The sequence below is a fragment of the Oncorhynchus kisutch genome, linkage group LG7, assembly GCF_002021735.2.
Source record: "Oncorhynchus kisutch isolate 150728-3 linkage group LG7, Okis_V2, whole genome shotgun sequence".
NCBI classification, from domain to species: Eukaryota; Metazoa; Chordata; class Actinopteri; order Salmoniformes; family Salmonidae; genus Oncorhynchus; species Oncorhynchus kisutch.
The window spans coordinates 39,363,081-39,507,259 of record NC_034180.2 but is presented as its reverse complement, the minus strand read 5'-3'; the positions used below and the strand labels follow the sequence as shown (position 1 = coordinate 39,507,259).

Here is a 144,179-nt window from a genome sequence, read left to right as displayed (position 1 = left end):
GCAGAATAGACTAAACAATGGGAACTCCAAACCACCCATTTTATAAAATCCAATTATAATCTAACTCATAAATCATAAGTCCTCAGGCTGTATACTCCAATAATAAATATGAGTTAACAGGCAGATTTACTAGATAGGAGGTTCAACAAACAACAGTAACTTATGCTCTAGGTTATTTACTTACTTATTTGCTACTGCAACGTCATTGTTGGTTTGGTCATTACACATTTTCCCAGTGAAGTCTTAGCACTGGCATGGATCAATTACATGTAATTCACTTTATTGAAATTATCTCAGCGTTTGAAAACCACTAAAACACCTAGAGCTCGTCAGCTGCCATCCCAAATATTCTATTTATTTACCTCATCTGAGCATCATTTCATTTCATTTCATTGTAATTTTTACGAGAGAGGTATTCAGAGTTTAACCTCTTAACTGTAATGTCAAAAATGTAGATTTCCGCCTAAATAGACACACCCAAAAGGAACTGCTTTTAAAGTGTTTGGCATTTGTGCACAGTAGATGGAGGAGTCCTAAGTGCAGTCAAGCTAAATGTAAATTAAACTGACATGCTGCTTTACAAATGTTGGGAAGGCACACGTTGGTTAATACAAAAGTGGCAAATTCATAAAAAATGCTAAATGTGATGCAAAATCCAATGAGCAGTACAGTACATTGATTAGTGAAAATGTATTTGTCTAGAAATGAATGCAACACATGCAGGCACGCACATATTATAGACCTACAGTACAGGAGCGTTAGAAAATATGTTTGAAACTGCGGGGGATCTCATAGTATGGCAAATTGCTTTCACATGTTTGAAAATAAGAGTGGATAACACGAATATGGAGTTGAACGCTTACCCAAATCACTGCTCTAATAATGTCACTGCACAAGAGGAGGGAGCTAGATGAAAGGCAAGAGAAAAATGTTAGAGAAATGTACATTGAGTACAGAGTGAGTTTATTTTCATAGGAGTATGAAAATAACAGCTGCTGTCTGTCATAATAAGGGGCAGAGGTGTATAGCCCATTATAGTCAGTCACACAGGAGGTGTTCTTCCTAGCACAACATGAACATCATTTTCCATTCAGTGGTCCATGCTGCAGCATATCAAACAACTCATATAGAGAAGGCAGACTGGCTCAGTCATCGTTGGAGCCCTTGTTCAGACAGATTATCTCTGGAGGTCCAGGGTTTAAATGGGGGTTACCAGAAGGTGAAGTGTGTGGTAGTGGAAAAACTAACGGCCTCTCTCTGGGGCGCCAGGCGGAATGTTTTGCAGTGTGGATTCTCTCACCAGACAGACAGAAAGACACACAGACAGACGGGGGTCTGGGAAGTAGTGGCGAAAGAGAGAAGCCTTGAAATAAAATCAGGGGTGATTCCGTGTGAAAGCTGCACTTAGCATCCCTGTATCTCACTGGCTGAGGGGACTGGTGAGACAGCAGAGGAACAGGGACACCTAGTGCCGAGACAGAGGCACCTGAGCAGCTCTTCACTGGGCTTTATGGGCCCTGATATCACTAGCACACTAACATTGATCGAGAAATCGAAACCCATACTGTCCAAGCTGCTCTTGCCAAGATTAAGCTTAACTGCACTTTTAAGACCAATATTTGATGATGATATTTTACTTGTGCGCCAACAATGATCAGGGAGGGATTCTCTCACTAACTAATATTTGGGTTCTCTCCCACTGTTTCTAACCAGACCTGACTTCCTCTATGGCCTGTCTGTTGGGTCCCTGTCTGTGTGTGTTCAGTTGATAATGGTTACTGTGTTACTTTGTTTTCTTTAGCGACTTGCTACTTCTCACCCCAGGTATCCTCTGTGACCCTTGAACTCTTAGGAGGGTAAAGTAACAAAAATAACAAATAGAAGCCCAGTTTAATAGTACATAAGTCACTGTCGCACCATCCTCTCGTCTCTTGTATTTCGTGTATCTTAATAAAAGGTAACGATGTCAGAGACCACTCAACTGGCCAGCTTAGTGTCCTGTCCACACACCTCATTCTGTGGCTCAGTGTTTTCCACTTCAGTCATTTAACTGTGGTGCTGCGCCACAGCAAAATCATTGCCGCCACTCCCCAAAAATATGAAACATGAAATATTTCTGTGGAGGTGCACTTTGAACAGAACAGTCCACATTTACTTTTCCTCTGCAAACAAAATGAGTAAAGAACAGAAAAATCTGACAACCCCATTATAGGATAGTTAATCACCTGTATTTACATAGTCAGCTTGTTGTTATGTGTTCTATGTGAGAGAAATATTCCTCTCAAAGCACATTTAGGAGTAGGTTAGGAGCTAGGGTTACCATAGGGAGGGAAACCTGCATTCTGACAAGCAGTCAATGCACAACAATTCTTGCAATCATGTGAAAACAGCTGTTTCTATGGCCTTTGTTAAAAAGAGGGGATCCCAGCTTTCCATTCCTACTTTATTTATTTATCAAATCCTAAATATGAGCGAACTGCACCATTTTAAACCCAGTTTTTAGCAGCTTCATAGCTAAGCACTTTACAGCTCTGCAATTAGTCATGAGTGCATAAAGAAGAGTGGGGCTAAATGTAAAACAGTTCAATTGTAGGGTAACATGGGGTAAAATGCCACCATACCTCAAAATCTTTTTTTTTTGTGACTTTAAAAATTGCAATGAAAAATATTAACTTTTTAGTTGAGCAAGAGTATTGGCAACCTGGGAAAGAGTAGGGGGGAAATTATTTGACATGAAGTGGTTTCTGTGAGAAGTACAGGCAGGGGGAGTGTTACTCTGGGTAGTGGTTTACCCCAAGTTACCATAGCAGATAGGCCTACATTATATTCACTGTGTTTATGCATGTTTTTTGGGGACATAAAATTCACCATAGGTGCTAACTAGTTAAAATATTATATTTGGGACCTAGCTAATGATTAGCCCAATAGGGTAAATGCAGACAGGCAAACCCCATGCTTCAGCCTATTTATTTATAGCCACTATGCTGCAGGTGATCATGCTTATTGCTAATGGCATACCTGATAATATGGACCATGCATAGGCTATATGTATGGTCAAATTTGTTAAAATAATTGGAAATAATTTTACTATAATGTTATTCGGCTCATTTCCTTGGTGTCCACATCAAAATCCTTCAACAACAAACTAGAATGGTCCAAACACACCAAGACAGTCGTGAAGAGGGCACGACAAAGCCTATTCCCCCTCGGGAAACTAAAAAGATTTGGTATGGGTGCTGAGATCCTCAAAAGGTTCTACAGCTGCAACATCGAGAGCATCCGGTTGCATCACTGCCTGGTACGGCAATTGCTCGGCCTCCGACAGCAAGGCACTTCAGAGGGTAGTGCGTACGGCCCAGTATATCACTGGGGCAAAGCTGCCTGCCATCCAGGACCTCTACACCAGGCGGTGTCAGAGGAAGGCCCTGAAAATTGTCAAAGACCCCAGCCACCCCAGTCATAGACTGTTCTCTCTACTACCGCATGGCAAGCGGTACCGGAGTGCCAAGTCTAGGGCAAAAAGGCTTCTCAACAGTTTTTACCCCCAAGCCATAAGACCCCCAAACCCCTCTTTTACACTGCTGCTACTCTCTGTTTATCTAATCTTATCACTTTAACTATACATTCATGTACATACTACCTCAATTGGCCCGACCATCCAGTGCTCCCGCACATTGGCTAACCGGGCTATCTGCATTGTGTCCCACCACCCGCCAACCCCTCTTTTTACGCTACTACTACTCTCTGTTCATCATATATGCATAGTCACTTTAACCATACCCACATGTACATACTACCTCAATAAGCGGTGTCTGTATATAGCCTTGCTACTCTTATTTTCAAATGTCTTTTTACTGTTGTTTTATTTCTTTACTTACCTACACACACATAATTATTTTCTCCGTACTATTGGTTAGAGCCTGTATTCAGCGCACGTGACAAATAAACTTTGATTTGATTTGTGGAGGTGGAAATATACTTTAGATGGTGTCAGCATAATTTTATATTCATTCATGTTGGAGTAGAATTTCCTTTTTAAAAAGGCACTAGAATTGAGCTTCTCACTCTTTATACATAACATGTTTGCAAAGGAAACACTGCTGTGGCTAGAATAACACAATTGGTTATTACGACCAATCCGGAATTTTAGCAAATACAAGCCAGCAGCAGATCAATCTCCACTTCGACTTTCTCCCTCCTCTTTGTTGGATAAACTCAACATCTGTGAGCCGTACTCCCAAGTTCCTCCATAAAATGCTTCAAGCAGTTCCTCTGTCTGGCTTGACCAAAAGCCTGTGTAGGTTTATTGACTTCCTGTCTTGAGAGGGAAGAAATGCACAGGATCCAGAACTACCGGCTGCTGCTTACTACTAATCCGTATAGACATTAGTTGACAACCAAATGTAAATCAAAACTAGACATTGAACTGATGTCTGTGCCCAGCAGGTAGTTATTCTGGTCCTCGCCCTTATGTGTTTTTAGACTGTTTCTAGCTGTTCTCCACATGACACTGATTGTAATAGAATACTCTACTGATGCCAAGGAAATACATTAAGTGTGTGTGGTATGTACACATTCAAATGTGTGTGTATGTGTGAGCACACATTTATGCATGTGTGTGGTCCCGTACTTTGTCAAATCAGTGCATTCATGAACTTATCTGAGAGTTTAAATAATCGGAAAACAGGGCCTCCCAAGTGGCGCAGTGGTCCAAGGCACTGCATCGCAGTGCTAGAGCGTCACTACAGACCCGGATTTGATCCCGGGCTGTATCACAACCGGCCGTGATCGGGAGACCCATAGGGTGGCGCACAATTGGCCTAGCATTGTCCTGGTTAGGGGAGGGTTTGGCCGGGGGGGCTTTACTTGGCTCATCGTGCTCTAGCAACTCCTTGTGACGGGCGCCTGCAGGCTGACCTCGGTCGTCAGTTGAACGGTGTTTCCTCCGACACATTGGTGCGACTGGCTTAAAGAAGCGTGGTTTGGAGGACAACCTTCACGATTTTGGAGGACGACCTTCACCTCCCGAGCCCGTTGGGGAGTTGCAACAATGAGACAAGATTGAAATTGGGGAGAAAAAGGAAACAACCCAAAAATATATATATACATTATATAAGAAAGTTCGTGTTTGTAGTTTCCAAACACTTCTTGGACTATAGAACATTTCTCCAACAACCTGAGCCAACTGTAAAAGTATCACATTTCATGACATACAGCAGCTATTGACAGTGTTTTATGTAATCAGCATGAAACTAAATCTACATTCACCTCTGCTTCCCTCCCTGGTATTGTCCAGCAATTTCACAATCAGAAACCAGAAACAACTGAGATAACATTTGATTAATTGGATGAAGCTTGATGAGCATGACACAGTCAAAACAGACTGCATACAGTATAGCTGCAACACCTATTTTCCCGTCTTAGACATGTCTCATTGGCAGCTCTTTAGAGATGCTAACATCTCCTCCCTCCGGTTTCATGCTGTTCAAGGTACACTGATGACATCACAATCAGGAAGTCTGACCTCTGCAAGACAGGAGCTGTGTTCGAATACTCATACTACCCACACTAACCGTAGTATTTGGGACGTGAATTGAGTATGTAGTGTGCTTATTGGTCATAGTATGGATATAGTTAGTATGGTTATTGGTCATAGTATGGATATAGTTAGTATGGTTATTGGTCATAGTATGGATATAGATAGTATGGTTATTGGTCATAGTATGGATATAGTTAGTATGCCAAAAGTTCTCGGATGTCATACTACAGTGCCTTGCGAAAGTATTCGGCCCCCTTGAACTTTGCGACCTTTTGCCACATTTCAGGCTTCAAACATAAAGATATAAAACTGTATTTTTTTGTGAAGAATCAACAAGTGGGACACAATCATGAAGTGGAACGACATTTATTGGATATTTCAAACTTTTTTAACAAATCAAAAACTGAAAAATTGGGGTGCAAAATTATTCAGCCCCTTTACTTTCAGTGCAGCAAACTCTCTCCAGAAGTTCAGTGAGGATCTCTGAATGATCCAATGTTGACCAAAATGACTAATGATGATAAATACAATCCACCTGTGTGTAATCAAGTCTCCGTATAAATGCACCTGCACTGTGATAGTCTCAGAGGTCCGTTAAAAGCGCAGAGAGCATCATGAAGAACAAGGAACACACCAGGCAGGTCCGAGATACTGTTGTGAAGAAGTTTAAAGCCGGATTTGGATACAAAAAGATTTACCAAGCTTTAAACATCCCTAGGAGCACTGTGCAAGCGATAATATTGAAATGGAAGGAGTATCAGACCACTGCAAATCTACCAAGACCTGGCCGTCCCTCTAAACTTTCAGCTCATACAAGGAGAAGACTGATCAGAGATGCAGCCAAGAGGCCCATGATCACTCTGGATGAACTGCAGAGATCTACAGCTGAGGTGGGAGACTCTGTCCATAGGACAACAATCAGTCGTATATTGCACAAATCTGGCCTTTATGGAAGAGTGGCAAGAAGAAAGCCATTTCTTAAAGATATCCATAAAAAGTGTCGTTTAAAGTTTGCCACAAGCCACCTGGGAGACACAACAAACATGTGGAAGAAGGTGCTCTGGTCAGATGAAACCAAAATTGAACTTTTTGGCAACAATGCAAAACGTTATGTTTGGCGTAAAAGCAACACAGCTCATCACCCTGACCACACCATCCCCACTGTCAAACATGGGGGTGGCAGCATCATGGTTTGGGCCTGCTTTTCTTCAGCAGGGACAGGGAAGATGGTTAAAATTGATGGGAAGATGGATGGAGCCAAATACAGGACCATTCTGGAAGAAAACCTGATGGAGTCTGCAAAAGACCTGAGACTGGGACGGAGATTTGTCTTCCAACAAGACAATGATCCAAAACATAAAGCAAAATCTACAATGGAATGGTTCAAAAATAAACATATCCAGGTGTTAGAATGGCCAAGTCGAAGTCCAGACCTGAATCCAATCGAGAATCTGTGGAAAGAACTGAAAACTGCTGTTCACAAATGCTCTCCATCCAACCTCACTGAGCTCGAGCTGTTTTGCAAGGAGGAATGGGAAAAAATGTCAGTCTCTCGATGTGCAAAACTGATAGACATACCCCAAGCGACAGCTGTAATCGCAGCAAAAGGTGGCGCTACAAAGTATTAACTTAAGGGGGCTGAATAATTTTGCACGCCCAATTTTTCAGTTTTTGATTTGTTAAAAAAGTTTGAAATATCCAATAAATGTCGTTCCACTTCATGATTGTGTCCCACTTGTTGTTGATTCTTCACAAAAAAATACAGTTTTATATCTTTATGTTTGAAGCCTGAAATGTGGCAAAAGGTCGCAAAGTTCAAGGGGGCCGAATACTTTCGCACGGCACTGTAAATTCGCCAAAATATGAAGTTTACACGCAGAGGACACTATTTCCGTACTTTAGGTTCCTTAATGCAATTCTTCAGGAAATGGGTGTTTCTTCACATAGTTTTCAGATTTGAAGAAAATTGAGGAAAATATGCAGCCGAAGTCAACGATAGCAGATAGAAATGTATTGCTTTGACTAATTATCAGAAAAGTTAACAAAATGTTGAGCAATTAATTATTTTCCATTAAGTTACCTTACATGTTATGTTGGCTGACAATTTGTTAGCTACGCTGTCCTTACAAACCACATCATTACAGCAGTATGTACCGGTATGTTAGCTAGCTACCTAATGTTAGTCGGCTACTTATACATCAAACTTGCCAGTCTACTAACTATAGGCTATCTAACCTACTAGCCAATGTTTATTGACTTGATTATTCCCGTCATTCTTAGCTTAGCTAAATGGTATAACTTTTGTGCGTTCTCAGTGGACATTCGGGTTCTTTCGTAAATTTGCTCTGGCTATCTACTCTGATTTCGGAGCACCCTCGTCTGAGTGTACCAGAGCACAGAATAATGAATTTACGACCGCTCAACACCGGTTGAATATGGCCAGTGTCAGTTAACGTCTGCAAAAAAAGCGTAATTAACACAATTAGTCACCAACGCTCTGGATAACATGAAAACCGCCTAACCAGCTCTTCTAGGGCGAGAAAAATGGTCAGAGTGGTCACTCATGTCTGGAAGTAGCTAGCCAATGTTAGCTTGGGTGCTTGACTGCCGTTGTAAGGTCAGAACGCTCAAATCAACCCTACTCCTCGGCCTGAACGTTCTTTGTGCTCTCCGAGAGTGAAACGCTCCGAATTTCTGATAACGCTTTGAATTTACGAGCTCACTCTGGCATTCCAGATTGAATTTAAGAACACATCCGAAGTTGTAAAATGTCTAACTAGTAATTTGTTATGCTAACTAGCTAGCAAGAGGTTGCATAGCAACAGCATCAACTTCCAGTAGACCAGCGAAGAGCTAGTACGCTCAACTGAAAGGATACTGTTCCGTTTACAGTATACTAAAATTAACTAATATTATATACTGATTAAGTATATAGTATACAGTATGTTAGTATGGGAATTCAAACACAGCTAGTGTGAGTGCTATCAAGGTGTCATGAGCTCTGCACTCAGGGAAGCTCAGCAAACGTATTTGCAATTCTAGAGGTACCTTGTCAGGCCTGGGCAGTCCTTGGGGGCCTGATTGGTGTCACACTTTTCCCCCATCCCAAGCAAACACAGATGATTTAAACTAACTAATTTTTGGAGTCAGGTGTGTTAGCTTTGGCAAAAGTGTGACACCAAAAGTATTAGAGCAAAACTTCTGCAATTCTACATTTTACCATTGGGCTTAAAGATTATTTTGTGGTTTTAAAGCAAGAAATTTGCAAATACACACATTTTGCATTGGTGTGCAGAGAAGATTTAGCGATTTTATAACTAATGTCATGCAATTCTACTCATTTTGCCATAAGGTGGGGAGAAATGTTTGCAGTTTTTAATGTAAAATCAATGGTCGGTCATTTGACCATGATTACCACAAGTTTAGATAGCTGTCCGCTGAACTAATTTACCAATCTAAAACATGGGCTAATTGGGACATGGGCTAATTGAAAAGAGAGAAACTGATGATGCACAACCAAATATCGAAATTACACCGTGTTTATTCTACAATTCTAATAGAGATCCTGACTGAGTTCCCCCCACAATTATCCGCCAGTTGCCCATCCCTGGTTTGGTCTGGCCAACACCATTTTCAGCAGGTGATTATTTGTACATGTGCTTTCATCAGTAACCGCTCAAGCCAGATTATTAATCTTACACAGCTGTCCTGCTCCAAACCTGACACTTGACAACATGCTGCTACTTTTCCCTGTTTTCCTGTGTTCAATGCATTTATTCTGGAGCCCTCAAATCTGCCAACAGCTAAATCTACATTCAACTCTCACACCAACATTCAACACACCATAAAACCATTACTAAACAGCAATCAAAACCTGCAAAACGTGATGCTGGAAATGACATCTGGCATTGAAATACAGACTCCTACTGATATTCGCCAATGACCCCCATGAAACGCATCTCCTCCTAGGCCAGGAATATGCTCCCTCATGGACGACCACGGTGTATGACCTGGTGCAGTGTGACTCAACGCCTCAGCAATACGCTCTGAAGATTCTCTCCTAACAGTCAATAAAATGCCGCAGCCGGATGAACAAGCAGGTTACTGGCCAGATGAGGGGGGGAGTACCGAGAAATGTGATGTCAGGGGGATTTTCTGTGAGGAAGTTTGGGGCACTTTTTAACGAGCGGAAAATCAGGAATGGGAGCCACGGTATATTTGCATTGTTGGTTCGGAAAATATTCTGGAAGGCCATTGGTGGATGGAAAAGCCCAGGGCCTCTGTGGTGGAGAGGGAACAAGAGGCTTGGTGACCACAGAATGTAGGGTTCCTGGTTCTACAGCACTGTGTTCTCAATCCCTGGGTTTCCAGCACGTGCTCACAGAAGGAAACACAAACAACCCCATCCTGGTGTGTGTGTATGAGATTTGTTGAGCGCACTCTGCAGGGTTCCAGCCCGGGGAAACATTACGATTTCAGAGGGTTGAAAGCTAATACACAGCAAATTATGTTGTATACCGTTTAGACCTACAGTATTTCCTTAATGAAATGACTATCAACAGCAAAAAATGTTGAGCATTACGAGGTGGGTTGACATAACGGTTAAAGATTTTTATCAACTCTTAGCAACACACAAGATGTAACATCGACCCTGAAGCCCATTTCACACTGTGAAGTATGACAACATAACTACAAGAAATTAACACACAGTCATGATACATTCCACAACAAGATTGCTTCGATCACATGGACTGTGATATGTTCCGGGTAGACTCAGATAATAACATTGACGTATACGCTGACTCAGTGAGTGAGTTTATAAGGAAGTGTTGAGGAGGTGTTGTACCCACTGTGACTATTAAAACCTTCCCTAACCAGAAACCGTGGATTGATGGCAGCATTCGCGCAAAGCTGAGAGGCGGCTGGAAATATGACCGAATACAAACAGTGTAGTTATTCACTCCATCAGGCAATCAAACAACCAAAGTGTCAGTATAGAGACAAAGTGGAGTCGCAATTCAACGGCTCAAACACGAGATGTATGTGGCAGGGTCTACAGCCAATCAAGGATTACAAAAAGAAAACGGACATCGACGTCTTGCTTCCAGACAAATTTGAGGACAATATAGTGCCACCGACACGCCCGCTACCAAAGACTGTGGGCTCTCCTTCTTGGTGGCTGACTTAACTTCCTATGGCCCGGGATGAATAAGGTGCCCAGAGTAAATGGCCTGCTCCTCAGTCTCAGTTGCTAATATATGCATATTATTATTAGTATTGGATAGAAAACACTCTGAATGATATCTGTGAGTATAACAGAACTCTTGGCAGGCAAAAACCCGAGAAGAAATCAAAACAGGAAGTGAGAAATCTGAGGTTGGTAGATTTTCAACACAGTTCCAATTGAAATCCCATTGAGATATGAAGTTGCACTTCCTAGGGCTTCCACTAGATGTCAACCGTCTATAGAAATTTGAATGAGGCTTCTACTGTGTTGTGGGACTGAATAAGAGCAGAATGAGCCATGTGTCTGGCAGTCAGACATTTCCTGGTCACGCGCATTCCACATGAAATCCACTTGCGTTCCATTGCTCCTCAAGACAAAGGAATTCTCCGGGTTGAAGTTTATTGAAGATTTATGATAAGAACATCCTAATGATTGACTCTGTACTTAGTTTGAAATGTTACTTCGACCTGTAATATAACTTTTTGAAGTTTTTGTCCAAAGTAACGCTCGACCAGAACGAGCGTTTGGATATGTATACCAAACGCGCTTACAAAAGGAGTTATTTGGACATAAATAACGGACATTATCGAACAAAACAAACATTTAATGTGGACCTGGGATTCCTGGGAGTGCATTCTGATGAAGATCATCAAAGGTAAGGGAATATTTATGATGTAATTTCTGGTTTCTGTTGACTCCAACATGGCGGCTAATTTGACTATTGTTCTGAGCGCCGTCTCAGATTATTGCATGGTTTGCTTTTTCCGTAAAGTTTTTTTAAAATCTGACACAGCGGTTGCATTAAGGAGATGTATATCTATAATTCCATGTGTATAACTTGTATTATCATCTACATTTATGATGAGTATTTCTGTTGAATCGATGTGGCTATGCAAAATTACTTGATGTTTTTGGAACTAGTGAACGTAATGCGCCAATGTAAACTCAGATTTTGATATAAATATGAACTTTATCAAACAAAACATACATGTATTGTGTAACATGAAGTCCTATAAGTGTCATCTGATGAAGATCATCAAAGGTTAGTGATTAACTTTATCTCTATTTGTGCTTTTTGTGACTCTGGCTGGAAATTATTTGGCAGGAAAAATGGCTGTGTTTTGGTGGTGACCTAACATAATCGTCTGTGCTGCTTTTGCTGTAAAGCATATTTGAAATTGGACACTGTGGTGGGTTTAACAACAATATTACCTTTAAAATGGTATGAGATACATGTATGTTTGAGGAATTTTAATTATGAGATTTCTGTTGTTTTGAATTTGGCGCCCTGCACTTTCACTGGCTGTTGTCATATCATCCCATTAACGGGATTTCAGCCCTAAGAAGTTTTTAAAGGTGTTAACCCTCGCAAGGCTGCTGGCCCAGACAGAATCACTAGATGCGTCCTCAGAGCATATGCATATGCATTCAATCAATCCCTATCCCAGTCTGCTGTCCCCACATGCTTCAAGATGGACACCATTGTTCCTGTTTTCAAGAAAGCTAAGGTAACTGAACTAAATGACTATCGCCCTGTAGCACTCACTTCTGTCATCATGAAGGGCTTTGAGTGACTAGTCAAGGATCATATCACCTCCACCCTACCTGTCACCAGACCCACTTCAATTTGCTTACCGCCCCAATAGGTCCACAGACGATGCAATCGCCATCACACTGCCCTATCCTATCTGGATAAGAGGAATACCTATGTAAGAATGCTGTTCATTGACTACAGGTCAGGATTCAACACCATAGTACCCTCCAACTCATCACTAAACTTGAGAACCTGGGTCTCGACCCTGCCCTGTGCAACTGCATCCTGGACTTTGACGGGCTGCTACCAGGTGGTGAAGGTAGGAAACAACATCTCCACTCCGCTGATCCTCAACACAGGGGCCCCACAAGGGTGCGTTCTCAGCCTCCTCCTGTACTCCCTGTGTTCACCCATGAATGTGTTGCCATGCACACCTTCAACTCAATCAAGTTTGCAGACGACACAACAGTGGTAGGCTTGATTACCAACAATGACGAGACAGCCAAAGGGAGGTGGTGAGGGCCCTCAGGTGTGTGGTGTCAGGAAAATAACCTCTCACTCAATATCAGCAAAACAAAAGAGATGATCGTAGACTTCATGAAACAGCAAAGGGAACACCCCCTATCCACATCGATGGGACAGCAGTGGATAAGGTGGAAAGTTTTTTAAGTTCCTCTGTGTTCATATCGCCGACAAACTGAAATGGTCTACGCATTGTGAAAAAGGCGCAACAGCGAGGCAGAATTTTTTTTGACTTGTCACCGAAAAGCCTCACTAACTTTTACAGGTGCACAATTGAGAGCATCCTGTCGGGCTGTATCACCGCCTGGTACGGAAACTGCACCGCCCACAACCGCAAGGCTCTCCAGAGGGTGGTGCGGTCTGCACAAAGCATCACCGGGGGCAAACTACCTGCCCTCCAGGACACCTACAACACCCTATGTCACAAGGCAAAAAATATAATCAAGGACAATAACCACCCAAACCACTGCCTGATCACCCTGCTTCCATCTAGAAGGCGAGGTCTGTACAGGTGCAATCAAGCTGGGACAGAGAGATTGAAAAACATATTCTATCTCAAGGCCATCAGATTGCTAAACAGCCACCACTAGCACAGAGAAGCAGCTGCCTACCTAGCTATTGTCTGTCTGCCAATGGTCTGTGTTGCTTGAATGGGCCATGCCATTGGTCTATCACAACAAATCAGAGTTTTTTTTTTATTCCTCATACCTGCCATGATTATTTTTGTATGCTTGCTAAAAATGACCTAAATACTTTGACAACCTTCTGACATTGGAACAGAAGAAATGTGGAATTGCAGCGTTATGTTGTAATACATATTTTCAATTTTACCATGTGTGACAAACATATAAAAGTTTAAATGTGTGGTTTTGTGTACCACTTATTTTTCACAAAGTCCCAGCCAAAAATACGAATGGCTTTCTAAGTAAATGGCATTCAAATTAAGTCCTACTTCTTTGGCAGTTCACTCTCCTGCGTTTTCTAAAGGCTTGTGTTGCAGTCTGTTGTTTAGATCATAACAGCAGGAATGATACAATATCGACATGTGTCCTAATTCGGATCTTCACAAACTGACGGGTATTGCAGCGATATGCTTTACGACCAGCTGTGTGACAGGTTTATGACAAGTGAGAATGAGTGAATATGTGTCTGGCTATGCCATCAGACAGCCAAGGACTTCTAATCCTCTCTGGAGAGGAGAGCTACTGGGACTGCTGGCTTTAAATTCGAACACGCAACTTTTGGGTTGCTAGACGTTCACCTTATACACCTACTCATCCATACCGACCAACCACACTATTTTGGTTTTTGTCTTCAGGAACCTTCTGTCTTATGTAACCATACCAAACATAACATATCATACTATTTTGAGTGTCCCTGATTTACATTTACTATGTTACGTCTAGTCTATGAGACCAGGCTGTATACCACCAAAACTACAGCCATAGTTCTCTAAGCATTGAAAATAGCCCCATGTGTCTAACTGGTCCTCCTGAAAAGCAGCCATCCCATGGCAATATAGTTTCATAAGTATATAAAGTTTATGGTTTCCCTTTTCTATTCTGCTACTCCATTGTTGTGAATGTGGGGGTGAACCCGCCTGGTCCTCCAGGTTCTGTTTGGTTTCACAGTGCTTCAATGCTTAACTGGCATAATGACTTGGCCAGAGACATGCTATTCTCTCTCACCTAGGTGTTCTGCAGGCAAAGCACGTGCTGATGTGAACATTACTGTAAGAGAAGCCCCTGAGAGCAGTGAATAGCCAACTGCCATTCTTTTGTATATATAGTGTATGTGTTAAAGTATGTGGACACCCCTTGAAATTTGTGGATCCGGCTATTTCCGGCACACCGGTTGCTGACAGGTGTATAAAATCGGTAGCTTCATGAAATGGGTTTCCATGGCCGAGCACCCGCACACAAGCCTAAGATCACCATGGGCAATGCCAAGCGTCGGCTGGAGTGGTGTAAAGCTCTAGAACAGTGAAAAAGCATTCCCTGGAGTGACTTCACCATCTGGCAGTCCAATGTACAAATCTGGGTTTTGCGGATGCTAGGAGAATGCTGCCTGCCCCAATGCATAGTGCCAAACTACATAGTGCCAACGTTTGGTGGAGGAGGAATAATGGACTGTTTTTCATGGTTCGGGCTAGGTCCCTTAGTTCCAGTGAAGGGAAATCTTAATGCTACAATGACATTCTAGACGATTCTGTGCTTCCAACATTATGGCAGCAGTTTGGGGAAGGTACTTTCCTGTTTCAGCATGACGATTCCCCAGTGCACAAAGCGAGGTCCATACAGAAATGGTTTATCGAGATCGGTGTGGAAGAACTTGACTGGCCTGCACAGAGCCCTGACCTCAACTCCATCAAACACCTTGAATTGGAACTCAAGGTGTTTGCGAGCCAGGCCTAATCGCCCAAAATCAGTACCCAACCTTAATAATGCGCTTGTGGCTGAATGGAAGCAAGTCCCCGTAGCATTGTTCCAACATCTAGTGGAAAGCGTTCCCAATCAAGTGGAGGCTGTTATAGCAGTAAAGGGGAGCAATATCCATATTAATGCCCGTGATTTTGGAATGGGATGTTCGACAAGCAGGTGTCCACATACTTTTGGTCAAGTTGTGTAGTTTTGTGACATAAAAATAAAAATTCCCCACTATGAAAGTGGGTAAACTTGCTACAGTACAATGCCAATACATATGTCTTACTTGGGCTTGTTTCAACGCTCTTACTGTAAATTGAATAAATGGGAAAATATCTAATATGAACTGTATATGTAAACATACTGTAAAACTCTGAAGGGTACAGAAATTGGTAGTGCTGCTAAAACCCCAAAGGAGCTGGCTTACCTTTTAACAAACACTGATATATATTTGTCACTTTTTCAGTGGTTATTCAGTAATGGCTAACCATGCAGACATAGGTAGCCTAGCGGTTAAGAGAATTGGGCCAATAAACTAAAGGTCGCTGGTTCGAATCCCTGAGCCGGCAAAGGTGGGAAAACTGCTCCCCGGGCGCTGATTATGTCGATTAAAGCAGCCCCCCGCACCTCTCTGATTCAAAGAGGTAGGGTTTAATGCAGAAGACACATTTGGATGAATGCATTCAGTTGTGCAACTGGCTAGGTATTCCCCTTCTCTTAACCTCTCTGGGATATGTGGGACGGTAGCGTCCCACCTCACCAATAGCCAGTGAAAGTGCAGGGCGCCAAATTCAAAACATCAAAAATCTCATAATTAAAATTCCTCAAGCACACAAGTATTTTAAAGATACAATTCTCGTTAATCCAGCCACAGTGTCTGATTTTAAAAAGGCTTTGCAGCGAAAGCACCACAAACAATTATGTTAGGTCACCACCAACTCATAGAAAAACAGCCATTTTTCCAGCCAAAGAGAGTCACAAAAAACACAAATAATGATAAAATGAATCACTAACCTTTGATGATCTTCATCAGATGACACTCATAGGACTTCATGTTACACAATACATGTATGTTTTGTTCGATAAAGTGCATATTTATATCAAAATGCTAATTTTACATTGGCGCGTTACGTTCAGTAGTTCTAAAACATGCGGTGATTTTGCAGAGAGCCACAACAAAGCAGCCAAAAAGATATCCGCCATATTGTGTAGTCAATATTAGTCAGAAATAGCATTATAAATATTCACTTACCTTTGATGATCTTCATCAGAATTCACTCCCAGGAATCCCAGTTGCACAATAAATGTTTGATTTTGTTCGATAAAGTTAATCATTTATGTCCAAATAGCGCGTGCAGGTCCAGCCGAACGTCTGACGAAAAGTTCAAAAAGTTCCGTTACAGCCCGTAGAAACTTCTCAAACTAAGTATAGAATCAATCTTTAGGATGTTTTTATCATAAATCTTCAATAATGGTTCAACCGGAGAATTCCTATGTCTGTAGAAAAGCAATGGAACGAGAGGCTCTCGTGAGTCTGTGGCACCCTGCCAGACACCTGGCTCAATCCCCTCTCATTCGCCCCCACTTCACAGTAAAATACTTTTGACATCTAGTGGAAGCCTTAGGAAGTGCAATATGACCCAATTTACACTGTGTAATGGAATGGCAAAGAGTTGAAAAACTACAAACCTCAGATTTCCCACTTCCTGGTTGGATTTTTCTCAGGTTTTCACCTGCCATGAGTTCTGTTATACTCACAGACATCATTCAAACAGTTTTAGAAACTTCAGTGTTTTCTATCCAATACTACTAATAATATGCATATATTAGGATCTGGGATAGAGTAGCAGCCACCTTATTTACTCTGGGCACCATATTCATCCAAGCTACTCAATACTGCCCCCCTGTCACCAAGAAGTTTTAATAAACATGTCAAGTTACCATCTATTTTTCCATTCTCTGTTGCTGAGGAGTGTTCTTGATCGTGTTCACCACAAACCATGTTTAACTTTTACTACTTGATGTCTTGAGAAGGATGGTGTCCAGTCTGTCTCACCCACTGGAAATACACAAAATACCTCCCCTCAGGACAAATCCTCCATGACTGACAGCAGTGCACATCAACCCTGTGGTTAGGGACAGGAGAGGGCCTGAGTCAGGCAGCCTAAAATCACAGGCCCATTCACTACATCCCCAAACAGAGCATTCTGGTTTGAACGTTGTGCCCGTGAAGAGAAAGGAGGAGAGTGAGGCTGACCATTTAAACAATTACAAGCTGTGCCTTCCATAATTTCCATGACTTAAGTGTAGCTCTTGGCGCTCCTGGCCACAGCTCCATGGCGTCCACTGGAGAGATGCTTGGGCCAGGGGGGTGAGGGATGGGGTTTAATGCAGATGGATATAAGGAGGAACACCCCCCCCCCCCCAGGCTCTGAAGTCCGGTCCCGCTGTCATATATTAAAAACTGTCTAGTCAAGATAATGGCCCCCACTCTGCTGCAGAATGACAGGGTCCATGTTAGCTGCTCTATCCATCTTCTTTCTCTCTCTCTCTCTCTCTCTCTCTCTCTCCCTCCTTCACCCTCTTTCCCTCTCTGTCCCAGGAAGTCTTCAAAGACGACCCGCAGAGCAATGGTATGATCCTGCAGGAGACATCAAAGGGAGGGAGCTGGTCGGCTTCCTGAGATCCACAGAGAGAAGAATGCAGAAAGGTTGAACCAGGAGGAAGCGGTGTCTGCTGGGAGGAGGTTACCTGGGGGGAAAGGTTGAGCTGTGGCCTGGCTAAGTGGAGAGCTGGCCCTGTGAATGATGTCATACCTGGCACTGTGTCCTCACCAGAAGCAGTGTCATTCTGATTGCAGGTCATGGCCCACACTGCATTGTACTAAAGTATTTGTCATGTCAGACCCAGTAAAGAGACAGAGTCTTGCAAGCTCCACTTGATGTCTTGTCCATATGTCTGGGGCATGGAAGACTCTGGCAGTAAAATCTATTTACGTCAGTACTATCACATTTCCACATTTGGCCTCTATTTCCAAATTCATTTTGGCCTTGTCTGGCTTTCTTCAGTTATGATTGCTGTCAAAACCTGCCACTACATCCAATTAATATAAGACTTGATTAAGCATGATTAATAACTATATCAATGAAACTACAGAAATGGAAATTAACATGACTTTCATGTCTAGTCGAGTATCGTTTGTCTTTTCAAGAAATTCATAATTCTCAATTTAATACTTTTATTGCAAAACTTACAGGAATCCATCCATTATTCTCATCATGCATTATAGCCACAGAGTATCCCCCCCAAAAAATGAATAATGAAAACCATAATAAATCTATGTTCCGTGGCATGTATGGCTCAGATGAGGCCATAATGTCTCACAACCATTGTCAGGTGTCATGAGATGGGCTAACATCGAAATGAATCTAAGGTGTCCTTTTAGCATGGCATACAGAAATTCCAAATGTGAAATGTTTGTAGCATATAATATAGATATATTGTACAGTATTCCTAAGTACTACACCGTCATGGCATTCATTTACATTATCTTAAACGTAGATGTGTGGAGATGGATGAGACGTGGGATCCCAGTGTTGAGGATCCAGCAGATGATTTGTCTCATGTGGAACTCAGATGTTTGAAGTGAGCCATCAAAATGGAAATTCCATAGAACACATACTTTAGTAGAAGCCTCCAGCTTCATGGTATGTAGTATTCCCTTGAAGGGGATCAGAGGGAGAAGATCGCTTTTTGAGAAAGAAAAAACATGTCCAACGCTCTGTCAGTGAAGAGTTCAACATGCAGACCAGCCCAGGCCACGTCAGAGAAGGGGATGGAGTGAGCAGTGAGCACAGCGGGGCTCTAATCCTGTCAGAGACCCTCTGGAGATACAAATCACTATCAGGTGTTGGAGAGAACGGGGGATGGCTGGAGCATGGTTGGCCTTCACCCCTCAGACCCTGGAGTAAATCACTATCAGGATGTTATAGGAGATAAAGGGTGGTCATGGTCCTCATATAACATGGACATGTGAATTGGATTGATAGCAGCTGGCATTGCGGTTAGAGCGTTAAGCCAGTAACTAAAAGGTTGCTGGTTTGAATACCTGAGCCCTTGAGCAAGGCACACAACCCTAATTTGCTCCAAATCAACCCACCTCCACTGCTGAATCTGTAAAACATGTCACTACACCTGTGTGTGTGACAAGAAAACATCAAATAATATGATATTATGGCTGGGCAATGGTTTATGTTTAAGTCATTTTTTATAGCATCTAGAAATAGTCCTGGGTGAAGTGTCTCAATATGCAAGCAGTAGCAGCAACCATTTAACATAGTAGAGGCTCGCGTTCAGCAATTTTAGGTAGCATGGTTTAGAGTTCCAGCAGTCCATACAGTGTTCCAGGACAGGTGGAGGGATATGAAATGAAAATAAGTGACAAACCACACATCTCCCATATCTTTATCAGCACCTCTGATTGTTCAGGTGACATGGGATTCTTGACCACGACCTGACCTGGGTTGGACTGGGATCATTTCATGGACACTTCTGACAGGGGTGACTTCCTGGTTCCAGCTCAGGAAACACTGGCCGTGTCCTAATACCCATACTAGCGTTCTTTATAGTACGTGTAATTTTGAAATAGTACTCAATCCGTCATCTAATGTGCGATTGCATTGATTCCTGCCAGTCGTTCATTTTCGGTACAACGCGTCAATTTATCTGATTATTAGCGGTTGTCATAAAAGGAAAGACAAGTGAATTCTACTAGATCAAACACCAAAATTAGTAAACAGTTTAAGTATGTAGTATGCTAGTATGGGTATTCGGACACAACCACTGTCTCAACAGAGCAGCTCACAGATTACTGCACCTGTACATAGCCCACCTATAATTTAGCCCAAACAACTACCTCTTTCCCTACTGTATTTATTTATTTTGCTCCTTTGCACGCCATTATTTGTATTTCTACTTTGCACATTCTTCCACTGCAAATCTACCATTCCAGTGTTTTACTTGCTATATTGTATTTACTTTGCCACCATAGCCTTTTTTTGCCTTTACCTCCCTTATCTCACCTCATTTTCTCACATCATATATAAACTTGTTTATACTGTATTATTGACTGTATGTTTGTTTTACTCCATGTGTAACTCTGTGTCGTTGTATGTGTCAAACTGCTTTGCCTTATCTTGGCCAGGTCGCAATTGTAAATGAGAACTTGTTCTCAACTTGCCTACCTGGTTAAATAAAGGTGAAATAAAAAAATAAAAATACCAACGCTCATCTAGGTTTTAATTCGGCCTTTCACCAAGAGATTAACTGTGCATGGATTTAGACCACATTGAACGTGTGCATTACGTTCCTCTGACAGCTGTGTGTTAGAAGGCTCTAGAGGGGAATGGACAGACTCTACTAGGCCGTAATCCATCCACAGACGCCCCATGCAGCTGCTGCCTGTCTGGGGTTGGAGGGCAGTGCAGAGTAGTGGAACAATGTTGCGATCACATGTTTACACACCAATGATTTATCTCATGCCACATACTGAGACATTGACCAATCATAACATACAGAAGTACCAATGTTTGTTCATGTCATATTGACGAAAGTGACCAACTATCTCAATAGCAGATATTGATGGCTAATTTGTCATGTTTCTGTGATAAGTCTTGTTTTTTTCATGTTTATGTGTGCAACTGCGCGTGCCCGAGTTCCATTCAAGAACAAGCTCTCATTTTACCATCAGCGAAATGAGAAACACATTATCATTCTATATTACATTAACATTTGAGTCATTTAGCAGATGCTCTTATCCAGAAAAATGTACAGTTAGTGCATTCATCTTAAGATAGCTAGGTGGGAAAGACACAAAGTGCATTCAGAAAGTATTCAGACCCCTGACTTAATCCACATTATACGTTACAGCCTTATTCTAAAATATATTTTAAATTCTCCCTCATCAATCTACACACAATCCCCCATAATAACGAAGCAAAAACAGTTTTACCCTTCACTCAGTACTTTGTTGAAGCAACTTTGGCAGTGATTACAGCCTCAAGTCTTCTTGGGTATGACGCTACAATCTTGGCACACCTGTTTTTGGGGAGTTTCCCCCATTCCTCTCTGCAGATCATCTCAAGCTCTCTCAGGTTGGATGGGGAGTGTCGCTGCACATTTTCAGGTCTTTCCGGGGATGTTCAAATCGGGTTCAAGTCCAAGCTCTGGCTGGGCCACTCAAAGACATTCAGAGAGTTGTCCCAAAGCCACTCCTGTATTGTCTTGGCTGTGTGCATCGGGTCATTATCTTGTTGGAAGGTTAACCTTTGCCGAGCTCAATTTTGAGTCTCATAGCAAAGGGTCTGAATATTTACATAAATAAGTATCTGTTTTTAATTTTTAATAACATTTCTAAAAAACTTTTCACTTTGTCATTATGGGCATTGCTGGTTCCACCATTGGGGTGCCAGGACAGAGAAGAGCTTGGACTGGGCTGAGCGGAAGCTGCTCTCCCGTAGTGGTGGGAGTGCCAAGAAACCAGAGGTGGCAGAATGGTGTGCTTGGGTTGGGGTGTAGGGTTTGAACATAGCCTGAAGGTAGGGAGGGGCAGTTCCCCTTGCTGTTCTGTAGGTATGCACCATGGTCTTGTAGTGAATGTGAGCGTTGACTGGAAGCCAGCGGAGTGTGGGGAGGAGCGGGGTGACATGGGCGAACTTAGGAAGGTTGAACACCAGGTGGGCTGTATGAATGAGATCGCAACACAGCCTCACATATTGGTCTCCCTATAACAATCTTACATATCCTTCTGTTTAGCTCAGGACTAATGTCTTAGTCATTAATTCATAAATAGTAATAAAATAGAACAGCTAGGATAGATAGCCAAATGGCATAAATATGAAAGTGGAAATGGGACGTCTCGAGGGGAAGTCCTCAAAAAACAACATATCTGAGATGATAGATGGATACTTAGATCCAGGGGTTGGAAACAAAATCATTTTCCAATTGTTTTGTTTTGAACAGAAGCACAATTTCTTCCTGTTCCACTGTTCCAACCAGCATACATTTCTAAACCGATTCGAACCAGAAAAAAGTAAAAGGTTTATATCGTTCCTTTTTTAACCTGTGAAATAAATATATAACGTGCATTATGTGTTTAGGATATTAGTAGTAGGCCTGTCATTACTTCACTGAATTACTACTGATGAGCGGCTAATATGGAGGAACTTTGAATGTCCGAGAGTTGGCTTAACGCTGAGACTAGCGCAACGCCCAGGACCAGAGCAAGCTAACAAGCATGTTGCTTTGGTATAGCCCTCAGGTAGCCAGCTTCTGGTCTAAGGAATGGCTGAAAAGCATAATTAATTTAAAATGTACCCCTGCATTGTTGGGAGATCTGGAGAGACCTGGTCAGTCAATCACTAATATATTAATACTCTTAACAAAAGTAATTATATTCAACTCGCAATCGATGGATTCTATTCTATTAGATATGTTTAACATACAATTTTAATCTAACAGTATAGGGAAAAGATATATTGCACGTAGAAATCTGAAGGGGTGGCCAGCAGAGATGGGAGGGATGGCATGAGGGAAACCAAGGTGTTGGAATGTGGTACTGGAATTGAGTGTAGCTGCTGAGTGAGGGGTAAAATGACAGTAAAAAAATTAAATAAAAAAATGACACGAAAAAGTCTTGAATGCTTGAGGGGCGGTTTTTGGGGGGTCTTGGATGGCCATTGTCGTGTCGTCGGCAAACTTAATGGTGGTGTTGGAATCATGTGCGGCCATGCAGTCATGGTTGAACAGGGAGGGGACTGAGCATGCACCCCTGAGGGGCCTCCGTGTTGAGGGTGAGCCATGACCAGCCTTTCAAAGCATTTCATGACTACAGATGTGAGTGCTATGGGGCGGTAGTCATTTAGACAGGTTACCTTGGCATTCTTGGGCACAGGGCCTATGGTGGTTTTCTTGAAACATGTACAGTGGGTCTGAATGACAGAGAGTGCTTTACATAGCCATAAGCGCTTTGAATGGTGTTTTGTGGGACTGAAGGTAAAATGACATTTTTACCAGTTCCCATGCTTTTAAAATAATGGTTCTCTTCCGGAAATCTAGTTATCACTTTCGTTCCCGGTTCTGTTACCATTCCTCAAATGTTTGTTATTTTCCGGTTTTGGTTCTGTTCCCTGAACCGGTTCCAACCCCTGCTTAGAACTGGATACTATTTGCTCTTTTAGGCCAAATAAAGTGATGTTAAAAGTTGATACATTCAAAGATTCAAAGGCATCTTCTGTATCAAAAATACATTATATTTCCCCCTTGATGAAAGAAGTCAAGTTACACTATACACTATGACCCACACTCTTGGCTTGGCAACCAGCTCCCTAACACACTTATGGGGAGGTTAGTTAGTATATCCAGAGTGTGAATATCCTCTATAAAACTCTGTCACTCAGACTGGGCTTGGTACTCTTGGATCAGAAGTGGCCCGCATCCTACAGAAGTCTTGAATCTGTGACAGGAAATATTTAGACAACACATTAGCCCGGTCAGTCTCCATGCCAATGGACCCAGAGGAATATGCGTAGAATGGGGACACGGCATGAAGGAGGAAGGGCTCCCTCCCTGCTACTGTTCACATATAGATGTGTGTTTAACCCTGGGAAGTCAGACCCATGTTTCTTCCCCTTCCACCACAGAACTATCAAAGCAGCTGATCACACCAGCCCTAACCCAGACAGGTCAAACACCAATATTTGGAAGGACCCCATCAAGCCTATAGGAGCCTCCACATTTTTCATGGTTTAGGCTTCCTCCCTACTCTATTATACCATGCCAATCACTCAGAGACAACACCTCATCAGGTCTAACAGTCATCTCACGCTGAACATTTCACGCAAATCAAAAGGACTCCTTCAATATAAAGTTATTTTTGATGAAAATGAAAACGTGTCAGTTTGTCACTTTCGCAGCGGTTGGAGTAATAACATGTTCCACTACTTAAGATATTGGTTCAAATCTAGGCTGTGCATTTAGATCGAGAAAATTAACTACTAAAGGATACATTTTTCACTTCTTCCATTGACTCCTTAAACCCCAAACCCCGGCCTGGTCTGCTTGGTCTGTTTAGCAAGCTTTTCCGGAAGTCTCACAATGTTGCACCTCTGGGTTTGAAACTCTGTTTCGAGATACTGTACCGAGTCTAGTGACACTATAGTGTTGCTTTTCCTGGGCAGAAGCAGCAGCCTACTATAGTAAAGTTGAGGCTATGATCCCCCGCTGTGAGTCACTAATTCAAACACATCCAATCAAGTTTAACACAGCCTCGGTTCACCAGGTTTCACAGAGCCACGCCAAAGCATCAGGCCAGATTAATCACGCAGAGGCAGCTGATGAGGGGGTGATTCAAAAGGCCCTGCCATGTGTCAGGCAGAATAAATCAATGACAGAGACTTCAGTTCACGATGTCTCAGCCTCTCATGCTTTCCCATTTCACCACACTGAGAACATCTGCATTTTGTTGGTTTAAAAGCCAATGGGACCTATTCAAAATAGTTGACTCGTTCTCTTTCTGCGTGGCCAGGCCTCTGAGTGGAAGGGTCATGACGACTTTCTGACTGGGAGAATAATACTGAATTGTGAAAGAGGACTCTTTGTTTGAGTTTCATGGTCTTTGAATGGCAACCTTGTGATCCAGACATGCACAGACACACACACACACACCCTCATCATTCCCAGTGCTTCCTGACAACACCCTGTGCTAACAACTTTTTCCAGACTCTTCACGTACGTCTCACCTCTACCTGGAAGCATTATGGTATTGTGGTGAGATTAGGGCGGTTTCATGTGTCTGGAATGACTAAAGCAGATAGCTGATGTTTCTTAGTCCATACAGGCTCTCTCTAATCCCCTGTGGGTCTCTTTGTGTCTGGGTTGGCTCAGCCCCCACCAACAGAGCAGAGCTGTCTGTATGGTGCTGTGGAAGGTCCCTGAGGAGATAGCACAAAGCAGCTCACAGCGTTGTGTAAATACAATCTGGTTAGGATGAAAGCTCAAATGAGTTCCCATGACTCTCCAGGATGACTGGAGTGTGGCCTCCCAAACTCACACATCATTATGGCGGACATCACAGCCATTACAGAGGCCAGTTAAAGCCCATCACTAGGGTTTTTCCTCTGTTCCCCATCCCTCTTCTTGTTGTTGCTGACACCCTCGGAGTGTGGTGTCAGGAAAATAACCTCACACTCAACGTCAACAAAACTAAGGAGATGATTGTGGACTTCAGGAAACAGCAGAGGGAACACCCCCCTATCCACATCGATGGAACAGTAGTGGAGAGGGTAGCAAGTTTTAAGTTCCTCGGCATACACATCACAGACAAACTGAATTGGTTCACTCACACAGACAGCATCGTGAAGAAGGCGCAGCAGTGCCTCTTCAACCTCAGGAGGCTGAAGAAATTTGGCTCGTCACCAAAAGCACTCACAAACTTCTACAGATGCACAATCGAGAGCATCCTGGCGGGCTGCATCACCGCCAGGTACGGCAACTGCTCCGCCCACAACCGTAAGGCTCTCCAGAGGGTAGTGAGGTCTGCACAACGCATCACCGGGGGCAAACTACCTGCCCTCCAGGACACCTACACCACCCGATGTTACAGGAAGGCCATAAAGATCATCAAGGACAACAACCACCCGAGCCACTGCCTGTTCACCCCGCTATCATCCAGAAAGCGAGGTCAGTACAGGTGCATCAAAGCTGGGACCGAGAGACTGAAAAACAGCTTCTATCTCAAGGCCATCAGACTGTTAAAAAGCCACCACTAACATTGAGTGGCTGCTGCCAACACACTGACACTGACTCAACTCCAGCCACTTTAATAATGGGAATTGATGGGAATGATGTAAAATATATCACTAGCCACTTTAAACAATGCTACCTAATATGTTACATACCCTACATTATTCATCTCATATGCATACGTATATACTGTACTCTATATCATCTACTGCATCCTTATGTAATACATGTATCACTAGCCACTTTAACTATGCCACTTTGTTTACATACTCATCTCATATGTATATACTGTACTCGATACCATCTACTGTATCTTGCCTATGCTGCTCTGTACCATAACTCATTCATATATCTTTATGTACATATTCTTTATCCCCTTACACTGTGTATAAGACAGTAGTTTTGGAATTGTTAGTTAGATTACTTGTTGGTTATTACTGCATTGTCGGAACTAGAAGCACAAGCATTTCGCTACACTCGCATTAACATCTGCTAACCATGTGTATGTGACAAATAAAATTTGATTTGATTTGATTTTGAGAAGACCCCGGTTGTCTTTCATGTAGTTTACTGTCCTAGCTTACCAACCATGTGATTTTTGTTTGATTTCCCTTTTGTTATTGCCTTCCATTTCATCTCTGATGCCAGAACAAAACATGATGCCTGTTTGTATGAAATACCAGGTATAGAACTCCAGTTTGAACAGCAGAAGTGTAATAGGCCTACAACTTCACATGCAAAATCATATGCAGAATGAATTCAAAAATCTAACTCATCCCCATGCAGTCACTGAGGTTTATTTGTAATAAAGTTAAAAATCTGTTTGTCTTTCCTTGCGTCAGATCTCTCTTCAACAGCAGCAGTACATGTTGCTCACCAGGCTTCCTGTTAGGGAGTGGGGATCATAAGTTAGTGTATTTCCTTAGTTCATTTCATGTTCTTCCCCATGGCGAAGTATTTTAGCAAACCATAATCTCCAAGCACTTGGACATTATTGAATATGAATAAATGTCACCAGTCTCAATGGTCGTGATTTGAACATCATGGTCATGATGTTGTCTAGAAACTTAGAAACCAACATTATGACAGTTAGGGACAGATGTCTGCACCATCAGCCAAATTCAGAGATTCCTTCTGTCAAACATTGCAAGTTTCAACAGCTGATTATTGAAAATAATTGCATTTTCTCTAACCATAAGTCTACAAATCATTCAGTTTCATCCCGAGAATAAATGCAATAACAGTGTTGTATCTGCATTAGCCAATAAAGTCCTCACAAAACAAAAGCACATAACAGGGACTTACTACCATCCTGCTCCATGTGAAAATTGGCATCCTACTGCAAGACAATGATGCACCCCCGATACCCAGCTTTTCTTTGGTGCATAAAGGTGTTATAATTTCTCAGTTGTTTTAAAAGACACATGACCACTCAGTATGTGGTTTGTCGTCTGTCCAGACTCCTTGCCTTCTTCCAGACAGTTGGATAACTTGTGGGGAGAGGATCTGCGGAGAACTACTCCCCCAGGCTACATTCTGGTCAAAATAACAAAGCTACATTACCTTAAGACACTCTGACCCTGCCAGCAAAGATTCATGGTACCGTTCATCTCTAGCCATAAGTCCTCCATAATACCATGGTAACACCTCATAGAGACCAATACTTTATCACCTGTGTGACATAACAGATACCATAGACCTGACATCAGGATCAAGGTATGACCATGGCTGGCTAGTTGGTTGTCTTTAGCTAACCAAAGTGTTGGTATGTGTCAATGGTCAGTCATGACTAGATCGTCAAAACACTAAGATGGTTACTTGTAAACATGTCTTTAGACAGCATACCTTAGATTTGCATCTACATTTTCCAACCAACTGCAATGAAAATCCCCAAAGGAAACTAACTCCCTCTAAGGCTAAGTTTACAATGACACTCCACAACTATGTTTATGATGAGTACTCACACCTACATATGTGAGCACACAGTTATCATAATAATCACAGATATGTATATATGGCAAAACTATGTCCTAGTGTGTGAGGTTGTGTCTGTTTCCTGTTTCTTGGGATTACAGCACAACCTTTGCAACAGAGCAGGACAATAACAAGCCTGCCATATACTGGCAAACAAAAGGTACTTCAGCCTGTCACACAGAAAGTATTCATACCTCTCGACTAATTCCACATTTTGTTGTGTTACAGCTTGAATTAAAATTGGATTAAATAGCATTTTTTTATGACCCATCTACCCATAACACACCATAAAGACAAAGTGAAAACATATTTTTTGAAATGTTTGCTAATTTATTGAAATTTCAATTAAGAAATATCGAATTTCCGTAAATATTCACACCCGAGTCAATACATGTTAGAATCACCTTTGGCAGCAATTAAAGCTGTGAGTCCTTCTTGATAAACAAGGAGGTATTGTTTCAGAACATATTTTCTTATAGATGCAATGTGTATGTTTGACAGACCTTGATATGGTTGCTAGGCTATAACGATAATGATACACTATATATACAGAAAAGTAGGTGGAATTAGTGAATTTGGCTATTTCAGCCACACACGTTCCTGACAGGTGTATACAATCGAGCATACAGCCATGCAATCTCTATAGACAAATGTTGGCAGTAGAATGGTCTTACTAAAGAGCTCAGTGACTTTCAAAGTGGCACCGTCATAGGATGCCACCTTTCCAACCAGCAGTTTGTCAAATATCTTCCCTATAGAGCTGCCCTGGTCAAGTGTAAGTGCTGTTATTGAGAAGTGGAAACATCTAGGAGCAACAACAACTTAGAAGTGAAGTGGTAGGCCACATAAGCTCACAGAGTGCTAAAGCATATAAAATCGTCTGTCCTTGGTTGCAACACTCACTACCGAGTTCCAAACTGCCTCTGGAAGAAAAGTCAGCACAAGAACAGTTCACCGGGAAGTTAATGAAATGGTTTTCCATGGCCGTCCAGCCACACACAAGCGTAAGATCAACATGCGCAATGCCAAGCATTGGCTGGAGTGGTGTAATGCTCCCCACCATTGGACTCTGGAGCAGTGGAAACACGTTCTCTGGAGTGATGAATCACACTTCACCATCTCGCAGTCCAACGGACGAATTTGGGTTTGGCGGATGCCAGGAGAAAAATACCCCAATGTATAGTGCAAACTGTAAAGTTTGGTGGCGGAGGAATAATGGTCTGGGGCTGTTTTTCATGGTTCAGGCTAGGTCCCTTAGTTCCAGTGAAGGGAAATCTTAACACTACAGTATGCAATGATATTCTTCATGATTCTGTGCTTCTGTGCTTCCAACTTTGTGGCAACAGTTTGGGGAAGGCCCTCCTTTTAGAAAGTGAGGTCCAAACAGAAATGGTTTGACGAGATCGGCGTGGAACATTCTTGACGCACCCATCCCGTTAGCGGGATAATTTTCGCCAACATCCGCTGAATTGCAGAGCTCCAAATTCAAATTAAATTACTAAAAATATTAAATTTTCATGAAATCACAAGTGCAATATAGCAAAACACAGCTTAGCTTGTTGTTAGTCCACCTGGCGTGTCAGATTTCGGCGAAAGCATACCAAGCGTTTATGTAACGTCATCTCTCTCAGCAGACAAAACATTACAAACCGCTAGCAGCAAAGTAGTTTGGTCACGAAAGTCAGAAATGCAATCAAATGAATCGCTTACCTTTGATGATCTTTGGATGTTTGCACTCACGAGACTCCCAGTTACACAATAAATGTTCCTTTTGTTCCATAAAGATTATTTTTATATCCAAAATACCTCCATTTGGTTGGCGCGTTTTGTTCAGAAATCCACAGGCTCGAGCGGTCACGACGGGGCAGACGAAAATTGCAAATAGTATCCGTAAAGTTCGTAGAAACATGTCAAACGTTTATTATAATCAATCCTCAGGTTGTTTTTACAATATATAATCGATAATATTTCAAATGGACTGTAGGTTTTCAATAGGAGAGAGAGAGATAATGTCTGCTCCACTCTGTTTGCGCATGCAAAATGCTGCTGGCACCCAGCCATCCAATGACGCGATTTTTCAAAATGAAAGCCTGAAACTATGTCTAAAGACTGTTCCCACCATGTGGAAGCCATAGGAAAAGGAATCTGGTTGATATCCCTTTAAATGGAGGGAATGCATGCAATGGAACAGAGAGCTTTCAGGAAAAACAGCACTTCCTGGTTGGATTTTCCTCAGGTTTTTGCCTGCAATATCAGTTATGTTATACTCACAGACAATATTTTGACAGTTTTGGAAACTTTAGAGTGTTTTCTATTCTAATCTGACAATTATATGCATATTCTAGATTCTGGGCCTGAGAAATAGGCAGTTTCATTTGGGTACGTTTTTCATCCAAACATCAAAATACTGCCCCCTACACTCAAGGTTTTAACTGGCCTGCACAGAGCCCTGACCTCAACTCCATCGAACAGCTTTGGGAAGAATTGGAATGCCGACTGCGATCCAGGCCTAATCACCGAACATCAGTGTCCGATCTCACTAATACTTGTGGCTGAATGGAAGCAAGTCCTCACAGCAATGTTGCAACATCTAGTGGTTTATTAGATGTGGTAGCAGCAAAGGGGGACCAACTCCATATTAATGCCCGTGATTTTGGAATGAAATGTTCGACGAGCAAGTGTCCACATAATTTTGGTAATGTAGTGTAATTTGGTGTTGCATAAAATAACTACCATTCTTGTGTACACAGCGACCTGGCATGTTAATATTGAGGAATGAGGAATTAGTGTGTGTGTGTATATTTCCTTTAAATGTGCTTAGAATGTGTGTGTGTGTGTGTGTGTGTTCCCATCCCCTCCTCTGCCTTGTTTATATTCCCAGGGGCACAGCGTGCCGTCACAGCTGACTGAGCAACATGTGTATTTAAGAGGGTGTCTTTGATTATTATGTGTTCGCATCTCGCCACAACACAGGAGGAGCAAGGCGTGTCTGTGAATCCGTCTTTCCTGTGTACACTAACAACCTCATCCTCTGGTGAGCACACCTGTTTTTAATAGACGCTGTATGATAGGGAGACGTTCTGTGTCACTGCTCTGGGAGTTATAGGTGGTCACACAGCCAACAGGCTACAGAGACTGATGAGTTGCATGACCTGTAGATTTAAATCGTTGTGTATGTTTACAAATGGACAGAAATTGTATGGACAAAGGTATTGTCAGTTAGTCACTCTCAGAGGAAGTCACTGGGAATGATAATAGCTGAGAATTGTCATTCTAACAGGAAGGTATTAGTGCGAAGACGTAGAACAGGCCCTGGAACAGTCCTGCTGCAGCAGCTGCCCACGCTACGCCCTGTTATGTCTAGTCTGCGGTCTGTCCGTCCGTCTGTCTGTCTGTGAATAGAAACAGCTGAGGAAGCCTAGTTGGCCAGTACACTAATTATCCCCATTCAGCTGGCTGTAGATAAAGCAGGGAAGGTTTATAATGATTGTGTAACAGTCATTCTGACAGAGTGGTGCCGTCCAGTATGCTAGAAACAAGGTATTACAGGGCGAAAGCCAGAGAGCAGGAACTTGTAGCTCAAAGCTTGGGTGTGACATCACAATGAAGATGTGACGAGAGATATCCCAATGACAAATACTAGAGACATTACACATGTGAGATTAGACATCACCTGAAACAGTTTCACTTCTAAGTCCTTTCATCATCCTCGTGTTAGACTTTACGGTTGACTGACCCAAGCCATAGAAACCGTGGTTTCTCTCTTAACCTCGTTGCCAGGCTCAAATTGCTGGAGCATAGAGAGAGAGCCGGCTGGTGGACGAGATTACATCTGTCCTAAAGTGGCAAGAGTTAGAAACTCACAGAAGAGTCCAGTGCACGCAACGGCCAGATGCTGCCAAAAGTGCCATACATCACTGTAAGCTAAAACACATTGATCCCACAAGATGCATGGAGTCAAGTTGAGTGCTGCCAGAATAAATCTTAATTCACTATTTTACTGCTTCATCTTAACATGTCTGTCTTAATCTTCCAAAGGGTCAGAGACATGTGGAAGTAAGAACCTAATCGTCTTTATGTCTTCTGTTGCCAATCATCCAGAATCTAGGTTACATCATGAGCCATTTAGTCTGCCACGTAACTCATAATAGTGTCCTGCAAACTGTATATTCACCTCAATTTATTTTCCTTTGTTTACATTTGTGTACAAATGAATGAGGTTTCTAAAAAACCCAGATTTATGATAAATATTAAAAGTACATTCCACATTAAATCCAGCGCATCAAATAGCTAATAAAACAGTCTGATTTGACCAATTTACTGATTAAGGCTAAAGTAAATAAAATATATTCATAGAATAATAATTCGATATTTCTACAGGTAGTTTTTGCCTTCGGACAACGGCTTTTAAAATATGCAGTTTATATTATTATAATCTCAGTTAACATGGAACTAAAGTCTTGTGTAATTGGGCAGCTGTTGGATTAAGTTCTGGGTCCAAAAGTGATCAAGAAATGCTAGAATCAGTTACGGGCCGAATGTCCGCTCCCATTCACAATTCTGAAGAGGCTAAATCGTGATTTGTCCAAATAACTAGCGACGAAAAAACCTCATCAGAACTACTGCTGCTCGTTATCTCACACATCCCATAGATTCTATGGTGCCAATTATGTCTACGTAGATCTGTCCAGGAGACATTGATATTGTTATAACAGTAAAGCTGTAATTGCAATCAGTACACATCCCAACCAGTAGATGGCAGTGTTCTTTGTGTGGGCGGTGGAGGAGCTCGAGATTATTATTTCTTGTCTGCAGAGACCGCAGTCTCTCCCACAGAAGGCACAGGAGCCCATGTCCTGCATCACATCGGAGTTGTAGGACCTCACTGCTTTACGCCCTTTAAGATATGGCAGAGGGAAATATTGTATTGATAAATATTGCATTGATAACAAGAGAGACAGTCTACGCATGAGTGAATGTCTGCTGTGATAGTAAAAGGTACTTACTTGGTTCATAGTAGTCGTACACCTGAACCACAGCATCATGCACACGTGACACTTTGAAGTTTCTTATCATTGGGATTCTGATGCACACCTGTGTTGTGGTCAACTGCAAATAAAAGTCATGAATTAGCTACACAATCAATAGATGATTGGCTACATACAATCTACACAATCAATAGATGATTGGCTACACACAATCTACACAATCAATAGATGACACAAATGAAACTTCCAACGTACAGCCAATACAATGTGTATTTTCCTAATTCCACCTCTGAAACAGCAATGCTATTGTATCTAAACATGGGACGTACAATATGTAAAGTTAACTTACTGAATCTAAATAGAGGCTAACTTTCCCAGGAGAAGCATCAACTTTTCTGACCAGGTCACCCGTGGCAACAGCCTGTGGCGCAAGGGTGAAGCCACTCAGCACACCTACATCTACCAGCACCATACCTGTCTGAGCTATCTTCTGGCTCTCCAGCAGCCTAACACAGAACAAATAGATGATTAAATGACCAAATACATGATTATAAATGAGCATATTTCTGTCTGCTCACAGACATTTATCAAGACATAAAACTGTCTAGATAAATGTATAATAGTGGCTCAAAACACGAACATGTCTTGATGCCTGCAACAGACAAAGAATGGTTGAAAACATCTCCATAGAGATGGACACTTACCTGGTGCATATGGATAACATGATATGGTCCAGGTCATCCTCATCATCTAACACTTCAACTTCCAGAGAGAAACCTTCATGGTCTGTGTCATCATGGCTCCTCTCAGACAGCACTCTGTCCTCTATGTTGTAGAACACATTCATCTGAATGACAGGAGAGGTGATAAAAGTCAGTGGGTATCTGAGTTACATTGTAATTACTACAGTTATATCTTCTAAGGATAGTACTGTATAACTTCTTGTGAGCAACTACAATACTACAATAAACAAGAGCTTTGGGGGGCGGGGGTCTTCAACAAGATGTTTGGGGGGGGTCTGTAACAAGATGTTTTGGGGGGGTCTGTAACAAGATGTTGAGGGGGGGTCTGTAACAAGATGTTTTTGAGGGGGGGGGGCTGTAACAAGATGTTGAGGGGGGGGGGCTGTAACAAGATGTTGAGGGGGGGGTCTGTAACAAGATGTTGAGGGGGGGTATGTAACAAGATGTTGAGGGGGGGTCTGTAACAAGATGTTGAGGGGGGGTCTGTAACAAGATGTTGAGGGGGGGTCTGTAACAAGATGTTGAGGGGGGGGTCTGTAACAAGATGTTGAGGGGGGGTCTGTAACAAGATGTTGAGGGGGGGTCTGTAACAAGATGTTGAGGGGGGGGTCTGTAACAAGATGTTGAGGGGGGGTCTGTAACAAGATGTTGAGGGGGGGTCTGTAACAAGATGTTGAGGGGGGGTCTGTAACAAGATGTTGAGGGGGGGTCTGTAACAAGATGTTGAGGGGGGGGTCTGTAACAAGATGTTGAGGGGGGGTCTGTAACAAGATGTTGAGGGGGGTCTGTAACAAGATGTTGAGGGGGGGTCTGTAACAAGATGTTGAGGGGGGGTCTGTAACAAGATGTTGAGGGGGGTATGTAACAAGATGTTGAGGGGGGTATGTAACAAGATGTTGAGGGGGGGTCTGTAACAAGATGTTGAGGGGGGGGGGCTGTAACAAGATGTTGAGGGGGGGTATGTAACAAGATGTTGAGGGGGGGTCTGTAACAAGATGTTGAGGGGGGGTCTGTAACAAGATGTTGAGGGGGGGTCTGTAACAAGATGTTGAGGGGGTCTGTAAAAATATGTTTAGAGGGGGTCTGTAACAAGATGTTTTGGGGGGGTCTGTAACAAGATGTTGAGGGGGGTGTCTGTAACAAGATGTTGAGAGGGGGGTCTGTAACAAGATGTTTAGAGGGGGTCTGTAAAAATATGTTTAGAGGGGGTCTGTAAAAATATGTTTAGGGGGGGGTCTATAACAAGATGTTTTGGGGGGGTCTGTAACAAGATGTTTGGAGGGGGTCTATAACAAGATGTTTAAGGGGGTCTATCACAAGATGTTTAGGGGGTCTATAAGATGTTTAGGGGGTCTATAAGATGTTTAGGGGGGTCTATAAGATGTTTATGCGGGTCTATAACAAGATGTTTAGGGGGGGTCTATAACAAGATGTTTAGGGGGGGTCTATAACAAGATGTTTAGGGGGTTCTATAACAAGATGTTTAGGGGGGGTTATAAGAAGATGTTTAGGGGGGTCTATAAGAAGATGTTTAGGGGGGTCTATAAGAAGATGTTTAGGGGGGGGTCTATAAGAAGATGTTTAGGGGGGAGGTCTGTAACAGAGGACTAAATTAAAGGCAGTTGGAAGCAGGACCTTCCATCATATCCTCTCTGTGATACAATCGGAGCTGATTTAACATGGACCAGACGCTATGTGTTCCAGATGGTAATTGCCGTATTAATGTGGTCAATTACCACGTTTTTGTGTTGACTCGTCTCAACACAGGGTTCATGCTGCATTGTGGCGGGCAGATCTATGAGTCACAGCTGTTGCCTTCATTCACACTGGACATGGTTCCAAGATTGCATGGAAAGCTAGTGAGGAGACAACCATTGTAATGTATGGCCATTAAATCTGAATTGTAGGAGTCATTGTAGGCCCCCTCCATTGCCTGTAAGAGCATACCAATACATCCCAAACAGGGGTACTAGGACCCCTGGGGTTACTTGAGAACTCATGAAACCATAGGCCTACTGGGAAAATTCAAAACATGCTTCAAATCAAATCAAATTTTATTGGTCACATAGGGGGGGGGGGTCTATAACATACACATGGTTAGCAGATGCGAGTGTAGCGAAATGCTTGCAGTAACCGAAAAAGGTTGGGAACCACTGTTCTGACATAGTTATGTCATCACATATATCAACGGCAAGCCCAAATAGAAAATTGTGTTCATAGGAATGACTTTAGGCATCCAGTTTTTTTATTTGACCTTTAAAATATTCTTATTTTCAATGATGGCCTAGGCACAGCAGGTTAACTGCCTTGTTCAGGGGAAGAATGACAGATTTGTACCTTGTCAGCCCGGGGATTAGATCTTGCAACCTTTCGGTTACTAGTCCAACGCTCTAACCACTAGGCTACGCTGCCTCCCCAGTGATAAATAAGTAGCAATACCTGAAATAAGGCGAATCCTCTTCCCTCCATAAATACATTGATGAGTAAATCTTGTTCAGCATCTACCTGGAAAAATACAAGATCTCTATTAATAATGTATTGCCTTTAAACGATACATTATGGTGGCTGTTTGCTTGTGTATGCTGTTAGATCATCGTTGAAATATCATATATCTTGAAACAGACAAAGACCACTATGCCCAATTTACCTCTTTGCTCTGATGTACCAGGTAGTTGGTGGAGTTGATGTTGAAATGGGACACTGTAGGTGAGACTGAGGAGGACACTTCGACCCCCAGCTCAATGGCATCTGCCCCACTAAAGGCAGCGTAGACAGACAGGGCTTGTAGGGCTACCACTGTGTCCTAAGAGAGGAAAGGGTCAAAGGCGGTATCATCTTGGAAATACACCCATCAGGGATAAATCTCTCTTATTGAAAAGGTCACTTTAAGACAGAGGGTCATACAGAAACAGTGGCATGAAGATAGAGACTAGAGAGGGTCTTCTACAGTATTGTGAAGTTAGGGTCTACCTGTGTGCTCCCGTATGCACCCAGGTGGTTCCTCTGCTGACTCAGCCACTTCATGAGGGAGATGGCCTCCACCACACTAGCCCGCTTGTACAGTGCCAGCAACACGTAGGCAGCCATCTCTATCTCTGCTGATCGCGGCTGCCATGAGTCAGACACCTCGGCACTGGACGACCGCCAGGTCTGGACCCCATCTGGAGGGGACAGCAACAGACACCAGGTCAAACAGGATCTCGCAGGTAGATGGGCGGATGTCATCTGTTATGGCTTTCTTCCGTCGAAGGAGAGTCGGACCAAAATGCAGCGTGGTTAAATCGAGACATCTTTAATGATGATAAATACGAAACATACAAAAACAACAAACAGAAATGTGAAAACCTAATACAGCCTGTCTGGTGACAACTAACACAGAGACAGGAACAATCACCCACCAAACACACAGTGAAACCCAGGCTACCTAAATATGGTTCCCAATCAGAGACAATGAGAATCACCTGACTCTGATTGAGAACTGCCTCAGGCAGCCATAGACTATGCTAGACACCCCTACTCAGCCACAATCCCAATACCTACTAAAACCCCAATACCACAACACAACACAAAATAACACCATGTCACACCCTGGCCTGACCAAATAAATATTTAAACACAAAATACTAAGACCAGGGCGTGACATCATCGATATTTACACATTATGTACATTATCATAAGACCAATGTCGATGGTTGATCACTCAAAAACAATATTGATTGTTAACATTTTGTCATGGGCTGTCACGGGCATCTTCTCTCTGTGGCACAACCTGTAAATAACCATAGCTAATTCAAACGCAAATTACCTCTAATATCAGCTCTCCTCTTGAGCTCATCCAGGGCTGTGCCTGCGGTGAGACTGTTAGCCAGAGACAGGGCGTATGCCGCCAGACACAGGCTGTAGTTACTGGACACCCCGCTAGCCACTTCGCCCTCCAGATAGCTCCTGGTTAGGGACTCGTTGCCGGGGAACATACTCTACACACAGACAAGAATAACGGATGGCATGAGACAGGGACACATCAAGAGAGACAAGATGGTGGCCCAAGGCCATCATTAAGTTTGCAGACAACACAACAGTGTTAGGCCTGATCACCGACAATGATGAGAGAGCCTATAGGGAGGAGGTCAGAGACCTGGCAGTGTGGTGCCAAGAAAACAACCTCTCCCTCAACGTGAGCAAGACAAAGGAGCTGATTGTGGACTATAGGAAAAGGCGGGCCGAACAGGCCCCCATTAACATTGAGAGGACTGAAGTGGAGCGGGTTGAGAGTTTCAAGTTCCTTGGTGTCCACATCACCAACAAACTATCATGGTCCAAAAACACAAAGACAGTTGTGAAGAGGGAACGATAACAACTTTTCCCCCTCAGGAGACTGAAAAGATTTGGCATGGGTCCCCAGTTCCTCAAAAAGTTCTACAGCTGCACCATCGAGAGCATCCTGACCGGTTGCATTACCACCTGGTATGGCAACTGCTCGGCATCTGACCGGAAGGCGCTACAGAGGGTAGTGCGTACGGCCTAGTACATCACTGGGGCCAAGCTTCCTGACATCCAAAGACTCCAGTCACCCAAGTTAGACTGTTCTCTCTGATCCTGCATGGCAAGCAGAACCGGAGCACCAAGTCTAGGACTAAAAGGCTACTTAACAGCTTCTAAAGCCAAAAGACTGCTGAACAACACAACTAATCAAATGGCCACCCAGACTATTTACATTGATTACTCCCCCCTTTGTTTTTACAATGCTGCTACTCGCTGTTTATTATCTATGAATAGTCACTTGATAAATTACCCTGTATATTACCTCGTTAGTGTTATGTAAATGTATTGTGTTACTTATTGACTTGAGTATTTTTACTTTAGTTTATTTAGTAAACATTTTCTTAACTCTATTTCTTCAACTGCATTGTTGATTAAGGGCTTGTAAGTAAGTATTTCAAGGTAAGGTAAAATTTGTCACATGCACTGAATACCTGTTGTATTCAGTGCATGTGACACATTTTTATTTGAAGGCTGAGACTCCTCAAATGTTTAGATTGTCAACCTTCTTCTGCTTACAATTGGTTCTAAATACTTGAGAGTATCAAACTCACTCAACTTGCCACCACACACACTGTGCTTTCATCATTTTTTTTGTAAATCTCAAACTCTTGGTTCTCCTTACCACATAGGCCTGGTCCTCCAGCAGTGTCACCAGTACATAGGAGGTGAGAGAGACGGGTCCATCCAGGCCTCCCTGCAGCTCAGTATGAATGACTCTGCCCATCTCGATGAACTCTCCCTGGGATCCCTGCTGCTGGACCAGCCAGCCCATGGCCTTGGAGAGAACACTCTGGTCAATCTGCATGAAGGACCGGGCCTGCAGGAAACACCTCAGGACAAACGCTGTCAGCCTGGACCAGGGAGAGTTGTGTTTGAGAACAGATACACTTTGAAATGAATGCCTTAAGTCTGAACCACAGCTATTATATTCACATGATTATATAATGACTTACCAGGTACTACCAGAAGTGTCGCTGGCTCCAAAGGCACTGAAGGATCCATCATCTCTCTGGAAAGATAGCTGTCTCTGATATCCTGAACAGGAATGAAAGAAAAAACTACATATATGAACATAACTCTTCAGAAGAGACAACATTATACTCAAATCATACAGAGTTATAGAGCATGGATTAAATCATACTGAGGATCATACTGAACTATAGGGCATGGATTAAATCATACTGAGGATCATACTGAAATATAGGGCATGGATTAAATCATACTGAGTATCATGCTGAACTATAGGGCATGGATTAAATCATCCTGAGGATCATACTGAACTATAGGGCATGGATTAAATCATACTGAACTATAGAGCATGGATTAAATCATACTGAGGATCATACTGAACTATAGGGAATGGATTAAATCATACTGAGGATGACACTGAACTATAGGGCATGGATTAAATCATACTGAACTATAGGGCATGGATTAAATCATACTGAACGATAGGGCATGGATTAAATCACACTGAGTATCACACTGAACTATAGGGCATGAATTAAATCATACTGAGTATCATGCTGAACTATAGGGCATGGATTAAATCATCCTGAGTATCATACTGAACTATAGGGCATGGATTAAATCATACTGAGTATCACACTGAACTATAGGGCATGGATTAAATCATCCTGAGTATCATGCTGAACTATAGGGCATGGATTAAATCATACTGAACTATAGGGCATGGATTAAATCATCCTGAGTATCATACTGAACTATAGGGCATGGATTAAATCATCCTGAGTATCATGCTGAACTATAGGGCATGGATTAAATCATACTGAACTATAGGGCATGGATTAAATCATACTGAACTATAGGGCATGGATTAAATCATACTGAACTATAGGGCATGGATTAAATCATACTGAGTATCATACTGAACTATAGGGCATGGATTAAATCATACTGAACTAGATGGCATGGATTAAATCATACTGAGTATCATACTGAACTTTAGGGCATGGATTAAATCATACTGAACTATAGGGCATGGATTAAATCATACTGAGTATCATACTGAACTATAGGGCATGGATTAAATCATACTGAACTATAGAGCATGGATTAAATAATACTGAGGATCATACTGAACTATAGAGCATGGATTAAATCATACTGAGGATCATACTGAACTATAGGGCATGGATTAAATCATACTGAACTTTAGAGCATGGATTAAATCATACTGAGGATCATACTGAACTATAGAGCATGGATTAAATCATACTGAGGATCATACTGAACTATAGGGCATGGATTAAATCATACTGAGGATCATACTGAACTATAGGGCATGGATTAAATCATACTGAACTAAAGGGCATGGATTAAATCATATGGAGTATCATACTGAACTATAGGGCATGGATTAAATCATACTGAACTATAGAGCATGGATTAAATAATACTGAGGATCATACTGAACTATAGGGCATGGATTAAATCATACTGAACTATAGAGCATGGATTAAATCATACTGAGGATCATACTGAACTATAGAGCATGGATTAAATCATACTGAGGATCATACTGAACTATAGAGCATGGATTAAATCATACTGAGGATCATACTGAACTATAGGGCATGGATTAAATCATACTGAGGATCATACTGAACTATAGGGCATGGATTAAATCATACTGAGGATCATACTGAACTATAGGGCATGGATTAAATCATACTGAGGATCATACTGAACTATAGGGCATGGATTAAATCATACTGAGGATCATACTGAACTATAGGGCATGGATTAAATCATACTGAGGATCATACTGAACTATAGGGCATGGATTAAATCATACTGAGGATCATACTGAACTATAGGGCATGGATTAAATCATACTGAGGATCATACTGAACTATAGGGCATGGATTAAATCATACTGAGGATCATACTGAACTATAGGGCATGGATTAAATCATACTGAGGATCATACTGAAATATAGGGCATGGAATAAATCATACTGAACTATAGGGCATGGATTAAATCATACTGAACTAAAGGGCATGGATTAAATCATACGGAGTATCATACTGAACTATAGGGCATGGATTAAATCATACTGAGTATCATACTGAACTTTAGGGCATGGATTAAATCATACTGAACTAAAGGGCATGGATTAAATCATACTGAGTATCATACTGAACTTCAGGGCATGGATTAAATCATACTGAGGATCATACTGAACTATAGGGCATGGATTAAATCATACTGAGGATCATACTGAACTATAGGGCATGGATTAAATCATACTGAGGATCATACTGAACTATAGGGCATGGATTAAATCATACTGAGGATCATACTGAACTATAGGGCATGGATTAAATCATACTGAGGATCATACTGAACTATAGGGCATGGATTAAATCATACTGAGGATCATACTGAACTATAGGGCATGGATTAAATCATACTGAACTATAGAGCATGGATTAAATCATACTGAGGATCATACTGAACTATAGGGAATGGATTAAATCATACTGAGGATGACACTGAACTATAGGGCATGGATTAAATCATACTGAACTATAGGGCATGGATTAAATCATACTGAACGATAGGGCATGGATTAAATCACACTGAGTATCACACTGAACTATAGGGCATGGATTAAATCATACTGAGTATCATGCTGAACTATAGGGCATGGATTAAATCATCCTGAGTATCATACTGAACTATAGGGCATGGATTAAATCATACTGAGTATCACACTGAACTATAGGGCATGGATTAAATCATCCTGAGTATCATGCTGAACTATAGGGCATGGATTAAATCATACTGAACTATAGGGCATGGATTAAATCATCCTGAGTATCATACTGAACTATAGGGCATGGATTAAATCATCCTGAGTATCATGCTGAACTATAGGGCATGGATTAAATCATACTGAACTATAGGGCATGGATTAAATCATACTGAACTATAGGGCATGGATTAAATCATACTGAACTATAGGGCATGGATTAAATCATACTGAGTATCATACTGAACTATAGGGCATGGATTAAATCATACTGAACTAGATGGCATGGATTAAATCATACTGAGTATCATACTGAACTTTAGGGCATGGATTAAATCATACTGAACTATAGGGCATGGATTAAATCATACTGAGTATCATACTGAACTATAGGGCATGGATTAAATCATACTGAACTATAGAGCATGGATTAAATAATACTGAGGATCATACTGAACTATAGAGCATGGATTAAATCATACTGAGGATCATACTGAACTATAGGGCATGGATTAAATCATACTGAACTTTAGAGCATGGATTAAATCATACTGAGGATCATACTGAACTATAGAGCATGGATTAAATCATACTGAGGATCATACTGAACTATAGGGCATGGATTAAATCATACTGAGGATCATACTGAACTATAGGGCATGGATTAAATCATACTGAACTAAAGGGCATGGATTAAATCATATGGAGTATCATACTGAACTATAGGGCATGGATTAAATCATACTGAACTATAGAGCATGGATTAAATAATACTGAGGATCATACTGAACTATAGGGCATGGATTAAATCATACTGAACTATAGAGCATGGATTAAATCATACTGAGGATCATACTGAACTATAGAGCATGGATTAAATCATACTGAGGATCATACTGAACTATAGAGCATGGATTAAATCATACTGAGGATCATACTGAACTATAGGGCATGGATTAAATCATACTGAGGATCATACTGAACTATAGGGCATGGATTAAATCATACTGAGGATCATACTGAACTATAGGGCATGGATTAAATCATACTGAGGATCATACTGAACTATAGGGCATGGATTAAATCATACTGAGGATCATACTGAACTATAGGGCATGGATTAAATCATACTGAGGATCATACTGAACTATAGGGCATGGATTAAATCATACTGAGGATCATACTGAACTATAGGGCATGGATTAAATCATACTGAGGATCATACTGAACTATAGGGCATGGATTAAATCATACTGAGGATCATACTGAACTATAGGGCATGGATTAAATCATACTGAGGATCATACTGAAATATAGGGCATGGAATAAATCATACTGAACTATAGGGCATGGATTAAATCATACTGAACTAAAGGGCATGGATTAAATCATACGGAGTATCATACTGAACTATAGGGCATGGATTAAATCATACTGAGTATCATACTGAACTTTAGGGCATGGATTAAATCATACTGAACTAAAGGGCATGGATTAAATCATACTGAGTATCATACTGAACTTCAGGGCATGGATTAAATCATACTGAGGATCATACTGAACTATAGGGCATGGATTAAATCATACTGAGGATCATACTGAACTATAGGGCATGGATTAAATCATACTGAGGATCATACTGAACTATAGGGCATGGATTAAATCATACTGAGGATCATACTGAACTATAGGGCATGGATTAAATCATACTGAGGATCATACTGAACTATAGGGCATGGATTAAATCATACTGAGGATCATACTGAACTATAGGACATGGATTAAATCATACTGAGGATCATACTGAACTATAGGGCATGGATTAAATCATACTGAGGATCATACTGAAATATAGGGCATGGAATAAATCATACTGAACTATAGGGCATGGATTAAATCATACTGAACTAAAGGGCATGGATTAAATCATACGGAGTATCATACTGAACTATAGGGCATGGATTAAATCATACTGAGTATCATACTGAACTTTAGGGCATGGATTAAATCATACTGAACTAAATGGCATGGATTAAATCATACTGAGTATCATACTGAACTTCAGGGCATGGATTAAATCATACTGAGGATCATACTGAACTATAGGGCATGGATTAAATCATACTGAGGATCATACTGAACTATAGGGCATGGATTAAATCATACTGAGGATCATACTGAACTATAGGGCATGGATTAAATCATACTGAGGATCATACTGAACTATAGGGCATTGATTAAATCATACTGAGGATCATACTGAAATATAGGGCATGGATTAAATCATACTGAACTATAGGACATGGATTAAATCATACTGAGGATCATACTGAACTATAGGGCATGGATTAAATCATACTGAGGATCATACTGAAATATAGGGCATGGAATAAATCATACTGAACTATAGGGCATGGATTAAATCATACTGAACTAAAGGGCATGGATTAAATCATACTGAGTATCATACTGAACTTTAGGGCATGGATTAAATCATACTGAACTAAAGGGCATGGATTAAATCATACTGAGTATCATACTGAACTTCAGGGCATGGATTAAATCATACTGAACTATAGGGCATGGATTAAATCATATGGAGTATCATACTGAACTATAGGGCATGGATTAAATCATACTGAGGATCATACTGAACTATAGGGCATGGATTAAATCATACTGAACTATAGAGCATGGATTAAATCATACTGAGGATCATACTGAACTATAGAGCATGGATTAAATCATACGGAGGATCATACTGAACTATAGGGCATGGATTAAATCATACTGAACTATAGAGCATGGATTAAATCATACTGAGGATCATACTGAACTATAGAGCATGGATTAAATCATACTGAGGATCATACTGAACTATAGGGCGTGGATTAAATCATACTGAGGATCATACTGAACTATAGGGCATGGATTAAATAATACTGAGGATCATACTGAACTATAGGGCATGGATTAAATCATACTGAGGATCATACTGAACTATAGGGCATGGATTAAATCATACTGAGGATCATACTGAACTATAGGGCATGGATTAAATCATACTGAGGATCATACTGAAATATAGGGCATGGATTAAATCATACTGAGTATCATGCTGAACTATAGGGCATGGATTAAATCATCCTGAGGATCATACTGAACTATAGGGCATGGATTAAATCATACTGAACTATAGGGCATGGATTAAATCATCCTGAGTATCATACTGAACTATAGGGCATGGATTAAATCATCCTGAGTATCATGCTGAACTATAGGGCATGGATTAAATCATACTGAACTATAGGGCATGGATTAAATCATACTGAACTATAGGGCATGGATTAAATCATACTGAACTATAGGGCATGGATTAAATCATACTGAGTATCATACTGAACTATAGGGCATGGATTAAATCATACTGAACTAGATGGCATGGATTAAATCATACTGAGTATCATACTGAACTTTAGGGCATGGATTAAAATCATACTGAACTATAGGGCATGGATTAAATCATACTGAGTATCATACTGAACTATAGGGCATGGATTAAATCATACTGAACTAAAGGGCATGGATTAAATCATACTGAGGATCATACTGAACTATAGAGCATGGATTAAATCATACTGAACTATAGAGCATGGATTAAATAATACTGAGGATCATACTGAACTATAGAGCATGGATTAAATCATACTGAGGATCATACTGAACTATAGGGCATGGATTAAATCATACTGAACTTTAGAGCATGGATTAAATCATACTGAGGATCATACTGAACTATAGAGCATGGATTAAATCATACTGAGGATCATACTGAACTATAGGGCATGGATTAAATCATACTGAGGATCATACTGAACTATAGGGCATGGATTAAATCATACTGAACTAAAGGGCATGGATTAAATCATATGGAGTATCATACTGAACTATAGGGCATGGATTAAATCATACTGAACTATAGAGCATGGATTAAATTATACTGAGGATCATACTGAACTATAGAGCATGGATTAAATCATACTGAGGATCATACTGAACTATAGGGCATGGATTAAATCATACTGAGGATCATACTGAACTATAGGGCATGGATTAAATCATACTGAGGATCATACTGAACTATAGGGCATGGATTAAATCATACTGAGGATCATACTGAACTATAGGGCATGGATTAAATCATACTGAGGATCATACTGAACTATAGGGCATGGATTAAATCATACTGAGGATCATACTGAACTATAGGGCATGGATTAAATCATACTGAGGATCATACTGAACTATAGGGCATGGATTAAATCATACTGAGGATCATACTGAAATATAGGGCATGGAATAAATCATACTGAACTATAGGGCATGGATTAAATCATACTGAACTAAAGGGCATGGATTAAATCATACGGAGTATCATACTGAACTATAGGGCATGGATTAAATCATACTGAGTATCATACTGAAATTTAGGGCATGGATTAAATCATACTGAACTAAAGGGCATGGATTAAATCATACTGAGTATCATACTGAACTTCAGGGCATGGATTAAATCATACTGAACTATAGGGCATGGATTAAATCATACTGAGGATCATACTGAACTATAGGGCATGGATTAAATCATACTGAGGATCATACTGAACTATAGGGCATGGATTAAATCATACTGAGGATCATACTGAACTATAGGGCATTGATTAAATCATACTGAGGATCATACTGAAATATAGGGCATGGATTAAATCATACTGAGGATCATACTGAACTATAGGGCATGGATTAAATCATACTGAGGATCATACTGAACTATAGGGCATGGATTAAATCATACTGAGGATCATACTGAAATATAGGGCATGGAATAAATCATACTGAACTATAGGGCATGGATTAAATCATACTGAACTAAAGGGCATGGATTAAATCATACTGAGTATCATACTGAACTTTAGGGCATGGATTAAATCATACTGAACTAAAGGGCATGGATTAAATCATACTGAGTATCATACTGAACTTCAGGGCATGGATTAAATCATACTGAACTATAGGGCATGGATTAAATCATATGGAGTATCATACTGAACTATAGGGCATGGATTAAATCATACTGAGGATCATACTGAACTATAGGGCATGGATTAAATCATACTGAACTATAGAGCATGGATTAAATAATACTGAGGATCATACTGAACTATAGAGCATGGATTAAATCATACTGAGGATCATACTGAACTATAGGGCATGGATTAAATCATACTGAACTATAGAGCATGGATTAAATCATACTGAGGATCATACTGAACTATAGGGCATGGATTAAATCATACTGAACTATAGAGCATGGATTAAATCATACTGAGGATCATACTGAACTATAGAGCATGGATTAAATCATACTGAGGATCATACTGAACTATAGGGCGTGGATTAAATCATACTGAGGATCATACTGAACTATAGGGCATGGATTAAATAATACTGAGGATCATACTGAACTATAGGGCATGGATTAAATCATACTGAGGATCATACTGAACTATAGAGCATGGATTAAATCATACTGAGGATCATACTGAACTATAGGGCATGGATTAAATCATACTGAGGATCATACTGAAATATAGGGCATGGATTAAATCATACTGAGGATCATACTGAACTATAGGGCATGGATTAAATCATACTGAGGATCATACTGAACTATAGGGCATGGATTAAATCATACTGAGGATCATACTGAACTATAGGGCATGGATTAAATCATACTGAGGATCATACTGAACTATAGGGCATGGATTAAATCATACTGAGGATCATACTGAACTATAGGGCATGGATTAAATCATACTGAGGATCATACTGAAATATAGGGCATGGATTAAATCATACTGAGGATCATACTGAACTATAGGGCATGGATTAAATCATACTGAGGATCATACTGAACTATAGGGCATGGATTAAATCATACTGAGGATCATACTGAACTATAGGGCATTGATTAAATCATACTGAGGATCATACTGAAATATAGGGCATGGATTAAATCATACTGAGGATCATACTGAACTATGGGGCATGGATTAAATCATACTGAGGATCATACTGAACTATAGGGCATGGATTAAATCATCCTGAACTATAGGGCATGGATTAAATCATCCTGAGTATCATGCAGAACTATAGGGCATGGATTAAATCATACTGAACTATAGGGCATGGATTAAATCATACTGAACTATAGGGCATGGATTAAATCATACTGAGTATCATACTGAACTATAGGGCATGGATTAAATCATACTGAACTATAGGGCATGGATTAAATCATACTGAACTTTACGGCATGGATTAAATCATACTGAACTTTAGGGCATGGATTAAATCATACTGAGTATCATACTGAACTATAGGGCATGGATTAAATCATACTGAACTATAGGGCATGGATTAAATCATACTGAACTTTACGGCATGGATTAAATCATACTGAACTAAAGGGCATGGATTAAATCATACTGAGTATCATACTGAACTTCAGGGCATGGATTAAATCATACTGAGGATCATACTGAACTATAGGGCATGGATTAAATCATGCTGAGGATCATACTGAACTATAGGGCATGGATTAAATCATACTGAGGATCATACTGAACTATAGGGCATGGATTAAATCATACTGAGGATCATACTGAACTATAGGGCATTGATTAAATCATACTGAGGATCATACTGAAATATAGGGCATGGATTAAATCATACTGAGGATCATACTTAACTATAGGGCATGGATTAAATCATACTGAGGATCATACTGAACTATAGGGCATGGATTAAATCATACTGAACTAAAGGGCATGGATTAAATCATACTGAGTATCATACTGAACTTTAGGGCATGGATTAAATCATACTGAACTAAAGGGCATGGATTAAATCATACTGAGTATCATACTGAACTTCAGGGCATGGATTAAATCATACTGAACTATAGGGCATGGATTAAATCATATGGAGTATCATACTGAACTATAGGGCATGGATTAAATCATACTGAGGATCATACTGAACTATAGGGCATGGATTAAATCATACTGAGGATCATACTGAACTATAGGGCATGGATTAAATCATACTGAACTATAGAGCATGGATTAAATCATACTGAGGATCATACTGAACTATAGAGCATGGATTAAATCATACTGAGGATCATACTGAACTATAGGGCGTGGATTAAATCATACTGAGGATCATACTGAACTATAGGGCATGGATTAAATAATACTGAGGATCATACTGAACTATAGGGCATGGATTAAATCATACTGAGGATCATACTGAACTATAGAGCATGGATTAAATCATACTGAGGATCATACTGAACTATAGGGCATGGATTAAATCATACTGAGGATCATACTGAAATATAGGGCATGGATTAAATCATACTGAGGATCATACTGAACTATAGGGCATGGATTAAATCATACTGAGGATCATACTGAACTATAGGGCATGGATTAAATCATACTGAGGATCATACTGAACTATAGGGCATGGATTAAATCATACTGAGGATCATACTGAACTATAGGGCATGGATTAAATCATACTGAGGATCATACTGAACTATAGGGCATGGATTAAATCATACTGAGGATCATACTGAAATATAGGGCATGGATTAAATCATACTGAGGATCATACTGAACTATAGGGCATGGATTAAATCATACTGAGGATCATACTGAACTATAGGGCATGGATTAAATCATACTGAGGATCATACTGAACTATAGGGCATTGATTAAATCATACTGAGGATCATACTGAAATATAGGGCATGGATTAAATCATACTGAGGATCATACTGAACTATGGGGCATGGATTAAATCATACTGAGGATCATACTGAACTATAGGGCATGGATTAAATCATCCTGAACTATAGGGCATGGATTAAATCATCCTGAGTATCATGCAGAACTATAGGGCATGGATTAAATCATACTGAACTATAGGGCATGGATTAAATCATACTGAACTATAGGGCATGGATTAAATCATACTGAGTATCATACTGAACTATAGGGCATGGATTAAATCATACTGAACTATAGGGCATGGATTAAATCATACTGAACTTTACGGCATGGATTAAATCATACTGAACTAAAGGGCATGGATTAAATCATACTGAGTATCATACTGAACTTCAGGGCATGGATTAAATCATACTGAGGATCATACTGAACTATAGGGCATGGATTAAATCATACTGAGGATCATACTGAACTATAGGGCATTGATTAAATCATACTGAGGATCATACTGAAATATAGGGCATGGATTAAATCATACTGAGGATCATACTTAACTATAGGGCATGGATTAAATCATACTGAGGATCATACTGAACTATAGGGCATGGATTAAATCATACTGAACTAAAGGGCATGGATTAAATCATACTGAGTATCATACTGAACTTTAGGGCATGGATTAAATCATACTGAACTAAAGGGCATGGATTAAATCATACTGAGTATCATACTGAACTTCAGGGCATGGATTAAATCATACTGAACTATAGGGCATGGATTAAATCATATGGAGTATCATACTGAACTATAGGGCATGGATTAAATCATACTGAGGATCATACTGAACTATAGGGCATGGATTAAATCATACTGAACTATAGAGCATGGATTAAATCATACTGAGGATCATACTGAACTATAGAGCATGGATTAAATCATACTGAGGATCATACTGAACTATAGGGCGTGGATTAAATCATACTGAGGATCATACTGAACTATAGGGCATGGATTAAATAATACTGAGGATCATACTGAACTATAGGGCATGGATTAAATCATACTGAGGATCATACTGAACTATAGGGCATGGATTAAATCATACTGAGGATCATACTGAACTATAGGGCATGGATTAAATCATACTGAGGATCATACTGAAATATAGGGCATGGATTAAATCATACTGAACTATAGAGCATGGATTAAATCATACTGAGGATCATACTGAACTATAGGGCATGGATTAAATCATATGGAGTATCATACTGAACTATAGGGCATGGATTAAATCATACTGAGGATCATACTGAACTATAGGGCATGGATTAAATCATACTGAGGATCATACTGAACTATAGGGCATGGATTAAATCATACTGAGGATCATACTGAACTATAGGGCATGGATTAAATCATACTGAGGATCATACTGAACTATAGGGCATGGATTAAATCATACTGAGGATCATACTGAAATATAGGGCATGGATTAAATCATACTGAGGATCATACTGAACTATAGGGCATGGATTAAATCATACTGAGGATCATACTGAACTATAGGGCATGGATTAAATCATACTGAACTATAGAGCATGGATTAAATCATACTGAGGATCATACTGAACTATAGGGCATGGATTAAATCATATGGAGTATCATACTGAACTATAGGGCATGGATTAAATCATACTGAGGATCATACTGAACTATAGGGCATGGATTAAATCATACTGAACTATAGAGCATGGATTAAATAATACTGAGGATCATACTGAACTATAGAGCATGGATTAAATCATACTGAGGATCATACTGAACTATAGGGCATGGATTAAATCATACTGAACTATAGAGCATGGATTAAATCATACTGAGGATCATACTGAACTATAGAGCATGGATTAAATCATACTGAGGATCATACTGAACTATAGGGCGTGGATTAAATCATACTGAGGATCATACTGAACTATAGGGCATGGATTAAATAATACTGAGGATCATACTGAACTATAGGGCATGGATTAAATCATACTGAGGATCATACTGAACTATAGAGCATGGATTAAATCATACTGAGGATCATACTGAACTATAGGGCATGGATTAAATCATACTGAGGATCATACTGAAATATAGGGCATGGATTAAATCATACTGAGGATCATACTGAACTATAGGGCATGGATGAAATCATACTGATGATCATACTGAACTATAGGGCATGGATGAAATCATACTGAGGATCATACTGAACTATAGGGCATGGATTAAATCATACTGAGGATCATACTGAACTATAGGGCATGGATTAAATCATACTGAGGATCATACTGAACTATAGGGCATGGATTAAATCATACTGAGGATCATACTGAAATATAGGGCATGGATTAAATCATACTGAGGATCATACTGAACTATAGGGCATGGATTAAATCATACTGAGGATCATACTGAACTATAGGGCATGGATTAAATCATACTGAGGATCATAATGAACTATAGGGCATTGATTAAATCATACTGAGGATCATACTGAAATATAGGGCATGGATTAAATCATACTGAGGATCATACTGAACTATGGGGCATGGATTAAATCATACTGAGGATCATACTGAACTATAGGGCATGGATTAAATCATCCTGAACTATAGGGCATGGATTAAATCATCCTGAGTATCATGCAGAACTATAGGGCATGGATTAAATCATACTGAACTATAGGGCATGGATTAAATCATACTGAACTATAGGGCATGGATTAAATCATACTGAGTATCATACTGAACTATAGGGCATGGATTAAATCATACTGAACTTTACGGCATGGATTAAATCATACTGAACTTTAGGGCATGGATTAAATCATACTGAGTATCATACTGAACTATAGGGCATGGATTAAATCATACTGAACTATAGGGCATGGATTAAATCATACTGAACTTTACGGCATGGATTAAATCATACTGAACTAAAGGGCATGGATAAAATCATACTGAGTATCATACTGAACTTCAGGGCATGGATTAAATCATACTGAGGATCATACTGAACTATAGGGCATGGATTAAATCATACTGAGGATCATACTGAACTATAGGGCATGGATTAAATCATACTGAGGATCATAATGAACTATAGGGCATGGATTAAATCATACTGAGGATCATACTGAAATATAGGGCATGGATTAAATCATACTGAGGATCATACTGAACTATAGGGCATGGATTAAATCATACTGAGGATCATACTGAACTATAGGGCATGGATAAAATCATACTGAGTATCATACTGAACTTCAGGGCATGGATTAAATCATACTGAGGATCATACTGAACTATAGGGCATGGATTAAATCATACTGAGGATCATACTGAACTATAGGGCATGGATTAAATCATACTGAGGATCATACTGAACTATAGGGCATGGATTAAATCATACTGAGGATCATACTGAACTATAGGGCATTGATTAAATCATACTGAGGATCATACTGAAATATAGGGCATGGATTAAATCATACTGAGGATCATACTGAAATATAGGGCATGGAATAAATCATACTGAACTATAGGGCATGGATTAAATCATACTGAACTAAAGGGCATGGATTAAATCATACTGAGTATCATACTGAACTTTAGGGCATGGATTAAATCATAGTGAACTAAAGGGCATGGATTAAATCATACTGAGTATCATACTGAACTTCAGGGCATGGATTAAATCATACTGAACTATAGGGCATGGATTAAATCATATGGAGTATCATACTGAACTATAGGCATGGATTAAATCATACTGAGGATCATACTGAACTATAGGGCATGGATTAAATCATACTGAACTATAGAGCATGGATTAAATCATACTGAGGATCATACTGAACTATAGGGCGTGGATTAAATCATACTGAGGATCATACTGAACTATAGGGCATGGATTAAATAATACTGAGGATCATACTGAACTATAGGGCATGGATTAAATCATACTGAACTATAGGGCATGGATTAAATCATACTGAGGATCATACTGAAATATAGGGCATGGATTAAATCATACTGAGGATCATACTGAACTATAGGGCATGGATTAAATCATACTGAGGATCATACTGAACTATAGGGCATGGATTAAATCATACGGAGGATCATACTGAACTATAGGGCATGGATTAAATCATACTGAGGATCATACTGAACTATAGGGCATGGATTAAATCATACTGAGGATCATACTGAACTATAGGGCATGGATTAAATCATACTGAGGATCATACTGAACTATAGGGCATGGATTAAATCATACTGAGGATCATACTGAACTATAGGGCATGGATTAAATCATACTGAGGATCATACTGAACTATAGGGCATGGATTAAATCATACTGAGGATCATACTGAACTATAGGGCATTGATCATACTGAGGATCATACTGAAATATAGGGCATGGATTAAATCATACTGAGGATCATACTGAACTATGGGGCATGGATTAAATCATACTGAGGATCATACTGAACTATAGGGCATGGATTAAATCATCCTGAACTATAGGGCATGGATTAAATCATCCTGAGTATCATGCAGAACTATAGGGCATGGATTAAATCATACTGAACTATAGGGCATGGATTAAATCATACTGAACTATAGGGCATGGATTAAATCATACGGAGTATCATACTGAACTATAGGGCATGGATTAAATCATACTGAACTATAGGGCATGGATTAAATCATACTGAACTTTACGGCATGGATTAAATCATACTGAACTTTAGGGCATGGATTAAATCATACTGAACTATAGGGCATGGATTAAATCATACTGAGTATCATACTGAACTATAGGGCATGGATTAAATCATACTGAGTATCATACTGAAATATAGGGCATGGAAAAAATCATACTGAACTATAGGGCATGGATTAAATCATACTGAGTATCATACTGAAATATAGGGCATGGAATAAATCACACTGAACTATAGGGCATGGATTAAATCATACTGAGGATCATACTGAACTATAGGGCATGGATTAAATCATACTGAGGATCATACTGAACTATAGGGCATGGATTAAATCATACTGAGGATCATACTGAACTATAGGGCATGGATTAAATCATACTGAGGATCATACTGAACTATAGGGCATGGATTAAATCATACTGAGGATCATACTGAAATATAGGGCATGGATTAAATCATACTGAGGATCATACTGAACTATAGGGCATGGATTAAATCATACTGAGGATCATACTGAACTATAGGGCATGGATTAAATCATACTGAGGATCATACTGAACTATAGGGCATTGATTAAATCATACTGAGGATCATACTGAAATATAGGGCATGGATTAAATCATACTGAGGATCATACTGAACTATGGGGCATGGATTAAATCATACTGAGGATCATACTGAACTATAGGGCATGGATTAAATCATCCTGAACTATAGGGCATGGATTAAATCATCCTGAGTATCATGCAGAACTATAGGGCAAGGATTAAATCATACTGAACTATAGGGCATGGATTAAATCATACTGAACTATAGGGCATGGATTAAATCATACTGAGTATCATACTGAACTATAGGGCATGGATTAAATCATACTGAACTATAGGGCATGGATTAAATCATACTGAACTTTACGGCATGGATTAAATCATACTGAACTTTAGGGCATGGATTAAATCATACTGAACTATAGGGCATGGATTAAATCATACTGAGTATCATACTGAACTATAGGGCATGGATTAAATCATACTGAGTATGATACTGAAATATAGGGCATGGAATAAATCATACTGAACTATAGGGCATGGATTAAATCATACTGAGTATCATACTGAAATATAGGGCATGGAATAAATCACACTGAACTATAGGGCATGGATTAAATCATACTGAGTATCACACTGAACTATAGGGCATGGATTAAATCATACTGAGTATCATGCTGAACTATAGGGCATGGATTAAATCATACTGAACTATAGGGCATGGATTAAATCATACTGAACTATAGGGCATGGATTAAATCATACTGAGTATCACACTGAACTATAGGGCATGGATTAAATCATCCTGAGTATCACGCTGAACTATAGGGCATGGATTAAATCATCCTGAGTATCATACTGAACTATAGGGCATGGATTAAATCATCCTGAGTATCATGCTGGACTATAGGGCATGGATCAAATCATCCTGAACTATAGGGCATGGATTAAATCATCCTGAGTATCATGCTGAACTATAGGGCATGGATTAAATCATACTGAACTATAGGGCATGGATTAAATCATACTGAACTATAGGGCATGGATTAAATCATACTGAACTATAGGGCATGGATTAAATCATACTGAGTATCATACTGAACTATAGGGCATGGATTAAATCATACTGAACTATAGGGCATGGATTAAATCATACTGAACTTTAGGGCATGGATTAAATCATACTGAACTTTAGGGCATGGATTAAATCATACTGAACTATAGGGCATGGATTAAATCATACTGAGCTATAGGGCATGGATTAAATCATACTGAGTATCATACTGAACTATAGGGCATGGATTAAATCATACTGAGTATCATACTGAAATTTAGGGCATGGATTAAATCATACTGAACTAAAGGGCATGGATTAAATCATACTGAGTATCATACTGAACTTTAGGGCATGGATTAAATCATACCGAGTATCATACTGAACTATAGGGCATGGATTAAATCATACTGAGGATCATACTGAACTATAGGGCATGGATTAAATCATACTGAACTATAGAGCATGGATTAAATAATACTGAGGATCATACTGAACTATAGAGCATGGATTAAATCATACTGAGGATCATACTGAACTATAGGGCATGGATTAAATCATACTGAACTATAGGGCATGGATTAAATCATACTGAACTATAGAGCATGGATTAAATCATACTGAACTATAGAGCATGGATTAAATCATACTGAGGATCATACTGAACTATAGAGCATGGATTAAATCATACTGAGGATCATACTGAACTATAGGGCATGGATTAAATCATACTGAGGATCATACTGAACTATAGGGCATGGATTAAATCATACTGAGGATCATACTGAACTATAGGGCATGGATTAAATCATACTGAGGATCATACTGAACTATAGGGCATGGATTAAATCATACTGAGGATCATACTGAACTATAGGGCATGGATTAAATCATACTGAGGATCATACTGAACTATAGGGCATTGATTAAATCATACTGAGGATCATACTGAAATATAGGGCATGGATTAAATCATACTGAGGATCATACTGAACTATGGGGCATGGATTAAATCATCCTGAGGATCATACTGAACTATAGGGCATGGATTAAATCATCCTGAACTATAGGGCATGGATTAAATCATCCTGAGTATCATGCTGAACTATAGGGCATGGATTAAATCATACTGAACTATAGGGCATGGATTAAATCATACTGAGTATCATACTGAACTATAGGGCATGGATTAAATCATACTGAACTATAGGGCATGGATTAAATCATACTGAACTATAGGGCATGGATTAAATCATACTGAACTTTAGGGCATGGATTAAATCATACTGAACTTTAGGGCATGGATTAAATCATACTGAACTATAGGGCATGGATTAAATCATACTGAGTATCATACTGAAATATAGGGCATGGAATAAATCACACTGAACTATAGGGCATGGATTAAATCATACTGAGTATCATACTGAAATATAGGGCATGGATTAAATCATACTGAGTATCATGCTGAACTATAGGGCATGGATTAAATCATACTGAACTATAGGGCATGGATTAAATCATACTGAACTATAGGGCATGGATTAAATCACACTGAGTATCACACTGAACTATAGGGCATGGAATAAATCATACTGAACTATAGGGCATGGATTAAATCATACTGAACTAAAGGGCATGGATTAAATCATAATGAGTATCATACTGAACTTTAGGGCATGGATTAAATCATACTGAACTAAAGGGCATGGATTGAATCATACTGAGTATCATACTGAACTTCAGGGCATGGATTAAATCATACTGAACTATAGGGCATGGATTAAATCATATGGAGTATCATACTGAACTATAGGGCATGGATTAAATCATACTGAGGATCATACTGAACTATAGGGCATGGATTAAATCATACTGAGGATCATATTGAACTATGGGGCATGGATTAAATCATACTGAGGATCATACTGAACTATAGGGCATGGATTAAATCATACTGAGGATCATACTGAACTATAGGGCATGGATTAAATCATACTGAGGATCATACTGAAATATAGGGCATGGATTAAATCATACTGAGGATCATACTGAACTATGGGGCATGGATTAAATCATACTGAGGATCATACTGAACTATAGGGCATGGATTAAATCATCCTGAACTATAGGGCATGGATTAAATCATACTGAGTATCATACTGAACTATAGGGCATGGATTAAATCATACTGAGGATCATACTGAAATATAGGGCATGGAATAAATCACACTGAACTATAGGGCATGGAATAAATCACACTGAACTATAGGGCATGGATTAAATCATACTGAGTATCACACTGAACTATAGGGCATGGATTAAATCATACTGAGTATCATGCTGAACTATAGGGCATGGATTAAATCATACTGAACTATAGGGCATGGATTAAATCATACTGAACTATAGGGCATGGATTAAATCATACTGAACTATAGGGCATGGATTAAATCATACTGAGTATCATACTGAACTATAGGGCATGGATTAATTCATACTGAGGATCATACTGAAATATAGGGCATGGAATAAATCACACTGAACTATAGGGCATGGAATAAATCACACTGAACTATAGGGCATGGATTAAATCATACTGAGTATCACACTGAACTATAGGGCATGGATTAAATCATACTGAGTATCATGCTGAACTATAGGGCATGGATTAAATCATACTGAACTATAGGGCATGGATTAAATCACACTGAGTATCACACTGAACTATAGGGCATGGATTAAATCATCCTGAGTATCACGCTGAACTATAGGGCATGGATTAAATCATCCTGAGTATCATACTGAACTATAGGGCATGGATTAAATCATCCTGAGTATCATGCTGAACTATAGGGCATGGATTAAATCATCCTGAACTATAGGGCATGGATTAAATCATCCTGAGTATCATGCTGAACTATATGGCATGGATTAAATCATACTGAGGATCATACTGAACTATAGGGCATGGATTAAATCATACTGAACTATAGAGCATGGATTAAATCATACTGAGGATCATACTGAACTATAGGGCATGGATTAAATCATACTGAACTATAGAGCATGGATTAAATCATACTGAGGATCATACTGAACTATAGAGCATGGATTAAATCATACTGAGGATCATACTGAACTATAGGGCATGGATTAAATCATACTGAGGATCATACTGAACTATAGGGCATGGATTAAATCATACTGAGGATCATACTGAACTATAGGGCATTGATTAAATCATACTGATGATCATACTGAACTATAGGGCATTGATTAAATCATACTGGAATATAGGGCATGGATTAAATCATACTGAGGATCATACTGAACTATAGGGCATGGATTAAATCATACTGAGGATCATACTGAACTATAGGGCATGGATTAAATCATACTGAGGATCATACTGAAATATAGGGCATGGAATAAATCATACTGAACTATAGGGCATGGATTAAATCATACTGAACTAAAGGGCATGGATAAAATCATACTGAGTATCATACTGAACTTTAGGGCATGGATTAAATCATACTGAACTAAAGGGCATGGATTAAATCATACTGAGTATCATACTGAACTATAGGGCATGGATTAAATCATACTGAACTATAGAGCATGGATTAAATAATACTGAGGATCATACTGAACTATAGAGCATGGATTAAATCATACTGAGGATCATACTGAACTATAGGGCATGGATTAAATAATACTGAGGATCATACTGAACTATAGAGCATGGATTAAATCATACTGAGGATCATACTGAACTATAGAGCATGGATTAAATAATACTGAGGATCATACTGAACTATAGAGCATGGATTAAATCATACTGAGGATCATACTGAACTATAGGGCATGGATTAAATCATACTGAACTATAGAGCATGGATTAAATCATACTGAGGATCATACTGAACTATAGAGCATGGATTAAATCATACTGAGGATCATACTGAACTATAGGGCATGGATTAAATCATACTGAGGATCATACTGAACTACAGGGCATGGATTAAATCATACTGAGGATCATACTGAACTATAGGGCATGGATTAAATCATACTGAGGATCATACTGAACTATAGGGCATGGATTAAATCATACTGAGGATCATACTGAAATATAGGGCATGGATTAAATCATACTGAGGATCATACTGAACTATAGGGCATGGATTAAATCATACTGAGGATCATACTGAACTATAGGGCATGGATTAAATCATACTGAGGATCATACTGAACTACAGGGCATGGATTAAATCATACTGAGGATCATACTGAACTATAGGGCATGGATTAAATCATACTGAGGATCATACTGAACTATAGGGCATGGATTAAATCATACTGAGGATCATACTGAAATATAGGGCATGGATTAAATCATACTGAGGATCATACTGAACTATAGGGCATGGATTAAATCATACTGAACTATAGGGCATGGATTAAATCATACTGAGTATCATACTGAACTATAGGGCATGGATTAAATCATACTGAACTATAGGGCATGGATTAAATCATACTGAACTTTAGGGCATGGATTAAATCATACTGAACTTTAGGGCATGGATTAAATCATACTGAACTATAGGGAATGGATTTAATCATACTGAGTATCATACTGAACTATAGGGCATGGATTAAATCATACTGAGGATCATACTGAAATATAGGGCATGGAATAAATCATACTGAACTATAGGGCATGGATTAAATCATCCTGAGTATCATACTGAAATATAGGGCATGGAATAAATCATACTGAACTATAGGGCATGGATTAAATCATACTGAGTATCATACTGAAATATAGGGCATGGAATAAATCATACTGAGTATCACACTGAACTATAGGGCATGGATTAAATCATACTGAGTATCATGCTGAACTATAGGGCATGGATTAAATCATCCTGAGTATCATGCTGATCTATAGGGCATGGATTAAATCATCCTGAGTATCATACTGAACTATAGGGCATGGATTAAATCATCCTGAGTATCATGCTGAACTATAGGGCATGGATTAAATCATACTGAACTATAGGGCATGGATTAAATCATACTGAACTATAGGGCATGGATTAAATCACACTGAGTATCACACTGAACTATAGGGCATGGATTAAATCATCCTGAGCATCACGCTGAACTATAGGGCATGGATTAAATCATCCTGAGTATCATACTGAACTATAGGATATGGATTAAATCATCCTGAGTATCATGCTGAACTATAGGGCATGGATTAAATCATCCTGAACTATAGGGCATGGATTAAATCATACTGAACTATAGGGCATGGATTAAATCATCCTGAGTATCATGCTGAACTATAGGGCATGGATTAAATCATACTGAACTATAGGGCATGGATTAAATCATACTGAACTATAGGGCATGGATTAAATCATACTGAGTATCATACTGAACTATAGGGCATGGATTAAATCATACTGAACTATAGGGCATGGATTAAATCATACTGAACTTTAGGGCATGGATTAAATCATACTGAACTTTAGGGCATGGATTAAATCATACTGAACTATAGGGCATGGATTAAATCATACTGAGTATCATACTGAACTATAGGGCATGGATTAAATCATACTGAACTAGATGGCATGGATTAAATCATACTGAGTATCATACTGAACTTTAGGGCATGGATTAAATCATACTGAACTATAGGGCATGGATTAAATCATACTGAACTATAGGGCATGGATTAAATCATACTGAGCTATAGGGCATGGATTAAATCATACTGAGTATCATACTGAACTATAGGGCATGGATTAAATCATACTGAGTATCATACTGAAATTTAGGGCATGGATTAAATCATACTGAACTAAAGGGCATGGATTAAATCATACTGAACTTTAGGGCATGGATTAAATCATACCGAGTATCATACTGAACTTTAGGGCATGGATTCAGCATGTGTGAAAGCTCATCACCTTCCATCATGTATGACAAAGCCTTGCTGCGTATCTCCTCGTATGGCTGGATGGATTTTGCCAAGCGCTGCAGGACATAGACGTTGGGAGCGAAGTTGATCATGTTCTGCTCTCCACAGCCGAGAGGCATCTTAACCAGCAAGCCCAGCCCTGTGATGGACAGGCCCAAGATATCACCTGTCACACCACACCCCACAAACAAGAAGGGAAGGGAGGAACCATTTAGACGTTATACAACCTGAACATTGTGGTGGTAATACAGACGGATTGGGTTTGATTTCACCAGAGGACATTTCAGACCAAGCACCCTGAACCGATGTGCGAGCAGAAAGAGAGAGAGAGAGATGGACAGATTAAAGAGAGGGAGGAGAAGAATATGGCGGAGATGAAGAGACAGAAAAGCCCTTGGTGTTTACAAAAGAGGAAAATGCCCTGTACAGTAAACACAAAGCGCAAGAAGATTCTAGGTTAGCATTCTACCATGACAAATACCCAACATCTCTGGACCTGACTGGTGATCATCATAAACAACCCAGCAGCTGCTCCGAGTCGGCTTGCCACAAATATTATTTCTTTTTCCACCATCTAACACCCAACATGGTAAATGACAGCTCTTTACTGGACTACCACCTGCCTGCTTCATGCCGTGTCTAAACACAAAATGAAACATGGGCGTATGCTGCGGTTGAGTTGACGACATGTAAAAAGTAAACAGAGCTATGTTGGTGATAACAAAAGATGGATTGTATAGAGTAGGGCAGGGTACATACCAACCACTGCCACGTGAACCCTCTCGCTGCCTGGCACAACATCTGGAGGGAAGGAGAAGTGGAGCTGTCTGGACAGGTTATGGTTGGTCGGAACCACCTCCAGGAACATGGTCTCTGAGTAGGACTGTTCTTTACCCTCAGGCTAAGAGAACACACAGACAGCGATTACGGGAGGAGTACCAATTGGAAATATACACAGAGTATACCAAACATTAGGAACACCTTCCTAACATTGACTTGCACCCCCCTTTTGCCCTCAGAACAGCCTCAATTCGTTGGAGCATGGACTCTTCAAGGTGTATAAAGTGTTCCACAGAGATGCTGGTCCATGTTTTCTACAGTTGTGTCAAGTTGGCTGGATGTCCTTTGGGTGATGGACCATTCTAAATACACATGGGAACCTGTTGAGCGTGAAAAACCAAGCAGCATTGCAGTTCTTGCCACAAACTGGTGCGCCTGGCACCTACTACCATACCTCGTTCAAAGGCACTTAAATATTTGGTCTTTTCCATTTACCATCTGAATGGCACACATATATAATCCATGTCTCAATTGTCTCAAGGCTTAAAGATCCTTTTTTAACCTGTCTTCTCCCCTTCATCTACACGGATTAAAGTGGATTTAACAAATGACATCAATAAGAGATCATAGACTGACCAGGTGAATCCGGGTGAAAGCTTTGTCATGGAAAGAGCAGGAGTTAATGTTTTGTATACTCACTATAGTGTTAATTAGTGATTTAGTGGGGTGTTCTGAGAGGGGTACTGAAAGGTGTGCATCAAAAGACAGAGATACAGTTCATCATTTTACAGTCACCAAGGATCCATTTTTTAACTCAGTTATTCAGCCCCGTTGTACCTTCACAAGCACTTTACGAACAATCTTTTCTGTGGCCTGTCCAGTCATTGCTTTCACAGACATCAATATCTCTCCAAAAACCAGAGGCCTGATGGGAAAGAGAGCGGTGGCGCCGCCCTGGCTCCCCACCGTCACTCTACGTGCGTTCACCATAGAAACAAGGTCTCGGTCTGCCAGAACAAACTCAAAGCGAGAGCTCTCAGCAACCATCACTATGACCTGTGGAGAACAACAGGAATGGGAAAACAATTGAGGAATGGAAAAACAATTGAGGATGGATCACTTACATCCAGGAAGCTGTTTGATGTGGGAGATACAAAGAGAATGGGAAGAAGGTAATGATTTCTAAGACGTTTTCACAAGTGTTTAACAACTTGTTTTTTTTGTTCACTGTTCGAGAGACACACAAACTGTTCTTTGAAGAAATCACCCTACATGGTGAGATTGTTAAGACCATAAACATGTGAGGAGAGGTAAAAAACCTCCTGGCCATTTCAACCAAGACCACTGACCTCAGTGTCCTCTTCTAGATGGTTGAAAAGGTTGACCTCGAGGACAAGCTGCTCCCCTCTGGTGATGCATTCTGGGACATCCAGAGACAGGGAGAAATCCGTGGACACTATCAGCTGTGGGAGACAACCAATACTCAAAATTATCCTCAAAAATAGAAATCTAGAATATCTGAATATTGCACTGAGATTAAATGAAACATACCATCTTTATCAAGCATGCATTTATGTCACACAGCCATACATGTAACCTATTGATTAGAGAGGCCAGCCAGCAACTAGAGGGGTTAAAAGTGGAAGTCAAATTTTGGTTGGACCTTGGGTGCAATTGGCCAATAAAGTAATATTAATAAACTACTAGTTAGCTGCCCAAACTAGGTAACGGTGGAGGTAGTGGATAGGTCTTAACATACCTTCTGTGGTTTAAAGGTGAGGCCCAAGCCCAGGTTATCTGACATAACAAACGCCATTGCTCTCCAGGAGGTGATGCTGTCTGGGACAGCCACATGGAAACTAGTTGTTGTTGACTCACTGACACAGACAGGAAGGAATAGAGTATTTCAACATTCCCTGCAAATAACCCTGACCGTTTTCAATAGTGGTGAATGTAGACGGTATCCTCAAGAGTATTCACACCTAAGCCTTGTTAATGTGCTTCTCCTAAAGCTCACCTGATGTTCATGTCCAGCCACAGCCAGGTCTTCGAGAAGTCCTGTCCCATGGAAGGCCTCCACTCCGGCTGATCCTCTGCCTCATGATCTGATGGATACACAACATAGTTCTGATGAACTATCTAAGCCTCCGTCACAGAGCCTGTACCACTGTGAATGTAGATGTAGTATTTTATTTATGTAGTACGCCACAGCTCCACAAGAGGGAACCCTTGATTTCATATTCAATTCAGACACACAAAGATCTCCCAATGTGTGTTTGTTTATGCGTTTTGTTTAAAATGTTCATTTATCCAAACACTATAGAGTGTGTAATTGTTTTCATACCCATTTCAGTCTCCTGATAATCTTCAGTTGTATGTAAACTGGCATCTGTTAATACCACAAGGTTGCAAGCCTAAGATTTGAAAAGCAAAAAGCAAATGTTCATGACAACATTGTACACAAAACACTGCAGGCCTATTAGACCTGTGTGTATAAACAGAAAAGGTTTTGGATACTTTATATGGAATTTAATCTGCATGGTGTTCAACGTGTGAAATGAACACCATAGTAATACAAAACATGTAACTAAGCCAAAATGATAACAGGCGCTTCCATCACCGTCAACTACGTGTGTACGGCCCAGAAGTGGGTCAGGTTGCTCATGATGTTACATGACATTAGATAACTGGGTTGATTTACAGTGAGGTGAGGCTTGGGGTAATTCCAGGCTCAGTGTGGTCTATTCAGCGAGACACAATGTGTGGTGTCAATACCGTGAAAACGGAGAGCGGGCTGTCGTTTCCTCCAGTTATTCCACTATCGTGAAGGGTTAACTCCTCCTTGAGGTATTCAGTCATTTCCGCCAGCACCTGAGAACAGCACAACACTAGAGTTACCACAACCTCTTAGAAAAAACATCATTCCACAACAATACAACTAGCTACATTACAGCCAGTTGGGTCAGTTCTGGGGGAGACTGAAGTTCACCATGTCTCCATTGATACAGATACTGCTGAGCTGATTCGCAAAACTGTTACAGTCACAAGATGAACCACTTGAGGGTTATTCCAGGCTCAGTAAAATCTTTTGAGATGAACCATTTGAGGAGATCATTATGAATGCAACTATTGTAATCGAAGAGAAAGCCCAAAGATAAATACCATTATCACTGACATTATCTGAAACCTACTTTATGTCTGATTGAACTGTTCACTGCTTCACAGAAGTATCCATTTCAAATCAAATTTGATTGTATTCACAGATGAAATCTCAGATACGGGTGCTTTACAGACAATAGAGGCAATAAAGCACGGTAAATCCTAAACGTTGTTTACAGTAGGTTGTATTTCATGTGGCAGGGATTATATAGATGTACAGTACAGTTCGGTATTGTTGTGTTCCTTACCTTCTCCTCTGTGATGTCACCAGAGTCAGAGTCCTTGTCCTCAATGTCCACCACCATGATTCCGACCAGAGAGCCAGGTTCAATCACAAGGACAGTGAGGGACACCTCTTCACCTGGCATCACCTTCTCATGGCTCCAGCTCAGATATACCTGAAGAAACATGTACACACAGTATAAGCAAGTAAAATATGCTAGACCTAGTCTGTACACTTAACACTGTTACCATTCCATATGTATTTCATGGCTTCTAACAGAGTTGCTAAAATCACCATTGAGGCTCTGTAGCATCATCAGTAAGGTTCAGACTGATTTATCTAGTGAATAAGTTAGTTACTTCATTTTGTAGGACTCCATGGGGCTTGATGAAGACGTGCATTGAGTCATTGATGATCTCTCCATCTGGTAGGACACAGAACACAGTGATGCAGGCCTCTGGTGACCAGGATACTGCAGGGGACAGAGAGAAGGAGGGAGAGGTTGCTGTCCCAGCAGCCACCACCTGACCCCTGGACGTCACCTGGAAGTTAATGACACAAGAGGTCAAAGCAGAGGTCAACCTAAAGAGCACTGCGGAATCACTATACTTCTCTACAATCTCACCAACCAAGAGAAATACCTACCAGATAGTGAAGCTCAGTGAGTTGGAAAGTGCTCCCTACAGATATAGGAAGAGGTTTCCCAATCTGGAACATAAAATGCAAAAAAGTATTATTTTCATCAACTGTATACCATAGGTCAGGGGGACTCGACTCTTACCCTACAAGGTCTGGAGCCTGCTGGTTTTCTGTTCTACCTGAATTAATTGCACACACCTTGTGTTCCAGGTCTAAATCAGTCCCTGATTAGAGAGCAACAATGAAAGAATGCAGAGGAACTGGTTTTGAGGTTAATGGATTCTGTTAAAATGTAACGGGGTGGCAGGGTAGCCTAGTGGTTAGAGTGTTGGACTAGTTATCGGAAGGTTGCAAGTTCAAACCCCCGAGCTGACAAGGTTAACCCACTGTTCCTAGGCCATCATTGAAAATAAGAATTTGTTCTTAACTGACTTGCCTAGTTAAAGGTTAAAAAATAAATAATAACATGTTTCAAGTTAAACTGTAGCCTGGAAGATGGATAGCTAAACAAAGAGAGGAGTATGGACATTCCACAGGGGAAAGGAGGAAACTCACTGAGGTCATACAATGTATAGCTGGGGAGGTGATGCCAACAAGGGAAGAGTATAAGATGTGTTGTGAGCTTTCTAAATGGATGCACTCAGCTGATGGCATCCTTGGTATAAAACACTTGAAACTTCTCTTGAGGTTTTGGTCTCAATTCCTTATTGCAAAGAGGTTGCAATAGCATTTTTCTTTTAACAAGATACAGAGCTGAGTTTGAGGGCCTTAAGTTAAGGCCAGACTCATTTAGAGTTGCAGTCAAGTTTTGGTGATCTGGATGCTGGTATGTCACCTGTGGTGGAGAGCGGAGGCGTTGGATCTGGATGTATGATCCACTGGGAGAGGAGTGGTTACTATTGTAGAGCTCCAGGCTCTCCTCACTGCCCATGAACATGGCCTGCAGAGAACAAACTCCTGTCTTGTAGTGTCACGTCACAGATAAAAGGCGCACACACACACACACACACACACACAATTTACTCCGTTCTGGGTCCCGAGATTATAGCTCGTGGTGCACATGTTCATACAATCATAGAATGGTGACTTGGGATTGTGTTGGATTAGATTCATCTTGACCTACTGCAGGGCTCTCCAACCCTGTTCCTGGAGATCTACCCTCCTGTAGGTTTTCAATCCAACCCCAGTTGTAACGAACCTGGTTTAGTTTATCCACAAACTAATTATAACAAATCAGGTGCGCTAGATTAGGGTTGGAGTGAAAACCTACAGGACCGTAGCTCTCCAGGAACAGGGTTGGAGAGGCCTGACCTATACTACTGAGAGGAAAATCTGTGGTTCCATACTAGGTCAAGTATACCTTCCGATGTGTATTTCTTATATAGTTTTACTGCTTATCCTCACTTGACAACTGAGTATAGAGAGTAGCTCCTTGAAACGTGTCTATTCACCTGAATCAAAAGCATCTCTACTTCTTTGTGTAACTGGAACTCAATGTGTACGATCCCATCCTCAGGCACTGGTAGAGTCAAGCGTCTATAGCTTTTTATGTCCTCCATCTTGTCTTGTGGTGAATCGGAGTTGGTTTCTCCCTGGTTCTGTCCGATGGGCTTAGATGTTCTGTGACCGATGTCAATGAACACAGAGTTAATCCGATCCTCTGGAGTCAGAGGGTCGTTGTCGTACCTGGATATTTTCAGCTGAGGGATACAGGAAGGTGTAGTCTGTGATTCATACATTATTATTAGAACAGTGAACTAGTGGTACCAAAGGTAGAGGTATGTAGAGGTATGTATTACTCCAAGCCAATAGCTATTTACCACTCACATGTGTTGAAAAGTTTAAAGATGGCTTCAGAACATGTGGGAAATTGTAGAATTCAAGGTGGTATGTATTCTCCATAACGTGCACAACCACAGTCTTATTGGTTTTGAGTCCTTTAGGACAAAAGACAATGAAACAGGTAACTACCAAAATAAAGGAAACACCAACATAAAGTTTATTTTAAAACGGCAGGGCGTTGAGCCACCAAGAGCCAGAACAGCTTCAATGCGCCTTGGCATAGATTCTACAAATGCCTGGAACTCTATTGGAGGGATACGACACCATTCTTCCATGAGGAAATCAATCATTTGGTGTTTTGTTGCTGCTGTCGTGGAATACGCTGCTTCAGAATCTCCCTAGAAGTGCTCAATTGGGTTGAGATCTGGTAACAGACGGCTCTGGCATATGGTTTACACTGTTTTCATGCTCATCAAATCATTCAGCGACCACTCGTGCCCTGTGGATGGGGGCATTGCCATGGTAGTCAAAATAATGGGCAACTGGGCCTTTTATACATAAGCATGATGGGATGTAAATTGCTTAGGAATTGCTCAGGAACACACCTTTGTGGAAGCACCTGCTTTCAATATACTTTGTATCCCTCATTTACTAAAATGTTTACTTTTTTTGGCAGTTACCTGTATCTGTGAACAATCCAGCTATATTAAATTAATTTAAATATGCATCAAACTGTTACTTCAAGTTTAGCAATATTCTCAAAACACGTGATATACAGATGTAGGACCTTAATTTAAGGCAGTTTGCTACAGCAGGAAAATAATCCTGCAGCAATAAGAAATATGAATTATTATGTGGATTATAATCAATTGACATTTTTGTAGGGGTTGATATATTTTTCATAAGGGAAAATCAAGTCAAATGTGAAAGTGGAAATTAAACTTCAGAAGCCTTTTTAAACCTCAAATACACTACAAAGTTGAATTTCCTGCATTGTAGGAAAGTTCTCCTGCAACAGGGTGATCAAATTAAGATCATACATCGGTACCTCACCTGTGGACATCTCTGTAACACAAGCTGTAATATAAAGGATTCCATTGGTGTGGTGCTGAGAATTACTCAGATCTGTTGCCCTGTGCTGGCGTACAGGAGGATCATCTTGGCTGATGAGAAACTGGGTCGACCCATGAATCTGAAAGAGATTGTCAGATAGATGATGTGTATGACATTCTGGCACCATTGTCAGGCAGGTACACCTGTAACATATATCCATTTTGGATCAAACAGTTACTGAATCCTGGCTCAAACTGGATTTAGCTAGCATGGTTTGCTGTTACTGGTTTCACTTCATAAACTTAGCATGACAGTCTTACATCTTTAGTTGCATTATGGACAATGGTTGGACGGCCAGAGTTGAACAAAGCAGACACCAGAGTAACTGTGACAGACAGTGTCCCCTGGACTGGCTGTCCATTGGTGTGTCTAGAAAGAAATATAATGTATGTGAACCAATAGAATTTACATATTGAAAGTACTTTTTTCTAGCACCTTTAATATCGATTTGCTTGTTTTATTAAAGGCTGACTCACTGAGCAGTCACAGTCCCTGAGAGGTCGTCTACCATGACAATCTCTGGGGCCGTCTTTACCTGCACATCAAAGTGGGGCGGCTCTGGAACAACAGCCACACAGAGAGGTTGAATAGATAGTCTGATATGTCAACTATCCGAAACATTTCAATGACCCGACCGCCCTCCACCCTTCCATTCCTTTAGCCAACCCTTAACTAGGCTGTTTCCAATCATTAGCTATGGCAACATAGCTAGGATTATCTTACCATAGTAATCCACTATGAACTGCTCCTCTGTGGTCAACTCCTACAGAGAAACAAAAACCAATGTCAATGGGGTGAAACTAGATCAGATCTTCATCACCGATATGAAAAACAGAATGTATTCATGGTGGAATACAGTAGGATGACAATGCAGAATAATAGTATGGTGAATCATACATCCACCATGGTCTCGATGGTCCATATGCCGAGGGGAGTGGTCTGAGACAAGTGGAATTCTTTGGACACAACGCCCAGGTAACTGTTCAGGGACGGCCACCCTTGGATGAGGTTCCCTTTGGGATCCTGGATTACAGGGCAGGTTCCACAAAGGGATAGTCAAACTTTTTAGAACACAACACAGGCTGGAAATCTATTCATCACCCTGGGTTTTGTTTAGAAGTTCTCACACAGAAAATTCAGACCCACCCTTATTGAGACATGCACACGGCCCTTGTGTGGCTTGCCGTCTGGTTGGACGGACAGCACTCTCATTTTGACCGTGTCTCCTGGTCTATAGTTGTGTTTATCAGTCTGGATGAAGGTGGAGAAAGTCCTGGGGTTGAAGCGTAGAGTGGTTGTGTTGATGAATACCAATCGTTCTCTTTGGTATCCCCACACATGCAGTTTAAAGGAATACCTCTGATCAACAGAGCTCTCAGGAAACTAAAAAAGAAAAAGTATATTATTTAATTGAGTTGATCTTATATATATATAGTCAAAATGAATGCCATGCTTGTTCTAACTGGTCAAATGTGTATACTTTTTGTATCATCAATGGTTCTTCACACACCACTGACCAGCCCAGATATTACCTCAATAGACAATAAATACAGATTTAAAAAATACTCACTGGAGGAAGAACCAGGACTCCAGTCACACCTTTGGAAAAAAATCAGCAACAATGTTTAAGTTGCTTAATAACAAATAGTAAGTTTAACATCTTGCCAAGTTATCTTGCAGTAAGCATCATATAAGTCAATGTCACCTCCTGTAAAGGTGCTCTCTGCCTGGACCAGGCTGGTGTTGCCATTGGTCAGCTCTGCTGTGACCCTGACTGGATCGTTAGTGAGGATGGTGACAGCCAGGGAGGTAGGGGTCCCAGGACGCAACACACTGGGAGCTGAGATCAAGTATTTTGCACTCATACTGAGAAAGAGGAGATAGAATTATGATATTTTTTCCACTAATTGGTCTTTTAACTAATCACATCAGATATTTTTAAGAGGTAATCTGATTGGTCAAAATACCAATTACTGAAAAAAATATTTGAATTGGTCAGCCTGTGTAAAGCCTACGAGTGTTCAAGCAATCAATAAAATGCCCCCCAATCAATAAAACATGCTTCTTGGCTTCTGACTATCAGACATGAGTACTTTTAATAATAAACAGATTACCTGACAGAGAAGACCCAGTCATCTTTAGAAGTTCAATTTAAAGATATGGCAAAATATATCAAATAAATCAGAAATATCTAATTATCATCAGCTCAAATTGAAGGTGAATTACCTGGAGGAGACCTGAGCAGAAGTAGAAACGACAGCCAGTGCCACACAAACTCTCAGGAGCCAAATCCTCTCCATGTTTTCTTTACTGTACCCAACACCAGTCCGTATTGCTCTAACCAACTCCACTGACCCGTTCCGTACCTGTACAAACCACACCCAGTGTGGAGTCCAAGCGGCCACCGCCCTGCCCTTACCCAGCCCCACACACAGACAGCCATATCAGGTTCATCCTGTGTCATGCTGTGCGGGGCTGAAGAGGATCATGTGAGGCTTGACACTACATCTCGACCCAGAGGGACTATATTCAGTAGCTGAGATGATACCACGCATGAACTAAATCCAGCTTTTTCAATATCACCAACTTGGAACAAAAGTTAGCTTGTAGCAAAACAACTTCCAAGCCAAGAGCTATATGAGTAATATTATTCAGTGTTCTAAGGTTTTCATCATTCATTCAAGTACAGTTGAAGTCGGAAGTCGGAAGTCACCTTAGCCAAAGACATTTAAACTCAGTTTTTCACAATTCCTGACATTTAATCCTAGTAAAATTTCCCTGTCTAATGTCAGTTAGGATCACCACTTTATTTTAAGAATGTGAAATTTTAGAATAATACTAGAGAATGATTTATTTCAGCTTTTATTTCTTTCATCACATTCCCAGTGGGTCAGAAGTTTACATACACTCAATTAGTATTTGGTAGCATTGCCTTTAAATTGTTTAACTTGGGTCAAATGTTTTGGGTAGCCTTCCACAAGCTTCCCACAATAAGTTGGGTGAATTTTGGCCTATTACTCCTGACAGAGCTGGTGTAACTGAGTCAGGTTTGTAGGTCAGGTTTGCCTCCTTGCTCGCACACTCTTTTTCAGTTCAACTCACACATTTTCTATAGGATTAAGGTCATGGTTTGGTGATGGCCTCTCCAATACCTTGACTTTGTTGTCCTTAAGCCATTTTGTCACAACTTTGGAAGTATGCTGGATGTCATTGTCCACTTGGAAGACCCATTTGCAACCAAGCTTTAACTTCCTGACTAATGTCTTGAGATGTTGCTTCAATATATCCACCATTTTCTTTCCTGATGATGCCATCTATTTTGTGAAGAGCACCAGTCCCTCCTGCAGCAAAGCAACCCTACAACATGATGATGCCACCCCCGTGCTTTACGTTTGGGATGGTATTCTTCGGCTTGCAAGCCTCCCCCTTTTTCCTCCAAACATAACAATGGTCATTATGTCGAAACAGTTCTATTTTTGTTTCATCAGAGCAGAGGACATTTCTCCAAAAAGTACGATCTGTGTCTTTTGTACCCGTTTCCTCCAGCATCTTCACAAGGTCCTTTTGCTGGTGTTCTGGGATTGATTTGTACTTTTCACACTGTCGTGTCTTTAGCTATGCCGGATTAAGTGATATGACATGTTATTCTATAAAACCCTTTCTCCGTAATTAATATTAATATTACCTGATTGACTAGAAAGTCAGGGCACCACAAAATAATATTTATAGAGCTGTATTCTTCCGAATAAACTCTTAAAGACCTAGTAATATTTGACATCAAAAGCAGTCAATATTAATCGTCACCTTATTTCAGTCTCATATGAAAGTTGTAAATTCTCGGTTATCTTCACGAACCCTGGCTAACAAGTTGAATCAGCAATACAATATAGTTTAATTATTTATTTTCTAAATACCTAACTAAATCACACAGAATTACATATACACAGAATGAATCATACCTTGATTACAAATTACGTCATAAAGGAAAACGTCCCTAGCGGGCGGAACAGATATGACAGCTGGTTACACAAAAAAAAGGGGCTGGATTTGAGTGAAAGAGCGGGAAGACTGAGGAACAAAGAGAGAAGCTGTGCTATCATAAATACAGTATCTTATGCATTCTAAATTACCGCCCATTTGGAAAAGGAAAATGCAATAAATACTTACTCTGAGCTGCGGTAGGTTGGTGGTAGATGAAAGGCTGTGTCCTTTGAAGAATGTCTCTGCTGGTAAATTGGATACGTTGTAGTAACGTCGTTGTGTGGTAGACAGCATACTCTGTCTGTTCTAGCCCACATTTGCAGCTGCTGTTGCTAACTCAACGGCTAGGAGGTATCACTTCTGTAGTGAAAAAGAGTTCAAAGGTCATACAATTTGCAACCAAAGCTCACGCTGAGGTTGGCTTAGTTCTGTAGTTGACATCGGACATCCTCAGAACAGATAGTTATTTGCTCTTTTAACGCAGAGGCTGCAGACCTCACGTACTTGGAACAGGAGGTTACATTTTCGTCAAGGCTTTATATAGTGGAGCAAGAAGGGTGTGTTTGAAAAGTTTTATAACCCATGTCTCTTCACAGGGGCGGGCCACTGATTGAGCAGAGCCCTAACCTTATGAAAACCCAAATATCTCATTTGGAAGCTAAAATTAGATTTAATCTCTTCACCAATAATTTTATATTCAAACATGTAAATTGAACAACAATTCCATGTGAATCGGATAACTACAATGTGCAGACTTTCCACTGTAGAATTTATGTCATCCTATCATTGATGAGAATGTCTCAGATGACAACCGAACTGACATCATATTCATTAAGTACCACTGCATATGTTCAATTGGTCAGATTACCAGAATATAGTTCATTTCTCCCCACCTTCTGATGTTCCCAGAATCTCTATGTTAACCAAGGATTTTCAAATGTCACATCAGTAGGGTAGAGAGAGGAAAAAGGTGGGGAAGAGGTATTTATGGCTGTCATAAACCTACCCCCAGGCCAACGTCATGACAACACCAAAGTATGTTCATCTCTAGGAGACATGTCTCCTTCCTGAGCAGTATGACGACTGCGTGGTCGCATAGTGTTTATACTTGCGTATTATTGTTTGTACAGATGAACGTGGTACATTCAGGCGTTTGGAACCATACTTCTGGAGGTCTACAATTTTTTTTGATTTTCCAATGATGTCAAGCAAAGAGGCACTGAGTTTGAAGGTTGGCCTTGAAATACATCCACAGCTACACCTCCAATTGACTCAAATGATGTCAATTAGCCTATCAGAAGCTTCTGAAGCCATGACATAATTTTCGGGAATTTTCCAATCTGTTTAAAGGCACAGTCAACTTACTGTATATACAGTTCTGAACCACTGGAATTGTGATACAGTGAATTAAATGTGAAATAATCCGTCAGTAAACAATTACTGTCATGCAAAGTAGATTTCCTAACAGACTAGCCAAAACGATAGTTTGTTAACAAGAAATTTGTGGAGTGGTTGAAAAACGAGTTTAAGACTCCAACCGAACATGCTGACCAGACCGGACACGTCACCTGCGTTGCAAAATAAATGTAAAAATCCATGTTATTCAATTATTGCACCCACACTGCACGCGCACGCCAACGAGCGTCTGCGTTGCCAAGGGCTAAAATAGAACTCATTGCTATTTCTGACGCAGATCGCACTGCAAGTCCTGCCTCTCCCATCTCCTCATTGGTTTATAGAAGCAGGTACCCACGTGCCATCTCCGCATTGGTTATACCCATGTGGGTTATTGAAAGACGAACTGTTTTGCCGGTAGTTGTGGTAATACAATGAAAGTTTAGATGCGATCACCATATAAGTTAAACGATGAAAAGGTCTGGAAGGAGGAGAGATGACTAGAAACGATTCGGTTGGCCGTTTTATGTGTGGATTAACTGTCGGAGTAGAGGTCCTAGTGCATTTCAAATAAAATAACAAAATGTTTATATCCCAGGACAAATTAGCTAGCAACAGCAAGTTAGCTAAATAGGACAAATTAACGTTAGCTAGCATGTGCAAGCTAACTAGCTAAATTGCCATACATGTTTAATGCTTTTCGACCTGTCCCCAAATTAATGTCATTGGTTCAGAGTTTGTTTTGATATTTTAACCTGCGTGTCGTGATCGCGTTTGGTGTGGGGGGGCAAAATAAATTTATGCACGATAGCGCACGATGGCGCATGCGCGCAGCCGGTTTGGGTTCCGTGTAAGTGTAAGTAAACGTCCGACTTCAACTGTTGGTAATAAATGGATGTGATCCTTCCATTACCACTTGCGAACAGATTAATACAGGTGACAAGAGGGCAGCAACTGGGTGGGATATTTTCTTAGCCGGTCATTGCGTGTGTGTCTGCCTCTGTGTGATTATGGTTCTTCTGTAATAATCTTGGAAAAAACCTTTCAATTATTACATTTGTTTTGATCACAGTACTAATCACTACAATGGCTATAACGTGTCAACTTCGAAGACCCCAGTAGATGGAGACAAAGAGCATACTAACCAAGGCCTCCCATATGATTTCCCAAGTCATGTCACTGTAATAAAGCACTTCAGTCTCCCTGCTGGACAGCACTGTACAGAACAAACACACATCGTTAGCTTTATATTGCCCATTTTATTTATTCTGCATCTTTGGCAACATAGTCAGCGTTCACATTTTAGTTACATATAAGAATCAATGGATTGCTAGACAGGGAGACTGCATCCATACACTCCCTTTCCCCCTTCCTCCCTTAAATTACAATCAAAGTGCTTATTAAAAGTGCATATTTACAGAGTGCTAAAACGGACAGAAAACATGAACATGTTTTAAATGGAAGACTGTGGTACTAAAGGCACTGGACACAGATCAGCAGCTTTAGATGGCACTGCTAAGAAAAAGTTTAGGAGTCAAGCAAAGGTTTGGTATGATAAGATCAGTTACTTTGTGTAACCTTCTGATGGGGTCCCAGTGTAGACATTTACAGCAACCTGCACCTGCACTCTTGACCAGAAGGGGGCTCTGTTGTGCCAACAAAGCCTAACTTTCTCTATATGGCTGTCAATGACCATATCAGCTAGTAGAGGAGTGACTCCACTCCCCATCCTTCCACCAATAGCAGTGAACTGTACCTCCCGCCGAGGTTTCCCTCAAGCACACAGACCTGGGCGTTACATCTCAAAGTGACGATACATGCACTCCACGTATCCCAGAACTCTTTGCCAGTCTGGTCCTCCGGCCCTCAGCATCTCCTCCATGGTCTGTAAAACACAGATGACTTCAATACTGCAGCGTTCACTGTTGAGTTTTTTCATACAAGCATACAACAAACTTGACAGTCTTTAAATAACACAAGTTCTGATTAACAGACTCACCAGTGATGTTGTGATTCCAACATTCTCTCCCGTCTTAAATGCCAGGCTGAGGTTCTCGCTCTATGGATAAAAGAAGCAGCACCATGTCTGAGAGGCAAATCACTGAGTGAGTGTACAATGCATGTGTGTGTTACCTAGGACTGTTCCGGTGTCCGTACTACCGCCACACCGGCATTCACGAATCATGACTAGTCAAATTCCATGTGATCGTTTAGTCACAGTAACTAGGCTTCTCCATGAGAGCCCATGAGCTCATGTTGCGTCACATTTATAAGCTATGCAATTGCGTGAGGAAACAGAGTTGATGGCCTCTATTAAAAATGGTATCCCATCAGCTTTCTATAGGCTAAGCCTACTATATTTATTTCTCAACTTTATTTTAATGCACATTGCTTTGCGTTACAACAGGAGTAGTCTACCTGGCTGGCATGAAAATTAACCACGGGAAAAGCATCCTCCATTCGCTATTTACAGTGGGGCAAAAAAGTATTTAGTCAGCCACCAATTGTGCAAGTTCTCCCACTTAAAAAGATGAGGCCTGTAATTTTCATCATAGGTACACTTCAACTATAACAGACAAAATGAGAAAAAAAATACAGAAAATCACATTGTAGGATTTTTTATGAATTTATTTGCAAATTGTGGTGGAAAATAAGTATTTGGTCACCTACAAACAAGCAAGATTTCTGGCTCACACAGACCTGTAACTTCTTTAAGAGGCTCCTCTGTCCTCCACTCGTTACCTGTATTAATGGCACCTGTTTGAACTTGTTATCAGTATAAAAGACACCTGTCCACAACCTCAAACAGTCACACTCCAAACTCCACTATGGCCTAGACCAAAGAGCTGTCAAAGGACACCAGAAACAAAATTGTAGACCTGCACCAGGCTGTGAAGACTGAATCTGCAATAGGTACGCAGCTTGGTTTGAAGAAATCAACTGTGGGAGCAATTATTAGGAAATGGAAGACATACAAGACAACTGATAATCTCCCTCGATCTGGGGCTCCACGCAAGATCTCACCCCGTGGGGTCAAAATGATCACAAGAACGGTGAGCAAAAATCCCAGAACCACACGGGGGGACCTAGTGAATAACCTGAAGAGAGCTGGGACTACGCCGCCAGGAACTCAAATCCTGCAGTGCCAGACGTGTCCCCCTGCTTAAGCCAGTACATGTCCAGGCCCGTCTGAAGTTTGCTAGAGAGCATTTGGATGATCCAGAAGAAGATTGGGAGAATGTCATATGGTCAGATGAAACCAAAATATAACTTTCTGGTAAAAACTCAACTCGTCGTGTTTGGAGGACAAAGAATGCTGAGTTGCATCCAAAGAACACCATACCTACTGTGAAGCATGGGGGTGGAAACATCATGCTTTGGGGCTGTTTTTCTGCAAAGGGACCAGGACGACTGATCCATGTAAAGGAAAGTATGAATGGGGCCATGTATCGTGAGATTTTGAGTGAAAACCTCCTTCCATCAGCAAAGGCATTGAAGATGAAACGTGGCTGGGTCTTTCAGCATGACAATGATCCCAAACACACCGCCCGGGCAACGAAGGAGTGGCTTCGTAAGAAGCATTGGGCCAAAATGGGCCAAAAGCATTGGGCCAAAATACCAGCAACAGTGTGTGAAAACCTTGTGAAGACTTACAGAAAACATTTGACCTCTGTCATTGCTAACAAAGGGTATATAACAAAGTATTGAGATAAACTTTTGTTCTTGACCAAATACTTATTTTCCACCATAATTTGCAAATAAATTCATAAAAAATCCTACAATGTGATTTACTGGATTTTTTTTCCCTCTTTTTGTCTGTCATAGTTGAAGTGTACCTATGATGAAAATTACAGGCCTCTCTCATCTTTTTAAGTGGGAGAACTTGCACAATTGGTGGCTGACCAAATACTTTTTTGCCCCACTGAAAGTGCATAAGGATGCCATGTATTTTTCCCCCTGCTCCTGTTCGACAGGTGCATGATAATGGTCCAGTCTATATGAAAACTAATTTCAAAACTAAAGAAAATATGAAATTGAGAATAGCGTGATGGTGACAATATTATCACTTCTGAATGATGCCCAGCGTGTGCAGACAAGAAACAGCTATTACCTTTTTAACTTTATCAAATCATAGTTGCACGCATCATGTAGCCTAGCTCATAGGCCTATATATTTAGATAAGGTTTGTATCACAACTAAAGTGGCCAAATAACTCCAAATGTGGTCTATAGGCCTAGGACCCCTGGAACACGATCAGAGCACATAGCCTACGGAGCGCACAGCCTACAGAGCCTAGTGAAATGTGTTCTTATAAGCCCAGTCATTGAGCAATCACGTGTGAAAGAGTTTTGACTGAACACTATTTAAAAGAGGATCCCAGCTTTCTCGTACTGCTATATTTATTGAAATTAAGCACATTAATCCCCTTTACAACAGGGGTAGCCTACCTGGCATACATAGAATGCAAAAGGGGAGAGTGTGGAACCTACTACCATACCCCATTCAAAGGCACTTAAATGTATTGTCTTGCACATTCACCCTCTGAATGGCACAAATACACAATCCATGCTTTAAATTGTCTCAAGGCTTAAAAATCCTTCTTTAACTGGTCTTCGCTTCATCTACACGGATTGACGTGACAATAAGGGATCAAAGGTTTCACATGGGTTTACCTGGTCAGTCTATGTAATGAAAAGAGAAGGTGTTATTGATGTTTGTATACTCAGTGAATATTAGTAAGCTATATGTAAAGACCATATTAGATTAAGAATAGTCTGATGGAGGGCCCCCCGAGTGGCGCAGCGGTCTAAGGCACTGCATCGGGAGTCCCATGGGGGGCACACAATAGCCCACCGTCGTCGGGGTTAGGGGAGGGTTTGGCCAGAGGGGGCTTTACTTGACACATCATGCTCTAGCGACTCCTCGTGGCGGGCTGATCTCGTCGTCAGTTGAATGGTGTTTCCTCCGACACATTGGTGTGGCTGGCTTCCAGGTTAAGCGGGCGGGTGTTGGGAAGTTGCAGCGATGAGACAAGATCCAAATAAAACAATTTAAAATAAAGATTTGTCTTATGGGTGAGAATATTATCAAGTGCTTGTCAAATTGCGAATGAGAGACTGATGAAGTGTGTTCAGCCTGCGCAAGAAATAGAGCTGAGCTCATGCCTTGCATGCAACGTTTCTCAAATCATTATTAGAGTCGCATCATGCAGTCTCAGAATGTACTAAACATCTAAACATATAGCCTAACATTTGTATCACAACTAAAGTTACATAATTAACTCTAAATTAAGCATATAGAGGACCTGTTACCTTGTAAACGACTCAACACAAAATAGCCGCATGTGCACACATCTGGAAATCGTTTGGGGAAAATATACTTTTTAAAATGTTTATTCCCAGCTATGTTCTATTATATTCTTCATACTATAAAATAATGCCACGGAATTCTAAGCAAGTCTGCTATATGAACTAGTGTTGCCCACAGCCATATGACATAGCAAGATCAGAGACTAACATAAGGACAACTCAGAATATGCTATTGTGTTCTTTTGAAATAGACTATTTTCTTCATATCATGTTTCTTTAGACCTGTCTAAAATTAATAATGGATTTATTGTGATGGTCTAGGCGACATTAAATGGATGTACATGTTCCAAAAGTCTGCATCAGTAGCTTGTAGGCTATGCGTGGAAGCCTGGAGATGCTAAACGTGTTTATGTTAATTACCGGTAAATTACCGTGAGACCGGCAGATTTGGATGAAAATCAACATTTGACAAAATGTCATAACCGCCACAGACCTAGTATTACCCACCTTGTTGTCAGGGCTAAGGGTGCAGTAGGGGATGTGTGAAGGGAGGTAGGTGTGGTACACAGCACAGAAGGCCAGACCATCCGCCCAGCTACTGCTGAAGTTAGTGATGTCAATATTCTGTCAATAGAGAAAGTGAGCGGGGGCAGAGAAAAGGTAAAGACACCACCATGCTGTGCTGAGTGATTACATCTGGACAACATTCTCTTTACATCAGAGTCCCAAAGCATTCTTTCTCCTGACCCTGTTCAACATGCACACACACTAGGGATGGGTGATGTCAACCTTTGTCATATCGTGATTATGTACCCATAAAACATTGTGATGAGCGATGCTTTCGCCCCTACTAAAATAAATAAATACAAATCTGCTAAAATGACTATTGGACTGTAGCACGAAATCGAATCAAACTGGACAAATCATGTTGAAAGATAATGTCTAGTAGGAGGATAGGTTATTGGTCATTTGGTTTACCGTCTCACGGAGGGATTTTCCCAGGCTGCATGAATAATTTCTGTCTTAATAAGCTTAAACTTGTCATTAGTTTTTTGTATAGGCTATTGATATTGTTTGTTCCCTCTCATTATTAGTCCTCTGGTTACTAGTGCTGAGCGATTAACCAAAATGTTTTTTAAACAACTAATTGACTGACGTTGTTTCAATTACTTGAATTCCATTTCATACTTTTTTTCTTTCTGTGAGCTCAATGGCACATTTTGCTGCAGTTTCTCTACAGATAAATCAGATCATCTGCCCAAACTGTGCGATGGAGTAGGGAGTTGTAGTTTCCAACAGGGTAATGTTCTACACAGTTTAGCGTAGAAAACTTTATAATCAACTACAATGTCAGATCTGTGCGATCAAGAGGGGACACAGAGAGCAGTTTCTTTGTGAGGTATCTCTACCTGAAAATACATGAACTAAGGGATTGATATTTGGTATTCAGCAGTCATAAAAGTATGCCTTATTTACTTTGAAGAAGTACAAAATTGTAATTTTGTCAGAAAGCATAGCCGGCAGCTCTATAGATATGAGATGACTTGGAATGGATTTTATATTTTTATTTTTTATATTTAACTTTATTTAACTAGGCAAGTCTGTAAATAAGAATGTGTTGTTAACTATGACGGCCTACACTGGCCAAACCCGGACAATGCTGGGCCAATTGGGCAGGATAATGTCATCAAATAAAACAAATGTAAAATCCACAACAACTAAAATGTTTGATTAAAGTACTGTGAATAAATGGTTAATAAGTAATCAGAAGTCATGGGCAGTCACAATATACATTGTTTTAGTCTTTGTTACAGCACTCAACCCACATAATGCATAGTGCATTTAATGTAAAAAATATATATATTTAACACAGCAAAAAAAAAATAAACGTCCCTTTTACAGGCCCGTCTTTCAAAGATAATTCATAAAAATCCAAATAACTTCACAGATCTTCATTGTAAAGGGTTTAAACACTGTTTCCCATGCTTGTTCAATGAACCATGAACAATTAATGAACATGCACCTGCGGAACGGTCATTAAGACACTAACAGCTAGCAGACGGTAGGCAATTAAGGTCATAGTTATGAAAACTTAGGACACTAAAGAGGCCTTTCTACTGACTCTGAAAAACACCAAAAGAAAGATCCCCAGGGTCCCTGCTCATCTGCGTGAATGTGCCTTAGGCATGCTGCAAGAAGGCATGAGGACTGCAGATGTGGCCAGGGCAATAAATTGCAATGACCATACTGTGAGATGCCTAAGACAGCGCTACAGGGAGACAGGACGGACAGCTGATCGTCCTCACAGTGGCAGACCACGTGTAATAACACCTGCACAGGATCGGTACATCCGAACATCAAACCTGCAGGACAGGTACAGGATGGCAACAACAACTGCCTGAGTTACACCAGGAACTTACAATCCCTGCGTCAGTGCTCAGACTTCAGCAATACGCTGAGAGAGGCTGGACTGAGGGCTTGTAGGCCTGTTGTAAGGCATGTCCTCACCAGACATCACCGGCAACAACGTCGCCTATGGCCACAAACCCACCATCGCTGGACCAGACAGGACTGGCAAAAAGTGCTCTTCACTGACGAGTTGGTGATGGTCGGAGTCGCGTTTATCGTCAAAGGAATGAGCATTACACCGAGGCCTGTACTCTGGAGCGGGATCCATTTGGAGGTGGAGGGTCTGTCATGGTCTGGAGCGGTGTGTTACAGCATCATCGGACTGAGCTTGTTGTCATTGCAGGCAATCTCAATGCTGTGCGTAACAGGGAAGACATCCTCCTCCCTCATGTGGTACCCTTCCTGCAGGCACATCCTGACAGGACCCTGCAGCATGACAACGCCACCAGCCATACTGCTCGTTCTGTGCATGATTTCCTGCAAGACAGGAATGTCAGTGTTCTGCCATGGCCAGCGAAGAGCCCGGATCTCAATCTCATTGAGCACGTCTGGGACCTGTTGGATCGGAGGGTGAGGGCTAGATCCATTACCCCCCCCCAGAAATGTCCGGGAACTTGCAGGTGCCTTGGTGGAAGAGTGGGGTAACATCTCACAGCAAGAACTGGCAAATCTGGTGCAGTCCATGAGGAGGCGATGCGCTGCAGTACTTAATGCAGCTGGTGCCCACACCAGATACTGACTGTTACTTTTGATTTTGACCCCACCTTTGTTAAGGGACACATTATTCCATTTCTGTTGGTCACATGTCTGTGGAACTTATTCAGTTTTAGTCTCCGTTGTTGAATCTAGTTATGTTCATACAAATATTTACACATGTTAAGTTTGCTGAAAATAAATGCAGTTGACAGTGAGAGGACGTTTCTTTTTTTGCTGAGTTTATATACAAAAAAATTATAATAATACTGATACAATTTCAAGAAAAAGAAAAATCGCTGAAATCTGAAATCGTGATAATTGTCTTATAATCGAACCGAAACCACACTAATCGCTCACCACTACTGGATACGTTAAGTTTTTAAACTGTTCAAATAACTTTGAGATGGAACGCTGTTTCATTCTTTGTTTGATCGGGAGAAAGCCATGTATAAAAAGATGAAGCGTAGCCTTCTGTCATATTCATTGCCTATATTCCTTTCTCTCTCCATTCGACAGGCTAAGTTATTTTTTTAAACAGCTTGACATAAGATAGTTAAGGAATGTCTGTTATAAAAAAAATTATAGGTTTAGGCTACTATAGCCTGATGCCCATGCATCTGACAGAGAGAGAAACTATATTTTCTGACTGGACATTTTGTGCTGTTTTTGTGGATTTCTCCGCTCTGTCTGGCCTTCATTCCTCTCGTGTTCTGTAGCTCCTATAGAACATATGTATAGAAATGAACTATAGCAAATACGAAACGACAAATTACTCAGAATGTCACGTGTGAATCCCTGCGAGACTACGTTTTGGGTCACATCACGATGTCGTCACCAATCGTCGTCGAAAGACAACGCTATCATAGTAAATCGCCCAACCGTAACACACACATACGTTACAGTACCTTGTAGCCCTGAGTGCGGCTCTGACACCAGCGCAGAAGAGAGTTCCTCTTGGAGCCTCCATGGCGACGTAGCAGTAGATTAAAGCCATCCTGAGACCTGGTCTTAGAGGTCGTGTTTGGGGGCAGCTCTGCCAGGGCAGAGTTGTACTGGTTCAATGCCTCCTCCCGTTTCCCTGGAACACACATATGTCAATAGAAAGGGATTTAGCTCATTTCCGTTACTAGACATAAGAGCAACATGGAATGGTGAGCGTACTGACACATGGGTGATTGTGGAACACACCTGTGTGAGTGCTGGACCAGCTGTCTTGCCATTCTAGCCCTTTTCTTCCTCTGGTTTGACTTTGGTTCTGAAAGGACACACCATACAGTATATATATTCCTACACAATAACATAGCATATATTCCTTTCAAATTCTAGTAGATCAGAAAACACACTAACGCAATGATGCCACCGGTTGGAATAGTAATATAGTTAAATATTTCCAGAGGTATGACACACAGACAAGCAGTTAGACCCCAACTTTTAAGTGGTCTCACCTTGTTTGTAGATCCAGCTATTGTGGCAGTATTGGACTGGGATGTTCCATTCATTACAGCAGGGGAGTCTGAAGATGCGGGTAGTCTGGAAAGGCTTCTGTGAAATCAAGAAATGTGCTTTGCTTTTATTAGATGAACTGAACTCACACAGCCACACTGAACAGAGAAGATTTGTTGTTCAACTTATCAGGGGTCAGACATGAGAGCAAAGCCAACTGTTATTGATACACATGATTCTCAGTTCATGTTTAAAAAAATATATCAAAACTGAAAATAATGATTATTTTTGAATAATCTAACCGAAAGCGTAGTAGTGGATCACAGTTTTAACATGGTTTTTACAAATCCATGTCCTCAAGTGCCCTGCCTGTTAATCTCTGTTCCATTACAGCAGTCCAAAAATCGGTCTGGATTGCTTTTTGTTAGAACAGCCAGCTATATAAATCATGGACATTAACCTTCATTACAAGCAGGAGGCTGAGCGTAAGTTCATGTATAGTTGAAATCATACAAACAGGAAGTCATCATGGTACTCACCTTGCCCTCTCCTGTGTGACTCTCCTCTGTGTCTCCCTCATGCTACACCCTTCCTCTCCACTCCTCTCCTCATTGGTCACGTTCCTCAAGTACCTGTTAGCCACGCCCTTAGTGTCCGTTCGAGCCTCTTTCACACTTATATTCTTATTCCCTTCTTCCTGGCTCCTCTTCTCCATCTTGTCATCTCCTCTTCCTCGGCCAAACCTGCTGATCCCCCTCTCCCTTCCCCGGTGTGTCCCCTCCTGGGTCTCCAGTGTGCTGGTCTCCCCAGTAGCCCTCTCCATGCCCTGGGTCTTGGCTTGAGCCTGGGCCTGTCCTGGTCCCTGGTTCTGGGTGAGGTGGACCAGTCTCTGTCTGCTCTCCCTCAGCTCTCCTCTCAGGCTGACCAGCTTCCCATCAGTCTCTTTCTGTCTCTGCTGGGCAACCTCCAGCTCCCGCTCTGTATCCATCTGAGCCGCTCTGAGCGTGTTCAGCTCCTCCTCGGCCTCGGCCCTCAGTCGGTCGGCCACTGCTACCGCCACCTGCAGGTCAGACTGGAACTGGTTCCACTCCACTCGCTCCGTCTGCAGGAAGGAAGACACTAACAGTTAGCTACTATGAAGAACAACCCAACGGTTGAATCATGTGTGTTAGTGCTGGGCTGGAACAAACATATGTATAGTCTGCAGCTCAAGGCCTGGAGTTAACTAATTTGGTCTTAAAGTTTATTTCTATATTCACACCCAGAGTGCAAGTCTTTAATCTTTGATTTCATATGGCATAATTTCCATATTAATTTGTCTGCCAGCATCACATTATACACAGCACTGGGCCTCTAGAGACTATGAGCTATTTAGTGATCAAATATCCATTTGGCATTCATAATCTGACTCAAATATTGGACAGAATGAGAGGCAAGCTTTTGCAAGTTTAGAGGAGTGGCACTAGGGAATCAAATGAGCCACATCGGGACCCTGTGCCAAGGGGTTGTGACATGGTGGCGTCGACAGACATGGAAGCTCTGCTTCTAGCTCCTAAGCAACTTTGCTACACCGCAATAACATCTGCTAAATGTGTATGTACCAATAAAATTGTATTTTGATTTAAATAGCCCTGGCCCCATTCAGGTGCTCAGATCAGATCCACTAACCTAGAATGTAGTGTTAACAGCTCTTACTCCCAAGGGTTTTTGATGCACTGAGATTATTGTATATGTTTCCTTAGAAATGTATCAAGTCCAAACAGGGAAAGGAGCATTATTGCTAAATTTCAAAGGAAACAGCAGGTTAGCGGTTTTCATTATGAATCTTGTTCTGGAGGCAGTTCTGCAGAGTGGTCACTAGCTGGCACAACCACAAAGTCATACCATCTGATTTTAAACCTAACCCTAACTTTAACCACAATGCTAACCCTAACTTTACCCACAATGCTAACCCTAACTTTACCCACAATGCTAACCCTAACCATAATTTAAGATCACATAGTACACATATTTAGCATATGTTATCGCGGGTGTATTGAAATGCTTATAGTTGGCTAGGAACAGGGTGACTGTGTCTATCGGTGCCATCTTGAATTACCCCCGCATCAAGCTATTACCTCATGAGAAGGGTGATACCAAGATACCAACACCAAGTCCTCAAATCAAAACCAGACGGTGCATCTCAATATTGTAAAGTGGGCTCCTCCCCTAACCTCATCTGCAATGATAGAACTGCACCAAGGTAAAGTACCAACAAACATCAACCATGTTTTCTTCACATCTCCTGTGTCCAAATTGAGTTATTGACATACTGTAGCCTTGTTCTCTACCTATATAGTACTCAAAACACCCCCAATTAATTTAGTTAAATAATACAATGCAAACCATTCCAATGAGGACTTGGCCATGCAAAGCCAATTATCTCAGAATCATCTTTTTGCAGATAGAATCTTCTAGTCCCAAGCTCTCATATTGAGAAAACCTTTTGAGAGCAGACATCCCTATAATGATGGAAATAGAGGACTAACAAGCTCCAAAGCAGTCAGGTAACATACAGATGGACTCGGTTCGTGAACATTGCAATGTGACCCGCAGAGTAACGTGGGAGTGTGGAGGAGTTGGGTCGTTTGGTAATTAAATGAAGAATGGATAGAGACGTGGAGGAGGAGGAGAAGAGACAGAGAAACTGGAGCCAACTCATTTCCTCATCTGACCAGCGACTCAAGACCACAGCTGGGGCCAATTATGCAGTCACTGGAGACACACACACACACACACACACAGAACATATTCTCTTCCACCCACTCTCGATAACACACACCTTCCTTCTTTGTCTTTTCCCTTCGAACACAGCCATAAAGTGAAGTTCACCCCTCTCTCGAACACAAACTTTACAGCATGTAAAACCACACAAACCCTGAACAACCCGTTCCCACATTCTTTGATTCAAATCCACAAACACAGCCTCACACAGAGTTTAAACTGCCTTGTTATGGCAGCAGAGACAAACTACGTTTTATTAGTACACATGATGCAACTCATAACGCCAGATGGGAGAAAAGGGACAATGTGGGAAACCATTAGTCTAAACCCCCACATTCTTTAGTAGCCTATGTTCTGAATCCTGTCTGTACAGCTAACTAACTGTCAGTGTCCAAATAGGGTATGTCTTAGAAGGGAAACAGGATGGGACACTCCTTAACTCAAAGATAACACTGTTGATTTTCCCTCAGACACACACACTCTCTCTATATACAGTGCCTTGCGAAAGTATTCGACCCCCTTGAACTTTGCGACCTTTTGCCACATTTCAGGCTTCAAACATAAAGATATAAAACTGTATTTTTTTGTGAAGAATCAACAACAAGTGGGACACAATCATGAAGTGGAACGACATTTATTGGATATTTCAAACTTTTTTAACAAATCAAAAACTGAAAAATTGGGCGTGCAAAATTATTCAGCCCCCTTAAGTTAATACTTTGTAGCGCCACCTTTTGCTGCGATTACAGCTGTCGCTTGGGGTATGTCTATCAGTTTTGCACATCGAGAGACTGACATTTTTTCCCATTCCTCCTTGCAAAACAGCTCGAGCTCAGTGAGGTTGGATGGAGAGCATTTGTGAACAGCAGTTTTCAGTTCTTTCCACAGATTCTCGATTGGATTCAGGTCTGGACTTTGACTTGGCCATTCTAACACCTGGATATGTTTATTTTTGAACCATTCCATTGTAGATTTTGCTTTATGTTTTGGATCATTGTCTTGTTGGAAGACAAATCTCCGTCCCAGTCTCAGGTCTTTTGCAGACTCCATCAGGTTTTCTTCCAGAATGGTCCTGTATTTGGCTCCATCCATTTTCCCATCAATTTTAACCATCTTCCCTGTCCCTGCTGAAGAAAATCAGGCCCAAACCATGATGCTGCCACCACCATGTTTGACAGTGGGGATGGGGTGTGTTCAGGGTGATGAGCTGTGTTGCTTTTACGCCAAACATAACGTTTTGCATTGTTGCCAAAAAGTTCAATTTTGGTTTCATCTGACCAGAGCACCTTCTTCCACATGTTTGGTGTGTCTCCCAGGTGGCTTGTGGCAAACTTTAAACAACACTTTTTATGGATATCTTTAAGAAATGGCTTTCTTCTTGCCACTCTTCCATAAAGGCAAGATTTGTGCAATATACGACTGATTGTTGTCCTATGGACAGAGTCTCCCACCTCAGCTGTAGATCTCTGCAGTTCATCCAGAGTGATCATGGGCCTCTTGGCTGCATCTCTGATCAGTCTTCTCCTTGTATGAGCTGAAAGTTTAGAGGGATGGCCAGGTCTTGGTAGATTTGCAGTGGTCTGATACTCCTTCCATTTCAATATTATCGCTTGCACAGTGCTCCTTGGGATGTTTAAAGCTTGGGATTTTTTTTAAATCCAAATCCAGCTTTAAACTTCTTCACAACAGTATCTCGGACCTGCCTGGTGTGTTCCTTGTTCTTCATGATGCTCTCTGCGCTTTTAACGGACCTCTGAGACTATCACAGTGCAGGTGCATTTATACGGAGACTTGATTACACACAGGTGGATTGTATTTATCATCATTAGTCATTTAGGTCAACATTGGATCATTCAGAGATCCTCACTGAACTTCTGGAGAGAGTTTGCTGCACTGAAAGTAAAGGGGCTGAATAATTTTGCACGCCCAATTTTTCCGTTTTTGATTTGTTAAAAAAGTTTAAAATATCCAATAAATGTCGTTCCACTTCATGATTGTGTCCCACTTGTTGTTGATTCTTCACAAAAAAATACAGTTTTATATCTTTATATTTGAAGCCTGAAATGTGGCAAAAGGTCGCAAAGTTCAAGGGGGCCGAATACTTTCGCAAGGCACTGTATATACATCCCTGAGGTACTGACATAGTGACCCACCACAGGCACAGATGCGGACTCTCATACACTGATTCATGAACAGTCTCTCTGGGAGTGTTGAGCTAATTCCAGATGTGTGTTTCTCGGTTGGTGTGTGTGCTTTTGTGCGTGAGAGAGATAGAGAGAGAAAGAACCATCCATCTGTCCCCACGCCTCAGTTTACATCCACACCCAGACTCCCTAACGCGTACTTGGGGAAACATCCTCACTCTACCGTGGCTCTGCAGCTTTCCACATTCACTGGGGTGTGTTGAACAACCAGTTCCCATACACTCTGATACTCATTAAGAGACTGGCTCAGTCCCTCTACTTACAAGGCCTGTGGATACACTCCCCCACTCACCTAGAGAAAATACATACTGCTTATACCTCTCCCATATACACACACACATGGTATCTACCTTCTCCCCAGCCTCCACCATTTTTTTACACATTGCAAATTTGACAAACAACCTTCATTTGGCATGTAAACATGTTCAACCCCAGCCTCTTGAGTTCTTGGAGCCAAAACCAAATAGCTCATTCCAGGAAATCTGTAGCACTGTCCACCTGGAAATGATCCCAGAGCAGACCTGAGAGCTATTAAATCCTTGGGATCAGCCCACCCACCAACCAACCAACCACACGGACAGGCACAATGAATGGGGGGAGACAGGGAGGCTAGCATGGGGGGGATAAGAGACAAAAGCAACAGTTGTGAAGTAATTGTTGTAGTTTCTGTGCTGAAGGAGGGAGGGTTGGTGAGAGAGGAGCGGTGAACCCTCAGATGTCCAGAGAGAGAGGCACAGGAGAGAGAGAGTGAGGTACATTTACAGTTTAGTCATTTAGTAGACGCTCTTATCCAGAGTGACTTAAAAGGAGAAATTGAGGTTAAGTGCCTTTGCTCGGTTACTGGACCAATGCTCCTAACCGCTAAGCTACCTGCTGCACAGAGAGACAGAGAGACAGAGAGAGAGAGAGAGAGACAGAGAGACAGAGAGACAAGCACAGAGAGAGAGAGAGAGAGAGGCACAGCGAGAGATGTATGACCATATTAGAGAGACATATTTCCCTCAGATTACACAGATACACAATTAGACAACAAACCCGATTTTGATAAACTCTGTATCTACTGGGTGGAATACCACAGTGTGCCATCACAGCAGCAAGATTTGTGACCTGTTGCCACAAGAAAAGGTCAACCCATATTTATGGTTATTTATTATCCCTTTTGTACATCGTTACAACACTGTATATATACATAATATGACATTTGTAATGTATTTATTCTTTTGGAACTTCTGAGAGTAATTTTTATTGGTCATTTTTATTGTTTATTTCACTTTTGTATATTATCTACTTCACTTGCTTTGGCAATGTTAACATATGTTTCCCATGCCAATAAAGCCCTTAAATTTAATTTGAATTGAGAGAGGGGTACAGGGAAAGAGAGAGAGGTGGAAAGAGAAAGAAAGAGAGAGAGGGGGGGGGGTAGAGAGATGCACAGGGAGAGAGAGCGAGGCCCAGGGAAAGAGAGAGGTAGAGAGTAGAGGTCGACCGATTAATCGGCATGGCCGATTAATTGGGGCTGATTTCAAGTTTTCATAACAATCAGTAATCGTAATTTTTGGACACCGATTATGGCCGATTACATTGCACTCCATGAGGAGACTGCGTGGCAGGCTGACCACCTGTTAATCGAGCGCAGCAAGGAGCCAAGGTAAGTGGCTCGCTAGCATTAAACTTATCTTATAAAAACAATCAAACTACACATAGTTGATGATATTACTAGGTACTACTTCGCCAAATGGGTGATAATTTAACAAAGGCACATTTGCATAAAAAGCACAATTGTTGCACGAATGTACCTAACCATAAACAAAATCAATACAGAGAAGTATATATTTTGAAACCTGCATATTTAGTGTTAGCAGGCAATATTAACTAGGGAAATTGTATCAATTCTCTTGCGTTCATTGCATGCAGAGTCAGGATATATGCAAAAGTTTGGGCCGCCTGGCTCGTTGCGAACTAATTTGTCAGAATTTTACATAATTATGACATAACATTGAAGTTTGTGCAATGTAATAGCAATATTTAGGTTTAGGGTTGCCACCCATTTGATAAAATATGGAACGTTTTGTTTCGAAATTACAGTTTCCGGATTTGACCATATTAATGGCTTAAGGCTAGTACTTCTGTGTTTATTATATTAGAATTAAGCCTATGATTTGATATAGCAGTCTGAGCGGTGGTAGGCAGCAGCAGGCTCGTAAGCATTCATTCAAACTTTTCAAACGTTTGCCAGCAGCTCTTAGCAATGCTTGATCACAGTGCTGTTTATGACTTCAACCTTATCAACTCCTGAGATTAGGCTGGCAAAACTAAAGTGCATTTCTTTCCTGGGAATATTGAACCTCCAGCTTTCATATGTTCTGAGCAAGGAAATGAAACGTTAGCTTTTTTTACATGGCACATATTGCACTTTTACTTTCTTCTCCAACACTGTTTTTGCATTATTTAAACCAAATTGAGCATGTTTCATTATATATTTGAGACTAAATAGATTTTATTTCTCTATTATATTAAGTTAAAATAAAAGTGTTCATTGGTCCTTCAGTATTGTTGTAATTGTCTTATATATATATATATATATATATATATATATATATATATATACACACAGTGCCTTGCGAAAGTATTCGGCCCCCTTGAACTTTGTGACCTTTTGCCACATTTCAGGCTTCAAACATAAAGATATAAAACTGTATTTTTTTGTGAAGAATCAACAACAAGTGGGACACAATCATGAAGTGGAACGACATTTATTGGATATTTCAAACTTTTTTAACAAATCAAAAACTGAAAAATTGGGCGTGCAAAATTATTCAGCCCACTTAAGTTAATACTTTGTAGCGCCACCTTTTGCTGTGATTACAGCTGTAAGTCGCTTGGGGTATGTCTCTATCAGTTTTGCACATCGAGAGACTGAAATTTTTTCCCATTCCTCCTTGCAAAACAGCTCGAGCTCAGTGAGGTTGGATGGAGAGCATTTGTGAACAGCAGTTTTCAGTTCTTTCCACAGATTCTCAATTGGATTCAGGTCTGGACTTTGACTTGGCCATTCTAACACCTGAATATGTTTATTTTTGAACCATTCCATTGTAGATTTTGCTTTATGTTTTGGATCATTGTCTTGTTGGAAGACAAATCTCCGTCCCAGTCTCAGGTCTTTTGCAGACTCCATCAGGTTTTCTTCCAGAATGGTCCTGTATTTGGCTCCATCCATCTTCCCATCAATTTGAACCATCTTCCCTGTCCCTGCTGAAGAAAAGCAGGCCCCAACCATGATGCTGCCACCACCATGTTTGACAGTGGGGATGGTGTGTTCAGGGTGATGGGCTGTGTTGCTTTTACGCCAAACATAACGTTTTGCATTGTTGCCAAAAAGTTCAATTTTGGTTTCATCTGACCAGAGCACCTTCTTCCACATGTTTGGTGTGTCTCCCAGGTGGCTTGTGGCAAACTTTAAACAACACTTTTTATGGATATCTTTAAGAAATGGCTTTCTGCTTGCCACTCTTCCATAAAGGCCAGATTTGTGCAATATACGACTGATTGTTGTCCTATGGACAGAGTCTCCCACCTCAGCTGTAGATCTCTGCAGTTCATCCAGAGTGATCATGGGCCTCTTGGCTGCATCTCTGATCAGTCTTCTCCTTGTATGAGCTGAAAGTTTAGAGGGACGGCCAGGTCTTGGTAGATTTGCAGTGGTCTGATACTCCTTCCATTTCAATATTATCGCTTGCACAGTGCTCCTTGGGATGTTTAAAGCTTGGGAAATCTTTTTGTATCCAAATCCGGCTTTAAACTTCTTCACAACAGTATCTCGGACCTGCCTGGTGTGTTCCTTGTTCTTCATGATGCTCTCTGCGCTTTTAACGGACCTCTGAGACTATCACAGTGCAGGTGCATTTATACGGAGACTTGATTACACACAGGTGGATTGTATTTATCATCATTAGTCATTTAGGTCAACATTGGATCATTCAGAGATCCTCACTGAACTTCTGGAGAGAGTTTGCTGCACTGAAAGTAAAGGGGCTGAATAATTTTGCACGCCCAATTTTTCAGTTTTTGATTTGTTAAAAAAGTTTGAAATATCCAATAAATGTCATTCCACATCATGATTGTGTCTCACTTGTTGATTCTTCACAATAAATACAGTTTTATATCTTTATGTTTGAAGCCTCAAATGTGGCAAAAGGTCGCAAAGTTCAAGGGGGCCGAATACTTTCGCAAGGCACTGTATATATATATATATATATATATATATATAAATCATCCAATTAATCGGTATCGGCTTTATTTGGTCCTCCACTAATAGGTATCGGCGTTGAAAAATCATAATCGGTTGACCGCTAGTGGAGAGGTAGAGAAAGCGAAGTATAGAGAGAGAGAGGTAGAGAGAAGCACAGGGAGAGAGAGCGAGGCCCAGGGAAAGAGAGGAAGAGAGAGGTGGAGAGACAGAAAGGTAGAGAGAAGCACAGAGAGAGAGAGCGATGCCCAGGGAAAGAGAGGAAGAGAGAGGTGGAGAGACAGAGGTAGAGAGAAGCACAGAGAGAGAGAGTGAGGCCCAGGGAAAGAGAGGAAGAGAGAGGTAGAGAGAAGCACAGAGAGAGAAAGCGAGGCCCAGGGAAAGAGAGGAAGAGAGAGGTAGAGAGAAGCACAGAGAGAGAGAGAGCGAGGCCCAGGGAAAGGGTAAACACTGCAGCCCGACACCCACATCTCAGCCAAGACTCAATGTGTCTGATCTCTCTCCCCATTCTCTCTCTAGCGCACACACACACAGCAACAATAGTCAGTCAGTCTCTCCATTCTCTCCCTCTAACACAGTCTGACTTTTTCCCCTAACGCCACCAAACAAAACAAGTTTTGTCTCCGACAGCTGAATGCAGCCCTCCTCCTCCACACATCTCTGTCACTCTCTGAAAGTACATTAAAGCTTTTATCAGTGTTAGAAACACTGAATTTAATATTTAGGGGTAGAGGTTCTCTCTCACTAGAGCCCGTCTCTCTTGGCTTTCCCCAGCTCAGTCTATCTGCCTTGGGTCCCTACAGATATGTTGAAGAGTTCAGGGAAGGAGAGGAAATTATAGAAAGGGATGGAAGGAAGTAGAAAAAGAGAGGATGGAAGGAAAAGAGAGAGGGATGGAGGGAGTAGGGCTTGTATTCCATCTTCCCAATCTGTAGCAGATCAGGGGAAGCTGTGAGCCCCTGGAAAGAATAATAATTATGGTGGGTCAAGGTTTGGAATGGGCTTTTGACAGGAAATTATCAGACAAAAATGGAATCTGAATTGGAATCTCTTGGGAGCCTCTGGATTGTCTGAGCAACGCTCAAAGAATTTAAACTTCCATCTTCCTTACCATGTCTTTCTACACACCATCTAGCCCTTTCAACACAGGAACCTGTGATAGTGCGTTGGGCAAGGGGGGGGGGGGGGGGCAAAATTATATCAGAGCATTTCCTCCTGGGCCTCTCAGGATGGGTCTAGGACAGGATGAGGCCTATTAGCAGGACCACGTCTCCCAGAGGCCCTTGCTCTGATCCATTTATGGGTGGAGATGACAGGGTCTTTTGTTGTTATCTCCTGAACTCAGATGTTACAAGCAGTGAAACCCAGCCCTGACCTCTGCCTCAGGGTGGTGTCATTTCCTGTTTACATTTCTAAACTTATCCACAGCCCCATTCTCGTTGACAGGGCTGCAGCGGAGCAGGTTGAGAGCTTCAAGTTCCTTGGTGTCCACATCACCAACAAACTAACATGGTCCAAGCACACCAAGACAGTTGTGAAGAGGGCACGACAAAACCTATTCCCCCTCAGGAGACTGAAAAGATTTAACATGGGTCCTCAGATCCTCAAAAGGTTCTACAGCTGCACCATCGAGAGCATCCTGACTGGTTGCATCACTGCCTGGTATGGCAACTTATCAGCCACAAGGCACTACAGAGGGTACAACGAATGGCCCAGTACATCTCTGGGTCCAAGCTTCCTGCCATCCAGGACCTCTATACCAGGCGGTGTCAGAGGAAGGCCCTAAAAATGGTCAAAGACTCCAGCCCCCCTTTTACACCGCTGCTACTCTCTGTTGTTATCATCTATGCATAGTCACTTTAATAACTCGACCTACATGTATATATTACCTCAACTAACCGGTGCCCCCACACATCGACTCTGTACCGGTACCCCCCTGTATATAGTCTTGCTATTGTTATTTTACTGCTGCTCTTTAATTACTTGTTACTTTTATTCCTATCCATATTTTTTTTAAACTGCATTGTTGGTTAAGGGCTCATAAGTAAGCACGTGACTAATAACATTTGATTTGATTAAAACTGAAGGTAATACACACCTGGGCTTCAGTACTTCGATTAATAGGAATATAATCTGTCATGTTCTACTGTCTAAATGTGTAGCCATGATGAGCCTCACTCCAGATCTGTTTGTGCTTTAGCCAACTGTCCTCTACAGTGTTCCTTTGTTATTATGCCAAATGTGCTGCATGACAACAATAGTCAGAAGACTTGGCTAAAGCCTAATCAGATCTGGAACTAGACTGAAGCTGAATGGTTACATTATGTCAAATCAGTTTCCTGATTTGGAAACAGGACATCTTCTGTCCTAAGGTAAGTTTAGTGTTTATTGGGATGTCTTGTTGGTATTTCTCACCTGCATGGTCTCCCGTAGACTCTGGACCTCAGCGGTCAACTCCTGGCGCTCCAATAGCAGATGCTTCAACATATCTGACAGAGGGAGGGGAGGGAGAAAAAGGAGAAAGAGAGTAAGCGCAAGAGAGGGAGGAGGACAGAAAAATGCATTTGGTAGTAGTTATTCATATAATTCAGAGGTATGACATCATGCATTTCATAATGGGGGATTATTTTAGGCATTGCTATAAAGAGGGAGTGGTAATGTTTATGTACATGATGTGCTGCTCTTACCTGCGCTGTTTAGTGTTGCATACTGACTGGGACTGAGACCCAGTGCTGTCCTACACTCCTCCACCAGCCTCTCAATCTCACCCTGGTTGTCTGCAGACCCATGGTGCTCCAGCGTGGTCAGGCTCAGCCCACTGTCCGTCTCGCTCTGCCCCAAGGGGCTGACCAGGCTAATCGGGCTGGCCGAGGACAGGGAGCTACCCAGGGATGAAGGAGTCTTGGTGGGGCTCATCAATGAGCTCTTCCCCTGGGGTACAGGGATCCTAGGACTAGACCTGGTGGGGCCTCCATTACACCCCATCACAACCCACCCTTCAGGCACGGCTGCATTACTTCCTGTCCTTCCTTGCAGGGAGATAAACCCAGGACCAATCACAGAGTAGCCTGGGCTGACGGGCAGGAGTCTCTTCCCACTTAGGGCTGGGGCTAGGGCTGTGACTGCTGCTGGGCCTTGGGCTGTGACTGCTGCTGGGCCTTGGGCTGTGACTGCTGCTGGGCCTTGGGCTGTGACTGCTGCTGGGCCTTGGGCTGTGACTGCTGCTGGGCCTTGGGCTGTGACTGCTGCTGGGCCTTGGGCTGTGACTGCTGCTGGGCCTTGGGCTGTGACTGCTGCTGGGCCTTGGGCTGTGACTGCTGCTGGGCCTTGGGCTGTGACTGCTGCTGGGCCTTGGGCTGTGACTGCTGCTGGGCCTTGGGCTGTGACTGCTGCTGGGCCTTGGGCTGTGACTGCTGCTGGGCCTTGGGCTGTGACTGCTGCTGGGGATAGGGCTGTGACTGGTGCTGGGGATAGGACTGTGACTGGTGCTGGGGATAGAGCTGTGACTGGTGCTGGGGATAGGGTTGTGACTGGTGCTGGGGATAGGGCTGTGACTGGTACTGGGGATAGGGCTGTGACTGGTGCTGGGGAATGGGCTGTGACTGGTGCTGGGGAATGGGCTGTGACTGGTGCTGGGGAATGGGCTGTGACTGGTGCTGGGGAATGGGCTGTGACTGGTGCTGGGGAATGGGCTGTGACTGGTACTGGGGCTGCTGGCTGGCCTGGTGTAGAGGGTGTGATCTGAGTGAGAGTAGGCAGGGTGGAGGTCACTGGAGAAGTAGGAGGGGTTTGGAACAAATCCAAGCTGGGCCCTGGATAGAATAAGAGCAACGACGCACGAGTGTGAGGGTGAGTGAGGGACACGTACAGATGGTCAGAGAGACAGGCAGACTGACAAAGAGAGTGTGAGAGATTGAGTACAGTGGTCACTGGTTGGGCATGCAGAGCTGCTAGGATGACTAAACCAGACCATTAACCCCTTACAATACCCAGGCTGTCATTCAGGATGAATGGGCAATTGCTCATCAGGAGACACATTCCTCTACTCTGTGCTGCTGATCTACACCACCACTGACCCAGTCCTCCTCTGTCCTTCGCTTGAACTGACCTTCTCTAGGTTTAATTGATATTACCACTGATAGAGTTCAACTAAACAAGTTATTGAAAGTGATGCATCATGATCAGGTAAATATCAATCCACATCAAATAACTCCCCACTTCCACCGCTGCCTTTTATGCACCTATTCCAAGCCATAGTGTGCTAGTGTGAGTGTGTCTACCAGCATTAGGCTTGCCATGATTAAGCCGTTGCCCTTGTGCAGAGCTGGGGAATTCTGCCGATTCATCACAGCTGGGGCAGCAGAGCCTGACGAATCACAAGAGGACGCGAGGAGAATAAGCCCAGCCAAGCCAAGATTCCTACCCTCTGGCTTACACACACACTTTGTGTTCCCCAATCTCCTGTCTCTTCTTGTCTCATTCCTTCTCTCTATTCATGTCAGTCTCTGTCCATCCCCCCTCCCGTCTCCTTTTGGTCTTTCCACCGTCAACTAAAAGCTTAAATATAAATGCGAGTCTCAAGGTATGTTGTCTTTGTTCTCTGTAAGAAAAGTCAATAGACTTGTTCAGCACAGCAAGGGGGGTTGGCGGGTTAATTAAGTGAGGTGTGTGTGTATTGTAGGGGGGCAGAGGGTACCTGTGGGTCCATGGCCGTCCTTGCTGGAGAAGGTACCCATGATGCAGTGAGAAAGTGGGCAACACACCAGTGGCTCTCAGTCAGGACAGAGCAGAGGAGACCTGCACACAACAATCAGTAGGATTAATCTCCAGTATGACACTGCACAATTATGTCATGTTCCACAAGGGAAATTATGCACCAATGAAATCGGTCATCACTTCTCTAATCATACACATAGCACTCAGTGGCATAACACATTTGAGGGGCCCCGCAAGGTCTGGGAGGAAAATATCAAACTTCCAGCAGTTCTACACATTTGGCCATGGAGCAGAAAGGAACATGGCGGGGGCTGCAGGGTGTATGGTAAGCCAGTGATAGTGCTTCTCTAATCACTTGATATGATTAGAGAAGTGCTATGGAAAAGGACTACTTTGTTTCACATGTAAACCAATCACTTGAACTGGACCCTCTAGTCTAGCATATTGAATGCCCAGTAAAACAGAGAGATCGTGCATCCAGACTAAACATTACACACCCTAGACTCTACGCCATGTTCATTTGAATGTTCATTTGAATTTGGTGTAGTACCTGTGGTGTAAATCAAAGCCAACAACTAAATAAACTACATTTTAGTGAGAGGGATATACCAGGAGACAGAATAGAACCCCACAACTTCTTATCATTAGCACAGAAAACAAACGATATATCCAAGGTAAATTTGCATACATTTTAATTACAGAAGACACTAGACATAAGTCTATTTACATTAGTAGTAGTAATAATAATGAAAATCCGTGCTGGTATCCTATGTTAGGTTGTCTAATCGTTTGAGTGCATAACATCAGTCCAAAGGAGAGTGCCAATACACGAGGCACTGGCAGTACTCAAACCAAATTTGTAGCCGACTAATGATGGAGATCACTCAAACCTCAATGGCTTTGGGCGTTTGCATTGTTCTCACATTTTAAATGAACTCGAAGGCCTTTAATCAAGATTTTACATTGGATTGATAAACCGAATGAAGTTTCATGCATGTAGTCCTAGACTTACAGAACCGCACCTAATTAATGTAGCCTAGGAGTGCAACCCAAGTCGTCCCATAAAAATATTTATTCAGAAACATACCTATTTATCCAAGGAATTACAAAATCAAACATTGTTGTTCTACAAACACAAAACCAGTTTCAAAAGAAGTTGGCTGATATGTTCTTTCTTTCCAAACAGTGACGCATGCATCAAGCTTTTTACTTTGCGAAAAAAAGTAACTATACACAACCTTTAAAGTAGAATAATTTCTTTTTTTAATCGATTTATTTTCCTCCTCGTGGAAATATAGTCCGTGTGTTGTCCTTTCTTCTCTCTGTAGCCTACCGCGCATTAGATCCGTCTTCGTCAATGCGGTGGGGTTGAGCACAACGAAAGGGTCGGGACGAAGTAGCCAAGTGCACCAACTCCACTTGTTATCGGTGGAGTAGACATATAAACTCCTGTTTCTCTCATGAAACCACCCAATATGTCATGTGATTATTTTCTAACAGAACTGAATGCATCTTTATCAACTTTATACAGGCCTAATTTTCTCTAACTTTGATCCATTCTACTCTGATGCCCTTTAAATTCGGGCCTTGACCACTAGGGAGCATAGTTGGGCTGTCCTACGGCATGCAACCTACCAGATGGAATTATAGCCAAAGACAGTACAGTATGAAGATAGCTAGCAAATCTCATGTGCAGACACACGTCATCGGTCGTAACGCTCCGAACTGCGCATGTACAAGATGTCAACTCAAAGGCACTCCTTCAATATAAAGTCCGTTTTTCACTTTCACGAGGCTGGAGTAATTGACATGTTCAACTACTTAAGACGTTGGCTTGAATCGAGGTTGTGCCTTTAGATTTCGAGAAAATTAAGAACGAAGGAAGAATTTTTCACTTCTCTCATTGACTTCTCAAACCCAAAACCCCGTCCTGGTCTGCTTCTCAAGCGTTCCCGGAAAACTTGCGATGTTGCGCCTCTGGGTATTGAAACTCTGTGTTATAGCCTTTTGAGTTGTCACCTCTTTTTGATCTAGTCGTATTTTATACATTTTTTCAGGTGTATAATCATATAAAATTAAACATATTGGTGAATCCTGTTGTAGGGGTAGGCCTGCGCCTGTAAGGTTGGCCCAGCAGTAGGCTCGGAGGCTTGAAAGCATTGGAATGGAGGCAGCGGTAGCCTGGGCCTACATCATTGGATTATTTCACAAAAACGATGGAAAGTTCCAGGTCTCTATGGGAATTAGGCTATTTACAGTGCCTGACAAAATAAAAATGACAAAATGATACAAACTTGAAAAAAGCAAACTTGGTTTAGACTACGCCAACTTGGCTTAGGCCCTAAAAAGAGTTAGCCTCGTATGAATCATCCTGGTCTCACGAAACAGAACCTAAGCTCGCAAGATCAGGTTGGTTTGTACAAAGCTAAAAAGGAGTGCCATGTTATCTATCATAAAGCGCTTCTCATGGTGGTCTGGGCAAAGATGGTGGATAAATTAAATGGTAAATGACCTGAGTGAACAATCTTAACAAAAATGGTCAAGGTTCCTGTCTGTGTAAGTGGCCGTTCCCTCTCTCGTGTGAAAAGATGGTTCTGGTCTACTTATTGTCCCATCCCCACTCTCCCCATCCTCCCCAGCACAACCAGAAAAAAACAACCCTTCGCAGGGCTGGGGCAATAATCAGACCATATTGGCAGAACAAATAAGGGAGTAGGATGTTTCGCTTTCTATACCATCTCTGGTCTGCCTACCCATGCTGTGAGCAGCTTGAGGAGCTTTTATGTGGTTCGAACCAGTGGAGGCTGCCGAGGGGAGAATGGAACAGAGCAAATGGAATTCTGCTCCGGCCATTACCACGAGCCCATCCTCCCCAATTATGGTGCCACCAACCTCCTGTGGTTTGAAACCCTGGAATGATGGTACCTTTCCAGTCTCTCTGTCCTTGGAATCTCCCAATTCAGGTTTGCAATTTGGACATATAGAGATCCGGACAGGTGTGTTGAATGGCGACAGAACCATAATTCTGAATTCAGAAGCTACAGTTTCCATTAACTTGTCCAGTGATTTCTTTAGTCAACATTTAGAACGTTTGCATAGAAAATAGCTAGGATGCGTTTCATGTATCCATTTAACTATCATGCATTGGTAATATTGGGAGTTTGCCCCATCAAGATTTACATGCTAAAATTGGCACTGGATTTCACAAACTCATTTGATAGAGTATCAACAGCCATACTTAACGATAACAACACCCACCCGTAGCACGCACTCCAGCAGGTATATCTCATTGGTCATCCCCAAAGCCAACACCTCGTTTGGCCGCCTTTCCTTCCAGTTCTCTGCTGCCAAAGACTGGAACAAATTGCAAAAATCGCTGAAGTTGTAGACATATCTCCCTCACTAACTTTAAACATCAGCTATCTGAGCAGCTTACCGAGTGCTGCAGCTTTACATATCCCATCTGTAAATAGCCCATCCAATCTACCTACCTCATCCCCATATTGTTTTTATTTACTTTTTTGCACACCAGTATTTCTACTTGCACATCATCATCTGCACATCTATCACTCCAGTGTTCATTTGCTAAATTGTAATTACTTCCTACTATGGCCTATTTATTGCCTTATCTCCTCACGCCATTTGCACACACTGTATATACAACTTTTTTCTATTGTGTTATTGACTGTACGTTTGTTTATTCCATGTGTAACTCTGTGTTGTTTGTGTCGCACTGCTTTGCTTTATCTTGGCCAGGTCGCAGTTGTAAATGAGAACTTGTTCTCAACTGGCCTACCTGGTTAAATAAAGGTGAAATTAAAAATGAAAAAATACTTTGTCGCGCAATATAATGAACAACCAAATATCCATAATATGAAGAACATGAATGAATAAAAACAACCCAACTCTATGAATACACTCCTGGGTTGTACAACTCACACACTTGGCTTTATATTGTCACACAGTGAATTTGTCCTCCCTAAATATAATGAATGACTCAATTTCTCCCTGGTAAAACTGAGTTGAATCAATTTGGAATTTAGTACAGCATAAAAGAGCATTATTCCAACCTTTGGGTTCATTAAGAGAATGTATGGTATCTAGTTGGATGATGATAGTGTGGTGGTGGGGATACACCCCAAACGGGCTCAGGAGGTGAATTTTGAGTCATGAGTCCTTCGAAACATGACCCGCCAAACCACGCTTCTTAACACCCACCTAGGGCGGCAGGGTAGCCTAGTGGTTAGAGTAACTGTAACTAGTAACTGAAAGGTTGCAAGTTCGAATCCCCGAGCTGACATCTGTTGTTCTGCCCCTGAACAGACAGTTAACCCACTGTTCCTAGGCTGTCATTGAAAATAAGAATTTGTGCTTAACTGACTTGCCTAGTAAAATAAAGGTAAAAAATAAAATAACCTGTTTAACCCAGAAGCCAGCTGCACCAATGTGTTGGAGGAAACACTGTTCACCTGACTACCATATGGTGGCAAAATGACAAACTTTATGTACATGCTCTGTATGAGCCGTAAACCTGTACAGTTCCACTGTCCGTTTCTCTCATGTAAGAAGTTATTCCTCTATTTTCTGAGCAACTTGGTCACTCGGCCAAAGACAAAGAGCCTCTGAGAGTGACCACAGGTTTTGGTTCATCCAGTTCTTTTCGTATCTTTCAAAGGCACAGCTGTGTGGAGATAAGAGAACAGAGACTAGCTTGAGCAGCAGTGACAATTCTATCAGCAGAAAAGAGTAACACAACTGGTGTTTTCACTTGTTTGTGTGCAATGTTCCCACCATGCTCTCACACAACTGCTAAACTGCCACGTAGACAGAGGTTGTATTTTCATATTAAGGCTCTTAACTCTGCGCTGTTGTTGAGTGGATTGTTAACCAGCTCCAGATTTGCAAATCTTATAATAAGAAGTTATTTTGAATGATCTGCAGTCTTTCTTCCTTTTGATTAGAATTTCCACAACCAAGGTCAGCCTGTAGGCGTCTCACCCGCCACAAGGTGTCGCTAGAGTGCAATGAGTCAAGTAAATTCCCGCCGGCGAAACCCTCCCCTAACTCAGAGATACTGGGCCAATTGTGCCAATTGCGATACAGCCCGGGATCGAACCCGGGTCTGTAGTGACTCCTCTAGCATTGCGGTGCGTTGCCTTAGACCACTGCCCCACTTGGGAGGCCAAAGGCAATATTTCTTAAACTTACAGAAGGTAAACATTATCTCCAAAACTAAATACCGTGGGGGAAAAAAGTATTTAGTCAGCCACCAATTGTCCAAGTTCTCCCACTTAAAAAGATGAGGCCTGTAATTTTCATCATAGTTGAAGTGTACCTATGACAGACAAAATGAGAAAAAAAATCCAGAAAATCACATTGTAGGATTTTTTATGAATTTATTTGCAAATTGTGGTGGAAAATGAGTATTTGGTCACCTACAAACAAGCAAGATTTCTGGCTCTCACAGACCTGTAACTTCTTCTTTAAGAGGCTCCTCTGTCCTCCACTCGTTACCTGTATAAATAGCACCTGTTTGAACTTGTAATCAGTATAAAAGACACCTGTCCACAACCTCAAACAGTCACACTCCAAACTCCACTATGGCCAAGACCAAAGAGCTGTCAAAGGACACCAGAAACAAAATTGTAGACCTGCACCAGGATGGGAAGACTGAATCTGCAATAGGTAAGCAGCTTGGTTTGAAGAAATCAACTGTGGGAGCAATTATTAGGAAATGGAAGACATACAAGACCACTGATAATCTCCCTCGATCTGGGGCTCCACGCAAGATCTCACCCCGTGGGGTCAAAATGATCACAAGAACGGTGAGCAAAAATCCCAGAACCACACGGGGGGACCTAGTGAATGACTTGCAGAGAGCTGGGACCAAAGTAACAAAGCCTACCATCAGTAACACACTACGCCGCCAGGGACTCAAATCCTGCAGTGCCAGACGTGTCCCCCTCCTTAAGCCAGTACATGTCCAGGCCTGTCTGAAGTTTGCTAGAGAGCATTTGGATGATCCAGAAGAAGACTGGGAGAATGTCATATGGTCAGATGAAACCAAAATATAACTTTTTGGTAAAAACTCAACTTGTTGTGTTTGGAGGACAAAGAATGCTGAGTTGCCTCCAAAGAACACCATACCTACTGTGAATCATGGGGGTGGAAACATCATGCTTTTGGGCTGTTTTTCTGCAAAGGGACCAGGACGACTGATCCGTGTAAAGGAAAGAATGAATGGGGCCATGTATCGTGAGATTTTGAGTGAAAACCTCCTTCCATCAGCAAGGGCATTGAAGATGAAACGTGGCTGGGTCTTTCAGCATGACAATGATCCCAAACACACACCCCGGGCAACGAAGGAATGGCTTCGTGAGAAGCATTTCAAGGTCCTGGAGTGGCCTAGCTAGTCTCCAGATCTCAACCCCATAGAAAATCTTTGGAGGGAGTTGAAAGTCCGTGTTGCCCAGCAACAGCCCCAAAACATCACTGCTCTAGAGGAGATCTGCATGGAGGAATGGGCCAAAATACCAGCAACAGTGTGTGAAAACCTTGTGAAGACTTACAGAAAACGTTTGACCTCTGTCATTGCCAACAACGGGTATATAACAAAGTATTGAGATAAACTTTTGTTATTGACCAAATACTTATTTTCCACCATCATTTGCTAATAAATTCATTAAAAATCCTACAATGTGATTTTCTGGATTTTTTTTCTCATTTTGTCTGTCATAGTTGAAGTGTACCTATGATGAAAATTACAGGCCTCTGATCTTTTTAAAGTGGGAGAACTTGCACAATTGGTGGCTGACTAAATACTTTTTTGCCCCTCTGTATATATGTTGTTATTAGTTGGCAGGGGTAATTACATTGTGTTTTGATGTGTTTTGATGATTTCTGATACAAAACATCTACCCCAAAAAATAAAGGATTCAGAGCTCAAAGCCTTTACTTGTGCCTTAATTTCCCAAAAATATACTCAACTTTCATTTGACACCCAATTGTATATTTTCCTATGAATATCACTTTGGTGGTCATGGGTCATTTAATGGAAATGCCCACATGCGGTTTCAGTGACCATTATTAATTATTCTATAAGACTAAACAATAGATAATACATTGTTCAATCCATCTGGAAAAAGTTATTGACTTTCTAATGTACAGGTAGAGAACAGACTGAGGAATAGTAAGTCAACAATAGTAGCAACTTAAAAGAATCATACATTTGTAAAACAAATATAGATAAAAGAAAAACATGCCAAAAGTTGAACAAATTTATTTGTCCCAGAAATCCGTTACAAATTTCATACAACATGTATGCAGTAGGTACAGACAACATAATATTCTAGTTTGAAGGAATTAGGGGTTGACCTAACAGGATGCATTCATTTTGTGTTCCCAAAAAAGTGGTTTCCAAATTGAGCTCAACGGGAACACACGATCATCTTTTGCAGACATCTACTGTACCTGTGGTTCCAGTGGTTGTACAATGGATGTTTGATTTTGCGTCTCACTGTCTTCTTTGGGGGGGAAATATAGGTGTGGTTCACACTAGCTCTGAGAAATTCATAATGTCCTTTGGTAGCAGTAACAGAAAAATTCTCATTCAGAAAGATGCTGTGCACATTTCCCAATCTAGTTAAAGATACCTGATATCATATGAACTCTTTGGAACACAGCCTTTGCTCATGGCACTGCAGGAACCAGTCTCCTGTCTTCACCCCTAATACCAGATTGGGGCGATGTATGCCAGTTCACGGATGTTACACCTGGTTTAATCCCACAGGAGGAAATTGGTTTAGTGATGAGGAGCTTTGTTCTCTCTCGCTCTCCCTCATCATTTTAACCATGGTTCAAATAAGAGCTATAATCTAAGGAGCAGTATTGATACAGTTACATTATTCACATGAAATAGCAGTGAGACATCATAAAGAGAGTCTGGATCATTCTATACAACCAGAGCCATCACTAGCATGCTTCAGTAACTGTAGCTGAACAATCGTCCAGCCTTTCCTTGCAATGTACCTCATTACAATATCAATATGTAAGAGAATTGACACCGTCAGAGAGGACGACTACTGTAGCACTCTCGTTTGAAGACACCGTGAAATAAAACCTGTGTCTTTCACTCCAGTCCAGACTGGACCTGACAGTGGATGTCAAGCTCTAGTGATGATAGGTCCGCCTAGTTCTTGAAGTTGAAATCAATAGAAGTTGTTGGCTGTGGATGAGCTGCCAACACTTATGGATGGCAACCAGCCCGAGGGGTTGCCAACCATCTGTGTACCAGGGGGCCGAGCCAAACACGTGACTTCACAAAAGACACACAGGATGTAGCTAAATCAGACTCCCATAGCTAAATCTTCCTACCCACTGTGGCAACAAGTTGAATTACTCATTCAATCAGCAATTTTAAATCCATAACCTGCAGCTCCTATACTGCATGTCAATGCAGAATCTCACACAGGTGGGGCTAGTAATTATTGATTATCAGATTATGGATCTCTGGGTTAGGGTTCAACATATGTTAACACTGAAGTGCTAGCACAGTGGAGTAAAGCTCCACCATACCTGGCTAGGTACTGCATACTGAGGGATTAAAACATGCTCTCTAGATCTGGTGGTTGTTTTAAGGCACTTTCTGCCCAGCGAATGCTGGAGGTGGGATGTCCTGACAGATGCTGTGGCTTTGAGACAGGTCCATGAAGGAAGGGGCTCTCCCCTTCACCGGGGTGCTCCCAACGTCCATCCAGGTCAGCACGCGGGCAGAGGGCCGGTGGTGCAGTGCCAGCTGCCTGGAGCTGTAGCCACACACCCCGATCCCCAAGGCCCCCAGGAGCATGGCCAGACGGGGCAGGTCCCCAGCTCTCTGGGTCTCACTCGCCATAGCCTGGGTCTGATGGGGAGACAAAGCAACATGACATGGTTAAAGGGGAAAGCAATCTTATTCATGAATAATGGTCTGGGAGATGGCATGGCATTGGCATCCATAGGATAATCATAATAGGCTTTCTAAACGGGCTCAACGCTAACCACAGACTACGGCACTGACCAATGTACTGTGCATTGTGCTATATACTGATAGATAAGGGGATGTAGTGGGCTGCAGTCGCATAAACAGAACATAACTCAAAAAAACAAAACCTCCCAGTCTCTTGCGACAAAATTCCCAATTTCCCAAAGTACCAAGTCAGCCACATTATGCCCCCCTTCACCCCCACACCCCAATTGAAGAGATTAAAAACCCATCTTGCCACATTTGCCAAATTACCGTCTGTGACAAACAAAGGCTGTTATTTTGCGAGATGGACAATTTCCTCGCAGGCCCCTAGACAATAATAAAGAGCAGAGAAGAGGAAATAATAGATCCCCAGCTATAATGGTGCTGGGACTCAGGCTGTTAAGCAGCCCTTCCTGATGCTCCCTCAGTTATTTGTAATCATAATTCAACAAACCATGTCATGGATTTCTCCCTCACTAGCTAGCAGTAAACACTACTAAATACGTCCAATAAAGTTGAGCTAAAACAAAAGACTTCCTCAAACTTGCAGCTGAGGAGTAAGACCGAGAATATATATTTATTTTGATGCAAGTAGAAGCGTAGCCTGCACTGTGGTCTATCACACATTACAACGCCACTGTGTTCTCGGTCATTCATAGCCTGCAGACACTCAAGTTTGAATAGAAAGGGGAACGGCAATCTTAACAAGCTGGCCACTGGTGTTAGTGAGAAACAGACACACAAACTGCCCAATGTTCTATCAAATTGCAAGGCCGCTGCACTTTCTTACAAGGACCTAAACATAAAACCATTTGAGACAAACTGCCCTACTACAAGGTGCAATAGGTTAGTAATAAATGATAACAGGCTCAGTAAAGCAATCTCTGTCCAAAGGGCATTAACCTGGAAGCCATGCAGTACCTGTCCATCCATTCACAACTACAGGCAATACAGCATACATCAATTCACTATCTCAAGTCCCAGGAACTCCCTAGAGACTCCTAAAGCCACAGAATGCCAAGGACCAAGTCTTCTATACTAGAACATCAGCAGATATTGCAGGGCATTTATGTTTGAAAGGTCCTCAATCAAGGCAAGATCAGGCCAAACAAAGCAGAATCTGCCTCATGCTAACCAGTGTTGAGGACATACAGTTTCCAGTGACTCAGCCAGAAGATAACTAATTTGGACCGGAGCTACTTGAGGTAGCAGACAGTTTAAACACAACTAATCCCCTTAGAGTAAGGGATGACACAGAAAAACATTCAGTACTTTATGTACTCATAAGATTTGTCTAAAAGGACAAGCAAAAAAGGACAAGACTAAACAGTACAATTTTGTACACATCACTGACCACTCACCTGTAGATACCGTAGGTATCCAGGAGTTAGTCTTGGGAGTCTAAAAAACATCTTGCTGCGGGTCTCCAGGGTTTCAAACGTTTGCTTAGAGACTGATAGTGAAAATACAGCTCAGTTCCTCTCAAACTGTTTCCTCGCAGTCTTCTTAGACTCTCTTTCTCTCCCATGAGAAACCCACTGTAAGAGGGCTCGTCAGAGGACCTGGATGTGTGGATGTGGGGACCTGCTGTTGTCAACCTGGTGCGTGTCAGCCTCTGAAGCTCTTATATAACCTCTCCTCTTTACACAACTACAGTACAATATAGAACACAGGTGGTGTGTGAGTGGATTATGGGAGTTGCTGGCACAGAGACAATGACCTAGGAGTAAGACAGGGAGGAGGGGGGATTATACACAAGGTCATCAACAGGGAGACAAGTCAATCACTAGAGAGCCAGAAGAGAAGTCACATTGCTGAGATCAAGTATGTAAACACAGCATACATAGTGGCTGTACAGTAGTAATACATGGTTAGAAGTAACGCTATATGGTCAAGAATACTAACTGGTAGGCTACCTCCAATAAGATGAGCATTAGGACACATCAACACCAGTTGGTTAACTGCTCTCCCCTTCCCAAGGGTGGAGCGAGTATTGTTAGTTGTGAGTTGAACCCGCAACAATAGACTCCTTCAAATCGGCCGAGTTGGGAGATCTGGATGTTTTTCTGATTATGTTGGTAGCAGTGTCTCCTCTCTTTTTGCTAAGTCAGCACCTTCCTTGAGGTTTAATATCCTTTTGTGTCGTTGGGTCAATACTTGCCAGGGGGTGGTCTCCAGCTCAGAAGAATATTAATAATAAGGTTGTTGGGTTGATAACATCATCAGTGGATAGGGAGAGAAGGAACAGTGTCACAGAGGAACCAGTAATGACCCTCCACTCAACAGAACCTCTGAACAGTGGCTTGAACATTTCATACTCACTCAACTAGGCAACTGAGCTTTCAGAGCATCCTTTCCCCAAAGTTAGTCCAAGTAGATTGTTACTCACAAAAAAAGGTATTTAATAAGATACGATGCATGTCCACATCACCCCAAAATATGACTGTCATAGTATGCAGGACAGTGTTAAAGCATGTCGTAAAGCAGTATGTAAGGCAGTGCGTGAGTTGAGGCATTCTTGTGAGACGTGCATTTAAAAACAACTTACCTAGAAAGATACTCCTGACTGGACAGTCACATTATATTACATGGTGTCAGAAGTGCATGACAGGCTAACATGCTACTAAGAAAGTAGACTACGGCGAAGTTCGAAGCGCCGCATAACTTTGATAAACCGACGGAATGGAAACATTTTATGGGGTTCAGAACAACAACCAAGTTGGATCAGGAAGATAGAGATGTGCAAGTCCCTCATACATGACATGTGCAGCAAGGCAGAGGACATTTTCAAATCGTTCACCTTTGCATCAGAGAATGAGAAAGCAGACTTTGATATTGTCATGTGGAAATATACTGAACAAAAATAACACATGTAAAGTGTTGGTCCCATGTTTCATGAGCTGAAATACATTATCCCAGAAATGTTCCTATGCACAAAAAGCTTATTTCTCTCAAATTCTGCTCAAAAATGTGATTACATCTGTTAATAAGCATTTCTCCTTTGCCAAGATAATATACCCACATAGCAGGTGTGGCAAATCAAGAAGCTGATTAAACATGATCATTACACAGGTGCACCTTGTACTGGGGACAAAATGTGCAGTTTTGTCAAACAACATCATTCCACAATTGTCTCAAGTTTTGAGGGAGTGTGCAATTGGTATGCTGACTGCAGGCATGTCTACCAGAGCTGTTGCCAGAGAATCTGTTAATTTCTCCGCCATAAATTCTCTAAAATGACGTTGCAGGCAGTTTGGCAGTACTTCCAACTGGCCTCACAACCACAGACCACGTTTAACCATGCCAGCTCAGGACCTCTACATCAGACTTCTTCACCTACGGGATCGTCTGAGACCAGCCACCCGGACAGCAGATGAAACTGAAGAGTATTTTGGTCTGTAAAAAGCCCTTTTGTGGGGAAAGAAATGTATTCTGATTGAAGAATACAGCTACCTGGGGAAAAGGAAGAGATATTTATCAGAGCACTTTATTCACAGCAGTCACAATGCTCTGAAAGCTCGTAGAGATTAGCATATTCAGGACTGGATAAAGGACGGTCTCGCAAACTGCAGTTGATGTCAGATCTCACATTAGCAACTACTATACAAACAGTCCGTCAGTCAGAGGTTAGCATGTGAGTACGAGATTGCAAAATGGCACACAAAACACAATGAGAACAGAGATTCAAGGGACACGGAGCGTGCAGAAGGAAAACGCAAGGGACACGGAGCGTGCAGAAGGAAAACGCAAGGGACACGGAGCGTGCAGAAGGAAAACGCAAGGGACACGGAGCGTGCAGAAGGAAAACGCAAGGGACACGGAGCGTGCAGAAGGAAAACGCAAGGGACACGGAGCGTGCAGAAGGAAAACGCAAGGGACACGGAGCGTGCAGAAGGACAACGCAAGGGACACGGAGCGTGCAGAAGGACAACGCAAGGGACACGGAGCGTGCAGAAGCAAAACGCAAGGGACACGGAGCGTGCAGAAGGAAAACGCAAGGGACACGGAGGGTGCAGAAGGAAAACGCAAGGGACACGGAGCGTGCAGAAGGAAAACGCAAGGGACACGGAGCGTGCAGAAGCAAAACGCAAGGGACACGGAGCGTGCAGAAGGAAAACGCAAGGGACACGGAGCGTGCAGAAGGAAAACGCAAGGGACACGGAGCGTGCAGAAGGAAAACGCAAGGGACACGGAGCGTTCAGAAGGACAACGCAAGGGACACGGAGCATGTACAAGGAAAACGCAAGGGACACGGAGCGCGCAGAAGGAAAACGCAAGGGACACGGAGCGTGCAGAAGGAAAACGCAAGGGACACGGAGCGTGCAGAAGGAAAACGCAAGGGACACGGAGCGTGCAGAAGGACAACGCAAGGGACACGGAGCGTGCAGAAGGACAACGCAGCCGCTGTGGGAAAATGCTACATAAAAAGCAGGAAAGGAACAGAAAACAGGACAATGGGAAAGAATTTGTCACACAAAATCGGTTAGTGAAGTTACAGAAAATGACCAGGCGTCATATTTCTTGGGATCCGTTAGCAATGCCGATAAGGGTAATGACCAATGGACAGTGCAAATCCTCATTGGGGCAACACCTGGAAATAATGTATTGACACTGGAGCAGAAGCTAGTGTAATGTGTGAAAAGAGATTTGATATACACATTCCAGAGGGAACATTGCAGCCGTCTACCATTACTCTGTGAAGTACCGGGGGCCACGAATTGTTTAGGGCAATTTCAAGCAAGCACCACATACAACGAAAAACACTACTCCTTCCCACTATATGTCTTTCAGGGACAGCGTGAACAACCTACTCAGCCGGTCAACAGCAGCTAAGATGGGCCTGGTGAAACACATCGAAGAGTTCATGAGCGCATTAGGAGAACATGGCTTGCTCAAAACAGAACCAGTGAGAACACAGCCATATGCAGTGCACACAGTGTCCAGAATCCCAATACCACTTATGCAGAAGGTGAAAGAGGAGCTGTGCAGGATGGCAATGACATTGTGGAGAAGGTGACGCAGTCAACAGATTGGTGTGCACCCATGGTGCCTGCCCTGAAGAAAAATGCTTGCGTATATATATATAATATATATATATATATATATATATATATATATATATATATATATATATATATATATATATATATATGTGGGTTTGAAAAAGCTTAATTAAGCGGTGAAAAGAGAATGGTTCATCCTACCCACCTCGGAAGAGATACTCACAAAGCTGAGCGGAACCAAAGTATTCTCACAATTTGATGTGTCAAGTGGGTTCTAGCAAATACCCCACCTGCCGTTTGGGATCTCGAGCACTCCCAGGCGAAAATTACGGAGACGTCACATTTTTTATGGATGACATTTTGGTATATCAAATCCAATTTTAATGTCACATACACGTTATTGCTGGTGTAGCAAAATGCTTGTGTTTCTAGCTCAAACAGTGCAGCAATATCTAACAATTCACAACAATAAGGAAGTAAGGAATATATAAATATTAGGATGAGCAATGTTGGCGCGGCATAGACTAAAATACAGTAGAATAGAATACAGTATATACAGTGGCTTGCGAAAGTATTCACCCCCCTTGGCATTTTTCATATTTTGTTGCCTTGCAACCTGGAATTAAAATAGATTTTTTGGGGGGTTTGTATCATTTGATTTACACAACATGCCTACCACTTTGAAGATGCAAAATAATTTATCTTGTGAAACAAACAAGAAATAAGACAAAAAACAGAACTTGACCGTGCAGAACTATTCACACTCCAAAGTCAATACTTTGTAGAGCCACCTTTTGCAGCAATTACAGCTGCAAGTCTCTTGGGGGAATGTCTATAAGCTTGGCCCATCTAGCCACTGTTATCTTTGACCATTCAAGGCGAAACTGCTCCAGCCCCTTCAAGTTGGATGGGTTCTGCTGGTGTACAGCAATCTAAGTCATACCACAGATTCTCAATTGGATTGAGGTCTGGGCTTTGACTAGGCCATTCCAAGACATTTAAAAGTTTCCCCTTAAACCCCTCGAGTGTTGCTTTAGTAGTATGCTTAGGGTCATTGTCCTGCTGGAAGGTGAACCTCCATCCCAGTCTCAAATCTCTGGAAGACTGAAAACAGGTTTCCCCCAATAATGTCCATGTATTTAGCGCCATCCATCATTTCTTAAATTCTGACCAGTTTCCCAGTCCCTGCCGATGAAAAACATCCACCACCATGCTTCACTGTGGGGGATGGTGTTCTCAGGGTGATGAGAGGTGTTGGGTTTGCGCCAGACATTGCGTTTTCCTTGATGGCCAAAAAGCTCCATTTTAGTCACATCTGACCAGAGTACCTTCTTCCATATGTTTGGGGAGTCTCACACATGACTTTTGGCGAAGACCAAACGTGTTTGCAAATTTTTTTCTTTAAGCAATTGCTTTTTTCTGGACAATATTCCGTAATTCCCAGCTCTGTGGAGTGTATGGCTTAAAGTGGTCCTATGGACAGCTCCTTCAGGGATATCTTTGGTCTCTTTGTTGCCTCTCTGATTAATGCCCTCCTTGCCTGGTCCGTGAATTTTGGTGGGCGGCCCTCTCTTGGCAGGTTTGTTGTGGTGCCATATTCTTTCCATTTTTTAATAATGGATTTAATGGTGCTCAGTGGGATGTTCAATGTTTGACATTTTTTTATTACTCAATCCTGATCTGTACTTCTCCACAACTTTGTCCCTGACCGGTTTGGAGAGCTCCTTGGTCTTCATGGTGCCGCTTGCTTGTCAGTTCCCCTTGCTTAGTGGTGTTCCAGACTCTGGGGCCTTTCAGAACAGGTGTATATATACCCTGAGATCATGTGACAGATCATGTGACAGTTAGATTGCACACAGGTGGACTTTATTAATTATGTGACTTCTGAAGGTAATTTGGTTGTACCAGATCTCATTTAGGGGCTTCATGGCAAAGGGGGTGAATACATGTGCACGCACCACTTTTTTTTAAAACAAGTAATTTTTTTCATTTAATTTCACACATTTTGACTATTTTGTGTATGTTCCATTAATAAAGTGGCCAGTGATTTCAAGTCTGTGTGTTTAGGTCAGCAGCCTCTAAGGTGCAGGGTTGCGTAACCGGGTGGAAGCCACCTAATGATGGCTATTTAACAGTCTGACGGCCTTGAGACTGAAACAGCTTCTGTCTCTCGGTCCCAGCTTTGATGCATCCGTACAGACCTCGCCTTCTGGATGATAGCGGGGTGAACAGGCAGTGGCTCGGGTGGTTGTTGTCCTTGATTGTAGGGCTCCCGAATGCCGCAGCAGACTAAAGCACTGCATGTCAGTGCAAGAGACGTCACTGCAGTCCCTGGTTCGAATCCAGGCTGCATCACATCCGGCCATGATTGGGAGTCTCATAGAGCGGCGCACAATTGGCCCTGCGTCGTCCGGGTTTGGCAGGGGTAGGCCGTCATCGTAAATAAGAACTTGTTCTTAAACTGACTTGCGTCGTTAAATAAAAGGTTAAATAAATAAATAATAATGGCCTTCCTGTGACATTAGGTGCTGTAGGTGTCCTGGAGGAGCACAACAAGCAACTAAAGAGTCCTGCAGATGATCAGGGTCAACCGGACTAAAGTTGAAAAGAGGAAAGTGTCCCCTCAGGCAAGCACAGCTACAATTAGTGGGATACTTCATCTACCCCTCAGGAGTCAGGCCTGATTCAGAGAAAGTAGAGGCCATCAGGCAGCTTTCCCACCAGAGAACATGCAGGAGCTGAGGAGAGTTCTTGAGATATACTTCCCTAAGTAGTTAACCATCCCCAACCTTTCCACAGTGGGTCATCCACTGCAAGTCAAAGACAGCATGGACCAGTGCCTCAAAGAACTCCTGACGACTTCCCCAGTCCTGAAGTTCTATGACAGCAAAAGAGCCTCCGCAGTCTCAGCAGACGCAAGCAGCTTGGGCTTGGTGGTGTAACACTACAGCTCCATGGAGAGGACTGGAAGCCAGTGGCGGTCTGCTCCAGACGGCTCACCAAGGCAGAAACCAGATACGCACAGATCGAAAAGGAGTGTCTGGCGAGTGTTAGAAGATCAAGAAATACCTGTACGGCCTGGAGGACTTCAAGTTACTGACAGACCACAAGCCCTTGGTCCCACTAATGAACAGAAAAAAAACTTGGATAATAATGTGGCTTTACGGTGTCAGAGACTACACATGCGGCTTATGAGGTTCAAAGCCACAGTGGGAGTACGCACAAGACAAAACCTTGGTTGTGGCAGACAGTGTGTCAAGGAGTCAGTTGACACGCACACGGACGTGGAGTGTTGCATCACAGCCGTAATCAACGACATACCTGATACAGACAAAAATGAAGAGCATCAGAGTTGCCACTGCAACAGATAAACTATAGACAGTGATCAAGTACTTCACGTAAGGCTGGCTTGAACATGTGAGTAAAACCCCAGTCACAGTAAGTTTCTCCCAGTGAAAAGTGAACTGTCAGAGTACAACAGTATAGTCACATGGAGAAAAGGCATTCTAGTACCAGACAGAGGGCAGACATGTCCGTCATACACGATGGACATCAAGGTCTGACTAAATGCAGAGAGAAGGCCAACGACTCAGTATGGTGGCCGGGGATCTCAGAGATAAAAGATAAAAAGAGAGATAAAAAGGCTGTCATGTCAGTCTTGTGAGTTTAGAAAGGCACAGCAAAAGGAGACTAATCTCAACACTGCTCCGTCAGGCCATGGAAAATAATTGCTTTGGACCTATGTAAGCATTAAAAAAAACACAAAAATCATAGACTATTACTCAAGGTTCATCGAGATACTACACATGCATACATATCTCAATTATATAGATCCGAGTTCCAAGATCTGGTGTTGAAGACCTGCTGGTTGCTCTCAAGTGCTACAGGTCAACCCCATGCACAACAGAAGCGAACCCAGCAGAGCTCCTTATGGGTAGAAAAATCAGAACTACACTCCCAACCTTGGAGAGAAACCTGCAACCTAAGTGACCTAACAAAAAACACACATCAGGTTAAAGGATGAAGCAGAAAAGAGGAAACAAGCCTTCTACTACAACTAACATCATGGCGCGAGACTATTACAGTTGCTACTGCTGGGAGAAACCATGCTCACCAAGCCCGATCACCAAAAGGAGTGGATGACACCTACAGCGGTACCAGGTGAAAGCACCACATCCAGGTCTTACGTCATCGAGATGCAGAAAGGAGGAACACTATGATGAAACTGTCACCACCTCCAGCAGTGCCTAACCCAACTAAAGGGTAGGAAAAGGTGGATACCTAGTCAGTTGTACAACTGAATGCATTCAACTGAAATGTGTCTTCCGCATTTAACCCAACCCCTTTGAATCAGAGGTGCGGGGGGCTGCCATAAATCAACATTCACATCTTCGGCACCCGGGGAACAGTGAGTTAACTGCCTTGCTCAGGGGCAGAACGACAGATTTTTTACATTGTCAGCTCGGGGATTCAATCCACCAACATTTCAGTTACTGGCCCAACGCTCTAAGGCACTGCCTCTCCTGAAAGAAGAGAAAACAGTGACTGTTCCACCAACCTCGAGTGACAGCACACTGGTTGCTGGTGTGCTGCTGGTCAAGGACTTTTACTGTACCAGGTCTGGTAGGGTTAGCAAACCAGTTGTCAGACAGGACCTGTAAAGAACAACTATAGAAACAAAGAGGCATTGAAATGAGACACTACAGGTCAAGAGACTTCAGGGGAAAGTAGTGATAAAAAAGAAATGTTGCGTTGCTTGGTGCTTTCAAAACCTTTACAGTAACATTTACTGTTTAAATCGCTATTCTGAAGTACAGTTGTTTTCATTATGTTTACCATAATTTGTAGGCATTAAAAAGAAAATGTGTAAAAGTTAGAGGGAGATGTCATGGTATGCACGACTGTTAGGGAATGTCATACAGCCGTGCGTGAGTTCTCCAGGCATTCTTGTGAGACGGACATTAAAAACAACTTACCTAAAAAGATACTCTTCTGAATGGACATTTACATTATATTACAATGACATGTATGAATCTAAGTTGCTTGTAACTCATAAAAGTCTTACAAGACTTAAGATAATTTTTGTGATAGCCTATCCATGTCATATCCTCAAAAAGATGACAAGGCTGAATAAGTGTGAATCTTAGCAGCACCACCAGGCAAAGTGCTAATGGTATGCCGCTAAAATTCACTGTTACAGCATGATGAGAATGTAGTGTTTGACCTCATCATCCCCTCTGGCTAATGACTCCAGAATGGGCCTCTTATGAATAGGGGCCACAGATGGTGGCCCTTGTGTTAATGGTTCACAACTGCTATGGTAGCTAGTTACTGATCCAGCCAGGACTATGCCTGATCTCATAAAGCCAATCATTTCTAAATCAGCATCTAGAATGAAATTAATTCTAGATTAGAACGCTCAGTGCTAAAGTAAGATGCTGTGATGTCAGTGGATAATCTGTTGGCTCTGGGACAGTAGGTGATTATCAACTGAACTTCACTCACAAACAGAATGTCAGCAACATTGTGGGCGCATTCCTCTGCCCAGGCATTGCCGACACATGCCAGATCTTACACAATGCCTGGATAGGTATTTTACGTATCAGCAAACCAAATTATGTAATTGAAATCTGGTGCCCTACGGCACAGAACCATTGGTTGATGCATGCAGGAGAAAGCAACCTGTGCATGAATGGAGACTATACACATGTAGATTTAGGGTGACTACCAATGTCTAAACTGGTCTTTGTCCCAAGGGCCAGGAATTTTTCCTATGTTCTGAACAGCAACAATAGCCTGTTGCTAGGGCTCAGTTCTCCTGGTCAGGTCTGATGAGCAATAAAAAACACCTAGCCCTAAACCTATTACATGCTGAAGAATATCTCCCTTCCAAAACGTGGTTCAGACATCGTACGTGTCCCTTGACTTGATTAGTTAAGTAAATTGTTGCCAAGTTAGTTTAGTCAAACGGTGTATGTTCCGACCTCATTGAAAATGGATTGTGAAGACTACATTGTACAGTAATTGGTGCGCTATCAAGTTAGTCCAAATGTCATGTCAACAAGCCAACAATTGGGTCAGATTTGGCATACGTCTCACGTCATTTGGAAGGAGGACGCCGAGTGTGATGCTACTCCTAATTAATCATGCCATCATATAAAACAACTAACAGTAACTCAGTGGCATTATCACACTTACTCATGGAAGGTGGATCATTCTAACAGCCTCTTCATTTAAAATAAGTAATTAGGGTGTAATGTCTTACTGTATATCAATCAGGTGGACAATAAAAATAAAAGCAAAATATATCAAACATTTTAATACGCACAGACACTAATTGATTTCCATTCATATCCACTCCTAATTAACAGCTTCACGTGTGCATTACATTTTTTTTTTTTAATAAATGAAGAGAAAATAAAAAAATGTTTTCTAATATATATATATATATTTTTTTAAAGTTCTACGCACTAGGCTGCATTCAAAACAAACCCTGCACCGCATCCATTTACCCATAACATGGCAGAGACTCACGCTTGAGCCTTTTACTTTGTTTTGGTCCACTAGCTTCAAACGGCTGTAAAACATTTCTTGTTATTGAAAATGCATTTCACTGCAATTTAGATGGTACAATGATTCCCTACACTATTCAGTGCTTGTTTTATCTCAAACTGAAATTGAGAGTATAACTTTAGCGACCAAAAAATTAAAGAGTTATTTCTACATTGGCCACATGATCCAATTTCCACTAGATAACACAGCCAAAGTCAGAACAGCTTTCCTGTTTTGACAGATGCCAGCCCGGCAGGATAAATCAATAGGCCGAATATCACAACCAGTCACAAGGTGGGACAGTAATACTATCATTCCACTATTACTGCAGATATTAGGGACATTTTCCAGAAATTACAATGCAAAAATTCAACAACAAAAAAATCTTACAGGTATGTCATGTCTTTACTATCATTAAATTGAAGACTTAGTTTTTATCCAAGATTCTCAGTAATTAGCATTACGCGATCAAACTGATTAATTATGTAACTGTAATTAACTAGGAAGTCAGGGCACCAAGGAAAATATTCAGATTACAAAACTATCATTTCCTAAAATAACTTTTCAGATATTTTATATCTGATCAAATAGTCTTCTGATTAATGAATGATTTACCTCACGTTAGTCTCATTCCAAATGTCGTAAATTGTTGGTTATCTGCATGAACCCAGTCTTCACTATGAGTCATCCATACATCAATTGTCTTAAATCATGTATTTATTACTAACTAAGTAATTCACAGAAATGCATAAACAAAGTCAATAAGGTTACAAGAAATGATAAGGGAATGTGCCCTAGTGGGCTAAACCAGCATCGCGGCTTGGTGGACAAAACGGGGAGTCAGCTGAGAAGTCACCACAGAGTTGATCATTTTAACAATTGAAATGCTAATCCTTTGCACATGAACCCTCACCTCATTCGGGAACAAGTGCAATCAATATATATATATTGACGCTCAGTGTGTCGTCTTGATCGCTGGTGAAAAGTTGGTTTCTTTTGTAGAATTGTCCGTCTCTCTCCCTCTCTCGTGGTTAGAGTGGATTGTTCAGTGACATTCATTCATTCGTTATAGAACGGATGTTTCAGCGGTTGTCGTTCTTGGCATTCAATGATACCGAATTCCTAGCTGCAGACTAGTAATTAATATCAAAGACTTGTTCTTTTTCTGTTGGTATCGACAGTGAGAGGTTAACCACGTGGTATGGTTAAAATATTCAGCAATGGTCTACAACCTTTGTACCCTCGTAATGGAGGAAAACATGGTCTGGTGATAATTTCTCAAAGTTGGGTTTTATTTGGAATTGCAGAAAAGGGCTGTCCCAGGATGCCTGACCCTAACTGGGCTCAGGGGAAGTCCTCAGATTTAGTTAAACTCAAAAAGGGAATTGGAGTTTCCTTCATTAAACAGTCCAAAAATCACATCACACAATTTTACAAACAGTATCATACGCACTCATTCATCCTTATACAACAATTAGATGTAAAACCTCATATCCGAGGCTATTATATAAACAGCGTTATGGCAATGTGGCCACACAGTCTCCCATGAGGTTCCCCAAAATGTAACAAACGGACCAGTTCGTAGCTGGATTCTTCACCCGATCTTTTATACCTTGTCCGGAACATGAAATTTGTTCGGACCTCAAGTTCTGTGAAGTGGAAGAAATTCCTTTGTTCTCTATGAAAATTCACTCCGTCTCTTATACTGTGGCCATGAGGCAGGGTCTTCTCAGGAATTTACGACCTCTCTGACCACAGCAGCCTAGTTGAAGGAGGCAGGGAGAGGGGGATGGGCTTGCTGTACCCAAAGAGGGCAACATCATGACAGGTATCACCTTTAAGAACATTTGTATGCAGTGGTCTTATCAAACAGTTGTGGTTGTGGGCACACAATGTATGATTCAGATACATTTTCCATCAGTAGTATTGTTTAAAACTTTGAACATCTAGGAAAGTCTAAGCTGTGTTGTTGGTTGGTTCAACTAGGAAGGTTGTGTTGTTGGTTGGCCTGTCTTCCAGTCTCTGCAGGGGCAGGATGTCTGTGATCCAGTACTGAAATAAGGACACAACTGCAGTGGCCTCACCTGGAAAGACGAGACACACGTTACATTAGTTTGTTTGCAATTAGGAACAGTGAGTGGATTAACAGTTATTTAATGAGATCATTACTGCCATTCCATAGTGATGAGGACAACTAATTATCCTGGTCTAGGTCTAGTACTGTACTTGTCTGACATTTACCTCGGCTTGACCCAGTCAGTAATCCCAACATGTTTCAAGCTGACCACCATTGTCCCTGTTCCCAAGAGCTCCAAGTTAACCTGCCTAAATGACTATCACCCTGTAGCACTCACATCTGTAATTTTGAAGTGCTGGTCATGACAAGATCCCAGACCCACTCCAATTTGCATACCACCCCAACGGGTCCACAAATGACACAATCTCATTGCATTTCACACTGCCATCTCCCACCTGGACAAGATGAGAAATAACAATGTGAGAATGCTGTTCATTGACTACAGCTCAGCGTTCAACACCATAGTCCCCCATAAGCTCATCACCAAGCGCGAGACTGAACATCTCCCTCTGCAACTGGATCCTGGACTTCCTAACAGGCCAACCCGAGGTGGTGAGGGTAGGCAACAACACCTCCGCCACACTAACCTTCAACACGGGAGCCCCTCAGGGATGTTTGCTTAGTCGGCTCCTGTAATCCCTGTTCACCCAAGACTGCGTGGCCATGCATGACTCCAACACCATCAAGTTAGCTGACGGTGGTAGGCCTGATCACCTACGTTGAGGAGACAGCCTACAGGGTGGAGGTCAGACAGTTGGCAGTGTGGTGACAGGAGAACAACCGCTCCCTAAATGTCAGTAAGACAAAGGAGCTGATCGTAAACTACAGGTGAGAGGGGAGAGCACTTCCCCATTCACATCAGCAAGACAAAGGAGCTGATCATAGACTACAGGTGAGAGGGGAGAGCACTTCCCCATTCACATCGGCAGGGGTGTAGTGGAGCAGGTCGAGAGCTTCAAGTTCCTTGGCGTCCACATCCCTAAGGACTTAACATGATCCACACACACACGCAGAGTCGTGTAGAGGGCACGACAGCGCCTCTTCCCCCTTAAGGAGGCCGAAAAGATTTGGCACGGGCCCTCAGATCCTCAAATTCTACAGCTGCACCATCAAGAGCATCTTGTCTGACGGCTTCACTATTTGGTATGGCAAATGCACCACCCTCGACCGCAAAGTGCGGTCGAGGGTGGTGCGGACGGCCCTGCACATCACTGGGGCGGAGCTCCCTGCCACCGAGGATATCTATGAGGCAGTGTTAGAGGAAAGCCTGAAAAAAATTGCAGAAGACTTCAGCCAACCAAGACTGTTAATTTTGCTACTGTCCATCAAACAGTACCGGAGCACCGGCTCCCAAACCAACAGGCTCCGAGACGGCTCCTATGCCCAAGCCATAAGACTGCTAAATAGTTATATAAATGGTTACACAGACTATGCACACTCAAGACTACATCCATTGAGTATACGCCGTTAGAAGAGGGTCAATTTGTCGAGGCATGAAATCTACAAGGTGTAAGCATTCCACAGGGATGCTGGCCCATTTTGACTCCAGTTGTGCCATGCTGGCTGGGTGGTGGACCATTCTTGATACACACAGGAAACTGCTGAGTGTGAAAAACCCAGCAGTGTCGCAATTCTTGACACAAACCGGTGCGCCTGGCACATACTGCCAAACCCGTTTAAAGGAAATTATATATTTTGTCCTCACCCTTTCAGGCTCTGAATGACACATACACAATCCATGTCTCAAGGCTTAAAAATCCTTCTTTAAACCGGTCTCCTCCCTTTCACCTACACTGATTGAAGTGGATTTAACAAGTGACATCAATAAGGGATCATAGCTTTCACCTATAGAGTCTGTCATGGACAGAGCAGGTGCTTTTAATGTTTTGTATACTCAGTGTATACACACACAGAAAAGATTAGGCATGGGTCCTCAGATCCTCAAAAAGTTCAACAGCTGCACCATCGAGAGCATCACTTCCTGGGGCCAAGCATCCTGCCACCCAGGACCTCTATACCAGACGTTGTCAGAGGAAAGCCCAAAAAATGACCAAAGACTCCAGTCACAGACTAGCTGTACCGGAGCGCCGAAATCTTGGTAGAAAAGGCTTCTTACCGGCTTCTACCCCCAAGCAATAAGACTCCTGCTAATCAAATGGCTAACCGGACTATTTGCATTGCCCCGCCCTTCTACATTGCTGCTACTCTGTTATCTATGTGTAGGTTACTTTCTCTCCCTACATGTACATATTACCTGGACTAACCTGTGCCCCCGCACATTGGCTCTGTACCAGTACCCCCTGTATGCAGCCCTGCCACTGTTATTTTATTGTTGCTCCTTAAATAGTTTTCTATTTTTCTTTTACTTCAGTTCATTTTTGTAAATACTTGAACACTTGTTTTTTTAATTAACTGCATTGTTGGTTAAGGGCTTGTAAGTAAGCATTTCACGGTAAGGGGCCTGTTGTAGTCGGCGCATGTGACAGACATTTTTTGATTTGACACACACTTTCACACTAAGAATATCCTGCCGCTACTCTGTTCTTTATTCTGATGCCTAGTCACTTTATCCTGCCTTCATGTATACATACCCCTGCACATTGATCTGGTACTGGTACACCCTGTAAATAGCTCCACATTGATCTAGTACTGGTAATCCCTGTATATAGCTCCACATTGATCTGGTACTGGTACATAGCTCCACATTGATCTGGTACTCCCTGTAAATATCGCCACAGTGATCTGGTACTGGTACGCCCTGGAAATGGTCTGCCTACCCATGTGAGAGATGCACTCTCAAACTTTAAGTCTTTATTGAAGACTCATCTCTTCATTAGGTCCTATGATTGAGTGTAGTCTGGCCCAGGAGTGTGAAGGTGAACGGAAAGGAACTGGAGCAACAAACAGCCCTTGCTGTGTCTGCCTGGAAGGTTCCCCTCTCTCCACTGGGATTCTCTGCCTCTAACCCTATCACAGGGGCTTAGTCACTGGCTTACTGGTGCCCTTCCATGCCATCACTAGGAGGGGTGCGTCAATTGAGTGGGTTGAGTCACTGACGTGACCTTCCTGTCCGGATTGGCGCGCTCCCCTTGGGTTGTGCCGTGGCGGAGATCTTCGTGGGCTACACTCGGCCTCGTCTCAGGATGTTAAGTTGGTGGTTGAAGATATCCCTCTAGTGGTGTGGGGGCTGTGCTTTGGCTAAGTGGGTGTGGTTATATCCTGCCTGTTCGGCCCTGTCCGTGGTTATCATCGGATCGGGCCACAGTGTCTTCTGACCCCTTCTGTCTCAGCCTCCAGTATTTATGCTGCAGTAGTTTGTGTGTCGGTGGGGCTAGGGTCAGTCTGTCCTATCTGGAGTATTTCTCCTGTCTTATCCGGTGTCCTGTGTGAATTTAAGTATACTCTCTAATTCGCTCTCTCTCTGAGGACCTGAGCCCTAGGACCATGCCTCAGGACTACCTGGCATGATGACTACTTGCTGTCCCCAGTCCACCTGGCCATGCTGCTGCTCCAGTTTCAACTGTACTGCCTGCAGCTATGGAACCCTAACCTGTTCACCAGGTGTGCTACCTGTCCCAGACCTGCTTTTTTCAACTCTCTAGAGACAGCAGGAGCGGTAGAGATACTCTGAATGATCGGCTATGAAAAGCCAACTGGACATTTACTCCGAGGTGCTGACGTGTTGCACCCTCGACAACCACTGATTATTATTTGACCCTGCTGGTCATCTAAGAACATTTGAACATCTTGGCCATGTTGTCATAATCTCCACCCGGCACAGCCAGAAGAGGACTAGCCACCCCACATAGCCTGGTTCCTCTCTAGGTTTCTTCCTGGGTTCTGGCCTTTCTAGGGAGTTTTTCCTAGCCACCATGCTTCTATAACTGCATTGCTTGCTGTATGGGGTTTTAGGCTGGGTTTCTATACAGCACTTTGAGATATCAGCTGATGTAAGGGCTTTATAAATAAATGTGATATATAGCTCCACATTGATCTGGTACTCCCCGTATATAACTTAATTCTAGTGTATTTTTTCCCTTGTTACAATTTGTATTATTATTTTTTAACTCATCGTTGGGAAGGGCTCGTTCGTAAGGAAGCACTTCAAGTCTAAACCGGTTTTATTCTGCGCACGTGACAAAAAGTTTGATTTGATTCCCGTCACCTACAGTACCTCACTGCTAACAGCTGCCCTTTCCCCCTGGGCTGTGTCTTTTATATAACCGTGCTGTTAAGAGTCCAAATTAAAAAAGGGGAAGTGCATGAAAGTCATCAAATAAAACTGGCAACAGGCAAGCAGCAGACGTCGTCGCCGACAGAGGTGTTGGGTAGAACAGTGAAATGTAAGCTGTGGGATATGCTTTAGCACTGCCCTGGTGGTCAATTGATTCCTCCTCCCTCTGAGCTGAAGAGAAGCTCCAGGGAACTGTGGAAAAGACCTGACCTTTTCACAGAACAGGCTAAACCAACAGCACAGCAGGAATACTGGGCTCAAGTATGGCTGGACAGAAACAGCTGGCTTTATTCCACTGGTGGCCAATTCCATTTGTTTAGCAATATAAATATCCTTAAACAGTGAAAGTTCATTTACCCCATTGTTTTACATTCCGTTTAATGGACATTTACCTTTAGCAAAAGAAAACAGGTGTGAATAGATTAGTTAACAGACTGGATGGCTATTAGACTACTTTATTTGCTCTTTAAAAAAGGCCACAAAAAGGCCACAACTGCTCTTTGCTAAGAAGTTATTTCTGACACTCAATTCATAACCATCACAGTAAGGTACATAATTGTTACCCAGAAATGATTTGATATTGAGATAAAAACAGCAGCATTGGACATTTAATGAGTAATTACGTTTTGGGGGAATCCACAAAGCTTGTCCACATCTGAGGAGCAGGTGGAGGGACCAGCAGGAATAAGCTGTGTGGTTTTAGTATAGTCTATACTAGAGTTCCCAAACTGGTGGCGTTATTTGACCACCCAAGTGTTACATTTTTATTGTTGGACAGAAGTAAAAAAAAAAAAAAAAAGGAAATCAGCTACAAGTGACTTTCATTTTGGAAATCTGTTCCCAAGTATTCACACACAAACACGTGATCATATACAAAAGTAAGCAAGTTGAAATGATTATGTTCTAGTCAAATATATCTTCTTGCAGTCTACAAATTATGTTTTGATCCCCCAACCATCAACCCAAGAAAAAAAAAAAAATCTGAATTTCGTTGATGAACCCTGGTCTATAGAGTGTCCACTGTGGGAACTGATCACAGGTCTGGACTGGAGTTTGTTTTCCTCTTCAGCGTTGCCTTGGCAGAGAGTTGAGCATCACTATGACCACCGGTCAGCCGTGCCCTGAATCCCCTGGACAGGACAGTCGTATACTCTGCACAAGGGCCAACGAGGTCACCACTGATCTTATCAGTTAGATTTGAACTGGCCCAAAACACACACACACACACACACACACCTGAGACCATGTCATTCACAATTTCCAGACCTGTACAAAGTCTGCTCTCCTGGCAGCTGTTGAGTAAAACACCCGGTGGCAGGAGATACTGGGGACTGTCAACCTGGTTTGTGTTTGGATAGGGGAGAGCATGCATGTATAGGTAAGGCATGCTAGTATGGCCAGACGAGGGCAGGTATGATTAGGCGACTGGGAGTATGGACTAGAGGTCGACCGATTGATTTTTCAACGCCGATACCGATTATTGGAGGACCCCCCCCCCCCCCAAAAAAGCAGATACCGATTAAATTGGCCGATTTTTATTTATTTATATAATGGCAATACAACAATACTGAATGAACAATGAACACTTATTTTTCACTTAATATAATACATAAATAAATCAATTTAGTCTCAAATAAATAATGAAACACGCTCAATTTGGTTCTAATAATGCAAAAACACTGATGGAAGTAAAAGTGGAATACATGCCATGTAAAAAAGCTAACGTTTAAGTTCTTTGCTCAGAACATGAGAACATATGGAAGCTGGCGGTCCTCAATATTCCCAGTTAATTTTTTTTAGGTTGTAGTTATTATAGGAATTATGACGCGTCGACTATTCTCTTTATACCATTGGTATTTCATATACCCTTGACTATTGGATGTTCTTAAAGGCACTATAGTATTTCCAGCCTAATCTCGGGAGTTGAAAGGCTTGAAGTCATAAACAGAGCTGTGCATCAAGCATTGCTAAGAGCTGCGGCAAACGCAGTAAAGTGCTGTTTGAATGAACTCTTACGAGCCTGCTGCTGCCTACCATCGCTCAGTCAGACTGCTCTATCAAATCATAGACTTAAATATAATAAACACACAAATACGAGCCTTTGGTCATTAATATGGTCAAATCTGGAAAATATAATTTAGAAAAGAAAACGCTTATTCTTTCAGTGAAATACGGAACCGTTCGCAACGAGCCAGACAGCCCAAACTGCTGCATATACCCTGACTCTGCTTGCACAGAACGCAAGAGAAGTGACTGTTTCCCTAGTTAATATTGCCCGCGAACATGAATTTGGTGTGTATTGATTTTAAGAAAGGCATTGATGTTTATGGTTAGGTATATTTGCGCAACAATTGTGTTTTTCCCCCCGCAAATGCGCTTTTGTTAAATCGTCACCTGTTTGGGGAAGTTGGCGGTGATTCGATGATAAATGAACAGGCACCGCATTGATTATATGGAATGCAGGACAAGCTAGCTAACCTAGTAATATCAACCATGTGTAGTTAACTAATGATTATGTGAAGATTGATGTTTTTTTTTTTTTACAAGATAAGTTTAATGCTAGCTAGCAACTTACCGTGGCTCCTTGCAGTCATTTTATTGCTGCACTCGCGTAACAGGTGGTCAGCCTGCTACGCAGTCTCCTCGTGGATTGCAATGTAATCAGCATCCAAAAAGGCCAATTACCGATTGTTATGAAAACTTTAAGTCAACCCTAATTAAAATCAGCCATGTGGTCAACCTCTAGTATGAACAGGTGAGCTCAGACAAGAATAGTTAAGGCAAAACCAGATAAGACTACTCACTAGGAGACATGGTAGAGCTGTTCTGGAGCTCTTGCAGAGCCTTGGCAAGCCTCTCCGTGTCCTGTTGCTGCACCAGGGACTTGAGGCTGTGGAGTTGGGCCAAAACAGGAGGGGGGAATGTTCCATTGGACAGGCTGGTCAGAAGGCCCTCCACTACCCCTGAGGACACATGGAGCCTGCCTGCAGGCAATGAGCCTGGAGAGTGTGAGGAAAGAAGAGATGCTCTTACTCCACCAACCTTTCAAATATCCATTACTGAATGGGAATGTGCTAAGCAGGATGTGGGCAATTCAGTCATATGACAACAGCAAAATGTCTAATACCTTAACAATCGTCAGGTCTGTTGAGACTGAGGTGCATAATAAGGACAGGAGAATTTCTTCTGAAGGCAAGTCAGGGGGGGATTATGCCAAACCAGACAACAGAGCCTGTACATTAGGAAGTAACCTAAACACCTCATGGAGGAAGTAACCTAAACACCTCAGACCTTAAAATCCCCCATGGTCCTCAAGCTGGAATTTTTTTTTGGGTTGTGCTCTACACACTGCTCCTCAAATTATTGATTTTTCTGCCTATAAAATAAACTATGCTTCAACACTTGAAGGAAAAAAATAAAAAAATCCCTATATAGTGCACTTCATTTGGCCAGCTCTTAGGAAGACTGAGCCAGACTAACCCCGTTCCTGGAGACTACTGACCTGTAGGTTTCCAGTCCCCAACCCAATCTATCACACCTGATTGTAATAATTAGCTGGTTGATCATCTGAACCATGTTAGTTACAACTGGGGTTGGAGACAAAACCTACAGGAGGATAAATCTCCAGGAACAGGGTTGGAGAGCTCTGGCCTAGGCTGTGTGTGACCGTATCTGGGTTGATTAGCAGCCCTGGTATGATACTCACGATCAGACACATAGATCTCCTGTGTGGTCCTTAGGAAGTCCATCACTTCAGCTGCTCTTCTCTGCCTCATCTCGTCATCCTCCCCATTCCCCTCTCTCTGGTAGGTGAACTCCAGAGCTGCAGCGCGGGGCATCAGACCCAGAGACAGGAGCTTTTCTTTGTGGCGTTTCTTCTTTAGCTTCCTCCTCTTGTTCTTGCTGAGCCGCTCTCCTTTCTCCTCCGTGGGGGTCGGAGCCATGGTTGGATCCCCAGGGTTGGAGTCTGTAGCCTGTCCCGTGACTGTCCCTCCTCCTGGAGCTGTTTTTCCCTTCCTCTTTCTTCTTCTTCTCAGTCGTTGTCTTTCTCCCTCTCCTTCAGACTCATGAGTGTTCTCATCTGAAGGGAACAAGAAAGTGAGAGATTATTAACTTCACAAGCTAGTTTAATCTAGCTGCGGTGCTGCGCTATGGTAAGTCAGTCCCTGTGATCCATATTCATAACTAATATCCATTTCATAGCACTTGGAATCAGCCTCCTTCAAACACCATGCCTATCCCATCTTTGACATAAGACTGTTTATTTGGTAGCAGATAAAGTTTATTCAGCCAGCATATTCAGCCAAGCAGCACCGCTTGGATTGATGCGCAAGGATGGAAGGCTCTCTGGGGCTCAGAGAGTACTGAAGTCAAAAGCTGACTGCATCACCTTCCCCTGTGGGAAAGCTGGGCCCCTGTCCACACACAGAGTGTGGTGGCTGTTCCCCAGGGTAACTGGTGGGTGGAGAGGCTGTCTGGGATTTAGCAACCCAACCAGTCTATACACTCCAGTACCCCCTACTGCAGAGCATGCACACACACCACTCTCTTTCTCTAGACTTTAAGCAGTTTCAAGAGCTTTTTGGTCTTAAAAGAGAAACTGCCACCATATGGCCAGCTGTGCAGAGAGAGCGAGTGAGAGAGAGTATCTTTAAAAAAAGGTTGTGTTATGTATCAATTTTCAGCTGTGAAAGATAGAAATTGGAAACATCACAAATAAACAACCAGTGATGATTATTCACAGCATTTCCATAAAACGAATCATAATAAGCATGTAGGAAGTGATTTACTGTTGGTGGAAATAAGTGAATGCTGCAACAGATGTGGGGCAAAGCGGACATGGCTTGATAAAAGGTGCATAATGCAGCAAAAGTGATTCAGCAAGGTCCAGCTGAATAAATAGTCTCTCAAAGACAAAGGATGTCCTGAAGGAGGATGGACATGCGCACACAGTCCATTTTATCATGACTTGGACTGTTCAACAGGTAAACTGCTGTCAACAGAATACGAGTCAGTGTTCCCTCTAGTGGTCAGGTAGTCTGATGGTTAGGGATCAAACCAGAGCCATTTTCTGTTTACCATCAAATGTCGTTAGAGGGATGCACTCGTATCCCGACATCAAAGAGCTCTGTAGCAGGATAGCTAATGCTGGTATCAGGACCGTGACAAATTGAAGAGTGAGTGATAACCATGAAAACACGCAAGACTGATGGCTTTAGCCATGTTCAACAACTATTCTTATTCTGGATTGATCTAGCTCCATTTACCTTGCCTCGCTAACTTACTAAGTAATAAATCCTGAGACCACTGCACCACTCGGGAGGCTAAGGCACTACATCGCAGTGCTAGCTGTGCCACTAAGAGATTCTGGGTTCGAGTCCAGATTCTTTCGTAGCCGGGCACGACTGGGAGACCCATGGGGTGGCGCACAATTGGCTCAGCGCTGACACGGTCGCCAGGTGTAGGGTGTTTCCTCCGACACATTGGTGCGGCTGGCTTCCGGGTTAAGTGGGCATTGTGTCAAGAAGCAGTGCGGCTTGGTTGGGTTGTGTTTCGGAGGACGCACGGCTCTCAACCGTCACCTCTCGAGTCCGTACGGGAGTTGCAGCGATGAGACAAGACTGTCATTACCAATTGGATACCACAAAATTGGGGAGAAAACGGGGTAAAAAAAAGATATCCTCTGATGACATGTGATAACCATCTGATTACTTGGTTTGTTAACTTGCACGCAAACAAAGATGTTTCTGATGACGGACTACGCACATAACTTTAATGACACGGCCGGGAAATGGGTCTAGAGCTGTCTCCAACAACAAAATATCTTGGTGGACTGAGTCTTTTTTAAAACGTGTATATTTCCATATAGGACACACCCTATGTGTTTGAATAAAATCCACTATATGCACTGAGCTTGTCTGATGCTTCACAAGCACTGTTTGACTAAATAATTAAGACACAAATGACTCAAGGAGCCCGATGGCCATGCTGTGTTAACTAAATGACAGGGAATGCCTGTGTGACTGGTGAATGTGGTCTTACTCTTCTCCCTGCTGCAGCGAAAAAGGCACCAGAGCACTGCAAGTGTTTTTTCGCACTGTCCGTGCTGAAGCTGCAACATATCAGCTATTTCGTTTCTTACTTGATTCACTGACAAAAGTAGTTAGTTATCGAAATCCCTGATTTGTTTAGGAAAAACATTACCTAGTTCCTCAATCCTTGCTCTCTTTACGTGAAACATGTAAGCATCTCATGCACGTGACCAATAGGGCCTGATCTATAGCCTATCAATCACATCAATAAATTGATTATATCAAACACCGAACTTGACAGCAAAATGGATGCAGAGGTGGTGAAAAATAAACTCTAACCTGGAGAATGTTTACTGGTTGCTCAGAACGGAAAGTCAGATGTGTGGAAGATATTTGACTTAGTTGTGGAAACTATTGGAGATCAAGAAAAAGGAGGCTATAGGAACAAACATTGTGAATAGTGTTACAATTACAATATTTTTTCTGACCATTTGGAACAAAATGTAAACACTGAATAAATTAAGTACCAGTGTCTCTGTTCTAATTAAATATATACACCCCCCCCCCCCCCCCCCCAATTATTCTCTGCAGATCCTCTCAAGCTCTGTCAGGTTGGATGGGGAGCATTGTTGCACATCTATTTTCAGGTCTCTCCAGAGATGTTTGATAGAGTTCAAGTCCGGGCTCTGGCTGGGCCGATCAAGGACATTGAGACTTGTCCCGAGGCCACGGCTGCGTTGTCTTGGCTGTGTGCTTAGGGCCATTGTCCTGTTGGAACTCTGGAGCAGGTTTTCAGAAGCCATCACACTTACAGTAGTGATGGTGCCAGGTTTCCTCCAGACATAATACTTGGCATTCAGCTCAGTCTTCAATCTTGGTATCATCATGGTCTGAGTCTTTAGGTGCCTTTTGGCAAACTCCAAGTGGGCTGTTATATGCCTCTTACAAAAATTGTATTGGTCACATACATGTGTTTAGCAGATGTTATTGCGGGTGTAGTGAAATGTTTGTCTCTGCCTCCAACAGCGCAGTAATATCTAACAAGATGGTTGTCCTTCTGGAAGGTTCTCCCATCTCCACAGAGGAACTCTGGCGCTCTGTCAGAGTGACCATCGGGTTCTTGGTCACTCCCCCTGACCGAGGCCCTTCTCCAATTGCCCAGTTTGGCCGGGCAGCCAGCTCTAGGAAGAGTCCTGGTGGTTCCAAACTTCTTCCATTTAAAGAATGATGGAGGACACTGTGTTCTTGGGGATCTTCAATGTTGCATAATTTGTGGTACCCTTCCCCTGATCTGTGCCTTGACACAATCCTGTCTCGGAGCTCTACGGACAATTCCTTCGAGCTCATGGCTTGGTTTCTGCTCTGACATGTACTGTCAACTGTGGGACCATAGACAGGTGTCATCTGCCTTTCCAAATCATGTCCAATCAATTGAATTTACCACAGGTGGACTCCAAGTTGTAGAAACATCAAAGATGATCAATGGAAACAGGATTTACCTAAGCTCACTTGAGTCTCATAGCAATGGGACTGTTACATTTGTAAACAAATACCTTATGTTTAGTTGTAATAAGTTAGCAAACATTTCTGAAATAACTTTTCGATTTGTGTGTAGATTGATGATTTGTAATTTTATTTAATACATTTTAGAAATTGGCTGTAATGTAACAAAATGTGGATAAAGTCAAGAGGTCCACACACAACCTGCCAAAAGTTGACACACCTACTCTTTAAAAAAAAAAATATTTTTTTACCATTCTCAATTTTTTTTCCCCCTTTAATGCGTTTGAGACAATCAGTTGTGGTATATAGAAGATAGCCCTATTTAGCAAAAGACCAAGTCCATATTATGGCATGAACAGCTCAAATAAGCAAAGAGAAACGACAGTTAATCATTACTTTAAGACATGAAGTTCAGTCAATCCGGAAAATGTTAAGAACTTTGAAAGTTTCAAGTACAGCTGCAAAAACCATCAAGCACTAAGATGAAAATTCCTCTCATGAGGACCGCTACAGGAAAGGAAGACCCAGAGTTACCTCTGCAGCAGCAGATAGTTTCATTACAGTTAACTGCCCCTCAGATTGCAGCTCAAATAAATGCTTCAGAGTTCAGGTAACAAAAACATCAACAGTTACGAGGAGACTGTGAATCAGGCCCTCATGGTCAAATTGCTGCAAATAAACCAATAAGCAGAGACTTGCGTTGGCCAAGAAACACAAGCAATTAGACTGGTCGAAATCTGTCCTTGGTGGTCTGATGAGCCCAAATGAGATTTTTGGTTCCAACCTCCATGTCTTTGTGAGACCCAGAGTAGGTAAATGGATGATCTCTGCATGTGTGGTTCCCACCATGAAGCAGGTGTGAAGGGTGCTTTGCTGGTGACACAGTCAGTAATTTAATTAGGATTCAAGGCACACTTAACCAGCATGGCTACCAGAACATTCTGCAGTGATACGCCATCACATCTGGTTTGCGCTTAGTGGGACTATCATTTGTTTTTCCAATAGGACAATGACCCAACACACCTCCAGGCTATGTAAGGGCCATTGACCAAGGAGAGTGATGGAGTGCTGCATCAGATGACCTGGCCTCCACAACCACCCGATCATCAACCCAATTGTGGGAACTCCTTCAAGACTGTTGGAAAAGCATTCCTCGTGAAGCTGGTTGAGAGAATGCCAAGAGTATGCAAAGCTGTCAAGGCAAAGGGTGGCTACATTGAAGCATCCAAAATAGGCCAACTTGTTTAACACTTTTTTTGGTTACTGCATGATTCCATGTGTGTTATTTCATAGATTTGATGTCGTCACTATTTTTCTACAATGTAGTAAAAATAAACAAAAACCCTTGAATGAGTAGGTGTCCAAACTGTTGACTGCATGCAAACTACCGATTAAAAGTATGGGGTCACTTCGAAATTCCCTTGTTTTTGAAAGAAAAGCACATTTTGTCCATTAAAAATAACATCAAATTGATCAGAAATACAGTGCAGACATTGTTAATGTTGTAAATTACTATTGTAGCCGGACTTAATGGAATATCTACATAGGCGTACAGAGGCCCATTATCAGCAACCATCACTCCTGTGTTCCAATTGCACGTTGTGTTTGCAAATCCAAGTATCATTTTAAAAGGCTAATTGATCATGGGAAAAAGCTTTTGCAATTATGGTAGCACAGCTGAAATTAAATAATCAATAAAACTGGCCTTCTTTAGACTAGTTCAGTATCAGCATGTGGGTTCGATTACAGGCGCAAAATGGCTAGAAACAAAGACCTTTCTTCTGAAACTCGTTACTCTAGTCTTATTCAGAGAAATTAAGGTTATTCCATGCGAGAAATTGCCAAGAAACTGAAGATCTCGTACAACGCTATGTACAACTCCCTTCACAGAACAGCGCAAACTGGCTCTAACCAGATTAGAAAGAGTGGTAGGACATTAGTGTGTCTACTTTGAGAATCAGACGCCTCACAAGTCCTCAACTGGCAGCTTCATTAAATAGTACCTGCAAAACACCAGTCTCAACATCAACAGGGATGAGGTGATTCCTCTGTCCAGTGTCTGTTCTTTTGCCCAGCTTAATATTTTATTTTTATTGGCCGGTCTGATATGGCTTTTTCTTTGCAACTCTGCCTAGAAGGCCAGCATCCCGAAGTCACCTATACAACTCAGCAAGAAAGGAAAAATGTCCTCACTGTCAACTACATTTATTTTCAGCAAACTTAACATGTAAATACTTGTATGAACATAACAAGATTCAACAACTGAGACAAACAGGTCCCAGCTGGCCATGGCAGAACACGGAAATTCCTGTCTTGCAGGAAATCACGCACAGAACGAGCAGTATTGCTGGTGGCATTGTCATGCTGGTGGGTCATGTCAGGATGAGCCTGCAGGAAGGGTACCACGTGAGGGAGGAGGATGTCTTCCCTGTAACGCACAGGGTTGAGATTGCCTGCAATGACGATAAACATGAATCCGACCATCACTCCTGGTGAGACAAAACCACGACTCGTCGGTGAAGAGCACTTTTTGCCAGTCCTGTCTGGTCCAGCGATGGTGGGTTTGTGCCCATAGGCGACATTGTTGCAGGTGATGTCTGGTGAAGACCTGCCTTACAACAGGCCTACAAGCCCCCAGTCCAGCCTCTCCCAGCCTATTGTGGACAGTCTGAGCACTGATGGAAGGATTGTGCGTTCCTGGGGCAACTCGGGCAGTAGTTGTTGCCATCCTGTACCTGTCCCGCAAGTGTGATGTTCGGATGTACCGATCCTGTGCAGGTGTTAAACGTGGTCTGCCACTCCGAGGACGATCAACTGTCCGTCCTGTCTCCCTGTAGCGCTGTCTTAGGCGCCTCACAGTACGGACATTGCAATTTATAGCCCTGGCCACATCCGCAGTTCTCATGCCTCCTTGCAGCATGCCTTAGGCACATTCACACAGATGAGCAGGGACCCTGGGCATCTTTCTTATGGTGTTTTTCAGAGTCAGTAGAAAGGCCTCTTTAGTGTCCTCTAAGTTGTCATAACGGTGACCTTAATTGCCTACAGTCTGTAAGCGGTTAGTGTCTTAATGACCATTCCACAGGTGCATGTTCATTAATTGTTTATGGTTCACTGAACAAGCATGGGACACAGCGTTTAAACCATTTACAATGAAGATCTGTGAAGTTATTTGGATTTTTCTAATTATCTTTGAAAGACAAGGTCCTGAAAAAGGGACCTCTTTTTTTGCTGAGTGTATACACACACCCCCGCCCACCCAAGTATACAAAACAATAACACCTGCTCTTTCCATGACTCACACTGACCAGGTGAAAGCTATGATCCCTATTTGATGTCACTTCAATCAGTGTAGATGACAGGGAGGAGACAGGTTAAAATATGCAATCCATGTCTTAATTGCCTATGTGTGCGATTCAGAGGGTAAATGGGCAAGACAAAATATTTTATTTCCTTTGAACGGGGTATCATAGTAGGTACCAGGGTTTCCCATGTGCATCTAGAATAGTCCACCACCCAAAGGACATCCAGCCAACTTGGCACAACGCATTGGAGTCAAAATGGGCCATTATCCCAGTTGGAATGTTTTCAACACTTTGTAGAGTCCATGCCCTGACAAATTGAGGCTGTTCTGAGGGCAAAAGGGGGAGGGGGGGAGGGGTGTAACTCAATATTAGGAAGGTGTTCCTAATGTTTGGTATACTCCGTGTATATAGCCTTTACATATAAAGACAAAAAATAAAAAGTTACATGCATTCGTGGACTGCGTTTTATTTACCGTTTAGGCTAATTACTCAAAGCTCACTTTGTTATTCAATTCTAAAACAAAAATGTTTGATTGCATTTCAAAGCATGAATGACTCATATGCTGTGTGATGACATGAACAAATGACAGAACAGCCTCACTGATTGATACAGTGCTTCCAGAAAGGATTCACACCCATCGACGCTCAAATTTAAAATGGATTACATTTAGATTGTCTCTGGCCTACACACACACAGAATTTCAAATTGGAATTATGTTCTTCAAATTCATTCAAAATTAAAAGCTGAAATGTCAAATATTCAACCCCTTTGTTATGGCAGCCTAAATACACTGATTAGAAAATGTTTGCTTAACAAGTCACATAACACTATTGCATACAGAGTTCATGTAAGTTATGACTACCTCATCTCTGTGCCCCACACAACTATCTTTGAGGCCCCTCAGTTTAGCAGTGAATTTCAAACACAATTCAACCAAAGACCAGGGAGGTTTCCAATGCCTCACAAAGAGAGGCACCCATTGGTAGATGGGTAAAAAAAATTAAAAGCAGAAATTAAATATCCCTTTGAGCATGGTGAAGTTACACTATCCAAGTGAAATTAGTATCAATACACCCAGTCACTACAAAGATACAGGCATCCTCCCTAACTCAATTGTCGGAGAGGAAGGAAATCGCTCAGGGATTTCACTATGAAGCCAATGGTGACTTTTAAAACAGTTACATAGTTTAAATGGCTGTGATAGGAGACAACTGAAGATGGATCAACAACATTGTACTTACTACACAATACTAACCTAATTGACAGAACGAAAAGGAGGAAGTCTGTACAGTAAAATATTCTAAAACATGCATCCTGTTTACAACAAGACAAAGTAATACTGCGAAAAAAGTGGCTAAGCAATTCACTTTTTGTCCTGAAAATAAGTTATATGAGGGGTAAATCCAACACAACACATTAGTACCACACTCCATATTTTCAAGCATAGTGGTAGCGTCATCATGTTATGGGTATGCTTGTAATCATTAAGGATTAAGGACTGGGGAGTTCAGGATAAAAAAATAAACATAATGGAGCTACGCATCTCCCAGGGTCTGCTTTCCACCAGACACTGAAAGATGAATTCACCTTACAAAAGGACAATAACCTAAAATAACCTAAAATACAAGGCTAAATCTACACTGGAGCTGCTTACTAAGAAGACTGTGAATGTTCCTGAGTGGCATTGTTAGTAGAGGTCGACCGATTAAGATTTTTAGTATTGTCACTTTAGTATTGTCAGTGTAACAGTATAGCTTCCGTCCCTCTCCTTGCTCCTCCCTGGGCTCGAACCAGCAACACAACGACAACAGCCACCATCGAAGCAGCATTACCCATGCAGAGCAAGGGAAACAACCACCCCAAGGCTCAGAGCGAGTGACGTTTGAAACGCTACTAGCACGCGCTAACTAGCTAGCCATTTCACTTCGGTTACACCAGCCTCATCTCGGGAGTTGATAGGCTTGAAGTCATAAACAGTGCAATGCTTGACGCACAACGAAGAGCTGCTGGCAAAACACACAAAAGTGCTGTTTGAATGAATGTTTACGCGCCTGCTTCTGCCTACCACCACTCAGTCAGATTATATGCAACGCAGGACACGCTAGATAATATCATCAACCATGTGTAGTTAACTAGTGATTATGATTGATAGTTTTTTATAAGATAAGTTTAATGCTAGCAAGCAACTTACCTTGGCTTACTGCATTCGCGTAACAGGCAGACTCCTTGTGGAGTGCAACGAGAGAGAGGCAGGTCATTATTGCGTTGGACTAGTTAACTGTACGGTTGCAAGATTGGATCCCCCGAGCTGACAAGGTGAAAATCTGTCGTTCTGCCCCTGAACGATGCAGTTAACCCACCGTTCCTATGCAGTCATTGAAAATAAGAATGTATTCTTAACTGACTTGCCTAGTTAAATAAATCCGATTGTTATGAGAACTTGAAATCGGCCCTAATTAAATCGGCCATTCCCGATTAAAATCGGTCGAACTCTAATTGTTAGGTTTGACCTAACGCTACTTGAATTTTTTTCTCGTCTTCTCACGCCGCTGCTGTCCGCCGCATTGTTTTCAACACCAATATGCGGGTTAACTTGGCTATTATGTCCATAGAAACATGATCTAGGAAAAGGTGACAATTCAACAACAAAATGCTGGTTAACTTTGCTATTATGTCCATAGAAACATTTCAACGACACACAGATGTTTCAGTACCACGGACAGTGACTGCTATCCAACGCGAGAAAGCATACACACACACACACACACACTAGTGTCGCCCCATAATTTTTTACATGATATAACCATATACAATTTCAGTATACCACGTCTAGTAATGGACTGTGCCTTCAATGGATTAGTCTACTGAGACAGGCGTGAATAAGACTGGTGTCTTGTGCACCATGGAAAAAAATATCAATTTGCGATTCTGTGACTAAAGAAATCTTGGTCGACTAACAGCCTATCGACCAAACAATCAACTAAATGGGGTCAGCCCTACGTGAGTCTATAGTAATGTTGGCAGGAGAGATCAATAGTAAGGTCATCCACTGTCTCGGAGTACATCAAAGCCACTGCTAAGATATCAGTCTTGGCTAGTTTGGTCACTTACTTCACACTTTCTAATAAATGCAAGGCCTTGGGAGGGGGTTGAAAGAATTTGAAACAAATTCCTTGTGACATGAACACAGGCCCAAAACTACTCACCAAGTATGTAAGAGAAAGCACTAATAAGCCTAAATTGCTGACTAGTCCATTATAACAGGAAAATATAGCTGCATTGAGTATACTTCGAAGTCATAAATTCTTGAGTTCCTAGAAAAACATACATTGTCTTCCAATTAATGAGACATTTTCTGCAGGTAAAGTGGAAATACCGGTACAACCTACTCAGTGTACACGAATGAAGGTGTTGCCCAAGGCTAATTTCTCTACTGTCAACTATTAATATAATCCGTTTCTGTCAGGTAGCCTAAACCCATTTACCTCTCTGGCAGGCAGATGCTGACTGAATGAAATGGACTGGGTTAGTAGTGTGGATATCCGGTCAGGACAGCTTAGAGCAGGTTGTTCAGCCAGCTGTTTGATGCCAGGGAAACATTCACCAAAACAAATGGAATGTGCTGCATTACATCTTAATGTTGCAATATGTAACTTTTGGATGATACGAACAAATTCTTATAGAAATGTGAGTTATAGATCTTTCATTCTCATTGAAAGCAAGTCAGAGGTAGATATGTTCTATATGCTTCCCGTTCATACGTTTAGTTTTTGCATCTTTTACTTTTGTACACCAGCTTCAAACAGCTGAAAATACAATATTTTTGGTTATTTCAAAGATATTTCAGAGGTTTAGATGGTACAATGATTTGCTACACATTGTTTGTCACATAACCTTATGCATATTGCACCTTTAGGTTTACTGATCATATAACACAAAATGATCAGTTCTGTTGTGAATCAATGTCAACCGTTGAGCCTAAAATGGTTTCAATGAGTGCTCACATAAGCCATATACCTTTAGATAATCACCACGTATCTGTAATAGTAACATTTGACCTTGAAAACACACAGCATCAGATGTGAATGACAGTGGGTGGTCTGATCCATTTGGCACAGATCGCATTCAGATGGGATTTGATCATCGGTACACTCAACACAACCACCTCACATTTATTAACTTAGGTCTTAGATAAAAATATTTGTTCCCGCTTTAATCTCCCCACAACTGGACTGGAAAAGACAATAAAGGAGAGTGATAGTAACACTGAGCTGGACAGAGGAACTGAGGAGAGCCCCTTCTAGTAAATCCCCTGCTTTATGGCACATCTCTGTCACCACAGTCCATAAATGTAAGATTATAGCCCTCTTACCAGCTGGGTCTTGCACAGTATTTATGTATGCTGGCTGAGAGAGCGTGACAGATCCCTCTGCACCTGTCTTGTATTCTGCAGGGGGAGCTACGACTGTGTACATTCGTCTGCCTGGCTGGGTCGAGGATGGTATTATCCCTCCATCTCCTGAGACACAGCGCAAATGAGAAAGAAAGAACATTAGCTATACTGTAAGTGCTTGGCGATTGGTTTGGAGGTGATTGTATTGTAGGCTATATAATTTCCGGACTGTGACACCAACTTATTTGGAAGTAATAAAAAGTGTGTGATGTCTCACTTCGCTTAGCTCCGGGGACAATATTTCTAATTCAATTGAGCATAACTCAGTTAATGAAATATGTTACTCTACTTACCAGTGATAGTGCACTCCTCTAGGCCTACTTTCTGTTTCACAGAGGACTTGTCGAGAACAAACTCGGGGGGTGAAGAGCTGGGTTCTTTCTCAAGCTTGGGAGGTAAGGGGTACAGCCTCTGAAGAACTTTAGACTGGAATACTGAAACGTAATTGACATTCTTAACTTTAATTCCACATTGCTGCCAATGTCAAGTACAAGCCATCTAGGGTATAAATACATGTTTTGCTAATTACGCAATTTCAATTGAAATTTAATCACAACTAGTAGTTGGTAGATCAAAGTAAAATTCACAGAAAGCATAAATACTTGATTAATATCAGAAGCCTACAAAAACGAAACGGAAAACGAGTTGACCGTTCAATCCTGCTTGTATTTGTGATACCTTGTAACGTTATACATCAGCGAAAGTATCACAAAAATACGCGGGATTGATCGGTCAACTTGGCGTTTGTTAACTCTCAATGAGTTGCGCGACAGTAGCCTGCCTGGCTAGCGAGACAGGTAAACTAGCTATAAGTACAGACTAGTAAAAACTAGCTACATCTGGCGTTTAATGTTTCAGCAACGACAAGACGTAAAAAAAGTACTTACCTTCTTTCCTATGTGCCATATCACTATATTTAACTCGAATGTAACATTAGATAAAACACGCTTGTGAAAAATGCTAACGGTAATGTTACCAGCTAGCTAGTTAGCATTGCTAGCTACTGGCACCCTGCTAGTTGATGTTTTGCATCTTTGTTATGAACTTTTGTAACGACACCCCACCATTTGCAACATTGCGTTGACAAATCATGCTCCGTTACGACTGAAATAATTTCGCTAAATATCATTATGTGCACAGCCGCGACAGAAAACATCCAAACGAGCTGCAGCGCAGACCTCAATCATCCACACATGAGGAATGAACCAAAGATGATCCATATTGACCAGATACTCAAGTGGCCGCTCTAACAATGTGAAATGTCTTCACCAATGGAAGGCAACGCGAGGAGGCAAGATCAGGTGGGACCATTCTAGCCAATGAGAGGGCAGATACGCGTGCGAACCACAGGCACAACTCCGATATAAAATGGTTTTTTCTCAGAGTTTCCGGAATGTCAAGTGTCCTACTTATATCAGTACACTCTTAACAACCTAACCATTACGAAAATTGTATTCGATCAAATAAGCCTAACGTAGCAAATAAGCCATTACATTTTTTGATTACCAAATTTGAAACACTCGTTGATCTCCATACAAAATCTGCTTGGTGAGCGAAAAAAAACGAAAAAACGCCACCTGCTGGAGAATACAGATTTTGGGCCCAGTCATACCTCTTGCTTCGCTTCTTCCTCTCTGAAAGAATTGCCTGCATGACACCGTGGCTGTCTGTAGCCTGACCAACAGCTCCCCCTCTGGTCGCATCCAGTAACATCAACACCATCGACATGCGCAAACTAAGCCAGCTGTGAAGAAGGGTTTGACAGCAGCGCATGGACACCGCGATGTGAATATCAAATAGCTCAGCATCAGGACCAGAGTGAGCCTAGTTTGGAATGCGCGCACCCTCTAAACTTCGCAGGGAACGTCAGTATGTGAACAGGATTTGAGGAGGAGGAATTAACTAGAATGTCAGTTCTGAAGAAGGTAATTGTTTTTTTTAAATCATAATGCACATGTCATAGTTATAGTCTATTAGAAAAGTCTAAGTGTGTTGGGTTAGCAATGTTGGCAGCTCATGGATTTGCGTGGTAAGCATAACCATAGATTAAGTCAGTTGGGAAATGGGTGGGACTCAGCATCTTACCTCGAATTTGCTGTATGACTGATCAGTCTAATTTCACATCCATTGTTGAGGAATTTAGATAGATGATTTTGTTAGGAAAGATAATGTATTACTTTTTGAATTTTTAGCAATTACTCATTTTCCCCTGAATCATTCCACCAACACCACTGTTCTCTCTGGTTGCTGCTGCATGTGCACAACTTTGTCCTGGATTAGGATAGTGAGAGATGGGAACTTTCCAGGCAGAAAAAAAGCATCAAACTCTGAAATGCAGTGCATCACGATCACACACACTCCTGTGAGCAGCCGCCAGCCATGCAATGTGCTGCTGCTATCTGTCTGTGTAGACTATACTCAGTGGTAGCGGTGGTGGTGGGCAGTGGTTTTACCCGCTTGCCTTGCAAGCTGTCAAAGGAGAGCTTGGCTCAGCTAGGGAAGGGAGGCAGGTAGGCAGCAGTGTTTGAATAGTCAGTTTCAGTCTCTCAGTGAGAAGCTGAGAAGAAAACCTGGGTAAACATGTTATGTAATGCTTGGGTGTTGAGGACACATTGAGAAAAGCCAAGTATTCAACAACACAATCTGGGACAATAATGATCTACAAGTGCACACTGTGAGGTTTGTTTGTTTGCCACTGATCTCTAGCAGCAAGACTAGATGTTTTCCCATAAGGGGTGTGTGTATACACCCCTAAATGACATAGAATTTGTGAATTAGGTTACATCACTTGGGCTGCGGCTGGCTTATTGAAAATGTATTCAGTATGATATTTGCTATTGT

At 41.8% G+C, this 144,179-nt stretch overlaps 4 protein-coding genes across 5 annotated transcripts; all 4 read right to left on the bottom strand.

Moving 5' to 3' along the window:
- Positions 1-32,184: 32,184 nt before the first annotated feature.
- LOC109893782 (CD109 antigen) lies at positions 32,185-69,643 on the bottom strand. The gene is made up of 24 exons (XM_031829080.1): positions 68,945-69,643; positions 68,569-68,817; positions 67,953-68,057; positions 67,124-67,186; positions 66,838-67,020; positions 66,504-66,653; positions 65,872-65,967; positions 65,441-65,510; positions 65,114-65,201; positions 64,856-64,973; positions 64,446-64,559; positions 63,934-64,152; positions 63,076-63,217; positions 62,306-62,482; positions 39,246-39,327; positions 38,915-39,143; positions 37,556-37,727; positions 36,721-36,911; positions 36,398-36,553; positions 36,190-36,255; positions 33,712-33,854; positions 33,357-33,513; positions 33,026-33,128; positions 32,185-32,916 (listed from the first exon to the last, which is right to left on the bottom strand). The coding sequence occupies exons 1-24, from the start codon at positions 69,017-69,019 to the stop codon at positions 32,726-32,728; spliced, it is 3,339 nt and encodes a 1,112-aa protein (XP_031684940.1). The 5' UTR covers positions 69,020-69,643; the 3' UTR covers positions 32,185-32,725.
- A 211-nt stretch (positions 69,644-69,854) lies between these two features.
- LOC116374594 (CD109 antigen-like) lies at positions 69,855-71,877 on the bottom strand. The gene is made up of 8 exons (XM_031828077.1): positions 71,718-71,877; positions 71,583-71,611; positions 71,159-71,395; positions 70,910-71,035; positions 70,736-70,775; positions 70,489-70,570; positions 70,273-70,381; positions 69,855-70,091 (listed from the first exon to the last, which is right to left on the bottom strand). The coding sequence occupies exons 1-8, from the start codon at positions 71,875-71,877 to the stop codon at positions 69,855-69,857; spliced, it is 1,020 nt and encodes a 339-aa protein (XP_031683937.1).
- Positions 71,878-76,627: 4,750 nt separating this feature from the next.
- LOC109893968 (proteoglycan 4) lies at positions 76,628-100,847 on the bottom strand. 2 transcript variants are annotated; one of them, XM_020487182.2, is made up of 11 exons: positions 100,413-100,843; positions 99,155-99,255; positions 97,146-98,270; positions 96,874-96,947; positions 85,785-86,347; positions 85,248-85,344; positions 84,991-85,057; positions 84,708-84,880; positions 81,205-81,321; positions 77,388-77,447; positions 76,628-77,273 (listed from the first exon to the last, which is right to left on the bottom strand). In XM_020487182.2, exons 2-11 carry the CDS (start codon positions 99,192-99,194, stop codon positions 77,184-77,186), a joined length of 2,406 nt encoding a protein of 801 aa, XP_020342771.2. In that variant the 5' UTR covers positions 99,195-99,255; positions 100,413-100,843; the 3' UTR covers positions 76,628-77,183. The 2 variants fall into 2 exon arrangements, with proteins under 2 accessions (XP_020342771.2, XP_031684938.1); XM_031829078.1 differs by lacking the exon at positions 81,205-81,321 and having other exon boundaries at positions 100,413-100,847.
- Positions 100,848-119,485: 18,638 nt separating this feature from the next.
- erich1 (glutamate rich 1) lies at positions 119,486-142,611 on the bottom strand. Its single transcript, XM_020488215.2, has 6 exons — positions 142,226-142,611; positions 141,632-141,772; positions 141,258-141,404; positions 129,751-130,125; positions 128,849-129,043; positions 119,486-121,817 (listed from the first exon to the last, which is right to left on the bottom strand). The coding sequence occupies exons 1-6, from the start codon at positions 142,242-142,244 to the stop codon at positions 121,690-121,692; spliced, it is 1,005 nt and encodes a 334-aa protein (XP_020343804.1). The 5' UTR covers positions 142,245-142,611; the 3' UTR covers positions 119,486-121,689.
- Positions 142,612-144,179: the final 1,568 nt, after the last annotated feature.

What these genes read in the sequence shown, in the direction of transcription:
- LOC116374594 (XM_031828077.1), bottom strand. Translation starts at nt 71,877, where the DNA reads ATGAGTGCAAAATACTTGATCTCAGCTCCCAGTGTGTTGCGTCCTGGG. An exon ending in AGAGAGCACCTTTACAGGAG is followed by an intron (nt 71,612 to 71,717) that starts GTGACATTGACT and finishes TTTTTTCCAAAG; the next exon opens with GTGTGACTGGAGTCCTGGTT. An exon ending in CCATCGAGACCATGGTGGAT is followed by an intron (nt 70,776 to 70,909) that starts GTATGATTCACC and finishes GTTTCTCTGTAG; the next exon opens with GAGTTGACCACAGAGGAGCA.
- LOC109893782 (XM_031829080.1), bottom strand. Translation starts at nt 69,019, where the DNA reads ATGGAGAATACATACCACCTTGAATTCTACAATTTCCCACATGTTCTG. An exon ending in TTCGTAAAGTGCTTGTGAAG is followed by an intron (nt 63,218 to 63,933) that starts GTACAACGGGGC and finishes GTGTTCTCTTAG; the next exon opens with CCTGAGGGTAAAGAACAGTC. An exon ending in GAGGAGAGCTGATATTAGAG is followed by an intron (nt 36,912 to 37,555) that starts GTAATTTGCGTT and finishes TGTCCCCTCCAG; the next exon opens with ATGGGGTCCAGACCTGGCGG.
- erich1 (XM_020488215.2), bottom strand. An exon ending in AGAGGAGTGCACTATCACTG is followed by an intron (nt 141,405 to 141,631) that starts GTAAGTAGAGTA and finishes GCTGTGTCTCAG; the next exon opens with GAGATGGAGGGATAATACCA. An exon ending in CAGCTCTACCATGTCTCCTA is followed by an intron (nt 121,818 to 128,848) that starts GTGAGTAGTCTT and finishes TCGTCTTTCCAG; the next exon opens with GTGAGGCCACTGCAGTTGTG.
- LOC109893968 (XM_020487182.2), bottom strand. Translation starts at nt 99,194, where the DNA reads ATGGGTACCTTCTCCAGCAAGGACGGCCATGGACCCACAG. An exon ending in GGACGGCCATGGACCCACAG is followed by an intron (nt 98,271 to 99,154) that starts GTACCCTCTGCC and finishes TATTCTATCCAG; the next exon opens with GGCCCAGCTTGGATTTGTTC. An exon ending in GCCGCACTCAGGGCTACAAG is followed by an intron (nt 81,322 to 84,707) that starts GTACTGTAACGT and finishes CTCTATTGACAG; the next exon opens with AATATTGACATCACTAACTT.